Source organism: Trichosurus vulpecula, chromosome 4, assembly GCF_011100635.1.
Source record: "Trichosurus vulpecula isolate mTriVul1 chromosome 4, mTriVul1.pri, whole genome shotgun sequence".
Classification (NCBI taxonomy): domain Eukaryota; kingdom Metazoa; phylum Chordata; class Mammalia; order Diprotodontia; family Phalangeridae; genus Trichosurus; species Trichosurus vulpecula.
In genome coordinates, this window is record NC_050576.1 from 385378143 (window position 1) to 385522321 (window position 144179).

A 144179-nucleotide genomic window follows, 5' to 3' on the forward strand; every position below is an offset into this window, starting at 1 on the left:
CAAACTAAAATGTGTGCCTCTAAGGCAAAGGGACTATAGGGTTCTGGGGAAAGGAAGGACTCTGGAGGAAGAAGAGCCTTTTACTAAGAGTCTCTTATGTATTTTCAGCATTCTCTATAAAGTAAAATAAAGATGATAAGGGATCAATTAGTCATTAACTTGATGGGCTTACTAATCTTCTAGGGTCTAGAGAAAGAAAGATTTCTTCGGCATTGTAAACTCAGGGTTACCCCTCTAAACAACCCCAAGTTTGAGGATACTCTGATCTCACTTTTGATAAAGAGAAGAAGAGAGGAGTTAGTTCCTGGGCAGCACAAGTCTCTTGGAGGGAGAAGAGGATTTGGGAATATACCCTTCTAGAAAGAGATAGGAAGTTTTTGGGCTGAATGCTAGTCTCCTCCTCCTCCACGTAGAAACCTGACTTTGACTCCTGGGACACTGGATTAGGATTAGTTACCATTTCACTTTATTTTGCCTGGCCAGAAGCCCACTAAACCACTACCATGCCATTTTTCTACTATGTTACATGCACTCCAACCTCCTCTACCTTCCTCATTGCCTACAAATTTTACTAATGCCTGGGACCCTGAATTCTGGTGGGTTTTCATTTTATAGTGACTATCTCACTGCCATTTCACCATGTGCACTAGCCCCTTCCCCCTTCCAACCTTAGCTCTGAGGATAGGAATCAAATCAATACTACCATTCCTAAAAATGGTATGTCAATATTTTAACACTTCTTCTTGGCCACCACTCCTCTCAGTCCGTTGCCTCTTGAGCACAGAGATTTTCTTAAATGTTAGAATTTGTATCCCCAGCACTTTGCTTCCTGGCTCACAGTAATCATGTGATGTGTTTTTAAATCATTTATTTATTTATTCATCAGCCTCTTGTGGAGAGAGACAGAGAGAGAAGGCGCGGGGGCGCCGAGGGAGGTTGTCTACATGACCTTAAAATTGAAGAATCATCAAAGAAGTATAAGTCACAATACAGAGGACCGAAAGATTTGGAGTTTGCCCTTGGCTGTTACAATGAGTTATTCAGATAGTGCAAAAGGAAAGTGGACAAAGACATTCATTACCTTTCCAGTTGCCCCAAGTTTATTTCCATTATGTGAGAGTCTAAGCTCTCAGGGTAGCATCATAAGGCTGAAAGCCTATATAGGACTCTTGCAGTAAGTGATTCTTTTAAAAATATTTGGGGTTTTCTTCCTAATTTCATCAGATTTGTTCCCTATCTGATGGGAGTACAAACTACTATTTCTGATTTCCTGCCCCCCCCACCCACAAGTACTATATATCATGTTCAGTGTTTATTTTTTTTAATGTGTTACCATTTTTTTAAATATCAAGACACAGTTGATATAGTTACTAACACTTATGTAATATGGAGTAAGGGCTAGAAATCATCGTTGTGCTAAAGTACAAACTCTGTTAAATAGGTGTTTTGTCAGGATCTGCTTTAATACACCAAGTAACAAATATCTTTTTTTGGAGCACATTTTCTTTTTCAATTTACTTTAGATGGAAAGGGATCTTTTTGCATGTCTATGCAACTGCGTGTACTAGTTATGTTGGGTTCTTCCCCTTCCTCCACCCACTAGTTTGCTATGAGGCTGGTCATTAGTGAACTATTTGTGTGTAAAAAGAAATTATAAAAATAATGCTACCTTACATTTCCATGGCACTAACATACTTTTCAATTCACAAGCTCCTTTGAGTCCCCCAACAAAGCTAAGAAATAAACAGGGCAGTTTTTCACAGTTGCAGCGTACATGTGGGGGGATCTGAGAAGCAGAGAGTTTGAGAGATTTGGGTGAGGTCACAAAGCAAGACCACTATTGGTGACCTTGGGTTCCTTTACTGCTGTCTCCCATTATGTGGGAGGTACGCTTGGTGGTATGTTTGGTATTTGTCTTGGGATCCTAGCCAGGGTTAGAGAGCAAAAACAAATATTATTAAACGTGGATTGTGTGAGTTCAGAGTCATGCGCTTGCTCCTGAGAAAGATACAAAGTTAGATCAAGGTCTCTACTCTCAAGAAGCTTACAGTTATGTGAAACACAAATGTAGCTAATGACATAGCATGATATGATCAATCCATTGAAGAGTTACAAAATAAAGAGCTGTGGTTGGTGGAACTGTGAATTGATATAATCGTTTTGGGGAGCAATTTGGAATTATGCCCAAAGAATCATAAAACTCTGTATACCCTTTGACCCAGCAATACCACTATTATGTCTGTTTTCCAAAGTGATCAGAGAAAAAGGAAAAGAACCTGTATGTTCTAAAATATTTATAGCAACTTTCTTTGTGGTGGAAGAGAACTGGAAATTGAGGGGATGCCCATAAATTGGGGAATGGCTAAACAAATTGTGCTATATGATTGCTATGGAACACTACTGTGCTGTAAGAAATAATGAGCTAGTTGGATTTAGAAAAAACATGGAAAGACTTGCGTAAAATGAGCAGAACAGAAAGAACATTGTATATAGTGACAACAATATTGTTCAAAGAACAACTGTGAATGACTAAGTTTTTCTGAGTATTATAACTACACAAATCAAATACTAAGGACTCATAAAGGAAGATGCTATCTGCTTTCAGAGAAAGAACTGATAAATAGAAGTATGCACAGCATGGTTTTACGTGTGTGTGTGTGTGTGTGTGTGTGTGAAATAGTGGTCTTTTCTGGTGTGGGGCAGGGAGAGAGGGAAGAAGGCAGACAGGAACTTAAAATGTTACAAAAGATCAATTAAATTTAATAAAAAAATAAAGTTCTGTGGGAAGTTTGGAAAGAGAAGCTCTTTACAAATGGAGGCATTAAGGAAGATTCCATGGAAGAAACAGTTGGACTACATGAAGTCTAAGTTTCTTTCCCACCCTAAATAATTCAATTTAGAGGAGATTATCATACGTTTTCCTCAGTGACAGCACTCTGAAATCGTAAGCATTGCTCACTTTTCTCCATTTGTGAGTGATCTTTGAAGAACAGCCACTCACCAGTGAGAACAAAGGATGAGACCAAAACCCAGTACGTTGCCATGAAGAGCTACATCTCTCAATTAAGAAAAGGGTCCTTTTGGCTCTACACATTTCCTGAATCTTTTAGGCCTTGAGTGAAATTGAAAGCCATGACAAAGTTTATAAAAGCACTACTCACACCTGTCACCCAGTTGAAACTGGAACTAGTTTGTTCCTGGATTTCTTTTTCATTGTGAACACAGTGTGAGCAGATGCCTGTAAGGAAGCTATTACAGAGTAGCCACTTAGAGTGATTAAGTGATTCACTGGAGTCTATCCATGAGCGGAAATTTAAAGGACTTGAAGTCTGCTTTCTACAGGTAAAATTTAAAGTGACAGACACATGTTTAGCTTTTAAAATAATTTATATGATTGGCATACTCTGTGCCCACAACCATATTATTCTAATATCAAGAGAGAGATGCAGTTTTTCTGAGTATCTATATCTTTTAAATATTGGTTTGGCAAGATTATTTTCCTGGGAGAAAAAAAAAAGACAGGATCGTTTAATGCCAAGAAACAGATGTTGGTAAAATGAATAAACATCACAAACACTACCCTACATACAAGTGAGATTAAGAAGAGGTAGAATAAATATTTAATTCTAATTCTGTAGTTAAATATTCTGATATTATGCTTTAAGCTATATCCAAAGATCTCTAGGATTCAGAATATGCTAAAACTTGCTACTACATTAGAGTACATTAAAGATTTTCCACTAGAACATGAACTCAAAAAATCGAGATTTGGAAGTTTGCTCAGAGGTACTCTGGTAAAACCCTTATCTAAGGCACAAATCCTACCTACAGCATCCCCCTAACTTGTCATCCAGCCACTGGAGAACTCACTGCAGCTCTAAGCAGCCTGTTCCACTTTTGGATGCTTTGTTATGAAATTCCTCTTTATATTGATCTGAAATCTGCCTCCCTATAGCTATTAACCACTGAATTCAAATTCAATTCCTCTTCTGTATCAGAGTATATCAAATATCCTGGTATCCCACTTCTGTCTAGGCTTCATCTTGTCAATATAGTACTTAAATTTTCGGGCAGCCTCCAGATATGTACTGACCAGGGCAGAGAAAAATGCTGGCACTTTTCTCAGGATGGACACCATGCCTTTCTTAATAAATTCTACCAATGTAGAAGCAAGCAGCACCTTTTTCGAAATGTATAATCTTGAACAATCGCCTAGAGAACAATAACTTTCTGAAGTGACTTTTTAGGATCACACATCCAGTATTTGTCTGATACTAGACTTGAAACCAGGTGTTTCTGGCTCAGGGGCTAATTCTTTATCCATTACAGAGTATGGCTGATCTTTTGAGCATAACAATTTAAAAATCTCATTATAGAGCTACCTGTACAATGACATTTGTCTTTTCTTCCTTATCGGTATATTTTGTGACTATTTCACTGGAATCATTTGAGATATTCCCACTGTTAATGAATAATTTTTTTTAGTCTAAGGTCATGAGATTCCCCCTTCTCTTTTTTTCTACAGTTAAAAAATTATGTTTTTTTTCCCCAGAGTCTAGACTTTACTCATCAGTTCCTTCTTACTTTAAAAACAGAATTGTTAATCTGTGTCAAATTTTTCTACAAGTTTCTGGTGTTATTATTTGACCAATCAGGTCCTTCTGGTTGGTTGAAACCCTTTCTCAATTTCTCTTTTGGAAGATGGAATTATCAATGTGGCAAATGAACTGCTTTATTTCTTAGAAGACAAAGAGTAAAATCTCAATCAGATTTTCAGATAATTAAAGTCCCTTATCACAATGATAACCTATTTCCCTGCTAATTCAGTGATATACATAGGAAAATAATTGCCATTTTTTTCTGTACCAAGTCATCTGTCACATTCTCACTATGATATCACTTCTATTTCTCTCTCTCTCTCTCTCTCTCTCTCTCTCTCTCTCTCTCTCTCTCTCTCTCCCTCGCGCTCTCTCTCCGTACATATATATATATGTATGCATATATATATGTATGCATATATATATATATGTATATATCTCCTTACCTAAAGATTTCTCACTACCTTTCCCTTTTTTAAGGTTCTTGAATTTCCACACAAGTACATGTTTTCTTGATGTATGGTGCTTCTTCATGGTCCTCTCTATTTAACGTGTTCTTTTAGAATAAAGTATATCCCTTCATTGTTGTCCTCTGGTCATGAATCCTCTCCCACCAAGTCTCAATGCTCTCCATGAGTACATTCTTATCTCCCTGTGTTAGTTATGTATAGTATCCATATACCTGTACATTTCTATACAGTTAGCTAAGGTCATAATGATCACCTCTGTTTCTCTTCCTAGTCCTTTTCTACCATATGTTAGTGGATATCTTAACTGCCATTCTTTCAATATTAACATGCTTCATGATATATAATTTAAAAGTTAGTATTTAGACTTCTTTCATGCTCCCTCCATTTTTAATTTGAAGCCCTCCTAATCTGATCAGCAACTATCTGGGCAAAATTTTTCTTCTTTTTTATAATATGAAAACACTCATTAGATACATTCCATCTCTGGCCAAGAATCCATTATTTCTGCATCTTAGGTGACAGTTTTGAGAGCCTGTTTTATCTTCTAACATGTGAACTATCCACTGAAAACATGATAAAAATACCTCCTGTGCCTCCATGTCTTTGAGTTTCCTAACTTGGGATTAAATAATCCGTACAGGTTCTTTCTAGGTTTCTTCTATCTATATATCTGTTATATGTCACCTTATGAACTCCTAGAATTTCATGGTGGTCATCAGATTTGATAAGCCTTTGGAGGCTTTCTGTAGCATCCTGGATACATGCTCTAGGAAAGCAGCATACCTCTCAACTGGTCATGTCAGATCAACATATGGCAGCCTCAGCAAAAAGCCTTGGATCTCTCCCCACTCATTCAAATAGCCTGACCTCAAGGATAATGACACACCCACAGAATATCTCTAGCTCTTTTCCTTCCCACTTACCATATTCAAGCATTTTCTGTACCCATCTGCTGATTCCTAATTTCTTATTCTATCTCATTATGTTGTTCCACTCCCAGTATTCAGGAAGGTGAATCTCTCAGGGAATTGGTTTCCAATACATACTCTTCTAATTGTGACACTCATTAGTAGTAGGCTTCCTTCTCCCCATCTCTTTGGATTTTGGGGATACTGAACTAACAATATTGTTTCAGGGAGATTGCCTAAGATCATATTCATAATTTTCCTGTGTCCAAACAACAACAAATGAAAAGTGAAAACATACCAAAAAATTTTCCGTACAGTGTCAAACCTTTGAATGGTGGGAAACATCTGGATTGCATGGATTTTCTTCATTTTTCATCCAGATGTTTGGCATCATAAAGGTGGAACCAACATATCATGGTATCCCACACTTCGGATACTTTATGAATATAAAAGATTCACAAAGCCAAATAAGGAAAAAATATAAGAGCAGTGCAACTTCTGATTTTGTTCCTTCCATTTTTTATTTCTTCTTTTTGTTATAATTTTAGTTGGAGATGGGAGGGGGATTTACATGCTGGACCATACTTCTGGGCTGCTAAAATCTTAAGCATGAAAAGCAATTTTGGCCTCAGTGATTGTTCTGATTTTGTTTTCCCTATTAATGAACACAGTTCACTGGAAATAACTATGGGCTATCTCATTGTTTAAGAACAATGACTAAACCTAAACATAACTGGGATGATATGAAACAATTGTTGATAAACATAAAACCTGAAAATACATCATGACATCTAACTCCTTTATTCCCCAAACAGCAAATCTTGTTAACTAATTAAAACCAGAAAACACTTGTCCTTCTTTGAGACCACATTCAAACAGCTATGGGCAAATTGAACTGAGCTGAAAAATTCAGTAGGTTTGATTTCCCAGGGGTTGTCTTAATGCTATGCTAAGGGCAAAACCTGTGATTCCATTTTCCTGCTATAGTTTACCACAATATCAATGAGCCTTTGTGCCCTAAGTCAATGCTATTATGTGGGATCACTTTAGTTGAATGGATCCATGTGAACCCATACTATAACCATCATCACGGACAAGTCACTTAACTCCCATGGGTCTCAGTTTATTCATCTGTAAAATGAGGATATTAGATTAGATGGCCCCTCAGGTCCCTTACAACTCTAGATCTATGATTATGAGCATTATGATTACCATCACCATTATTGTCATTATCCTCACCCCCCTCATCTTCAACAGGTTAACTGGTTGTTGTTGCTGAGATGAACAAGATGGTCATGGGAAAACCCAGTCCTTGTCAACCTAGGTCTTCTTGGAGAAGCCATAATCTCCAATCAGTAACAGCGGGGGTTTTTATACTTCAAGAATCTTGGCTACAAATAAAATGGTTCTTTGGAATAGTAGCAAGAGGTTTATCTCAACAGAAGAATGAAATGTTCACTGATTAAGTAATTTGGAGGACAAGTTCTTGCTCTCTAAGCTGATAATGGTGCCCATAAACAAAAGAGTATCCTTTCCTAACTTTCCCTCAGCCATGTTCAAATTCTCCACACAGCCCACAAGGTATGAGTGAACGAAAGAGCATTCATGTAGCTCTTCCTAACTGAGGAGCACTGTGCTAAATGCTGAGGATACAAGTAGAGAAGGAATACAGTACCGAAACTCAAATAGCTTGTGTTCTAATAGAAGCAAACAACATGTGAAAGTGTAAGCAAAGGAAGGTTATTTAAAAGCTACAGTGATGGTGAGTGGAAATGTAGTAGAGTGGATTGACACATCCTTTCCAGTGGCAATGACCATATTGATTTGTTTACTTAGAAAGTGGGGGTGGAGTAAAAGATGGTTGAGGGGCATAGGGAGTACATGTTCAGTGGAAAGCCAGCTGTTGGGAATATGGCTGGGGAATAAAGTCAAAAAATGGATAGGGCTAGCCTAGATATAATGGGCCACATGAGACACTCACCAAACAGGACAGTGCAGCCCTGGGCCGGAAGTTTCAAAGATAAAAGGTATAAGGCCTTCAGGATACGGCAACTGGATGGATTGTTCCAGGAAGAAAGTAAATAAGATATATAGAAAGACTTGTCCCAGTGACAGGGCTGGAGGGACACAAATAAAGACTGGGAATTTATGTGAGAAGTCTAAACAGATAAAAAATGCTTATACTTTAAGTAGTAAGCCCTTTTCACAGGGACTCTGAGTTCCTTCCTTCCTTCCTTCCTTCCCACCCATCAGGGTACTCTGCCCAAAGGAATGCAAATTTTGATCGCTGAAACCTCAAAAGATATCTTGGGTTTTAAGGGCTAGATTTCTTTTTTGTGTATGCAGGGGGGAAAGCAGGGCAATTGGGGCTAAGTGACTTGCCCAAGGTCATACAGCTAGTAAGTGTGTCAAGTGTCCAAGGCCAGATTTGAACTCAGGTCCTTCTGACTCTAGGGCTGGTGCTGTACTCACTGGCCACCTCGCTGCCCCCAGATTTCTTTCTTAAGGACTATGCCTTAAACCCAAATCACTCTTGCTTTCATTGATTGGCCTACAATAGGTCCCACTCCAATCCTCACTTGGTCGTTGTTTGGGACCTGATGGTTCAGAGTGGGTGTAAATAGCGATTGTCTGTTTTGAACAGAAACCCTGAGAGTCTTCTCCCAGGTTGGATTTTTTTTAATTTTCTAGGTAAAACAGGTCATTCTTTGTTTCATTTCTTACCTAGCCTTAATCACTAAATGGGTACTGCCTCAATCTGAGACCTGGAAAAGACCTTATTAAAAAGGCCAAGATATTACACTGCATCCAGGGCAATCTCCAGTCATCCTAATCTATATCTTGCCACTGAACTTAGATGGCTCTGGAAGAAAGAGTGAGGCTGGTGAGTGGAGAGTGAGCCTTCCCTCACTTAAATCCAGTTCACTTGAAAGTCATGGCATCACCTTCCTGATATTATGGTCCTTTTTGAGAATGAAGCACAAACCACAACAGGGACTCGGAGTGAAAAGAGCTGATCTGGAATTTCCCTGATCAACTCGATTGGGTTACAAGAAGATGTATCTCCTTTTAGACAGTGTGGACATGACAAGTTCCACCACACTCAGTGGATTAAAGACATTTTCTGATTAGTTTCCGTGATGAACAGATTTGCTTCTGATTTGGATTAAGGCTTCTCCTTTGTGCTACATGTAGAAAAGAGGAGCCTTAAAGACTAAGGGATGATCAGGCCCTGTTTTCCCCTAGACAAACCAATAGACAGAGATAGGTAGAGGGAAAGATAAAGTTAAAGAAAGAGACAGCACAAACGAGAATGAGAGTTGAGTACTTGTAAGAAATCAGAGTGCTGAAACTGAGTTTTGATCCCTAAGGCGGTACCTATGCAATGATACAACATCACCACCACCTCCACCCCTTCCTGAAACCAAAGAATCAGTCAACTTCTCATCTCCAAAGACGGTGGCATCTAGTGAAGTGAAGGAAAGGGAGCTCCTGAATCCTGGGAGACTAGCTTTTGAATACCCAAACCCAATTGTGGAAAGGCAAGGGAAGGGTCGCGTTTCATTGTATAGGGTCTATAAACGCGTACATGACCCCAGGAAAGAAGAACCACATAGTCGACTTGTAGGAGTTCTGATGTCCTGAATTTCTACAGAAAGAATAACTAAAGAGATGCAGACTTTGCTCTAGAGCAATGCTAAATTTAGTAGTTCAGAGTCCAACTTTCTAGCAGGAAAAGAGGGAGACATTCATATATACAAGAGAAGCAGCAAAGGTCTTAGCTATGATATGAGGAAGCAGAAGACCTGGACTTTGTTTTCCTATACTACTCTGTATTATTTGGATGGTGGATATCTGATGTGTAAGGGCAGGGGAGGGTTGAGGAGGGAGAGGTGCCTCCCTAGCAATCACAAGTCCATTTTTCCATTTGAGGAGAGTTCATTTCAAGTTCTTAAATTAGTAACATAAGGCTGGAGGACTGAGTGAATTCCTGGGGTGAAAATGGGACTCATTAGAGGGTTATCTGTTTAGCAACAACAAACCCATTTCCCTTCAGAGAGCAGAATAAGCCAAAGAGTGGGGCTATGAATCTGGGGGACTAAATAAGACCCTGAGGGGAAGATGAGACTCTCTAGAGAACAGATAAATTATATTGACTATAGGCTTCTGGGAGTCCTTTTTGTATTTTCTGTATTATCTTTTAGGTGAAATAAAGGCTATCCTAATATATGCTGTAACTTTGAGCGCTTACTCAGGAACTGGAAAACCTTTTATTCACAGCTGTAGGAACCTATATATGAGCTATATTTAAGTAATATTCTGATACTTGAATACCAGGGAAAAGGTAAGGATAAAATGAATGAAAAAGTTATTGTTTTGGGAGGCTGACCCAGGTAAACTCAGAGTCAAGGGTATCAGCTCATAGATTACATGAAATTGGCAAAATACTTTATGGAACTTCATCAAAATTGTTCAGGTTGGTTTTGGATATGGTCTTACCTTGAAAGATAGGTGATTATAATAATAAACAGAAATTACCAGGTATAAGATGCTAAAGACTAGAAAGAGAAGGGGGCATGTTAAGAACCCATGGCCTTAAGGAACTCAGTTTAGTTGGAGAATGAGGATATATGCACATCCCCCCCATATAAACACAGACATATATGTGCATATACATGCATTTATAGGTATATGATCCTACTTATATAACCTGGCTCTCCAGCTACAGGAAGAAGGGGAAGAAAAGGAAGAGGAGAAACAAAAGAACTAAGGACTTGAGCTTGCACTTGACATATGGGTAGGATATACACAGATGGCCAGAAGAATATTAACACCTCCATGGAGCAGAACAAGCACATTTTCCTGAGGCCTACTTACCAAATAGAATCCTCCCTAGTAAAAAGCCATTTCTGCCTTCCTCCTTACTTTATCACAAAAAAAGCACAAATTATTACAGTACTCTACATGCCACCAATAAGAAATCAACATTATTTTGGAGTAAACCAACCTGTCCACGGCTGCACACCTACTACAGGGTAAGAGAAATGGAAGAAGGTGGATTTGACTCTATAATGTGTGCATTGTGTTGCATTAAAGTTGCAGTCCGAAGCCCTAGGTTCATATTTTAGCTCTACCATTCACTAGCTTTACAAACTGCCTGATCTTAGAAAGTCATGACTTCTCTGAGGCTGAATTTCCTTATCTATAACATAGGGCTAATTTTATTGCTGCTCTTGTTCAGTCATTTCAGTCATGTTTGACTCTCCATGACCCCATCTGGAATCTTCTCGGCAAAGATACTAGAATGGTTTGTTGTTTCCCTCTCCAGCTTTTTTTACAAATGAGAAAACTGAGGCAAATAGGGTTACGCGACTTGCCCAGGATCACACAGCTAATAAGTGTCTGAGGCTGGATTTGAACTGAGGTCTTCCTGATTCCAGGCCCGGTGCTTTATCACTGTGCCACTTAGCTGCCCCTATAGGACTTATTACACTAGCACTATATACACACAGATAATATGTACGCACACACACACATTTTATATGTATACACACAGGGAGTCAGATTTTAAATACACACAAAGAGCTATACATACATGTTTATATGTGCATATATGCACATATATGTGTACATATATAGCTATCATTCAGATAAAATAAAATCTTTGCTTTGGAAGAACTTTCTGAATTGTGATTTTTAATTGAATTTACCAAATAATTTCTCTGCTGCCCACTTCACTTTGCTGGTATCAATATAGCTTCAGATGATTTTGTAAAGAATTAAAATTCAAAAGCATTCAAATCTCAAAAGCATTTGGTGCATGCAACAAGTTTTTATTTGGGGAAAAAAAATGATGAGCAAGGGTCTGTGAATCTTTGTGTTTATCTCTGCCCATAGGAGAAAATTGCTGGGTAATGAGATAAGCAAACCACCTATTAAAACAGACCACCACAATAATGATCAGTCACCAGAATGCAAATTAGTAGTAAAAGTACATGGCCTGGTATGTAACTGACAACAGTTCTATGTCAACATCAGAGAGATGGTGTACATATATATATATATGTATACATATATATATATGTGTGTATATATATATATATATCCACAGCCTAAATGATGCTTCTTTCAGATTTCCCTGCCGCCTTTCTCTCGCACCAGCCTCAGCCCAGTGATTTTCTTTCTTTGTCATCTATACAGCAGTGTGAAGAGTACATGTTTCCAGAAAAAGCCACAGCACAGACAAGGTGGCAAAAAATAGAAATAAAAATCTCTTCTAAGCATGTGGGTCACCAGCCTCCAAATCCCAAGCTGGAGTAGGTTAAAAACGAGGCATCCTACCAACAGGAAATCTCTTTTATTCCAGGGATCTCCTTGAAAACTGCCCAGCTAATCTGTGACTGTAGCAGGCAAAGGAGGCGTGATCATGGATGGCATATGCCCTTGTTTACTACAGAAGCAGCCGTTGCCGTGCTTTGTTGGCTTCCTGAAGTGTTCTCATTCATTATTTCCACTACTTGTTTATTTTGCAGAGTTTTTGGTGCTCTCCATGGGGATGTGGGTATCACATTAATAACATGCCTTTTCTTATCGGCACAGGAGAGATCTGTGCTCCAGAGACGTATCTCCTAGCACCTGAACATGCAGACAGAGAGCCCTGTGAAAACTGGTAAACACTCAAATTGAGAAGGGGGCTTTCTTTTGGCTTGCAGAAGCTTTTTTTTTTCATCTCAAAGGACCAATATAGATCTGTACAAGCCTATTGTCAGTGGGCTTTGGTGTGGGATGCTCAGCAAATGCCACCTCTGGGCTCTGCAGTAAGCATGGCATTCCTCGGGGCTAGCAGCAGACACGGACGTTATTCTCTAAGACATCGTAAAACCTCAAAGCACAGATTTAAGCCAAGAGAAATCCCTGCATGCCAAGGTTGATGGCTGCCTCAGTCATAGCTTAGTTGTTTATCCACAGGCACACAAGCTTATGATAGACGCACACATTCCTTTTGGTGATAAAACAATATCTAGGGTTTTTCTAAATATGGAGGAAAGACAAGCGAGGCCCAGAGAGGGACACTTGTCTTATTGCCATAATTTATATTCAGCTTTTTGCCACCTCAATGGAGGCCAAACAGCCTGTCCATTTTTCAGGTGAAACAAAGTAACTTCTCAAATTGACAAAGACTCATTGTAAAAGATGAAAAACATGTTTTCTCCCTTCTATGCCTAAACCCACTTTTAACATCTTTAGTTTGCAGACATCATTTCCTTTATATGTTTCTGCTAATTCACTCCTCAGGATAGAGCTGTTTGGGAAGTGCTACTCTAGTATAACTCTATGGATTTTTTTAGTAGCATCATGGGACAGAAATCTTTGATATCATATGCCAGACTCCATAATATGGGTGTATTGAACTTAAACATATTTAGCAGGCAAGAGCCCGAAAATAAAATTGCTATATACCAAATAAGTGCTATTAAATTTTATAAAATGATTAATCTTATGGTTTCAGAAATTTAATCTGTTTTAATGGTTATTCAAATTTATATCCCTAGTCTGTTTAATGCTTTAGGCACTGGGGACTTTATTAGCAGGGACTGGATGCCAGCCTGTTTTCCAGTTCAGGTTGGAAACCTTGAACTGCTCAGAGTAAGTCAGTTAAGAATGTATTTTCTTTTTACTGCTTATTAAATAAACTGCTGGCTTGTTTTCTTCTTACCAAAATTTTTTAAAAAACTGGACACATTATGATAATGAGCACTCTGTGTACCATGATAATACTGTGTGAATAGTACTGAAAGCTATTATCACAGTACACAGAGTGTTCATTCTCATGATGCTTCCTGCAGCTTTTCCTCCTCCTCTTTTGAGTTTCTTCTCACCAAAACAAGTCAACAGTGTAGGTAGGTAATGAAAAGATACATATTAGGGAACACAGTGTGAGGGATTCAAAAATTTCTGATTGCACTGGGAAAAAATAGGACTATTTTCAATCTTTTGGACCCAACTATCTCATGAGCTCAGTCCGAATTTAGTTTAGCTGTGACCATGGGCCTTTTGCTTCAAGTTGTGGTCTGATGGAGAGAATTGTAAAAATGGGAATCAGCAAACCACAAACCCTGATTTTTCTGGATGACCTTTGCTAATTTGTGTGATCTCCCTTTCTCTTCAGTTCTTAATATGGATAGAAAGAAATTTACCTGCAACTCGATTCGTGGGCTGTTGTGAGCATTTGTGGGCCTGTGTTCCCCAAGAGTCCTCAGATGGTTTTTTTTTTTTTTAAAGTAAGACAGAAGGAAGTACCTGGCAGTATGATTATGTCTTGCCCTTGCTCTTGGGTGCACAAGCCTTATTCTACTCGTGGGGTATGGTGCTGGATAGGAACACACTGGAATTTTGGGGTGTGAGAATTCAAAAGATGTTTCAGTGCACACTGTGGGAAGCACTAAAGCAATTACTCAGAGAATTCAAAGTGGGGTGGGGGGAGACCCACAACTTGATTTTGTTTATTTTTTATTTATTTTATTTTCCAGTAATTGATGTAAATTGCTTCAATTTGCTCTTTCTTTTCAACCAAGTGGCCAACTGATGCTTTCCACCCACCCCTATCCCTGGGAGCTTTTATCTGTTCGGACAAGTTGGGGGCCATTTGGAAGAATAGTTGCTTTTCTATTTTGGGGGGGAAAATGTTAATGAGCATTTGTAATTACACAAATAGCCACAGGTAGGGCGGTGACAAACATCTTTTGTTGTAAATAGGGAAGATAAATCAGGTCACTGTCCTTTAGGATTTGAAAGGGTCAGGAAGGTTAGTACTGTCATTAGCTGATTTACTGGGTCTCTCAGCTTGAAAGCAGTAAGTACTACCAATTTAATTAGACGAAATAATCCAAATCAACTTCCTAAACACAGAATTTAGATCCTTTCTCCCCGATTTATCCGACCCCTTAAGAACAACAACAAAAAAAAAAAAGGAGAGAAGAGGGTTAACACTGGCGGCTTTTGCCTGTCTCTTCATACAGAGAAGTTTTGTTGTTCTCCCTAGTTAAAAATGCTCAGTGCGATAACAATACGTCTTTGATACTGGACACTGATATTGATCTGGGTGCATCTGTCTCTCTCGGCAGCTGATAATGACACCACACGTGACTTCCTGTTATTGAAGCCCTTCAGACATTTCTGGAGCCAGGACTCAGCAGCTCCAGGGGCTGTGCTCCTATCAGGACCTCAGGACTCAAGGCTTTTATTGCCTTTCAGTTAATATACCTGGAGCCCTGCTGTGTTGTAAACAACTTGTTTACCTCCTCAGCATAATTTGTCCCTGTTTCCATTGGCTCCTGTATCATAAACAGAGCATTAAAAGGGGGGAGGGGGAGGCAAAGCTCACACACTGTCAAGAAGAAAACAACCCTAAGCAAAGGCAGCCAGGGTAGATGCGATTATTTATACCTGTTGTTTTCATTTCCAGCCAGCAGTACTGTAGTTGTACAGAAAGTGTTTCAGCTTAGAGAAAAACAAATACAAATGGCATAAAAAAATCCTGCTCACAAACAGCTCACTACATTAGCATCCATTCTCCTGGCAGAGAAATCCAAACTGGATGGCAAATGCACTGCACTCTGCAAGTCAACATCTGGTCGGGCAGATTTAATTTTTGACATTAATTTTTTCCCCTTTACTTTACACATGTAACATGTCTTTTATTAGATAATTGCCCTCAGGGACATCTATGTCATTAATAATTATTACTTTCACCCAGTGTTTTCAAAACATTTTGCAAATGTTAATAAGTTTTTCAAGATGACTTTGAAAGTAAAATCCCTCCCGATGAAGCCATAAATGGAATGGGGTGGAGAGTAGGGAGCCAGGAAGAATTTCTCCACAGCTAAAGAATAACAATATTTAGTCCTATTAATACATAGAGTGATTTAAAAAAATTCTATGCATGCCTTATGACATAATTGACATATTTTTTTGTTAGAATATAACTCTATTTATATGGGGCAGAGGGAGATGAAGACACTTGGACAATGAGTGGGGTTCTATATAGTAATGATCTCATCCACATTTAAAGTATGAACTTCAGGATCAGAAGGGACTTTAGAAATGATCTAGGATCATTTTCTCACTTTGTAAATGAAGCAAATTAGGTATAGAGAAAGAGGCTAAGCGGTATGTCCAAAATTACCCAGACCATTACTGGTGGAGCTGAGACTAGAACTCAGGGCTCCTGATTTCTAGTTCAGTGATTTTCTGTTTTCTTCCATGACTGCTTGCTGCTAATCATAGCTAAGATATCAAGTAAAACAGCAATGCAAAATTGTATAGTTAGAGTTCCCAGAGAAAAAATGTCCTTTCCCATCACTGGATTTATAAATATAAGGAGGCCTATTCCCTGGAGGATGAGTGGAATGGAGGGGGAAAAGAAGAATGAACAAATTCCGAAAGGTCTCCCTCATATGAGAAATCTAACCATAGAGGTGCTGGGAACGTACATTCAGAGAATGAGGTCACGTTGTCCGACCCCCTCATTTTATAGATGTGAAACCTAAGCCCCAAGGACATAAGTGGCACACCTAAGAAGTGAACCCAGGTCCTCCGACTCCAAATCATTGCTCAGTCCACTAGGCTACCTTGACAGTCCCATTTGAACAACATAATCAGAAAAATAAAATCATTGCCTAATGTTAACAAAAGCAGTCTTTTAAAGGAAGTGTTAAACTTTTGAAAAATATTATTAAAGATTTGTTTCTCTAAATTGCACTTGTTTGTGTTTGTTCTGTTTTTAGGAAACAGTAAAAATGCTTTATTCATTTATATTGAGTTTTACATTCTTGTGAAACCCTCATATTCTGATAAAGACTGGAAAAATCATGCCAATTTGTAGTGTCCACAGGATCGCAAAACTCTCAAGTGTTCTTGATTGTGTCTAGGAACAATTTAGACCACTGGACATCAGCAAGACCTATTATCCTGATTACACTAGCAGAAAAAAAAGAGAACTGGCTTGAAAATCAAAACAAAACAAAATAATTGTCTCAGACACTAGGTACTGAGACACAACTTTTGCCTGTGGAAACTGCTTTGCAAGATGGGAAAACTGAGGTGGAGAAATTAATATGCAGGCTATCAGAGAAAGTCAGTGGCAGAAAGTATTTGGGAAATGTAAGATTATAGTAGCCTTTAATTAGCGATTTCAAATTTTAGATCATTTTAACTTGAATCCCAGATTCCCCTCCAGGCAAAGCAATGGTATTTATTGTTCTTAATTACCGGTTTTTAGCAATTCTTCTGGGAATGAAGGAAAACATGTGAGTGAACAAAGAACTAGGGAGATAATATGCTCTCTCCAGGATGCCAGTTATGTTTACTCCATGATTATTTGTAACCCCTGTTGTTGTTGGGTTTTTTACTTTTATTTATTTATTTATTTTTTGCTATGGTCCCCTTGGAGATTTTAGGAACCAATGTTTTCTCACTTTATTTTGGTTCTCCTGGTTAATGAAACCAGAATTCCATTTGTAATGAGAGTGATTTTTGTTTTTGTTTTTGAGCTAAAGAGGATTCCAAATTGTGTTAGGGATTAACAAAGAAATATTTCTGATTATTCGAGAACATCCCAAATCCACTGTGGAGTTTAGGCTTCAGAATCCATTTTGTTTGGTTGTTTTTGCATTTGCTTTCTTGCTTTAATGGAGTATCTACTGGCAATGAAAACCTTAGGAAAGGCTTACCACTGGGGATCATTTTTTAAGGGGGGTAGTGACCTCAGCCTGATGGAATGATTGTAAAGGTTTACGTATTCATAGTCCTTTGTGCCTGGGTACACCCTAATGTCTTTAAAAATGATATTTTGCTTCTCATTTTTGCTTGTATTTTAAAAGTTAAATTTAGTTGTTAATTCATAAAATTAAGTATAGCTTCAGTTTAATGTGATAAGTAAAATAATATCTAATATCTTAAAATCTTCTAAGCACACATCTGTGTAAGTATTCATATGCTTTATTGAAAAAAGCAATTCTGGGACATTCCATGGCTGAGCGCATGTTGGAGTGTTTAATAGGGCCAATGCTGCTTTGCAGATTATTACTATGTGCCATTCAAATGGGGGTTAAAAAAAGGGCTCAAGATCATGAAAAAAATAGAGAGCTTTTGGAGGTCCTTTGGCTTAAAAAAAAACCAGAAGAATCGGTGAGAAAACAGGGTGGAATTAGATAGCTGAAAGTGAAGGAGCTGGGGAATCAGCCCTCTAGAAAAAGAGTGGGTCAGAAGAAAGGAGGAAAGATGAGAGACAAGCCTAGAGGCAACCTAGATATCATTGATGATAAAGATAAGGGTCTCAGCTCAGAGGAGCTGAACAATGTCTGGTGTGTTTAAGGAAAGATTCGGCAAGAAATTTCTGTGGACAAAATGCAAGGGACAAAGGCTACTGAAGTTTGAGATGGCATCAAGGAAGACCAATTTTGACCTGCAGATGGGTAAATGGACCTGAGGTTCAGACAGAAAAGGGCCTGAGCTTACTGCCTATGTGACTTTATGTTTCTGGACTTCAGTTTCTCATCTATAAGAGGAGGGGGTTGGGTGATAGTTTCTAAGATCACTTCCAACCCTAATCTATGCTTCTATTAACGTAGCATCTTTGACCAGACTTCTCCTGGTATCTAGGGAGCCGAAAAGGGAGTTCTTTAAACCTGTCCAAGCTAATTGAGTAAGATGGAACTGTGTGCCTATAACATACTTTATGTGTTTATAGTTTGTATTTCCTCACAGTGTAGTCAAAATAGCCATGCATTTGAATACATTACAGCACTATAATGCAGTAAGTACAATGGGGGAGGGATACAACTGGAGAAGAGAATGATGGAAAGGCTGGGAATGTCAAGGATGCCATCTTCAGAGGAGAAATCTCTGCTTCTTTGATTAAAATTAAGAGGTGATCTGTTAAAATAGGCACTCCCAAGAAAACTTACCATTTACCAAAATTTTCCACTGATGCAACATTGTGCCACCATGACCTAAGGGCAGAAAGAATGGACGTTTCCTTCCTGATTATACATCTCTCAAAAACTTTCCTTTATATCAGTCTGATACTCGTCATGCAGCATCAGTCTAAACCAAAAGAAAAGGAAAACAAAAAAGTAAATAAATAAAGCAACTGGGAAGGCATGATAAAATAGCGCTGTGGAATCCTAGAATTTTGGAAATAGATTAGACCATAGAGTTCATCTAGCCCAGTCCTCATATTTTGCTGATGAGGAAAATGAAGCCTATATTTATCAACTTTATACTTAAACTACTTCTACATAAACAGGTTATGTAACTTCCCATGATGCTATAGGAGCATGTTTAGTTTCAAGAGTGGTTGGCCACCCTGGGACTGTCTTTACTTCCCTAGCCCTGAAAGAAAATTCAAAATTTCAAGTTTGAGCCAAAAGCCACTGGGAAAATAGTTACCCTCTGGAATAGTACTCAAAACCTCTATTCATAGTTCAGCTGCTCTTCCAGAGTTTTACAGGAGTTTCCCCTGCTGTTATCTAAACTAACCATCCCATTGTCCTTTACTTAATAATGATAGATAGGTAGACAGACAGACAGACTGACAGACCAACAGATAGATAGACAGAGATCTAGACATAGATTAATCAATCTGTTTCTCTATTTATCTAATTTCTTATGCTGTCAAACTTCGATTATGCCGCATCCTTTTTAACCTTGGAGCCAAAAACTCCTAATATCTTTTTCAGTTTTCTGTCTATATTATTTTGCATAGACTTATGAAATGTTAGTGCTGGAATGATAATAATAATAATAATAATAAGAATAATAAGAATAAATTGCCACAGGGCATAATGCCCATCGTAAACGCAATTCAATTCAATTAAAATCTAAGAGACTATGGTGCTAAGTGCTGGGAGAAAGATAAAATTTAAATAAAACGTGGTCCCTGTTCGCAGAGAGCTAGAGTCTAGTAGGGTTATATAACATATGTGCAGATAACTTTAAAACAAACTTATGCATGATAATAATTAATAACTGTCATTTATGTAATGTGGTAGGGCTTATAAGAACTTTGTATACATACATAACTTCTTTTGAGCTCTAAGGAACCTGTGATGTAGATACATCAGATTTTTGTCTCCACTCTGCAGATGAGGAAATCAAAGGTCAGAGATATTAAATTACTTTTTAATGGTCACGCAGTCAAGTATTTGAATCATCAAACCCAGGTCTGCCTAACTTTGAGATCAGCACACTCAATCTACTGTGCCAAGTAGCCATCTTGTCTCTATTTGGAGAAATCATAAATATCATTTAATCCAACCTTTATTACTTCACAAGTGAGGAAACTGAGGCCCAGAGTGGTAAAATAATTTGCTGAGGCACAAAACTAGCTAGTGGAAGATCCAGATCTAGAATTCAGGTCCTCTGACTCAGTCTGATATTTTTTGTGTCATGAAAAAATATTTAAAAATTCTGCAATGGAAACCATAAGATAAATTATAAGGGATCACTTAAAAAGGTACATCCAGTCAATTTATCTCTCCTAACTATAATGTTGCCTCTTTGATATAGGCTTCACATATCAATGGTCTCACCTGAAGACACAACAGCTGAGGGTATTTGTTCACCATTGCTGGTGAGATTCACATCTGCATTACCAATGTATAGTTAGAAGTCTCATCCATACCACTTTTCCATGCCCCTCTGGAACAATGAGATAGAGAACAATCTCGAGCTAAAACAAGTTTTGCAAACAGAGGAAATAACTATAAATCAAGACAAATGCATGTAAGAATAGTGATTATGTATTGGTCTTTAGAGCTAAAAGACTTTTTACACATAGTAAGCTCTATTACATCCCTCTGAATACAGAAGACAATGATAATACAGAGAAATTCTGGAATATGAGGAAAAAAATGACTTCCAGCAATATAAGAATACATCATATCATTTTCCTATTTGAGACACACCTAAATTAGAAGTGCAGAGCTGGAAGCTGTTTTTACAATTAGGCAGAAAAGGTATCTTCTCGTAGTGTGAGTTGGGTCTTTATATGCTCCATTTAAATAATGTTTCAAAATGTTTCAGCAAATCAAAAATGTTGCCAGGGTTTCCCCTACCACATAATTATCAGATCAGAGTTAAGCCTCCAATAATTACCCTTAAGCACTTTAAACCATTTACAAAAATCTCTTTATTTTTCTTCATTGTCTCTCAGATAATTATTTTTGCACAATGTTGACATGTTTTTAATATGATCATTCAGAGTTGGTAACTTTACTTATTTTCTTGCTTTGGTCATTTTAAAACACTTGGATGAGGTATATTCCGCAGGCAATGTGAGAAGGTTTATTTGTGTTCACCACGGCTTACAAGGTCAGTGCTGAATAGAATTTTCTTTCACTCAGACCTCTTTGGGATCCTGATCAGATTGAGCTGGAACACTTGTTTCTGACATGTTTGATACCAAAGCCTCTGGTCAAATCAATGAGGTAGGAAGCAGATCTTAGACAGTAGCCAAAGCTTGCTGTTAACACATATAGCCTGTGTATCTCCTAGGTTTACTCCAAACAAGGTTTCTCACTTCTGCTGTCCAAGGTTCCGTAAACACTCAAAGATTTTCCTGTGACTTCATTCATGTATAGTCAGTGGTTACCCATTGAGACTCCTTCATAGTAAACCCTAGCCAGAAATAGGAGCATTGTTTGTAGAGAGATCACCTCATCTCCTACTTGGCAGCTAGGTTGCACAATAAATAGCATGGTAGATTTGGAGAGAGGGAAACTGACTTCAAATTCTGCCTCAGATGCTTACTAGCTGTGTGACCCTGCACTAGTCACTTAGTTTGCCTTACTTTCCTCAATGGAAAAATCGGGATAATAATAGTTCCTATCTTCCAAGGCTGTTATGAGGTAATACAAATAGCATATTTTGCAAATCTTAAACAGATTTATAAATGCTAGCTGTTGCTGTTGCCGGCCTTAGACAAGAGTATGGTCTGGAGGCTATGATCTGATACGTGGCTTCAATCTCATTTCAGTTCACTGATGGAGATCAGAAATAGGTTCAATTGAAAAATTCTATAAACTGAAGAGTTTAAAATAATATCTAGATAGCATGTTTCATTTTACACATGAGGAGGGAACTAGAGCCTAGAGTTATAAGATGATTTGCCTAAGGTTTCGGAACTAATTTGTTAGAGCTAGAGCCCAGGTCCATTGAATTTGCATATAATAGAGTTTGGAATGGAATGGAAGTCTTTGGCTCCACAGATCACTATGTATCACCAATCCTTTCTGGAAAGACAGCATTCTACATCACTCTTGCAGGAAACTCCCTTTGAGGAAAATCCCTCTGTCATTGCAGATGATCATTTGCTCAGGAGTTGCATGGGCCATTGACTTGCCCAAAGTTACACAGACCATAGGTGTAAACATTAGGATTGAACTTTGTCTTCTTACCTTTGAGTTCAGCTCATCTTTGTTACTTGATATTACCTCTCATGTCCTCGTACGTTTAGTCTTCACGTCATATACCAAAAATCAGGTGACTTCCTACATTGGATTCTTAAAGTCACTCCTATCTCGGATTAAGAAAAAAATGGAGTGGAATGAAATGTTTATCTATCCCACCAGATTTTCATCCTAGCTCAAAACCAGGATATCTAAAAATCACAGTGATAAAACTGTGAACTCTGCTACACAACATGCAGGTTAAAATCTAAAATCTAGTCTATAAAATTAGGCTAGATGACTTCTAAGTTCACTCCCAATTCTATATTTCAGATTCTATGAATTATAGTCTAGTGACTGTTTTAGTCATTCTTCAGGTGTGTCTGACTTTTCATGACCCCATTTGGGGTTTTCTTGGCAGAGTTACTGAAGGGGTTTACCATTTCCTTCTCTAGCTCATTTTACAGATTAGGAAACTGAGGCAAACAGGGTTAAGAGACTTGCCCAGGGTCACATAGTAAGTATCTGAGGCTGGTTTTGAACTCAGGAAGATGAGAATTCCTGACTTCAGGCCCTCTGTCCACTGCTCTACCTTGCTGCTCCACAGCTAGACTATTTTAAGTTTTTTGTGGGGAGAAATTTTTTGGTTAAAATTTTTAACATGACAAAATGTTTTTTGGAGGAGAAATGTTGGGGTGGAGGGAAGGATTGCGGGCCACATCAACCTCGTGGACAAACCACAATTCGGAAAGGAATCAATCATTGTACAAAGACTATTAGTTTCTTAAACAATGTCAACCTATAAAAAGTGAAGCAAATATCCAGGATGACAATCTGCAAAAGAAAGGTTCATCCCAATCTACTCTCTCTGTTTCCCTCCTCCCCAAAGGTCCCAATTGCTCTAAGTAAAAATGTTGTGGGATTTATTTTAAGCCTCAGTTATCTAGATATTTTTCTTAGATTTCCATTTCACTTTGCACATGTTGACAAATGCTAAATTAAGGAGCCAGCCTGTTTCAGTGGAAAAGATGTTGTATTTAGGATGAGAAGATTTGGCTGGAATTTTGGCTCTGACTCTTACTACTTGTGTGACTGTGGACAAGTCATTTCAACAGTCTGGGCCTCAGTTTCCCTATCTATTTACTTGGGGGAATAGACTAGAATAATCTCTAATGGATCACTATCATCTAAGCTTCAATACTTCATTGGATCCATAGTTTTGTTAATATAGGTCTTCCCTTTAGTGGATATAGCTTGCAACTCCTCCACACCCTCTCGTTCTGTGCTATTATCGTCCATATCTTTCAATAAATTCTCTGTAGAGAATCCATCCAATGTCCTGGAGCTTATCTTCTGAACTTGAAAGTCAATTTAGTAGATATCAATGTGATACAAGAGATCTTACCCCACATTTCGCCTGACTTTTACTGGATGACCAGTTCATCTTTTTTTTTAACCATGTATGTCCTTGCTCTCCTTATGTACAAGGCATCATGTCTGTTATGAGAAAGTCTACTTAGCACCACTGCACATCTCTTCTCTAGGGAACTCTAGATCACTGTTGCATGTAATTCAGATCCAGGTATATTTTAGGAAGGTGTCTCATCATCTGAAACACTTTATCAAAGGATTTTTCCAGACTTATTTCGTCTGGCTTCAAAAACAAACCAACAAACCCACGGATTGGAAATTCTTCAGCGTTGGGATCAATTATCATCGAGCTATAGTAAATGGTGAATGAGGTGACAAACTGAAGAAGAATGTTACCTCTCCACAGCCTGGAGGGGGAAGGCCATGACTATCTTTAACAAAGAAACGTTTTCCAGTAGCTATCTAGGAGGTTCCTCCCTCCCCAATTCTTTGCACCCAGCTGGTTACTATTCCTTATTACACATTTGCCATCAGAATAGAAAGACAACCTGGAACCCAAAGATTTGGTGTAAGCTATTCACTTAATATAAAGTAATTCATTCAATAGCTTCATCATATTTATCTAATTTAATTTCTGTTTATATTTCTCATTTGGGGCCTGCTGTCTTTGAAATCCTGTATCATTTCCAAATATAGAACATACTCCCATTTACCTCCCGGTGCATGGAATGCCTGCCTGCCTGCCTGCCTACACACTTGAACATCACCTGCATGCACTCACTCCTTAGTAATTCCAAGGTTAAGCCTAAAGCATTTCATTGTACAGGTCACTATCAATTCCCAGAAAACATAATGGAGTTGTTTTTGTTTTTCTCTGTTCAGCTTCCTGATAGTCATAGAGGGCACTATTAATCAATAAACCACCAATAATAATTAACCAGACAGAGTGAAATCATTTGTTACTCAAAACTTGTTTCTCAAACCTACATTATTGCAAAGGCAAAAAAAAAGCCACTAGCCTCCTACAGTTATTTCTACATGATTGCAAAAGTGCAATGTGGGCTAAAAGTTTCTCTTCTTCCCTAAAGTACATTTGCCAGAGAACACAGATTGCACCATTTCGGTTGTTCATATTGATACCTCCTTAGCAGGAGTTGTTTTTCTTAGCAAGGAAGTTTGCAACATCCAAACTGCCCTTTCTAACTATGCTATGAGCCTCAACAAGGGAATCGAGTAAACAACTCTTCAAGAAACTTTTCACCAGGCACAACCAACCAACCCAGAATGAATTCAGGCCAGCAGCTCCTCCCAGAATATTATTAATGTATTAAAATCTAGTCTCATATGCTCATCATTCAAAGTCCTCCATGCAGATCTAATGGAGCATCTTTGTTTTTGTTAGAGCTCTTTAATGCCCTTGCATTGGATAGTGTACGTTAGAGTTGGGTGTGTTTGTGTGTTTATATCCTGCTATATTTGAAGTTCCCGCAGGACTTGGACCATGCTACAGCTCATCTTTCCATCTTCCTCAACACTTAGCATGGTGTGCACTTAACACCTGGCACAACTTTTTTTTCACACAGTAAGCCTTCATTAAATGTTTTCTAAATGAGTGAATATGTTTTTGATGAATATTTATGTGCATGTGTGGTATATAGAAATGAATTACAACATTGGAAGTAACATTGGACTTAGGGAAAGGGGAGAGGACAGGCATTTATTAAACACCTACTATATGCCACTTAAATAGTATATGCCATAGGAAGCATTTCCTTACTCCTCTTAATGTTAGGACCTTCTCTTTTAAAAAATATTTCATATATTTCCTAAATAGAGCTTTTTAAAAAAAATTGTTTGCTGTCTGCCCCATTAGATTGTGAGCTCCTTCAAGGTGAGGAATGTCTTTTGCCTTATTTCATATCCACAGCACTTAATACGGGGTGTGGCAAATAGTAGGCACTTAATAAATGTTTATTAACTTGACTGTGTTTAGTGCTTTACTATAGTATACCGTGGGGGCAACTAGGTAGCAAAGTAGATAGAGTGCCAAGCCTGGAGTCAGGAAGAATGAACTTTCTGAGTTCAAATCCAGCCTCAGACCCTTATTAGCTGTGTACCCCTGGGCAAGTCACTTAACCCTGTTTCCTTCAGTTTCCTCATCTGTAAAATGAGCTGGAGAAGGAAATGGCAAACCACTCCAGTATCTCTTTCAAGTAAACCTCAAATAGGGCCATGACTGAAAATGGCTGAACAACAATGATGTTATCTCACTTGGTCCTCTTGAGCAGGGGTGGTGCACCTGCTGTCTGGAGACTTAAGTGCAGCCTTTTAAGGCTCGAGAAGGCCATTCCTCACCCCAGCCTAGATTATCCTGGGAGGTCGGTGTTATTTTTTATCCCCATATGAAAAGCTGAGAAACCTGAAGTAGAACGAGATTAAGTGACTTGCCCAGGGTCACACAGCTAGTAAGTGTCTGAGGTTGAATGTGTAACTCAGGTGTCCTGACTCCATCTCCAGCAAAGGAGAAGGGAATGAGCATTAAGCACCTACTGTTTTAGACACATATCATCTCATTTGAGCGTTTGATTCATCATTCAAAGACTTGAGCTGCGATCTAGTTTCTACCACTTAATAATCATGTGGTCCAAGGTAAACCACAACCTCCCTGTGCTTCTTTTAAAACACTGATAATAACTGATCAAACTGTACTCCAAACTTGTTGTGAGAATGATGCTTTGTAAATTGGAGCATACTGTGCAAATGTAAGCTGCTGTCCATATATGGGGAATACGGTATAGTCAGTCATTCAACAAATACTTATTAAGTTTCTACTATATAATACACTGTTAGGCACTTGGAATAGATGCAAAGAAAAAATTGAAATAGTATCCATCATTAAGGGCTGTTGACCATTTGTTGGATTATTTAAATACTGGTGATTTTTTGTTACTGTTGTTCAGTTTGTGACCTCACTTTTTGGGGATTTTCTTGGCAAAGATACTGAAGTGCTTTGCCATTTCTTTCTCCAGTTCATTTTACAAATGAAGAACTGGGGCAGAGTTAAGTGACTTGCCCAGGGTCTAACAGCTAGTAGGTGTCTGAGGCCAGGTTTGAACTCTTGAAGTTGAGTCTTCCTACTTCCAAGCCCAGTGTTCTATCCACTTCATTACCTAGCTGCCCTGATACTGGTGACAGGCCAACCTTAAATATTGATTGATAAACTCCAAGCCTCCTCTCTGGATCCCCATCAGTTCCCATGAGTTCAGTTATCACCTTTATATGTCTAGACCTGTAGAAGTGTGGAAAATACACACACCTTACTCTGGAGTTGAAAGAGCCGGGGCCAAATCATGCCTCTGACACGTATTACCTGTGTGATCTCAGGCAAGTCACAGACACTTGAGGCAGGGAAATGAGTTAGGAGGCTATTGCAGTCGTCCAGGTGACAGGTGATGAAGGCCTGGATGGAAGAGATGGCCATGTGAATGGAAAGAAGGAAATGTGTGAAAGAGATGTTGTGGAGATAGGAAGACAATTTGGCAGCTGAGTGAATATGAGTGGGAATCAAGAATGTCTCTAGGTTTGCAAACATGGATGACAAAAAAGAATATGATGGCTCTTACTGCAATAGGGAGGTTTGTAGAAGGACGTCTGCAGGGAAAGATAGCTTGCTTTGTTTTAGACATGTTGAGTTGGAGATGCCTAAGGGATAATCAGTGTCAAATGTTTAACAGGCAATTGGCAATACAGGATGGGTAGGACTTGAATCCAAACCTTCCCCATACTAAGGGCTGACTTTCTAACCATGACACCATGATATGTCTCAAATATTTGTCTGTTTGTCTATCTATCTATCTATCTATCTATCTATCTATCTATCTATCTAATCTATCTGTACCCAACTATATAAATTTATAGCAGATTACATACATACATGTGTGCGTGTGCATGTATGTGTGTGTGTATGTATATATGTACATGGGGAAGCTAGGTTGCCAAGTGGTTAGAGCGCTGGGCCTGGAGTCAAGAAGGCTTATCTTCCTGAGTTCAAATCTGGCCTCAGACACTAGCTCTGTGACCCTGGACAAGTCACTTAACCCTGTTTGCCTCCATTTCTTTATCTATAAAATGAGCTGGAGAAGGAGATGGCAAGCCACTCCAGTATCTTTGCCAAGAAAACCCCAAATGGGGTCACAAAGAGTTTGATGCGAGAGAACAACAACAATAACAACAAAATGTGTGTGTATGCGTGTGCATACATAGATAGATACATATGTATGGAAAGAGAGAGAATTCTCAAGTTTAGATATGTCTCCATGTCTCAACCTTCTCCTCAATGACAACTTGACATGATGACTGTGTACATACACTAAACCTCTAACGTGAAGCACAATCAACAAAATTAATTAAACAAACATCATTAAACACCTACTGTGTGTATATCTCTGAGGACAAACAGACAAAAAAATCTAGTCCTAGAATATAAGAAATGAAAAATCTAGCATTTTAAAAAATCCCTCTCATAGTCTGATTGTCCACTTTGGATCACCTCTACAGAACTCTATTCATTAGCCCCATATCTCTGGAGATTTGCTGTAGTTTGGTGCTCTTCCTCTTCACAGATTTCTGCTGACATTTTCTCTTCTAGTTGGAAATATGCTCAGGTCTGTTCTATCTGAAAAACAAACTATCCTGGGACCTGTCAGCCATTGCAGCTAACATTCGTATCTGTTTCTCCTTTCCATTTATGGCCGTATTCCTAGAAAGGGTAATCTACACCGGCTATTTCTACTTCTTAATTACACACAATCTTATTATCAAGCTTATCTTATTATCAAGCTCATCATTTGCCCTCTTCATTTCTCCAAGGTCAGCCATGGAACGTTAGTTGCCAAATAAAGTGATCCTTTCTGAATCATCTCTATCTTGTGATTTTTCTCTGGTATTTGGCTCTCTTGATATACCCCTCTTTCTTAATGACCCCTCTACTCTCTGTGAAACTCTCCTCTTCTGCTTCTTGTGCCTTGATGCTCTGTTTCTTGGTAGCCTTCTCTGGTTCATTTTCTTCCTCTCATTCCCTAAGTGTAGATATCCTCCAAGGGCTGGGCCCTCATCTTCCTTCTCTCCTTGGCAGCCTCTTAACTGCATGGCTTCAACTATCCCATATGTGCAGATGGCTTTCAAGATTATATATGCAACTCCAGTTTCTCCTCTGGGATTCAATACCATATCCCTCACTGCCTGCTAAATATATTCACCCAGATGTCACCTTGGTAGCTCCAACTCAACATCTCCAAGACTGTGTTCATCATCATCCTACATAAACCTGTCCCTCCTCCCACTTTTCCTATTTCTATGAATTCTCATGTTCATATTTAACGACTCCCCCTTTCACCCTTCAAAGCCATGTATGATCATTTTTTGTTGTTGAGTCATTTCAGTCATATCTGACTCTCTGTGACCCCATTTGGGGTTTTCTTGGCAAAGATACTGGAGGGATTTGCCATTTCTGTCTCTGGTTCATTTTCACAGATGAGGCAACTGAGGCAAACAAGATTAAGTGACTTGTCCAGGATCACACAGTTAGTAAGTGTCTGAGGTTAGATTTGAACTCAGGTCCTCCTGATTCCAGGCCTACCACTCTATCCGCTATGCCACCTAGTTTCCACTTAATGAACATTCATTAAATGCCTATTCTGTAGCAGATACTGTGTTAGATACCTGAGTAGCGCAGAGACAAAAGTGAAAGAGACCCTGTTCACAAGGAGATTATTTTAGAACTATCTGATCATAGGCAAAATAGATTCTGAGTGATTTTGAGGAGAAAGACAGTAGAGTCTGGGACCTAAGGCAGGCTTCTCTAGCAGGTGTTATTTGAACTGAGTCTTAAAGGAAGCTAGGGATTCTGAAAGGAGGGAAAGAGGAGAGAGTTCCAGCCTTGGGACGTTTCCAAAGGCACTGAGGTAAAAAGTGGAATGCCTTGTGTATCAGGAAGATGAAAAAATCTACGCTGATTGAACAATAAAGCATGTGAAGGGAATTCCTGTTCAGTAGGTTGCAGCCACATTATGCAGGTCTTTAAGTACCAAGCAAAGCCAGTCACTCAATAAACATTTATTAAGCACCTACTATGTGTCAGGTACTGTGTGTGGTAAGCCCTGGGGATACAAAAAGAGGCAAGAAATGATCCCTGCCCACAAGATGCTCACAGACTAATGGAGTTCATATTAGATCCCAGAGGTAAAAGACCCTAGAGTTAGGCATTTTTAACCCTATCTATCCCTTCCTCTCCGCTCATACTGCTATTATCCTAATTCAGACTCACATCTCTTCTCATCTGTTGAATACTTTATGAATTGGTCTCCTCACTTTGAGCCTATCCTCTCTATAATCCATCCAATAAAAATAACATTTTGAATGAATGTAGCCACATTACTCTCCTGCTCAAAAGGCTTCAGTGGCTCCCCATTGTCTGTACGACAAATATAAACCTGTCATTGCTTCTATAATTGGATTCTAGCCTTCCTTTCAAGACTTATTTCACATTACTCCCCATCGTGCGCTCCACATTCTAGTCCAACTGGATCTCCACCTTTACATAGTCAGGAAATGTTCAGGTATTCCTCATAAATTCCTTCCATATCACTGTGATCTGTTGAAATTCTTTCATTTTCTCCAAGCTAAACTCAGTACTTTGCTCAGGAAGATTTTATTGGACACTTCTCTCAGACTGTATAGGTCAAAGATTCTCTGTATTCAAACTTCTTAGTTGGAGTGTTAGATTTATACATGGAAAAACCTGGGTTTAAGTCCTAACTTAGAAATTTGCTAGTTATGGAAAACTGGGCAAATCACTTAACCTCTCTGAACCTTAGTACCCTCACCTGGACAATAGGAAATAGTGACGACAAGGTTGTTGAGTTGACCAAACAAGATATTGCACATTATTAATGTACAGAAATCATTTTGTTCATCTTAAAGTGTTATATGAAATGTTGATGCAACCTTGGTCCTTCTTTTGGTTCTTACTACAATCTGCCTTGTAGCAAAATTCATGAGCTTATCTTATTAGAATGTAAGTTCCTTTAGCACAGGGATGTTGTCACTTCTCATCCTAGTATGCTTATCACCTAGCACAGTGCCTTGAACATTGCTAAATGGTTCTTGAATTTAATTGATTCGAATGGAATCACTGGGAAGAAAGAGTTGTCAAACAAAGAATAGACTCTGAATAAACTATGGTGACCAGAGTCAACTACAAACCTGACCAAATGGCTGGGCTAGTCTAGCTATCACATGGACTTGGTCCATAAGAATTGCCTGGAGGTGACTTTCATTACTGATCCCTAACTTCCATCCATTCATTCCATGACAAAGTTAAATTGCTTGGAGTGGATCCTTTGCCAGTCTCAAACCCTTTTATGGGGATTAAGCATGTGAGATAGGTGGATGAAAATACAGACCGAAGTGACCATTCTGGAGAGCTGTGACAAGCAGGGGACAAAAAAGTAAATGATATACTAAAACCTAACCTGAAAGAGTGGGTGCACTTCGTCTTCTCCAAGAACAACTTTAGGATTGCACATAAACAGTGCAAGAGAATAGTGCTGCTAGTCAAAGAACAGAGGATCTGTGCACTTATTATTGAAAGGATAACAGGTTCACATTGGTCTTTCCAATATACCTGTAGCATCGTCCTGGACTAGAGTTCATCTGCATATCCATTCACTCTCACGTACGCACAAATGTTGTGTACATCATGCCCACATACCACAGTCCTAGAATAATGAAGTTAATCTTCAGTTCATCTTGGGAAAATATTAGCCAGCAATTTGGGTTCTGATTATTCACTTCAGCCAACTCAGTTAAAAAACAACAGCCGCTCCAAAGATAGAGATCACAGCTAGCAGGGTGGGGAAGCTGCCCAACACAATGAATCAATGATTAACGATGGGAAATTGCAGAGTAGATGTATAGAGGTCAAATTTCATCTTGCATACAGTAAAAAGAGGCAGAAGAGTTATAATTCCATACTGCCTGCCCTCCACACTATTGATTTTTCCTGTCCTTACACATTAAAAAGGAAGGAAGAAAGAGGGAAAGATTCCAACTGGCATTTTTCTTTTTAATCTTTGGTCTGAACTAAATCCATAAGGACCAATTCTTCTTGAAGTCTAGGTGAGCATATGGTACTTTCATGGCATTAACAAAGGTAAAGTTATACCTGCATTGCTATCTTTGTGACTTAGGAAAGAGTGGTCATTTGAACTGATCAAAACCATTTTCTCTGAGAAAGAAAAAGAGGAGAGCAACAATGGGCCTATTTGAATGGCACATTGAGCACGTACGCTGAAGAGAGAACTCCAGGGAGAACCCCTTGATCTTTGGCCTAGATCTATAATGTCATGCCAGTTAATGGGATAGAAGCCCCTTTCCAAGTTTTCTTAAAGAAATTGACAATATCCTACAAAAAATACCATCCCAAAACATCTGAAATTCTACAAAAGTAGTCTGATCTTTATTTTCTCCCCATCATTAAAAAAGGATAATAGTCATGCAAAAAATATGTCATACTGATAATCAGACAATGACAAAGGGAACAGAGAGAATTTATTCCCCTTTTAAATGTGAATTTCAGACTTTTGCAAGCTGACTGGAAATATTAAAAAAAAAGCTATAAGCCCTTGGAAGTCAGACTAAATAATTTTATTTTTACTCAGTTGATGATAGGGAGCCATTGAAAGATTCTGAGTAGAGGGATGACATGAGCACATCATTACATGCACATGGCTTTTCCTATGATCTTTATTTGTTGTTACTTTCATTTATGTCTGACTCCTCAAGATCCCATTTGAGGTTTTCTTGGCAAAAATGCTGCAGCGGTTTGCCATTTCCTTCTCCAGATGATTTTACAGATAAAGAAACTGAGGCAAACAAGCTTAAGTGACTTGCCCAGGCTCACACAGTTAGTAAATGTCCAAGGTCACATTTGAACTCAGGAAGAGGCATCTTCCTGACTCTAAGACTGGCACTCTATCCACTGTGCCACATAGTTGCCCCATTATCTTTATATTTTAAATGTATAGTATACTAAAAATACATATTATACTAAATGTAAATTATAAAAGAAAACACATATCTACAAGTCACGTGAGAGTATGTTTAATTTAAAAATATTAATCTGAATTGCATTTAGGGGTATGCTGTTAAATATTTGACAGTTGGTTTTCCAGGAAAAAATGTACCCACAAGATATTTTTCAGTTTAATCACCATTATTAATTTTCTCCATCATTTTCTTATGTCTAGACAATCAATAAAACAATAAATCAGATCCTGATTTTTAGCGTTTGCTGTTTTCCAACATGTAAATGCTCACACTGAAAATTTAACCATCACTAGCTTAAGCTAACTCCAGCATACCCTGGTTGTATCTCTTAGAAAGTTTTCTCTAGATGCTATAATTAATGACCACAAATTTTAATTCAATAGAAATGCTTTCATTGTTTACACAATTTCACAGAAATCTCATTCTTGTTAAATACTATGAGAATTATCATAATTGTCTTTTGATTTAATAAGCTGGAAAACAGAAAAGAAACTGATTTATCTAGTCAAACAGTATAATCAGTCAAAAAATTGATGCTTTGAAGGAAAAATTAATTGGCTATCATATATTTCTGATACTCCTAAAAAAAGCCTCATCTAAAAGCAGGCCTTATTTGATTACTCCACAATTTGTTTTCCTAGCTATCCATTAACTGTATACAATGGACTCAGGAATGAGTCTGCTGGAGGGGGGGAGGGGATAAATGTTTTCTAGTGCCTAGGAACATCATGTAGTGAAAAAGTATGTAACTAGCACTCAGGAGTAGTGAACTCAAGTCCTGACAATCTCAAGATGGCTATCTATGTGATCTGGGGCAACTAATAGCCTCTCTGGGTTTTGGTTGATTCATCAGTAAAATATAAGTAAAGATAAGTAATTTGGACTAAATGATTCTAAACCCTAAATTCTGACTTGCCCACACCATTGACAATGGGCATGCCTTCTCTTGTTTTTGCACTATGTTAATATGGAAGCCATAATAGAAACAAGGAACCTAACTTAGTAGTTCTTTAAGCATAGATCTTATACAATCATACTACATTATTCTGTATTACAGTTATTTCTGTATGAATTATGTCCCTTACTAGACTTATAAACTCCAGGAGCCCAAGTTTATTGTTTGTTGTTTTGGTTCTTCGGTCATTTTCAGTTGTGTCTAACTCTTTGTGACCCCATTTGGGGTTTTCTTGGCAGAGATACTGGAGTGATTTCTCATTTCCTTCTCCAGCTCATTTTATGGATGAGGAAATGAGGACAACAGGGTTAAGTGACTGACTTGTCCAGGGTCGCACAGCTAGTAAGTGTCTGAGGCTGAATTTGGACTCATGAAGATGAGTCTTCCTAACTCCAGGACTGGCAATCTATCTACTGTGCCACCTAGCTGCCCTAGGCCAAAGTCTGTGACTGAGCTAATCTTTTGATCCCCTTAAGTGGCTAGCACAGTGCAGAGAATATTTAATGAATTGAATTTGTTGAATTGTTTCAAATCTAGTGATCCTTTTCTTCATTATAAATAAATCCAGGGCTATTCAAGATCAGATGGCCTATGACAGGTTCATAGTAGAGACCAAACAGTTGAGGGAAGGGAACTATTTGTAAAGCATTTTTTTTTCTAGAAAGCATAAATAACTTTTTTGAAGACAATATGGACAAAAACATGCAGGCAATGGAATGTACCTGATTTCATTCCCGTATACCTAGATAAGAAAATATCTAAATCTGTGACAGAAAGAGCAAAGCAATTTTATTTTTTTCAATCAACGCAAACATACCTTCTCTACTTCCCATCTGCCCCCTTCCTCCACTAAGAATGAAAATCTGAACCCCTGTCACAAATATGTACAGTCAAACAAAAAAAATCCTGTATTGGCCATGCTTTACCCCCCACCCACACCCCCCCACAAAAAAGTCTGAGTCTATACTCTGAGTCCATCATTTCTCTGTCAAGGGAAATTTTATCATGGATCTGGAATCATATTTGATTATTTCATTGATCAGGGAGTTCCTAAGTCTCTTAATTTTTTAAAACAATATTGTTGTTATCATTTTAATTGTCCTGGAATTGCTCACATTACCTTCAGTCAGATCATACAAGTCTTCACAGGTTTCTTTGAAACCAGTCCCTTCATCCATCATTTCTTACAATAAAAGAATATTCTATCACAATTTTATACCATAATTTATTCAGCCCTAACTGATGAATACTCCTTTCAGATTCTAATTCTTTGCCATGGCAAAAAAAAAACTGCTATAAATATTTTTGTATATGCTGAATTAGAGTTTGTTTTTACTTAGGACTAATCCCTCCTTTAATCTATCCTTCCTCTTATTCTTTCCTTCCTTTCTCCCCTTTCCCTCCTGGTACCTTGTTGAGTGAAATGTATTAATGTAGCCAACTGTGTGTATGTGTGTGTGTGTGTGTGTGTGTGTGTGTGTGTGTTCTTCCCTCCTTTGACAGGTTCAGATGAAACTGAGATTCAATTAACATATGCTCTTCCCACCTCGTTTTCCTTGCAGTGCAGAGTTCTCCTTGTATATCCCAATTCTAAGATAATTTCTTCCATCCTTCTCCCAACCCCAGTATATTTATCTTTCCCTCTCTTTCCATTTTTTTAAAAGAATACCATAATGTAACAGAACTACAAGTTGGCCTTTTCTCCAATTAGACTCCTCCTATGAGCCCTAAAGATGATAGAGTTCTAAAGGGACATATGTATCATATCCCCATATTAGGATGTAAACAATTTATCTCCTTTTTAGTCCTCTATGATTGGTTGCCTACTTGTGTTTACCTTTGTATGTTTCTCTCTTGTGTTTGTATTTGGAAGGTTCTATGAAATTCAGGTCTTTTCATTAATAATTCTTGTTAAGCCTCTATTTCCTCCAAAGCATTATTTTCAGTTTTTTCAAGATTTCTTCATTATAACTTATAACTCTGTTATAGGTTATAAACCTACATCCTTTGTCTTCTGGAATATTGCATTCCAAACTCTATGCTTCTTTATAGAATTGATTGTTAAATAATAAATGACTCTAATTGTTACTCAGTACTTGAATTCTTTCTCCATATATACACACACATAGACATAGACTCACAGGGATACACAAAAACACACACATATAAAAGAACTTGAAGCTCTGGATTTTGGATATAACTTTTTCTGGAATTTTAATTTTGAGGTTTCTTTCTTTTGAAAGGTTATCATAATTGCCTTCTATTTCCATTTGAATGAATGAATGACTACAGCATTTGTTAAGGGTTTATAATGTGCAAAGTGCAAGGAAGAGAGTGAAATTTTTGAAGAGAATGAGTGTGATAGAATGGATTTTTTTCCCCCAACTTCCACAAGGCCTGCTACACCCTCTGCCCAGTCAGTCCCAGGGGCAATTAGTCTTTGTAGTAGCAATTTAGATTTGAAGATCTTTCCCACCCAATAATAAGCCATGTGACCTGCTTATGTCACAGGGAGCCTAAGTCACATGTGGTGGGAGGAGCTTCCTGACAGGAAGAGGAAGTTAGTTATGTCACAGGAAATGCTGTTATGATAAAGTGGGCTAACTAGCTGTGGGAGGTGGACATTTGGTTATGGGATATGGTTCTCTGGTGTCTGAATAAATGCTATACTTCTACTTTCTTTATGGAGAGTCTCCCATACTTTGCGATACAGGACGACACAGCCATTTCGACGATTATCATCTACATTGTTATTATTGCCTTACGGATACAGGCTTCTCCTCCACAACCATACAAATATGAGCTGATCAAATTTTGCTACCCTGGAATGATGAAGGCCACCCTTGTCTGGTATTTTCTTGAATTCAATCTCCAGGAAGACTTACTGATAAGAATGAAAATGGAATGGGTTTCCACTTAGAGAAGTGAGTTCTCTATCCCTCAAAGTGCACAATGACCATTTGTTAAGCTTTGCTAGAGGCAATTCCTATTTCAGGTAGGTATGGAACTAGGCTCCTTTTCAACTCCTAGATTATAAGATTGTCATATCATAGAAAAGAGTTCTTTTAAAACTTAGAGTTCATCTAGCCCAATTCCATCATTTTATGGACAAGGAAACAGAAGTCAAGAGAGGTTGCATGAATTTTTCATTAAGTTTCAACAACAAAATTAGAACCCAGGTCCTCTGATCTCAAATCCAACTTTATTCCCTCTACACCATGTTGCTCTATAATTCACTGGTTCACTTGCTAAAACGACAATAACTGAATTGACTATGCTGTAGTCTGGTTATTTCAGCCATAAAGATAGCCTCTGGGCCTGAATTATCTACCTAGAATTGTCTCCTTGATGAATAAATTCACATTGTATTCGTAGGGAGCACCATTTGCATTTCAATGAACTTTTCAGACCTTTCTCAGGAAAAATTCCCATATATAACTCAGACTTCTGAATCTCCATGGCACTTCACCTTTAAGTATAATTTTCCTGAAAGTGACACTGATGAGAACGTATCACCTCACTAACTGCTGTAAAAAGAGAGCTTTCTCTCCCTACACACTCAGAAAGCGAGCCCTGTTGAAGTATAACTCATGGAAGGAGGGGGGAGGGAAGCAGGCTAAGACTATTGCATGGAATTGTATTATATAGTGCTGATGCATGGAGAGATGATGCAGTCTGTGAGATGAGTAGTTTATGTAACAGGGGTCTTTCAGACCACATTATAAATCTGGGTTAGCTCTGGTATAAAAGCCAAACCACTTTGTTTTCCAATTCAGCATATGCCACATCTACTGGGTTATATTACTTCTTCATAGAACCTTAATATTCTAAACAGACAAACACATTACATCAATCCAATCAATATATTCTGAAGCTCATGACCATTGCAGTTATGGAAATATATATATCGTACATCTTCAACATTCAGCTAAAATCAATAAAAATCCATTATCTAATATTTCTACTCCTGTGCACAGGAGGAACCAATGCAAACATATCCCTACCAAGAAAAAATTTTAAATTCCCTTACATAATTACTAATTATTGATGTTTACTTTTCAAAAACATGATACCTGGTAGACCATTTCTAATAATTAAATACTTGGTGGATCAGTCTCTTAGGAAATTTATGTCAGGTGTTCTATAAAGGTCAGCTATGATTATCATTAGTACTCTCCCAAATATTTGGGTATGTAGTAACATGGCATTTATAACACTTAAATGAATAAGACAATCCATAATTTTTAACGAGCACTTATTAAGTACTAATTTTATGCCAAGCACCATGTATTTACAAATATTATTTCATTTGGTCCTCACAAAAAGTTCAGCATTCTACCTATTATGTCATAATTCCTTTCTGAGGCATTGTTTTGCAAATTAAAAGAAAAGGTACACAAAATGCTTTATTTGAGATCTTCATATCTATCCCTTTTTAGTCATACCTTTGAATCATGGCTGTCTTTTAGAAATATTATTGACTTTATCTGTGAATATCAGTCTCTGTTTAAACTATTGTACATTTTGCAGAAAATATTTCTTTTGTATAGGCTTTTAGATCTATTTTCATTTTCATGGGTTATTAGGGTTATTAGGAAAAAAAACTAAATCATGTTTGTAACTAACATTTGATGCATCAGGACTGAATGAAAGTTTGATATTATATAGAAAGATAGGCATGTGACCTATGGGAAATTATTTTTATTGTGAATATTTTTGTCCTATTGAAAAATGGATAAAGGGCTTACTTTTAACTCTGTAAGCTCCATAAAAATGTAGATGTTATGCTCTTTTATGTCAAAATTCATAGGAATAGATTTTTTTTAGCCTCTCAAACTTGGAAGCTTCATCTCCACCAAACCAGCACTTGGGCAAACCAATTTCAGCACAATTACCTCTTTCAGTGATTTGTGTGTAGTAGAAACCTACTATTTGGGGGTTTTCATTATTTTTATAGTTTTATTTTGGTTTTACTTTCTCCCAACTCCCAGGATTTATTCCTCAACCTTTTTTTTTCAATGAATATTTTAGATCATACATCAGCCATGAAAATAAGCATGGGCCCATGCATCCAGGATCAACAAGAAATAAGAGATTGGAAAATCTGGCAGCAGGCATAAAAGAAGTCAAATATAAGCTCCTTCTCCTTCCACTTCTCTGTCATATCATTTTCAGGTAAAATTGTATGAGTCTGTTTACTCAGATGGGTTCTCTTTTGATGGAGCTCCCCAATGACAGAGGAATAGAATGAGGCATGAGAAAACATTGTGTTAACATAAGCAGTATGGAAAATAGCATGGAAGCCGTAGAACCGTACAATGAGTTACTATACTACAATTACCACCAGGTAGAAGCGGCATTACCTGGAATGTTTCAGGAAAAGGAAGAGCAGCAATTATCAGTGATAGGTAATCAGTCTGCCTACAAGAGACAATTGGGAGCATTTGCCTGTCTACAAAGTGAAGGTCAGACCTCCTTGGGTTTTGAAAGGGTGTGGCTACATCTTCTTGGAAGTTTTACATAGATGAGGATTTTTATGTATGTTTTCTAGGAAGGCTGAACCACAGGACAACAACTGAGGAAACAAGAAGAAGTATCTTGTGAGCATTGTTTATACTTGGAACCTTCATTGATGAATTAATCGATTGGTCACAACGACTATTTTGTGCCTACGTTGTGACGCTAGTGACACAAAGACAAAAGCCAAACACTCCTCTGTATGTAAGGACTTCACATTCTAACATGCCCATTTTAATATTATTTAATATCATTTTAGTTATGTCCAAGTCTTTCTGACCTCATTTGGAATTTTCTTGGCTTGTCGTTTCCTTTTCGTATTCATTTTACAGATGAAGAAACTGAGGCAACTAGAGTTAAGTGACTTTCCCAGGGTCTCATAGTTGGTAAGGATCTGAGGCTGGATTTGAACTCAGGAAGCTTTGTCTTTCTCATTCCAGGCCCTGAACTCTATGCACTGTGCCACTTAGCTGCCCAATATACACATATATAGGTACAAAAACAAACACAAAATAGATAGAAAGTCAATTTGAATAGAAAAGTATTAGTAGCTAAAGAGATCAGAAAAAGCCTTATATAAAAGGCAGAGGTAAGCAAAGAGGGTATTCCAGACATGGTTGACAGCCCACAAAGGTACAGAAATGGGAACTAGAAGGTCCTATGGGATGCACATCAAGAAAGCAAGTCTAGCTTGACCATAATGCATGAAGTTCAGTAATGTGTAACAAAACTGAAAGGTCACTTGGGACCAAGTTCTGAAGATCTTTAAACACCAAACAGGGGAGTTTATATTTTATCCTAGAATCAACAAGAAGCCAATGGTATGGGGGAGGAGAGGGTAAAAAATGGTCGGACCCTGTGTCTCAGAAAAATCACTTTGGCAGCTCTGTGGAATATGGAGAATGTTTGGCAAAGGAGAGAGACTTTTAGCAGGGATGTTAATTAAAAGGCTATTGGAATAGTCAGAGAAGGCTTAGACTAGCATGATGCTTTTGTGAATGAAAAGGGGCCAGAGTAGTCACCTTCTTCACTCCCTCTTTAGAATTATTAGAGAATTGGACCAACTGACCAGCCAATGAACCAGCAGCCTAATCCACAAACATTAATTTGTTGGGGAACCTGTGGCCAGAAAAACTCACTTTAGTATGGAGACACCAATTAAACTTGACAGCTTTGGGATAAAGGTGTCTAGAAAGGCTTTAGCACATTATTGTAACTGAACTGATAGAGAATCCCTACTACATCTCCACATGTAACCTCCCTGGCTTTCCGTGAGAGGAGGATGATTTTGGTTTTTTAATCCTGTCACTCATATATAATTGAGATGAATTCTGCCCCCTTTTGAATAATAGCTCCAGGACAGTATATTCCCTCCTGGATTTATAATTCCTAGGACATCTGTCAAGAACAAGATGTAGTGAATCTCTTTTCTAGCGACCTACAGGAATTCTTCTAGAATTCAATCTATACAACTATGGTCACATCCAGTTATACCCTGGTATAACCCTGCCCTGATTTTCCTTTGATAAGTTAATTGTTCTTTTTTTAACTACATGATTATTCTCTATCCTACGAGTAAAATTATATAAAAACTTACGTGATTCTATGAAAATTTGCCTTCAGGGCCTTATTTAGAGAAGAGACTCCCACCATTCACAATAACTATGCAATGGCAAAAAATGAATTAAAAAATAAATGAATAAATAAACCCCCAAAATAAACAAAAAAACTATAAAATGGCAGAAATGCATAAATATCAATTGTTCTTTAAACATCTACCATTTCTAGGATTCTCCTCAAGCTCAATTATTTAACAGGAAAAACTAAAGTATGTGAAATTAACTTTTACATGGCTTAAGAAAGCACTATATCTCAAAAAATACTTCATGGAGACTCATAGATAAATAGAATGATCCTGTCTACATAGATATATGCCCTAGTTACTTCCACCAGTACTTTAAAGGAAAATTTTCTATCAGTCCTAAATTACTTATTCCACTTAGCTTATTCTTGGAAAAAAAAAAGCAAAAAGCAGGGAGTAAGTGTGTTTGTTTTCTTTTGCTTTTATCTCTTGTTAATCATTCTAAATAGTTGATGCTATAAAGTTATCCAAAGGTACAAATTGTCCAAAGGCACCCATTTTAGTTCCCTGTTTGAAATAATGATAGAGAAAGATCAGATTCTACCCCCTTAAAAAAGGGAGATAGTGGTTAAAGGCTAAAAGGTCACCATAAAATGTATATAACCATTTCCCCAGCTCCCACAGAAATACCACCTGTTCTTGAAATACTGGTTATTACAACATGCATAAAGTTATTTAAATATTCAGGAAAACACAAAAGAAACAAGCAAACACCAATTTACATAGGAAAATAATAGGTTTTAAAAATAAGAAGAAAAGTATGCAATTTGACTAGGGGGAAAATTTATCTATAAATAACCTTTCTTCCCAGTAGAAAACAATATTTTAGAAACCCTTAATGTGTGTTAGTTAGGATAAGAAGATTAAAAATAATTATCCTACAGAAAAATTAGAAATTTGACACTTTGATTGGTACATGTTTATTCTTTTCATTTGCCCCTTTAAAATCTGTAGGGACTGAAGTATCACTTTCCTTTTTTTCCGGTACCCACTGTATAGGAAGGCATACATGCACACACACACACACACACACACACACACACACACCCCAACACACAAGGACATGCATACACATTGGGAGCTGCTAATCAAGCCAAGCCAAACCAAAGCCATGTTGTGCTAATTGTCATGCGGACACTGCAGTTATTTCCTTGTTTTGCTTCCTATCACTGTCATATCTTGGTACTCTCAGCAGTGTAGTGCTACATGCTACAATAGTCTGGCCTATGGGGACCTTTCTGTCTGGGACAGTACCATTTTATCCAGACAGGGAGAGACTGTTTTTGTTTTTCCTGGTGATGTTATTATTCTGCAGGAAAAAAACATTAACTATCCCACAGCCTTTCACTGAGGATTCCTCTTGAGCATTCACATTCCAGCTGTATACTCCAAAGGACCTTCTGGCAATGATTATCTCAGGAGCAAAACATTATTGTGTCCCCCTCCTAGGAGTACTGCAGCCTGACAGCAAATGATCTTCCAGCCAAAGCAATTGTCGGAATATGAAGCACACAGTTTGCTTGCAAGTGATGAACTAAATTCTTTGTTGGGAAGTGAATGCCGGTGAGGCCAATCCATTTGAAGTGCAAGCCCAGTTTAAAGACACTGTTGATTTAAAAGAATTTTAGAAGTTATTTGTAACACGGCAATCCATTGTCCCTAATTAGTACTAGATATAAATGCACTCACTCAAACGATATAGCTAAATTGTTGATGTGCATTGGGAGTCCAAGAAAGAAGAAATGTTAGAGCTCAAGTAGTACTGTTGTTCGAATCATGTGTATTTCTCTGGAGAGGTAAACTCAAGAGATCAAAACTATCACCTGTTTAACAAAATGAATTATTTCAGTTAAAGTTGAAATCTTGGATATTCTCAGGAATGAACAAAATTTGTCAATTTAAACAGTTTCTATACCTGTAGGAGGTAAGGTTTGGTATCGGAGTTTCCTTTACATGTTGCTGTCCTTCATTCTTGAAGATGATCAAAATGACATCACTATGCTAGAGTCAAGTTTCAGTGTGACTGTGGCTGGTAAGACCGATATGAGCTCAGAATGCTCTACATATGTACATGGAAAAAATTCTATAGCTCCTTTATCTAGATTTTTTAAAAACTTCTTAGGCAAAGGAAACTCTAGTTTTGTTGAACTGATTGTAAATCTACTCAACTCATTTTACAAGAGGTAGGAAATACTGTTTTGATTTGTAAAGAAAATGACTTGCCACATGTGCTATATGTTATGAAAATGTGTGAAGAGTGGGTGGAACTGATCTTTTTGTAGGCATATGATTCCTTATCTGTATTTCCCTTCCCCTCCCTGGTTTCTGGGATAAGTTTAAAGTCAGTTTGGGTCTCTATACAGAACTGGTTTAACCATTTTCAGTACATTTGCCAGTCATGTCAAGCAATCTGTTGATTCAGTATATTCAAAGAAAAGCAAGAACAACGTTTGAAAGAGTTGTGCATATGGACACCACGTTGGTTGTTGTCCTTCGTTCTTGGAAGAGGACCAAAACGATATCACTATGCTAGAGTGAATTTTCAATGTGTCCAACTGTGACTGATCAGACCAATAAGAGCTCGAAATGCTCTCCTATAGGTTGGGCACAAATAGTCCATGTAAACATTTGGGGTAGATACTCTAAATTTGCATTTCCTGCATTTTCTTTGAGCTGTTTCAATTCTGCTTTGCCCATAAAGCACAGCACCTTCTCTCATGTGGGCATACCATGCTGAGCAATCCTGTGCCAGTGTCTCTCATGTCATAGTGAGGCAGAGTTGCATGAAGCTGTCAGCCTCACTCTGTCCTCCAGAGTCATCACGGTCCAGTGGCAGGACAGAATCAAGATGACTGGTGTTGGCTCAGTATGCAGTGGATGATCTTGTCATCTTCAATGTCTAACCAAGCTCTAAGTGCACCTGCTTCAGCTGCCTTCATGGATTGTTCTCATCCACCCATTCCACCAGGGGAGGTCTTCCCATGCTTGGGGTAGACACCCCCCTAACTCATCAATGGGTTTGAAACTCCTTGGTTACCCTCAACCTGGTTTAACCATCTGCTGAAACAGTTTGCCTGGGTGTGGCTGCTGGACATGTTACAGCTTCTTGGAGCCACAGGTGAGAGTTGGGTGGAACAGGTAGACACAAAAGGTAGAAAAGCATCCCTGAAAAGGGCTTGGCAGCCATCACACCAGAGGTACTAGTCTTCCCTAAGCATACCCTACACCCTTGACACCAGATTAATATATTCATGTATTCCCAAATGCCAGATCTATTTCATTTTGGAAACTGTTTCCCAAGTGGATATGTAACTTTATATATTCTCTTTCTCCCAGCCCCTACCCCCTCTTTGTATAACCAGAGGAAGGTTTTAAGTATGTATGTTATATAGCTAGGCACTAGAAGACTTTTAGAAAGATGAAGACCCAAAGAACAATGGATGAGAAGTTGAGAATTGGGTATGATCCATACCAGTAGAGAAAATGTCCATATCATTGAAATAATTCATCTATTGAAGTATATTGAAATTTATTCGTTTGGTTTGTTTTTTATAAAATTGAAAAATAACTAATAATTGCTAGCATTTCCGTAGCACCTTAAGGTTTGCAAAGTGCTTTACAAATATTCTATCATTTGATCCTCACAGAGACACTGGGAAGTAGTTGAGGAAACTGAAGGAGTCATGGTTAAGTGACTTGCCCAGGGTCACACTGCTAGTATCTGAGACCAGATTTGAACTTGTCTCTCTATTTCTGGGTCCAGTGCACTATACACTGTCACCTACGTGCATTGGCATTTGATGTACATAAAGTTTCTTGAACTGAATAAACTTAACATGATCTCACTATTTAGGACACTTTTTACATAATGGACTTAATTTTAATTTTGGGTGGGCAAGTATCCAGTTATTTTAAGTGACAAGAAGTAAAATTTAAGTGATAAGCTATTTTTTAAAATTTATTTTATTTTTAATTTATGGAATAAAACAAGCTTTTCATAACATAGTATAACAAAATGATTACACATGACACTACAAATCTATTATGTATAACTTGCTATCCTTTAAAATATATAATGAAGTTATCATATATTTTTTTTTATTCTTCCCTCCCTCTCCCCATTTATGTACCACAAATGGTTCAGTTGTTTTCCCAAAATAATATCCAAGTTGATGTAGGAAGCAAACTGGAATTAAGATATCCTACTCAATGGATGTATTTTGTGACACTGTTACTCCTGTATATAGAGTCAATGAAAAATATTAAGATGAAGTACTGAAGTATCATATAATTGCACGGATAGTAGCTCAAAAATAGATTATAGGATCATCGGCAGAGCTGGAAGAGGTCTTAGGGACCATCAAAAAATTATGGAGTTGAGAGATGATATGAGTTGTCTGAGGTCATATTATGTAATTGCAAAGTAATTGACAAAGCTGGGATTCACACCTGTGTTAGTAAGGCAAGATTCATGATATCGATGGTGGCCATGAATATGCAGGTATAATTCCAAATCGTAAAGTATAAGAGACTCTCTGTATAGAAGGCAGAAGAAGTAAAACATTTATTCAGACACCAGAGGATCAAATCCTAAAACCAATAATCCCAATTCAACATAGCAGTAATTGTATCCCACTTCAATGTTAACAGCAAGGAAATTAAAACACAGCATCACAGCAAAGAGCCAAGTCATCCAGTAACCTTCCCCTCTGCTAGGACCTTCCTGTAAACACTCACTTACGAATCCTACTGTCTGCATCCTCTCCTCCCACAGTTCTGAAAACCCTTGCAGTTCTCTGTCTATCCGTCTCAGCATCTCTTTCAGTTCTCCATCTCTCACAGCTCTCTCTCCCTACTCTGCATCTTCTTCTCCTCACAGCTCTCTCATCTCTATGCTTTCTTGTCTCCACTGTCTGCAGCTCTCTAGTCTGAGCTTAACGGCTACCCATAGGGTATATACACCTTGTTCAGGGCCCTGGGGCTTAGCACCTACTTAGCAAACAAGCCATCCTACAAACAGGTCTCTCCTAATCAAGCTTCCCTTAACTAACTCCACCAGAGGTCTGTCAAATGGGTGGGGAAGATCTTTGATCACATTAGCCCACAACGTCTAAGTCCTTTCCTTCAGAATCGAAGTTTTCTTTCCACTGCATCATATTCCAGGGGGAAGTGTTTTTTTATTACATTGATATAATAGCAGATTTTGGCAGAATATCTACAATGCCAAATTATTAGATAAAAAATGTGAATCTTAGACTCATTATCTGGAGATATTAAATTTCCATTGAATATAAATTTGTTAGCACCTACTATGTGCATAGAATTTTACTCAGGGATGATTATATAAAGACAAAAATTAATCAGTCCCTGCCCTTGTGGTGCTTACTGGGGTGAGTACACTTTTTTATTTTGGTGGTGAGAAGAAAACAAATCGAATATGTGCAACATTACATGAAGAAGTTTGAAAGAGAAAGCACTAATAACTGGACAGATAAGAAAAGCCTTCCTTGTAGAAGGTCACATCTAGACTGTACTTCTTTTATGTTTTTGAATAGTGAACTTGACCAATGCCAAATAGGATGAACATTTCCATATAGAAAGAACAAAATAAACTTTATGTGAAGCAGAGAATACGTATTATGAAAAGTTTGTTTTTATCTTTAAGCATATGATAAATTCGATGTTATCTCCGACCCTATCTTGCTTGTCTATGTTTCTTAACTGAATTCCATCCTGTCCTCTTCTACGCACTAAAAAAAACTAGTGAATTGTCCTTATTTCTTCCTTTTTTAATTTGATAACCTGATAGGTAGCTTTATTATTTTCCCCTCTCCACGCAAAAGAAAATCAAAGAGAGAAAAATAAACTCTGTGTATAAGATGTGCATATTCAAGTACAAAAAATCCTTATATTGACTGTTTCCAAAACTTTGTATCTTATTCTGCTCCCTGATTTCATCATTTCTTTGTTAGGTGGTAGGTAGTATGTTTTATTGCTATTATCTTGGAATTGTGGCTGGTTATTGCATGTATCAGAGTTCTTAAGTCTTTCAAAGTTGCTTTTCTTTACAATGCTATTGTTATTGGATACATTATTATCCAGGTTCTGCTTACATTACTCTGCATCAGTGCACATAGATTCTGCCAGTTTTCTCAGAAACTTTCTCTGCCATTTCTTATATAATGCCTGTTTTAAAGTCCTTTGGCATGGGGCTCTCTTCTTGGTAGAGATGAAGGTCCTGCCCTATGTGAGGAGTGGAGCAGAATTGGTGAGAGGTAAGGACTTCAGTTGCTCTTAGCTGGTTTTCCTTTGGGACCCCTTCAAGTGGTAGACTCACTTCAGGACTCTCTTCCTCAAGTGTGAGCATCAAATCAGCTTCTACCTTCATGAAAGAAGATAGAAGAGGTCTATTTGAGGTTGCTGAAAGAAAAGATTCCAGGAAGATATAAGAAGAGTAGACGGTCTCAATCATGTCTCTATTCCCAGTTTGCTACTCTAGAGACTTTGGGGAATTTCCCTTTTGGGTGAGATCAAAAACCTTCTCTCTTGGTTAAACTGAGTTATCTCACACTCGGTGGGAGAGCTTCTTCACTCTGTATTGTCTGGTATATAATTTTCTATGTATATCTTCTCTGATTTCTGTTTTGCTATGTTTTAGATAAAAAGCTTCTTTGCTGTTTGCCATATGTATTCATTGTGGAAAAGGTATTAGGTAGGAAGGGGATCAATCCTTAGACCTAGAGCTTGGGGGTCCTCCTTTCTTCCCAAACAACAATGTTATCAAGAGCTAGCTCAAACATGACCCTATCCCCTAGATGAGCAGGATTTAAGGGAGCAGATAGATACTGCCCTACCCCAAGACTTCCTCTCTCTGAAGGGAGGAGAGTGGTGGCCTCTGACCTGAACCTCTTGCTTCTCCTTCTGTAAAAATTAAACATCTCCTTTGGAGAAAGGTAAGAGCAGAAGAGGCTAGAGATGTTTATTCTGCTTCCTTTTGCACCACGCACAATGACAGCTGTCCTTGGTACAAATGAGTTCTCCTTACATGCAGCTTCTATCTATCCCTGAATTGATAGCACAACAATATTCCATTAAACTTATGTACCATAATTTGTTCATTCTTTTCCCAGTTGATGGGCACTTCTTAGTTTCCAGTTCTTTATCACCACAAAAAGAGCTACCATAAATATTTTTATGCCTATGGATTCTTTTCTTCTTTCTTTGGTCTTTTTGGTGTGTAGACCTAATGTTAATATCACCGGGTTAAAGCAGGTGGACAGTTTAGTGTCTTTTTGGATACATTTCAAAACTGTTCTCTACAAATGTATACCTGTCAGCATATCTCTTTTCCTTCAGTACCCCCGACAATTATCATTTTCCACTTTTTTAAATCTTCTTTGCCAACCTGCTGGATATAAAGTGGAACTTTAGAGTAGTTTTTTATTTGAACTTCCCTTTTTATTATTTGGAGCCTTTAAAATTTTTTGATAGCTTTTATGGAAGAAATAAAATTGAAAATTGTTAATACGCATTCGTCACTTATGTGTTCGGAAATGGCTCTTCTGTGTGGATATGTATTTACCTATATACATACAGTCAGCCAGTCAATTACATAAGGTATCCCCAAAGTCTTCTTGTAGTCTTAAGTTATCAAAGCTTATGTATAGGCATAGGAATGTATATATGCATATATATATATATATAGAGAGAGAGTAATATTTTTATATACAATACATACACACATACACATATAATATATATACAAACATATACGTACAATACATACATATATAATATACATACTAATTCATATGCAAATAATGTTATAAATGTCAATGCACTTTTAAGCTTTAATAACATAAGTAACTATTAATATTTATTTTAATATTAATCTAAACTTAAAATTATTAATTTATCAAATTAATACTATAAACTGTTTGTATTGAATTATTAACTATTTAAACTGTTAAAACTTAAAAGTGAACTAATACTTTTTGGACAGTGTATATTCTAAACTTAAACATGCCAAAAGAACTTTTTCACATACACAACATAACACAGAAAGAGGATTATACGTGAAACCATGAATCTCCATTTCATGCCACTTACTTTAAGAACGTATTTTAAAATGTATTAAATTATGATACCATAGTATTATATTACATTATATTATATCATATTACATTTTATTAATTTACATGTATACTTTGAGAACTATACTGCTTGTTTGTATTTCCTTCTGTTTTCTTCTATTAATTTTTTGAGATATTTCTATAATATGGGAGGCTTGCAGATTACTAATCTCTCCCCTCCCCTCTATCCCCTAAATTAAAAATCAAGAGGGGGGAGCTTGTAGCATGTAAATATAGTGGGCCAAAAAGAATAAAGTATCCATAGCTAAAAATGTTTCTGTTTCTGTGCCTTGAATCTATTCTATCTCTGTCTACAAATTTAGCATTTAAATGTGACTGAAAATTGATATTCCATGTGAAACTATGAAAAATTACTTCAGAGAAACCTTTATACTATTAAGTAGTGCATTATGAAGTGAGCAGGACACTTTATAAAGTAACACTGTGACCCCAAAGGTACATCATCATAGGGTCTACTGGAGTTATATTTCGTCATTGTGTTGATCAGAGTTCTTAATCTCGGGGTTGCTAGTCTTTACAATGTTGTTTTTCTGAAGTTGTCTTTCATTCTTCCTTAAGAAATAATAATATTTCTTTACATTAAATACACATTTTTTTAATGATTCCAAATTGATAGGTACTCCCTTGGATGATATGCTTTTTTCTGCTTTCTCCATTTCTGGATAAATATATTTGTTTATCTGTGACTATTTCTTCCTCATTTTTATCTTCCTTTTTAACTCTAACTCACACCCTCACCCTCAGCCCTCCCCCACATATCTCTGCTGGCTTTCTCATTGAGTTTGATGTATTTCTACACCAAACTCTTGGCACGTATGCATTCCTTTGTCTAGTTCAGATAAAAATGAGATTCATCTGGTGCTTATTCACCCTACCCCTTCCTTCATGTTTGTATCATGTTTTAAATACCTCAATTAGGTGAAATAGCAAGGTCCATACCCTTCATCCTCCTTTCCATGTGTTTTACTATTTCTTCTGTTCTACCTTTTAAAAGACTCTCACAACACAACCAATTTCCAACAATATATTATTTTTTACTTAATTCTCACAATAACGATTGAAGATATTAAATTTTGAAGGTACACTTGATTGTTTTCTCCTCCCCTACTCCTTGGAAATTTAGCATTACACTGTCATAAAATCCACTGCAGTAGTTCAAATAAACTTATCTTCCAAAGTTTTTATTAATGTTTTTATATTTCAAAATTCTTATTCAGTTTTCATCTTTTTAATAAAACGTTTGAAATATCCTCTTTTCCAGAGGTGTCAAATGGGAGGCCTATGGACTGCTTGATGTCCAACTAAACCAGATTGAGATTTAATTGATAAATATTTAACAAAATAAAAAAAATACAGAACAACATAGATAACAATACATTTTTTAAAAAACTAAGTCATTATGTCATCCATTTGGATTCTTATAGAGAGATTGGGAATCTCTGTTTCTACTTTAGTTTGACACCACTTCTCTACTCCTTTAAAAATTCATTTTTTCCTTTTAAAGATTATGCTGGATTTTTCAGGGTAAATTATTCTTGCTTATGAGACTGTATCATTTGTCTTTTAGCATTTTATATTCTACAATCTCTTTCTATTTGTGGTAGGAACTCCCAAGTCTTATGCGGTATTGATGGTCATTTCTTGGTACTTGGCCCTGCTTCTTCTATATGATATGTTTTCTATAATGCATGAGCTCTGGATTTTGGCTATGACATTCATGGGACTTTTCTCAAAATATATGTTCACTTAACTGTGATATTCCCTCACCTGAGACATTCATCTCTCTCCCCTCTGGTATTTTTCTCCTTAGAAAAACTGAATTCCCTTTCATTTCTTTTAATGGAACTGAAATTCTAGGATTCAAAGTCCCCATGTTACGCCTGATTAGATAAAGAGAGACTCAACACTAAACTGTGGACTTGTGATTAAAAAAAAACTTCTTTTCTGCTTTGCTTATATTAACTTTTACCCAAATAATAGTTTCCCTTTCTCTTAAAAAAAGTCTTTGAATATTGAGTTGTATCTGAACACCAATTCATGGTCCTTACCTCTGTTAAAACCCAGGTAAAACTTAATGTCCCCAAAAAGATGATCAAAATCCTTCCTCTGCTCTATTTTCCAATAGCATTTGTTTGTTCATTTGCATTAATCTGAAGCTATTTGTATGTTGTTTTGTATATATAATCATGGATTTCCAATCAAGCATGGGACATTTTCTGTGCTGCTTCTTAGATATGCATACATATGCATCGATGGAGAGAAATTTGACCTAAGGCTGTAGAACTGTAGAAGTGGCAGAGTAGATATGAGAGTTTTGGAAAGGAGAAAATTACTTTGGAGGTTGGAGCCATTTTGAGCTTCTCCATCATGCCTGAAGCTTCCAAAATCTTTTTTCATCATACCATGTTGCCTGTACTTGGTTCCAAAGGATATCTGTCATCAAGTGTGTCATCTTAAAGAAAGAATGTCTCTCCTCTCCAAAACTCAGGCATAAATTCTGCCCTTGGGTAGCATTCTGCAAGAATTCTATCTGGCAATCCAGAGAAATGCCTAAGTAGCAACACATAAAATGAACCAGGCTTAGCTAAAAACCTGGGAGATATATACATACATACATACATACATATGTATGTATATATATACACACACACACATGTATATATATATATATATACATATATATTCCCAATATTGTTCTTATATGTTTATTTTCTACCTCCTAACTGGACTTAAAGTCCCTGGGGGTAGGGATTATATAATAGATTTTTAAAGTTCCCTTTCCACAATTTTTCTGCATACTTTTGATAATTTAAGAATCTGCAATTTTGTAGGTACACAAATATTTACTCTATGCCTTAGTAAATCATATTTATATGTTGTTAAGACTGAAAGATTGATCACCATCCAGCCAACCTTGAGCCTGACCTCCTTGCCTTTATGGATGCTGGTGCTCAGATGGCAGATACACCAGGCTTATCCATTACTGGGCTTTTCCAGGTTGGTACAATTGGCCAGGACTTGCACTCTACTAGAATATCCTTTGGAGATCCAAATTCTTCTCCTGAACCATGATAAGACTTTGGAATAGAACTTTAGTGAGTATGAATAAATATTGTGGCTTAGCACGCCTCCAGCAAGCCAACCTCACTTATTAAGGTTTGTCTCAGGGGCATTTATTGGATATTGGTGCTATCAAAGCCCTGAGCCCAGAAGAAATGATGAAACATTTAATACAACACAATGGAATTTATGGGTTGGTGCTTAAAAATAACAGTCCCAATAGTCCTCAAAACGTGGATGCACAAAACAGGATTTTACCTCTATATTTATGGTTGAGCAATAAAATCCTGTAAAGAAAGGTTTAGAGATACTGACATTCTCTTATTAAATATGAGAGCCATGCAGACCCCCAAGCTGTAGCATTGTATATAGTAATGCTCACTCAACTATAATTCTGTCAGAGGCCACATAAACACCCTTCATGAAAATTAGAGCCTTATATGGAAAGCTAAATTTACTTTATTGTGTATAAGCATAATACCATACCGTGATGTGGGAGTGGCTCTGTTCTGGTCTTTCTTTCAGGAGTGAAAAGAGTTATAATATTCTTGCTTTAGCTTTGCTTAAGGAAAGTGAAAGCAACAAACTAAACATGGATAAGGCAGTCAACATGCTGCTCACTGAAGTGATAATGAAAGGGAAAAAAAATGCCTTTTGGAAGGAATATACAAACAATATCAAAATTGTGGGCATTTAAAAATAAAGAAAGGTTTGCCTGTGACATAGGGTGAGGGTTTTTTCCCCCTTTGTTATTGTTCAGGGCTGAATAGCAATAAGATTTTAAACTGCAGTGCTTTATAATAGAATTAAGCTTCCTTGTATAATGAGGTTCATTATAATTGACATGCATAATTCCAATCATGTTCTACGTTGCTTCAGCCCTTTGTTGTCAAGACAGTCTTTTCTGTGGACAGAACTAGCCAACAAGCACTCAAAATGCATTTAAAATATTTTGCAAGTCTTTTTTGCTTGTTTGTTTATTTCATCGATTTATACATAAAATGCCAATTTGAAAGTATTGTTGCATAATACAGCTAGATAATTCAGGACACGTACATTTTTTAATCCTTAATGGTGAAAGCAATAATACAAAGCAAGTCCTATAAGATTATTTCATGTGCTATTCCCCTGATTTATCAGAGTTGAACTAAAATGGGCAAAAGGAAACAATAAAAATTAGTTGAAAAATTAGTGTATGATTAGTATTGGTTTCGAAGGCTGCCTTTTTCCCTCCTCTCTTATTCCTTTAAATCTATTCAGAAAAAACAAATGGGGAGATTTGGGATCTAGCCTCTAGAGAGAGAAGAAAAATAGTAAAAAGTCACAAAAAACAAAGGTAAATTAGGACTAAAAACATCCTTTTAGGATTATAAACTCCTGAATGTGCATTGGGGCTGAAGTGGAATGGACACTAGATTTAGAGCCAGAGGCCTTGGGTTCAAATCTTGTCTCTTTCACTTACTGCATGACTGTGAGCATGTTTCTTCTCCTCTGATCCTCGGTTATCCCATTTGTTAAATGAGGTGGTTGGATTGGATGACAGAATCTCTTAGATCCATTTTGTAAGTTTGAGACTCCCAGGAGAAGGTGTACAGCTGTGTGGAGAAAGATGCACCATGAGAGCAGCTGTCTGCCATTGTTAATTTTTTTCCCAGGCTATTTTAAAAAAATGTCAATACACTACTTTGACTTTTGTGATTGAATGTTAAAGTGCTTGTAAATGGATGCAGAATTAGTGAATTAGAACCTAGGTGCATTTGTGAGAGTCCCTAGAATGTTTAAATGAATGAAGTAGGGTGAAGTATAAGGAAGCAGGATCAGGGAAAACATAGCATGGACTTGTTTGAGCACATGGAAAGGGAGAACAAGAATGGTGGGGGAGCGGGGGAGTGGAGTGGAAGAAAAAAGGCAGCTGACTGAAATCTCCAAGTGTATTTTGTTTTGGGTACATGAGGAATGGGTTCTACAGCTAGACTGGAGGAACCTCCATCTCTATGACTTGAGTACAGAAATTTCAATCCCTAGGTCCTGTGTCACTCTTCACAGAAAGATATTAGCATTTTGAGAGTCCTGTAAATGTCTTATTGTTGCAATTCAGAGCAAGTAGTGAGCACTTCAAGGGAAAAGAGAATGCTCAGGGAAAAGCCAATAGGGTCCTTTAGCATCTAAGAGTGAGTATGTGTGGATCTGGCTCACCTTCCAACTTCAAATCCTATGATCCTCTGAAATACAAAACACCATTGAATTCAAAACACTTTGTCCACATGATAAACGAATGTCTAACAACCTGTATATCATTACCCACGCTCTAGGATCATTCTTCTTCCATTTCCTCCTTTCTCTCCAGTTAGAGACATAAAGAATAATGAAAAACACAGTCTAGTAAAAAATTTCAATTAGGTAGTAGCCATGCAATGGGGTCATACTCAAATAATAACAGATCTTTGTCGGCAGCATATTGACTTAGAATACCACAAATTAACTTTATCTATGCTATATTGTATTCTTATTTATTTTGTTAAACATTTTCTAATTACAGTTTAATTTGCTTCTAGCCCCACTTGGGAGCTTTGGGGTAAGCAAGTCTGATACCTCTAATAGATTATTATGATGTGACCATGAGCTCTTCAATCATCTATACATAGATACATATGTTCAGTCATTTTCAGTCATGTCTGACTCTTCACGATCCCAGTTAGGGTTTTCTTGGCAAAGATACTGGAATGGTTTGCCATTTCTTTCTCCAGTTTATTTTACAGATGAGGAGACTGAGGAGAACATTTTTAAGTGACTTGCCCAGGTTCACACAGCTAGTAAGTGTCTGAGGCCAGATTTGAACACAAGTCTGAACCCAGGGCTCTATCCCCCGTGTCACCCAACTACTCAAAGATATACATACATACATATATTTATATACACACATTTTTATACATTATATATAATAAACTGAATAACTACCATTACAACCACTAATAGCAGCAACAAAAAATCATGTACAAGAAGGAGTGAAATCTGACCCAAACCCCATAGCTTTCAGCAATGCAAAAGTAAAAGAATTAATAAATAAGTCAGTAAATGTTTATGTTTGATGTCTCTTCTCATATCTGTCTGAAACTGCCATCTTTAGTCTCCTTTTCCTTCTTTCTTTCATTGCTTATTTTGTAGATAATTCTGGCCAGTAACTGACATTTCTGGTTTTACTGACTTCATATAGGTATGATAATTATCTGCTTCATATTTATAAGTTTTGTGGAACTATAATATTACCATTCATTAACATAAAAAGAGGCAGTGTAATATTATGGATAGGATGCTTGATTTGAAATAAAAGTGGATCGAATTCCTTGTCTTACATTCTCTCTTTAAATCTGACCTCTAACTCTGGGCAAATTACTTAAGATCAGCAAGGTTCAAGTGATTCCCAAAGCCCTATCTATTAAGTTGTGATCTTCTCAGTGGAAGGAGATCCCCAAGATTATATGTGTGTGTGTGTGTGTGTATGTATGTATATGCATATATATGTATATGTACATAGATATAAACACATACAAATTTATTCAGTCATTGACAAGTTATTGGACAAACATATTATTTCTTCCCAATTTTTGCTATTACAAATAAAAGTTATAGTGGTTTTTGTTTATTTGTTTGTTTTTTACTTTTGAGATATCATGACCTATGGAATAGTTTGAGATAAAGTCCCATGGAATCACTTAGTCAAAAGGTATTATCAAATTCATAATTGATTATGCATTGTCATACTTAGTTTAAAATGTTTGCCTTAGACTTCGATCTCAACAACAACTTAGTGTCTATTTTCCTTCAATCCAAATAATATCGGGCATTCTCATTTTTCATATTTTTCTAGTGTAATGGATATAAAATAATATTTTAAAGTGATCTTGATTTGTATTTTTCATTATTGGGGAGTACATTTTTATGTGGTTATTAACATTTATATTTCCTTTTTTGTAAATTGTTCATATAATTGTGACTTCTTTTCCAGTAAAGATTGAGTATTATTAGACTAATATGTATCAGTTCAAAAAAGATCTTGGATGTCAGATCTGGTATATTCACATATTGTCCCATATGATTTCTTTTATTTTAATTATAAAGACACTGCTTTTGCTGCACAAATATTTTTTGATGATTTTTATATCATTAAAATGATAACTTTTGCCTTCAAAAATTTATTCCATGTGTTTGATTGGAAAACTATATTGCTCCTCTCCAGAGCTGAGAAAAATGTATTATTTTGTTCTATCTCAGTTTTAAAAAGATTTTTAAAAATTATATTGCTGATACAATTAAATTTATTGTGGTATATAGTGTAAACTATTTACTAAACTCTTTTTTGACCTTGGGAGTCATTTAATTTTCGTGTGTTTTTAAAATTGAATATTTGTTATTCCCCCTTCCCAATGTTTTTTGAATAGGGGTTTTTCAAACACTAATTGTTCTTCAATTTATCAGATTGCATTGAGCTATCTTTCTATTCATCTTTCAATGGGGTGTGTGAAACGTTCTAGGAGGACTATCACCTCTAGGGCTTGCTGAGCCCTTTTCAGGGCTGCTTGTCCACCTTTGGTATCATGCTACCAAAGGTAGTCGACTCTCACCTGTGAAATCGAGAAGCTGTAGCATGAGCAGCAGCTGCACCCTAGTAAATCTTTTCAGCAGACAGGCTAAACCATGGTGAGGCTAACTGATGGGAAAATGTGAGTTAGGGGTGTGTCTACCCCAAGCACATTAAGGCTTCTCCCACCAGAATAGGCAGATGAAACCAATTTGTTCCAATGGCCATGAAGGTAGCTTTATGGAGTGCTTACAACTTGGTCAAACAATGAAGATGTCAAGGTCATCCACTGAATCCTAGGCCATCCACAGTCATCTTGATTTTTTTTCTTGCCACTGAACTTTGATGACAGGAAGCGAAAATGAGGCTGTACAACTACTGCCTTGTCACCTCCTGATGCCATTGATCAACTTTGAAAATGAAGAAAAATAACATTTTACAGTACTAAAAATTCTTATGATGATTACTTCATAATAAATGCATTTTGATATCTGCTGATGCTAATAGCTGTTTGCTAGTTGACTTTTTAATAGTTTTTCTTGATATTCTTATCTGTTTATTTTTTCACATGAATTTTTTATTAATTTATATGATCCTAGGCTCCCTTGAAGTGTTTTCCTCTTCAGTTCTACCCAGGTTTATAAGACAGAAGATAATTGTTTTATTAATTTTAAATTCTGAGCTTGCACTATTATATCTCCTTAAATAGTACTAGGGCAGAAAACAAAAGAATTCAATTCATAAAAAGAATTTAATAAAACAGAATAACAAGGTAATAAGAAGAAATTGAATATATAAATTTTCAAAGCACTCATTCTCAATTGGCTACATCCCCAATATGCCTCCTGAGAGTGCTAGCTTTTGCTTTCAACTAGAACCTAGGTCTCTTTGATACATTGAGAAGAGGGCACATTGCTTCAAATATAGAAATGAGACAGAGAGATGTACCTCAGAAGTAAATTCAGAAGCTCTGGTTTGTTAGTATCTCAGTGAGAGAGGGTTGGCAAGACCTCAGATGATTTTTCTTAGCACGTAAGTTTTAGTCTAGAGTCACTGAACTCATTCAGTACTATAAACTGAGATGTATTAATCTCTCATCACTGTAGCTGCCCTGTACCACTTTGTCTTTTGAAACTCACCAGGTTTTTAAAATCTTCACATACTTGGTACCACCACAGATTTCATACATAAGCTTTGGGAAATGTAGTTCAGGAAATTCTCTCAATGAGTACAAGTCTCTTTCATGACTGTAAGTATTTTGGGAATGTGGAATCCATACATGGACTCTCCTCAACATCTAATTCTATCAATAAACTACTGTTATTTCCAATGGCATTATGTTTGATCAGTACATGAGTTTGCGAAATATTGATGCTTAGTCAACCTTGCCCTGAGCAGAAAATACAACTTCATTTAGCTGGTTCTTTATTTTTTTCAAAATCATCTTGAAAATTTGTTTGTATAGAGATCTTTCCTATATCTTGATATATTTGATGTTTAAATATTTGAAACATTGTATTATTTTTATAAAGATTACATCACTTTCTATTAATTCTCTTATTTTTAAGGTGACATATAAAACTACAGATGACTTTTGTGGATTTCGCTTATATCAATTCAATTTAAAAACTATTATGTCCCAAGTATGATCAAGACACACACTCAAAGGACACAATTTCTGCCCTTAAGGAGGGCATCCTACTGGATTATCCAGCTTCTTTTACTAAGCTCACCATCTCCATTAATTATTTGGTGACTTACTTTTTCAAGGTATGAAATTTTGTCCTATAAAAGAGTCATATTGGAACTTCCTTGATCTCATGCTTACTGTTTTGGTTTCTTTTGCATGATTTTTTTTTTACAAATTATACTTTTTTTGGTTTACAACATTCATTTCCATCAGTTTTAAATTTTCTCCACCTCTCTTCCCTCCCCCGTCCCCAAGACAGCATGCAATCTGATATTGGCTCTACAAATACATTCTTATTAAACATATTTTTACATTAGTCATGTTGTATAGAAGAATCAGAATGTATAGGAGGAACCACAAGAAAGAAAAAAACAAAACAAAAAAGAGAGCAAATAGTATTCTTTGATATGCATTCAGACTCCATATTTCTTTGTCTAGATGTAGATGGCATTTTCCATCATGAGTCTTCTGGAATTGTTTTAGATCCTTGCATTTTTAAGAAGAGCTAAGTCTATCAAAAGTCAGTTGTTGCACACTGTGGCTGTTACTGTGTACAGTGTTCTCCTGGTTCTGCTCACTTCACTCAGCATCAATTCATATAAGCCTTTCCAAGTTTTTCTGAAGTCTGCCTGCTCATTATTTCTTATGGAACAATAGCATTCCATTACATTCATATACCACAGCTTGTTCAGCCATTCCCCAATTAATGACATCTTTTGCATGCTTTATTAATATTGCTAACATTTCCAAACAGTGTGAAATAAAAATTGTGAGAATGGACATCAATTTTTAACACCTGTTTTTAATATGACTGACTCCATTGGTTTTTGAGTATGTAGAACATTAGTTTGTGGTTCCATACCCATACCCATAACCACACGCACCCAATCAAGTAATGGTTCTTCTATTCAAAAATGATTGCTATGTTTTGTCAGAGTCTTTCTCTCCATTGAAAAATATGATCAAATATTCTTCAGTTTTACTTTTATTAATAAAATGCATTATAATGTTTGTTTTCATTTTAAACAACTTTTACATTCTGTATATAAGTCCTATGGAAGTAATAACAAGTAATTGTTTTCATATGTTTATTTATTCTCTTTGTCACTATTTTATTTAGTATTTTCTGCCAGCACACATTAGTGATATTAGACTAGAATTTTCTCTCTCATGTTTGCCTTGATTTATTTGGAGATTAATATCATATTTATATGGTAGAAAGGGTTAGGTTGCCAGTCCTTTTTTATATTTTGAAGTGGCCTAAGTAATATAACAATTATTAGTTCTTTAAAAGATTTTTAGAATTCCCCTGATTTTATCTGGAACACAAGCCTTTCGCAGAGTAACTATTTAATGGTTTTTCTGATTTTTATTTCTGAAAAAGACTTTTTATGTTACCATTAATTGTGCTATTTCATGTTTTTATTAATGATAACTTCTTTTATCTTTAGAAGTTTATTAGCCTAGAATCTTGTATAATAATCTGAAATATTTTTCTTGATTTCCTTTGCCCTTATTGTGGTCTTTCCTTTCCAATTTGAATTTTGGTGATTTGAGTTTCTTCTAGTTTTTTTTTAAATTAAGCTTGTTAATTATAAATTTTGCTAATCATTTTGGTGAAAAAATCTGGCACTTTTATTAGTTAATTGGTTCAATTGTCTTCTTATTTTCAGACATATTTATCTCTGTTCTATCTTGGTTATTTCTTTTCTGCTGTTTTCTTTTGGTTGGCTGTTTTGTTGATTTTTCTATTAGTAAGGCAATAAACACAACATTGATGATAATTGTGAATATACCTATGTAGTTTCTGTATTGCAAAATACAAGAGACTCTCCATATAGAAGGTAGAAGGAGTAAAACATTTAATCAGACACCAGAGAACCAGATCCCCAAACCAATAAGTCCAATCCATCATAGCAGCAACCAACTCCAAAACCAATAAGCCCACTTTATCATAACAGCAAAGAATCTGAAACATGATGTCACAGCAGAGAGTCAAGCCATCCCATAAACTTCCTGCCCCTTGCTGGGGCCTTGCCACCAACAATCACTCACAGAACAGCCACCACACACCTTCCCTTTTCCCCAGCTCTAACCACTCTCTCAGCGTTTTCTGTGACACACTTTCCTTTTCCTCTCAGCAAGCTCCTCTTACCACATGTGACTTGGCTTCCTGTAATGTAAGCAGGTTGCATGGCCTATTAATGGGTGGGAAAGATCTTCAAATCCAAGTTGTCATTATAATTTCCTGGGGTGTTTTTTTTTTTAGAGCAAATTTAATTAATTAATTATATTTCTCTCTAATTTATATAGATAACAGATTATGTTTTTATTTCCGAGAAAAGCTTGGGCTTCATTCTATAGATTTTGAGATGTGGTATCAGTGCTTTACAGAGTAGTTGGGTGGCACAATGGATAAAGCACTGGACCTGGAGTCAGAAAGACCAGAGTTCTAATCTGAACTCAGACATTTAATAATTGTGTCACTCTAGGTAAGTCACTTAACCCCTGCCTGCATAAAAATGGAGAAGAAAATTTCAAGTCACTCCAGTATCTTTGCTAAGAAAAACCCTATGGACAGTTGAGGTCATGAAGAGTTGAACACAACTAAACAGCAGCAACATCAGTACTTTTATTATCTTTGATGGAAAGTTATTATTTTTATAATTTCTTCTTTCATATAGCCATATTTAATAGTTCATTTTGGAATTTCTTCTACCACCTTTGCATTTTTCACAATTGTGCCATTACTTAATAATTATTTCATTGTGATCTATAAATATATCATCTTTTATTTTCTATAAGGGCTTGCCCTTGAAAAGTTTATCACCTCATCTAGGTGATGAAACTGCCTCTTAGGACACTGACAGAACTGGAAGGTATGACTGCTGAGCGATTCAGCAACCTTTGGAAATCATAGAAAAAGGGAGAAAAGCAATTAGGTGGGAGAAGGACAAATGTCCCATTTTTCTAAAAGGGGAAGAAAATAGAGTTTATAATCTATGGGCCAGTCAAATTCTGGAACATATTGTAGTATTATTCTTAGGAAGGCAGTGGGCCAACAGCTGGAAGCTCCCTTTCTTTCCTTAGAGTAAGGAGACTTTTAATTCTGGACATTGGCCCTTCCAGAACCAGTGTGGACCAGAAGATATCCCAGATGAAAATGGCTACAGTCTGTCTAGCTGGCAGAATGTTGATCCTCTTTGGCTGTTGGAAGGAATGCTACAGTCATTAAACAATGGTTAGTAAACATCTAGAAAAGGATGTGATGATTATAGATAGCCAGTATGGCTTCATTAAAAAGAAGTTATGCCCTTTGCTCAAAAGGCTGTAAACTGTGCATATCCTTTGATCCAGCAATACCATTGCTAGGTCTGTATCCCAAAGAGAATTTTTTAAAAAGGAAAAGGATCTATTTGTACAAAAATATTTATAATAATTCTTTGTGTAGTTCCAAAGAATTGTAAATTGAGGGGATGCCCATCACTTGGGGAATGGCTGAACAAGTTGTGGTATATGATTTTAATGGAATACCACTGTACCATAAGAAATGATGAGCAGGTTAATTTCAGAAAAACCAGGAAAGACTTACATGAACTGATGCAAAGTGAAGTGAGCAGAATCAGCAGAACATTGTAACAGCAATACTGTATGATAATCAACTGTAAATGATTTAACTCTTCTCAGCAATACAGTACACTAAGATAATTCCAAAGGACACATAATGAAAAGTGCTGTGTCTCCAGAGAAAGAACTGATGGAGTCTGAATACAGATCGAAGCATACAATCTTTCACTTCATTTTTTTCATGTTTTTTCAGTTTTGGGTCTGTGTCTTCCTTCATAACATGAATGATATGATAACATTTTTTGCATGATTGAACATGTGTAACCTATATCCAATTGCTTGCTGTCTCAGGGAGGGGGGACCTGAGGGATGGAGTGAGAAAATTTGGAACTCAAAATTTAAAAAATGTTAAAAAAATTGTCTTTACATGTAATTGAAGAAAAATAAAACATTATTTAAAAAAATAAATATCAGTAGAGCTTTCATATGTTGGAAATAAAAAAGAGGTTATACAATGTAACCTCATTTCCTTTTTTTTGGATAGAATTATTAAATGGGCAGACTAGGTTAATATTGTGTATGGGATTAGTCAAGATTTTAGTTATTCTTATGGAGAAAAAAGAGAAATGTACTAGAAAGTTGTAGAATTAAGAGTTGTTTCAATGGCTGGTCATAAAGAAGTTACCTATATTTAATCAATTAAAGAGAGGTCTGTGGTGGAACGCCCTAGGGATCGCTTTAACATTTTTATGAATGACTTAAAAAATCATATAATCACAGAGTTTTCACCATAGATGGGATTGCAGTAGCCAAAAAATCTAACTTAGTTTCTTCAAATCATTCTCCTGCCTCATATCTGCTAAGTAGTTAAAAAGCTTCTGAGCAAAGACCTCTGATGAAAGTGAATCCCAAGTGAATTCCCAAATTCCCAAGTTATCCCATCCTGCTTTGCAATAACTCTAATTACTAGGAAGTTTTCCTTTATGTCAGGCTGAAATTTTCCTCTTTTAAAATTCTGCCCACTGTTTTCATTCCTTCTATCTTTGGCTAAACACAAAAAGCCTGTGATTTTGACTTAAAGGCATAGATGGCACCATTGATGGCATGCTTATCAAATTTGCAGGTGATAAAAAACTGGCAGGCACAGTTAACACTTTGTATGACAAGAGTCCTAATCCAAAAATTTATTGACTAGAATAGTAAGACAAATGTAATGGCTGAATGTAATAAAAACAAATGTAAAGCTTTACACTCAAGGCACAAAAAAACAATCAGGAGGACTGGAGAAGGCCCTGGATGCAATGAGAGACTGACCTTTTAAGCTAAGCTGTTTTCAGGTTCTCACTTTGAGTAAGGCAACTCTCATTCAGTGAATAGGCCTCTTTAAGAAGTGAGTCAGGGCAAAGACTCAGTTGTTGCCCTCATGGAGCATATACATTTGAATAGAGGAGATAATATGTAAAAAACTAGGTACATACAAGGTGTATATGGAATAGATGAAGATAATCTGAAACTGGAAGGAATTAGCAGTCAGGGATGAGACCTAGGAAAGATCTCTTTCAGAGGATGGGATCTGAGTTGAGTCTTGAAGGAAACCAGAGAAACTAAATTGAAGTGTGGATCCAGAATATTCTAAGCATAGTCTGTTCAAAGGTATAGAGATGGATAGGTGTTAAACACACCTGGGCAACAATACAATAGAACATAGATAATGTTATTCCATAGTTTTTTAGGTCAACTTGTAGCCCACAGGGATCCTTATGTATGGCTTAGTGGCTACATTTCTATTTTAATTTGACACCGATGATGTAGAGAGTATGGAGGCATAAGAAATGCATAAGTTGTAAGAAGTCTAGAAAAGGTAGAAAGGAGCCAGGTAACAGTTTCAGATAGCAAAGAGAGGACACTATATCCTTGAGGTAATAAGGAAGCACTGGAGCTCATTGAAGTATCAAAGGCTGCAGAAAGGTCAAGGAGTATGAAGATAGAGAAAGTCCATTGGTCATTATCTTGGAAGAGAATAATTACTTTTGCATTATTCTTATTACTCCAAACTGAACAAAACCATTTTAAACAAAGTTCTCCTGTCATATATATTAAAACAAAACAAAACAAAACCAAAACTATTCAGGTGCCAGAGGTAATTTTTTAAAAAAAGACTACCAGATGAGATACAGATGAGTTATTAATCCACATTCTTGGAGAGAGTTTCCACACCAGAAGTTTCCCACATGGACACGGATAAAATCACAGCCCCTGAAATGCCTTGTCTAGAGGGTTTCCCAAGCTGGAATTGTCTTTCATGCATGATAGAAACTTTGCTTGGGGATGCTGCTTTTGCTTTCCCCTAGATTTATTCCTTCTCTTTCTCTGAAACACTCTTTGGATATCTTTACTTATTTAACTAATACAGTGCTTGCAATGTTTGAACAGTCGTTATACCACGGTTGTTTTAAATAGTTACCTTTTTGGCTAGGAAGATTGTTTGTTGTTTGAAGACTTTTTGAAGTGGTGCTGTATCTCTCTAAGCCCCCCACCCCCTCCTCCAACATCCTTGTCCTTTCTAGATAACTGATTTTTTTTGCTAGATTGATATTTCTTGGTGTGTTGCACATGATTCTTAAATTTGTAAACATCCTATTCATCTTCTTTTGTGTTCCTTGAAAAAATACATTGTAGCCTAGGTGATATTTCTTAGGTCAGTGGTTTTATTATTTCTTTTTTTTGACATCTTATAGTATTTTTTCTTTATCTTTGTAAGCTTGGAGTTTGACTATGATATGCCTTTGTATGCTAAACCTTTGGGGTTTTCTTTTGGGTATTCTATGGATTATTTCTAGTTATAATTTACCAATTCCATATAATTTTCTTTGAAATGCTGTGAGTTACCTGAATTTATTTTGTTTTTCTACGTTCACTGAAATGTAAGCAATCCTAAGCTTGCCATACCACGATATATCTTCTAGGTCAGTCAGTTCAATCAGTTCAAGAAGCAATAGGCATTTCTTAAGCACCTGCTTTATGCCACATGCTGCATTCTATTCTGGGAAAACACAAAAAATCTAAAAGTCAAACAATACCTTCCCTAAAAGAACTCACAATCCACTGGGAATGGTGTGGCATGTTCACAAACAAGCAACCACAACCACACACACACACATACACACACACACACACACACACACACACACACACTGAATTTACAATGATTGGAAGGAGCAATAAAAATATGGGAAAAGCTGGAAAGACCTCTAGGAGGGGTTGTCATTTGTTATGATTTTTGAAAAAATCAAACTTCAGAGAAGCCTGGGAAAAAACATGGAGATACAAGTTGGAATGTAGTTTATGGGGAATAGCCAATAATACAATTTGGCTCTAGTGTAAATTAAGCAGGGCAACCCTAATTGTGACAGCATTCTCTACATTCCCACCCACTGGTCTTGCTTTCAGCCCAGCACCACAGCCATAATTCAGGGAAGTAAGCCTTATGGAGAAGGGGCCAGGCATCACTACCAGCTGTCACCAACTGACAACCACAAAGGTGAGCCAGCCTAGCTGAAGCAACAAGTGACCCTGGGGAGAAGCAGGAGGCAGTATGTGCCAGTCAAGTCAAGTCAACACCACCTTGACCACCATCTTCCCTGAGACCCTGATAGAAACATTCTAGGACTCTGAACACAAGAGCCTTGGCAATAACAATGTTTTTAGCCCAGGGCCCTCAGAAATGATCCCAGAAAACACCTTCTATGGAGATGAAGCCTGTCAATATCTCCTATAGATGCTATAACCACATCTATTGAAATACCAGAAAACGAAGGTTCTTTCCACTAATGTCCTTGGCATTGTCAAGTAATTCAACATAAAAATCTGATATTTAATCAGTCAAAATGATATTAATTAAGAAACATTACCACCTGCTTTGTCTCTGCACCCTTTCCATCTGACTTGCAGCTAAAAACTTCCCTATATGTTGTCTCCCACATTAGAACGTAAACTCTTTTAGAACAGAGAATATCGTGATTTTCTATTTGTAATCCAAGTATTTTTCACAGGGTTTAATATATAGTGATTTCTTAATAAATGCCTTGTTCATTAATTTATTCATTTGTATGGTGCACATAAAATGGGCATAATGTGTTATATGACTGGAAAAATAGGCTGGAGCAAATTGTGAAGGACATCAAATGTAAAATAGAGGAGGTTGTATCTTAACCTAGGGAACATGGGGAGTAACTGAAGGTTCTTAAATAGGAGATTTAGCTGATCATTTCTGTGTTTAAGAATATCGGTTTGGCAGATATGTGGAAGGTGAACTGAAGAAGGGAGACTCTGGATGGAGGCAGAATAATCTGGGGACATTGCAATAGTAAATGGTGAGAAATATGAGGGTCTGGATAGAGGTGGCTGTAATGTGAGCTGAGAGTTGACAGATTGAGAGATACTGAGTAAGAATTAGCAAGACTTGGGGGGCAGAGCCAAGATGGTGGCAGGAAAACAGGAACTTGCTTAAGCTCTCCCCCAAATCCCTCCAAACACCTGTAAAAATGTCTCTGAACAAATTCTAGAGCTACAGAACCCATGAAAGAACAGAGGGAAGCAGGTCTCCACCCCAAGGTGGCCTGGATGGTCTCTGGGAAGGGTCTATCTCACCATGCTGGGAGCAGAGTGCAGCCCAGTATGGACCACATCAGAAGAGACCAGGCTGTACCAGGACAGACCAGGTCCTGAGGAGATGGGGTGGAGCAGGCCATAGGGCCATGAATCACTGAGCTGTGGCAGCTACCAGACTTCTCAACCCACAAATACCAAAGACAACTTAGCAGGTCAGTTGGAAAACTGCTGGATCAGGGTGAGAGGAGTGTAGTTGGTCCCAGACCCTGGGGCAGCAGCGGCTTGGCTGCTGCAGGTTGCTTTCAGCCCCTGGCTCACATGGTGAGAGGAATCAAACAGCAGATCAGAGTGGGACTGCAGGAAGTACTTTGCTGGCACAGAGACAGGACTCTCTTGGTTTGCCCTGCTTGATCTGGGTAAAGGTCCTGGTTGACATTCTTAGGGAAGGAGGAGTGCTGGTGTGGCAGAGCTTGCTGTGTAGGAATAGTTCTGAAAACAGCAACGCAATGCCCTTGAAGCTTGGGACACAGCACTCACCATTCTGAAGGCAGTCATACCCTGACTGGTCAAGTAGTTGGCTGGGAACATGAGCAAGCAATGAAAGACTCAGACTATTGCATCTTCTTTTGGTGACAAAGAAGATCAAAACAGATAGCCAGAAGAAGTTAACAAAGTCAAAGAGCCTACATCAAAAGCCTCCAAGAAAAATATGAACTGGTCTCAGGCCATGGAAGAGCTCAAAAAGGATTTGGAAAAGCTAGTAAGAAAAGTAAACGAAAAATTGGGAAGAGAAATGAGAGTTATGCAAGAAAAGAAATGAGAGTGATGCAAGAAAATCATGAAAAACAAGTCAATGACTTGCTAAAGGAGACCCAAAAAAGGCTGAAGAAAATAACACCTTAAAAAATAGACTAACTCAAATGACAAAGAGCTCCAAAAAGCCAACGAGGAGAAGAATGCCTTAAAAGGCAGAATTAGCCAGACGGAAAAGGAGGTCCAAAAGACCACTGAAGAAAATACTACCTTAAAAATTAGAATGGACTTTTTTCGGGGGGGCAGAGCCAAGATGGTGGCTGGAAAGCAGGGTCTAGCATGAGCTCCCCGCTGAGTCCCTCCAAAAACCTATAAAAAATGGCTCTGAACCAATTCTAGAACTGCAGAACCCACAAAAGAGCAGAGGGAAGCAGGGCTCCAGCCCAGGACAGCCTGGATGGTCTCTGAATGAGGTCTATCCCACACAGAGCTGGGAGCTGGGAGCTGGGAGCTGGAAGCTGGGAGCGGAGTGGAGCAGAGCCCAGTGCGAGCAGCATGGACCAACCACACCAGGAGCCGGGCGGAATGGGCCCTAGTGCCCTGAATCAGTGAGCTGCAGCAGTTACCAGACTTCTCAATCCACAAACACCAAAGACAACAGAGAAGGTTAGTGGGAAAAGCTGCAAGAGTGGAAGGAGTTCAAGGTTCGGCCACCTCCCCCAGGGCAGCAGAGGTGGGGCTACAGGCCCATCTGGTGGGAGGAACTAAGTGGCGGATCAGAGCAGGAGTGCACAACCTGCTGAAGATCTAAGTCCAGTCCAGGTTGGGGGTTCTTGGGGAAGAAGGAGGGCTGGTGTGGCAGAGCTGGCGCAGATCCCCCCCCAACAAACTTGGAACATAGAACTCTTTAGTCTACAAGCAGTCATACCCTGCTGAAAAACTCAAGGGTCAAGTTAGTTGGTTGGTAATATGGCCAGGCAGCAAAAACACACCCATATTCAGTCTCAGACTTTGGATTCTTTCTTTGGTGACAAAAAGACCAAAACATACAGCCTAAAGAAGTCAACAAAGTGCAAGAGCCTACACCAAAAGCCTCCAAGAAAAAACATGAACTGGTCCCAGGCCATGGAAGAGCTCCAAAATGATTTGGAAAAGCAAGTTAGAGAAGTAGAGGAAAAATTGGGAAGAGAAATGAGAAGGATGCGAGAAAACCATGAAAAACAAGTCAATGACTTGCTAAAGGAGACCCAAAAATATTGAAAAATACACTGAAGAAAAAATTAGAACGGAGCAAGTGGAAGCCAGTGACTTTATGAGAAATCAAGAAATTATGAAATGGAAATGAAAGAATGAAAAAATGGAAGACAATGTGAAATATCCAAATGGAAAAATCACTGACCTGGAAAATAGATTCAGGAGAGATAACTTAAAAATTATTGGATTACCAGAAAGCCACGATCAAAAAAGAACCTAGATATCATCTTTCAAGAAATTATCAAGGAAAACTGCCCTGATATTCTAGAACCAGAGGGTAAAATAGAAATTGAAAGAATCCACTGATCACCTCTTGAAAAAGATCCCAAAAATAAAACTCCTAGGAATATTATAGCCAAATTCCAGAGTTCCCAGGTCAAGGAGCAAATACTGCAAGCAGCCAGAAAGAAACAATTTGAGTATTGTGGAAGCACAATCAGGATAACACAAGATCTAGCAGCTTCTTTATTAAAGGATTGAAGGGCTTGGAATATGATATTCTGGAGGTCAAAGGAGCTAGGATTAAAACCAAGAATCCTCTACCCAGCAAAAATGAGTATGACACTCCAGGACAAAATATGGATTTTTAATAAAATAGAGGACTTTCAAGCATTCTTGAAAAAGAAGACAAGAGCTGGGGAGAAAATTTGACTTTCAAACACAAGAATCAAGAGAAGCATGAAAAGGTAAACAGGAAAGAGAAATCATAAGTGACTTACTAAAACTGAACTGTTTCAGTTTCATTCCTACATGGAAAGATGATATTTATAACTCATGAAGCCTTTCTAAGTACTGAGTAGTTGAAGTGAATATACATATATACTGTATATTATATGTGTAATATATATCATATATATATATATATATATATATATATATATATATACACATATATAAATAGACAAAGGGTACAGGGTGAGTTGAATATGAAGGGATGATATCTAAAAATAAATAAAATTAAGGGGTGAGAGAGAGATATACTGGGAGAAAGAGAAAGGGAGAGATCGAATGGGGTAAATTATCTCACATAAAAGTGTCAAGAAAAAGCAATTCAATTGGCAGAGAAGAGGGGGCAGGTGAAAAGGGAATGAATGCATCTTGCTCTCATCAGATGACTTAAGGAGGGAATAACATACATACTCAATTGGGTATCTTACCCTACAGGAAAGTAGGGGAGAAGGGGATAGGAGACAGGGGATGATAGAAGGGAGGTCAGGGGGGGAGGAGGCAATCAAAAGCAAACACTTTTGAAAAGGGCCTGGGTCAGGGGGATAAAATTGAATAAAAGGGGAAAGGATAGGATGGAGGGAAATATAGTTAGTCTTTCACAACATGACTGTTATGGAAGTGTTTTGCATAATGAAGCATGTGTGGCCTATGTTGAATTTCTTGCCTTCTCAAGGAGGGTGGGGAGGGGAGAAAGGAGAAAATTTGGAACTCAACGTTCTAAAAACAAATGCTCCAAAAATTGTTTTGTTTTACATGCAACTGGGAAATGAAATATATATATAAGGAATGGGGTATAGAAATCTATCTTGCCCTAAAAGAAAGTAAGGGGAAAGGGGATAAAGGGATGGGGAGTGGGATGACAGAAGTGGGGGCAGACTGGGGAAAGGGGCAATCAGAATATATGCCATCTTGGGGTGGAGTGAGGGTAGAAATGGGGAGAAAATTTGTAACTCAAAATATTGTGGAAATCAATGTTGAAAACTAAAAATACTAAACAAATAGAAGTAAGAAAGCAAAAAAAAATCAGCAAGACTTGGCAAGTTATGAAGGGTGAGAGATTGAAAATTCAAGTATGATTCCTCAATTGTTAAACTAAGTGACTGGAATGATAGTATCCTTGGCAAAAATAGGTGTTTTCCAATAGTTTGGATAATTTTGTGATTTTTTTTTTGAGCCTGTAGTTCCAGCTGGTCTGCTTTCTATGCAATTCTATTTTTCCACTGAAGTGAGTCAGCTATTTTACTTTGATAAATGTTTAAGGTATTTTACTATATTTTCCATATTGATCATTTTCTTCATTAATTCCCTTCTTTTTGAAATCAAAGCCCAATTTGAAGAAAACATTTAAAGCAATTAACACATATTAAACACCAGACTTAGTATACACTTTTCAACTGTAAAATGGGCCATAACAGATTTGGAAAGTATTTTTTGAAAAAATAAATTAGTTGATTTATTTTTAGTTTCCAACATTCACTTCCAGAAGATTTTGAGTTCCAAATTTTCTCCCCCTCCCAACCTTCCCTCCTGATATAAGCTCTACATATACCTTCATATTAAATATATTTTCATGTTAGTCATGTTGTAAAGAAAAATTAAAACCAATGGGAGAAACAACAAGAAAGAAGAAAGAAAGAGAGAGAGAAAGTGAGAGAGATGCAGACAGAGACAGACAGATAGACAGACACACACACAGAGACAGACAGAGAGAGAGAGAAAGAGAGAGCAAATACTATGCTTTGATCTGTGTTCAGACTCTGTAGCTCTTTTACTGGATATGGGTAGCATTTGCCATCATGGGTCTTTTGGAGTTCTCTTAGATCCTTGCATTGCTGAGAAGAACTAAGTCTGTCAAAGTTAGTCATTGCACAATGTTGCTATTACTGTGTGCAATGTTCTCCTGGTTCTGCTCACTTCACTTAGCCTCAGTTCATGTAAGTCTTTCCAGGTTTTTCTGAAGTTTCCCTGCTCATCATTTCTTATGGATCAAAGGGTCTTTCTGGGCATAGTAGTTTTAGAAAGTGTCTCAACAAAAACCAATACAGTGTTAATGAAACACAGGGTCTCTCTTTCTCGGGCAGTTATGGAAAGGAAGGAGAGATGTTTCTAGAAAATATCATAAACTGGATACAAGTTACAGAAATACATTTAGAATAAACAGAAATTACTTTACCAAGCAATCGTAAAGCCTAAAAATATATACGTGCCATTGGATTTTCAAATGTAAGTGAAAGTGATTTGCCCTCTGACAAAACCTACTATATTGTTGGAATCCAAGAATATAACCTAAAGGCTTTCCATGGGTGAGGTCCACATGAGCTTCACCAGAAATATTTCAATTAAAAAACATTGAAAAATGGACTAAGTTATGCATAGTTGTGGAGAGAAATAAGGAAGTTAATTATAGTCATACAAGACAAGGTCATCACTATCATAAATTACAGATAGGGTAACCTAAAAAAGCCTGGACTTATTTATTAATGTGAATTATGCATAGCAATGCTAAAAAATGATACAAATAATGTCACAATAGGCTAAAAATATTTAGTACTTACTGAATACCTAACAAGATATGACCTGGTGGCTAGGATTATACATAAGAAGCAATCATAAATTAACAGGACAAATCCTCGTGCTACAAATATAGACCTTAACATATTACTGAAAATTCAACTAATAATTTGTACTGTAAATGTACCATTATCAGACAGATAGAACTATTGCCCACAACTACTTGCACATAATATCAATCTGCAAAAAATGAGCAAAATATTTAATGTGTGTTATCAGATCCAAAATTCATAATCTCCAGTCTACATGAAAGAAAAAAGCTTTCAAAATATAGAGACCCGGAAGAAGAGAGAAAAATCATGCTTTTTGTCCTGTCTGCTGCTGGAACTAAACCAAGGATGCTTTCGATGAGCTTGTGGGACATAAAGTTACATCCTAATATTTATATTCAGTCCCAAAAACAATTTTTTTCCAGGTGTGAAACAGTCTATAGAACATTAAGTATTAAAAAATAATATCAGTATAGTGACTCATCCCAGGATCATTTATATTTGTTTCAATTTTTTTAAAATGAGAATGTTATAATGATGATGTCAATAACTGACATTGGTATATGGCTTTAAGCTTTGCAAAGAGCCTCATAAGGCTCTTTTTATATCATTTGGTCCTCACAAGCCCCAGATAGGTACTGTTATTATTTCCATCTTACAGAAGAGGAAACTGAGACTCAGAGAGGGTAAGTGACTTATCCTGGGTCACATAGATAGTATGTGACTGAGGAATGAAATCCTGGGTCTTTTTGACTCATCATTCAGCACTGCATCCTTGCTGGCAAAACAGAACATTCAATTGGTATAGTATTGTTTATTTTAAAACTATCATTTGAAAAATTTGAGCTCTTTGGAATTCCAGTGTGTGGTAAGAGATTATTGAAATTCTTATCATATCTGAAACACTCCAACCTTCCCTTCAATAATAATGGATATTTTGTATAAATATTTGATGTGGATGTAATATGTCATATCTGATCAAAACCAATGCAGGTAGTAGATTCAATCTTGAAATTATCCTGTGAATATCTACATACTCTTCTATTAATTTTGACAAAGAATATGTTTTTTTCTTGCTTAAATTTAATAAGTTGCTTTATACATATTCTCTGGACATGAGTGGCAAGGAGAGAAAGTTTTCTTGAATCTCCTTGCATCTTTAGTGAATTTCCAATGCTGCTTTGGAAAGGACTATAATTTGCAATGCATATCCTAGAAAGATTGATTTTGAGGTTCCAGAAAAGGCACTGGAGGAAGTTGTCAGGGAGGATAAAGCGATGCCTGGGTCACTAGTCTAACATATCCACATTGGCAGCTGAGAATAACCAGTGGGATGAAAATGACGCTATAATTAGAATCATATAAATTAGAAATGGAAGAGATGTATTAGCTTCCCTGATGCATCCCAAAGAGACTAGTAAAAGATTGTTCCCTGCAGAACACTGTTGAATACTTTATCCATTTGAGTTTTAAAAGGCTTATCCAGTGATGTTGCTTTCATTATCTAGATGGGCAGGAGGTTTATTGTGATTAACTAGTAAGGACCCTTTGATCTTTGGTGTTTAAGCACTGAAAATGGACAAGTGGAGTTATTCTTGCCAAATTGTACCCACAGCAGAAAGGTCAAAGCCAAACAGACTTTTCAACCTATGATCCATAGTTCCCCTCCCTCACATAACACCTTCTTGCTTTGAAAATATACACACATGGGATAAGAACACAGTATTTGACAAAAACTGCTAGGAAAACTGGAAAATAGTATGGCAGAAGCTAAGCATAGACCAGCATTTCATACTGTATACCAACATAAGGTCAAAATGGGTATGTGATTTAGACCTAAAGGGTGATACCATCATCACATTAGGAGAGCAAGGAATAAGTTTACCTGTCAGATCTACGGAAAAGAAAAGAAGACCAAAGAAGAGATAGAGAACATTATGACAGGCAAAATGGATAATTTCAATTACATTAAATTGAAAAGATTTTACAGGAACAAAGTCAATGTAACCAAGATTAGAAGGGAAACAGAAAGCTGGGAAACAACTTTTACAGCCAGTGTCTCTGATAAAGACCTAATTTCTAAAATATATGGAGAATTGAGTCAAATTTTTAAGAATACAAGTCATTCTCCAATTGATAAATGGTCAAAGGTGTGAACAGGCAGTTTTCATATGAATAAATTAAAGCTATCTACAGCCATATGAAAAAATACTCTAAATCACTATTGATTAGGGAAATGCAAATGTACATATCTTTGAGGTACCACATCATGTCTGTCAGATTGGTGAATGTGACAAAACAGGAAAATAGAAATTTTGGAGAAGACGTAGGATAATTGGAACACTAATGCATTGTTGGTGGAGTTATGAACTGATCTAACCATTCTGGAGAGCAATTTGGAACTATGTCCAAAGGGCTATAAAACTGTGCATGTCCTTTGATCCAGCAATACCACTTCTAGGTCTGTATCCCAAAGAGATCATAAAAATGGGAAAAGGACCCACACGTACAAAAATATTTATAGCAGCTCTTTTTGTGGTAACAAAGAATTAGAAATTGAAGGGATGTTGGGGAATGGCTAAACAAGTTGTGGTATATGAATGTAATGGAATACTATTGTTCCATAAGAAATGATGAGCAGGCAGATTTCAGAAATACCTGGAAAGATTCATACGAACTGATGCTAAGGAAAGTGAGAAGAACCAGGAGAACATTGTACATAGTAACAGCAACAATATGTGATGACCAACTTTGATAGACTTCGCTCTTCTCAGCAATGCAAGGATCTAAGACCATTCCAAGACTAAAGATGGAAAGTGCTCTCCACATCCAGACAAAGAACTATGGAGTTCCAATGCAGATTGAAGAATACTATTTTCTCTCTTTTTTTATGTTTTTTTTTCTTTCTTATGATTGTTCCCTTTGGTTCTGATTCTTCTTTACAACATGACTAATGTGGAAATATGTTTAATATGATTGTACATGTATAGACTATATCAGATTATATGCTGCCTTGGGGAGGGAGGAGGAAAATTTACAACTTAAAATCTTATAAAAGTGAAGGTCAAAAACTTAAAATAAATAAATTTTTAAAATATAGTGTTTAACATAGTACTGAAATATAGTAGGCAGTTAATAAATATTAGTTGACTGATTAAAAAAAGAAAATGTACACACTCTTTCATACACACACATATGTATAAATATAAATGTTTCCTTGCACTATTAATTCTAGGATTCCTGAAATGGAATGAAAGCTGAAATCTGGAGGTCTGGTTTAGCCTTTTTTCTTAAGGATTTCAGCAAGTAGGTCATCAGGTTCAGGTCAATTTTTGGTACTGGTACCATTTTCATCATATATTTTTAAACAAACAAAATGGGGGCATGTGCAATCACAAGAGTCTAAAGGTTGCATATATAGCCATGTATGCAGAAAATTGTCACAATAATAACATTATGAATCTATATATCATTCTAAGGTTTACCTTGCTTTTTCTTCACATCAATCCTATGTGGAAATATCATTAGTCCCCATATAACATATGAGGCTGAGATAAGCTAAATGATTTACCTAAGGTCATGCAGATAGGAAATGGTGACTAAATTTAATCTTAGGACTACTGACTCTATGTCTGCTTCTCTTTCTTCCATACTAAGGTACTTCTCCCACACAAATGTATGAAAGAGAAATAATATTCATGTTTGGAGATTAATTATTAGAAGGGAGATTAATCATAAGATTATATAATCACAGATATAGAGCTTGAAGAGACCTCAGAGATCATGTAATACAATCCCTACTCCTCTCCTCCTTGCCCCCCCCCACTTATATTTCATAGAGAAGAAAATGAAGCACTGGGAGTTTAAGAATTATGGATACCCCTCTCCAATATCGGATGCACTTTCTTTCATACCTTAATGATGTACTGGACCAGGACGAAGTATATTCATATTCTCTGCACTCCACTGCAAATTCTAGACTTTCACTCTGCTCACAAAATCTTGCTCTGGAAATTCTCCTTATCTGAGGTTCATTTCATCCAGATATATCCTCCTAATCAGATCCTGGTGGCACTTCTCTACTGGACTCCAGATCATTATGCCTCTTCTCTTAAGAAGGTCAGTATCTGGTTCCCAATGTTTTCTTTTCTGTCCTAATCCCTTCTCCCATGTTTGTGAACTTGGAAACAATTGTTGATATCTCTTAGAGTACCTCCCAGTTAACTGACACCATCAAATCTTATGATCTTTACTACATCTTAGTTACATATGAGGATGGTTGGTCATGTACTTAATGTTATCATCAACCACGAGTTTTCCCCTTCAAGGATCCAAAATATTGTACGTCTTACATCTGAGTACAATCTGCTATCTTTCCATCTTTCCTAGTGCCTCATTACTTCTAAACTAATGGTCTTCACCATTACCTCTAATCCTCAATCCCTCAATGTCCTCCTAAACTATTACCCCTGCCTTAGTTTAATTTCTCTTTCTAATCTTTACCTGCTGGTTAAGCAGCTCAATTATATCCTGTCCTCTACACTAGAATCCCTTGATGCCTTGCCCCATGGCCATTCATATTTTACTAAACTCCAGCCATATATTATCCTCATAATCCTTCATCTGCTCTTAAGCACGTCCTTTTGAAGACTACTATAGATTTATGTTAACAAATTGCAACATGGTCTTTACTGAAGCAAGTCAATCTTTTTTTCCCTAATCAACTATTACATTCTCCTTAAAACAGCATTTATTCTTTCTTTTCTAACCTTTTCTGTTCTCTTCAATCTTCCCACAGTATCTTTCTCCCTCTCCTTTTCAACAGAGGACCTCACCTCATACTTAACTGAGAAAATGGAGACCATATTTCTTGAGCTTCCTTTTCTCCCTTATTCTACATTTCAAAATTATTACCCTCTCTTCTGTCCCAGTCTCTGGTGAAAAGGTTTCCCTTCTGTTTACCAGTTGCAACTCTTCTTTTTTTAGCCTTAATGTCCTTCCCTCCATGTTTCCAGAAGCTTGCTCCCACAATTATCGTCCCCTCTTTTTGGGCCTACAAATATGCTATCCTTAAGAAATCTTTGCTAATCTCTGCCGTCCCTTCAAGCCACTTCCCTGTATACCCCATCTTCATAGCCCAAAGTTCTAAGCAAAGGTATCTACACTCATAACTTCCATTTCCTTTCCTCATTATTTATCAACCTTTTGTAGTAAATATTCCAAATAAAACTGATCCTTCCAAGGCTATCAGTGATGTAAACCTCATGGCTCTTTTTCAGTCCTCATCAACTCTAGACCTCTTTGTTACATGTCAGTCAATCAATCAATCAATCAATCAATCAATATTTTAAATGCCTACTATGCGCCAGGACTGTGATATGCACTGAACCTAGGTTACGAAGATCTTTAAATGACAAATCAAAGATTTCATATTTCAACCAAGAGGTAATAGCCAGCTGCAGGGGTTTAGTGAGTAAGAGAATAACATGATCAGATTTGTGTTACAGGAAAATCTTTTTAGTAGTTGTGTAGAAAATGGATTAAAGCAGAGGAAGGCTTCAAGAATGGAGATCAGTTAGGAAGCACTTATAGTCCAGATGAATAGTGATGAGAGGCTTAAGTAGGTTGGTGGCTTTATGACTACAGAGATGGGAACACATTAAAAACATGTTGTGCAGAGAGAAGCAAGGTCTTACAACTGACTGTGGGCTGAATGAGAGTAAAGAATCCAGGAGGGAATTGAGTTTGTGAACCTAAGTGAATATTCTGATAGTGTTCAATAGAAATGGAAAATTTGGCAAGAGGCTGAGTTAGGGGAAAAGATAATTGATTCTGTTCTGAACATGTTCAGTTTGATATGCCTAGAGTATATTCAGTTTGAAATGTCTAACAAGCAGTTGGTTACAAGAGATTGAAGCTCAGAATAGAGAATATGGCTAGATAGATATAGAAATAGATATGGAAGCTATAAGTAAAAGTTGAATCTTAAGTCAATGAAAATTGATGAGGTCATTGAGAGACAATGTGAGTGTAGAGAGAAGAAAAGAGGAGAGGTATAGAATCTTGGGCTATCCTCACAGGCTTACAGGGCATTTGATATTGATAGTACAGCAAGTAACTCTGAGAAGGTAAAATCAGAAAGGAAGGAAAACCAAGAGTGTGTTGCATCAAAAGAACCCAGAAAGAAGAGGAGTGGAGAGAGAGAGAGATAGAGAGAGAGAGAGAGAGAGAGAGAGAGAGAGAGAGAGAGAGAGAGAGAGAGAGAGAGAATGAACAATATTAAATGCCACAGAGAGGTCAAGGAAGATGAAAATTGAGATAAGATCATAAGATTTACAAATTAAGAGATAAATAATGATTTTGGAGATAGCAATTTCAGGTGAGTGATGAGATCAGAACCCAAACTGCAAAGTGTTGAGAAGAGGGAAAGTTTGTTCAGTGAGCTTTTACTAGGAGTTTGGCTGAGCAACAGAGTCAAGATATAGACTGATAATTTAGGGAGAAGTTAGAGTCTAGTGAGAGGTGGAAGTTGGAGGATGAGTGTGTTTGTAGGCAGAAGGAAAGGGGCTGATATGTAGAAAATGATTTCAGATTAGAGGGAGAATGGGGATGATTGTAGGAGCAATCTGCTAGAGAACGTATGAGAGAATGTAGCATCAAAGGTACATGCTAAGGGGTTGGCTTTAGAAAAGAAAAAGGTCAACTCTTCATCAGAGTTATTGTTGTTTATCCTTTGTTTTCAAAGAGGACCAATGACATCATGGGGATATGTCTTGACTTGCATGTGTATTGGATTTAAATGAGTCAGAGCTGGACAAAGTGGTCAGCCTCATTCTTCCTTCCAGTCATCAAAATCTAGTGGCAAGACAGAAGTCAAGATGAGTGGCGATGGCTCAGGATACAGTGGATGACCTTGGTGCCTTCGATGTCTGATCAAGTTCTAAGGAGGCCACAGCACCTGCTTCAGCCATTTTCATGGCCATTGAAACAAACTATTCTCATCTTCCCATTCTGCCAGGGGAAGTCTTCACATGCTTAGGATAGACATCCCCCTAATTCACCAATGAGTTTGAGGCCCATTGGTTACCCTCAAATTGGTGTAGCCCGTCTACTAACACAGTTTATTGGGGCATGGCTGTTATACAAGCTACAACCTCTTGGAGTGAGAGTTGAGTGCCATGTAGACACCAAAGGTAGATGAGCTGAGTAAAAGAGAAAATAATGGACATTCTGTCAAATTGTATTGAGTTGTAAAGAGGAGAGAAAAGAAAGCTTTGACAATGTTTATCACTTTTTCCTTCCTGGATTTTCACAGCACTGCTCTCTTGTTTTTCCTCCCACTGATCTTCTCTTCAGTTTCCTTTGCTGGATCATCCATGTCCTTTTCCTTATGTGTAGGTTTACTCTGTAGGTTTTCTCTCAGGCTCTCTTCCTCTTTTGCCCTCAATCTCTTGTGATATTCTCAGCTTCTATAGGTTGAGCTCTCATTTCCATGTAGATACCTCTGAGATCTCTAAATCTAGTCATGGTCTCCTTGTGCATTCCACTTCCGTATCACCCACTGTCTATTTGACATTTTTACCTGGATTTCATGTAGGCATCTCAAATTCAATGTATTGAAAACAGAACTCCTCCCAATTTCCTTTCAAGCCTTACTTTATTCCTAACTTTCCTAATTCTGTCAAGGGTGCCACCATCTTTCCAGTCACCAAGATTTGACTCTTCCCTCTCAATGACCACTCTCCCATCCCCATAATTTTCCATTGTTGGTTGATTCTACCGCTGCAACATCTTACTCACCTATCTCCATTTTTTTCTGTTCACATCACAGATGACCTAGTTTTGTATCTCATCATCTCTTGCCTGGATTGTTGTGCAGTAATGATTATTACTTAAGGAGACACTTGTTTTGTGTACATTGGAAATAAGTCTGGACAACCATGCAAGGCCTTATTCCAATATGCATTCAATAAAATAACATGCCAAACTGGAATTGACTTTCAGTAACCTGGGAATAAAAATATATCTTAAGGAAAGAGCTGCAGTACTCTATGTCAGTTTAAATCAGTTTTTCTGGGAATAATTCCATTGGAGTTCATTGAAAGACATGATTAGATATCTAAGGATAGTTGAGTTAGGTCTAATAACAGTTAGGTTGCTTGGCTGTGATGGGCTTGATAAATACTTTAACAATAGGAGAACTCAAAGGCAGTCAGTGATAACTGATTGCTTGATTAAAATCTGTCACCAGTTACGGAGAGAGACAATAGTCTATCCAGTGATAAAATAGAGAAGTTTGATATCCCACCATTCTCTTCCCACCTTAACCATAATTTCATGGCAGGCTTCTCTCAAACAAATGATTTAACCTTTCTAAGGCTTCACCGTCCAAACCACAGATCTGCACAGGGAAATGAGGGTGGTGTTTCCTATAGTGGCTTTATGCCACGCCAAGATTGGACATCAGCTCAATTGGGACACCAGTACTTAAAGTACCTATAGGAAAATGGGTTCTTCCTCATGTTTTTTTTCCTTTGGGTGGAGAATTATGCTGATTATTCTGGAAATCAATGTCTCTGTGATATTGTGGGAGGATGATGGCTTATTAGATATGAGAAGAAAAATATCTGACTCGCACTTTAATGAGAGACCTGTGATAAAGATAGTCTAGAATGTCTGGGTAATAAAAAAAATCCTCTATGTGAGACCTGTGATAAAGATAGTCTAGAATGTCTGGGTAATAAAAAAAATCCTCTATGTAAATATGCTTTTTTTTGGCTATTCAGGAATGCTAAATCAAAACATGGTTCTGCCAATACAGCCAAACTCATTTAGTGCATACTCACTGTCAAGTGCTATTTTTAGTGGAATAGCATTCATATAAATGAATTCTCTAGATTGGTATTTCCCAAACAGGTTTCTGTAGAATGATGTTCTTCCATGTGATATGAATTGTAGTTCTGTGAGAAAACACCAATTTTGGGAATAATTCTCTTTCTTTTATACTAAATGTGAAATTATGTAGGTATACAGGAACTTAGGAATATAGATTAAGAGCTGAAATTGTCTTTAGGGGCCATAATAGTCCAAACACCTCATTTTAAAGATGTAGTCCAAGGATGTAAAGAATATTGTACAAATTCCCAGTGGCACAAGTCAGATTTGAACAAAGGTCTTCTGATTTCAAATACAGCATTCTTTCAACTATAGCACACTCTCTCCCTTATGTGGAATATATTTCAGTAGGAAAAAAGATTTAATTTCCTCTAGTTCACTCCAAAATTTACTCAGTCTTGCTTTATACTAAAGATATTCTACGCCCTCAAAACCCACAGAAGAGAATCTATACTTTGTCAAATTATTTCTAGCCCTAAAGTGCCCACCCCAATTATTTTGAAAAACGCCCATCTAGAGCCAAATAAAGTCACCTTCTTGTCAGTAACACAATCTCTAAAATGGATCACAGAATTATAGATTTACTGACATCATGCCCAATACTCTTATTTTACATATGAAGAAACTGAGACCTAAATGGAGTCCAAGGTCACTCCCGTAGTAAGTGTCAGAACCAGGATTCAAATCCAGCTCATTTGACCAGCAAAATCAGCACTCTTTCCATTGCAACATGATGCTTCCCAATGTTACCAATGACATTCCAGGTGAAGTTCAAATATGGCTGTCCTTTATTTTCTGATTGACCTTGAATACATATCTTCTGTGGCTAATTTATCCTTCCCAGAGAACAAGAGGTGGCTGCAGAAAACAAGGCCAAGAGGGTTATTGCTGGAGGGAGCTGGGCTTCCTGCCCAAGGGCACAGAGAAAGGTCTTCTTACTTGGCTGTCCACCAGGGTATCTATTACCTTGCTATTCTACGAGTTCTTTAGTTTCATTAGATAAGTTGATTAAATAAAGGCAGTCAGGCGCCTCTGAACTGTAGCACCACATTGAGTTTAATTTCTAGAGTAGTTTTACCTGTTATAGGTTGTCAGTGTGTTTAATTAGAGAAAGAGTTTTATTTGTGAAGTGCATGCTTTTTTCTGGCACTCACACTATACCTATTGGATTACTTTCATTTTCTATGGTTTGAGCAAGGCCTTTTGCTTGGAGAGTGTTTCTGAAAGACGTATACCTTCTCCTCATATCTTTCTTTTTAGAGGATTTTTTTCTTTACTTCCCACGAATATCTAACACATATCCTTGTGTCTATATCCATATCCATGGGGGTGGTAGGATGGGGGAGGGAAATAGCTCAGCAAAACAGGTGAATTCAGTTCAGCACACATTTCAGCATGGAAACACACAGACACAAACAAACACACACACACATACACACACATGTAGCCTGAAATATACAAACACATTTAATTGATCTGAAGATACCTGGGACGGCTCTCTTATACGGTGCCTTGCATGGCTCCAGAATATAAGACTACTAAAGAATCTCTGTCCATAGTTCATTTTTTTATTACGCGTGAATATGGACTTATAAATATGATTCCCTCTTTTTGCATATGAGCCATTTTAGGCCAATGTAGGCTTTAGGATGTCAGAGCCACACCAATTTCACCTGTTTAAAGTTGTGGTAATATCTGTTGTATGGATGGCTGGGTGACACAACGGATAGAGTTCTGGGCCTGGAGTCAGGAAGACTCATCTTCCCAAATTAAAATCCAGCCTCAGACACTTACCAGCTATGTGACCCTGGACAAGTCACTTAATCTTGTTTGTCTCAGTTCCTCATCAGTAAAATGAGCTGGAGAAGGAAATGGCAAACCACTCCAGTATCTTTGTCAAGAAAATCCCAAATGGAGTTACGAAGAGTCACACATGACTGAATAAAGACTGAACAACATGTCTTCCTCCAGTGATCTTATGAGCTTTTTTCCTCCCATGGAAGGGAAGATTGCCTTCTATCCATTATGGAAAATGTTATGTTATGGAGTGTTATTGAGTAATAATGGCCAAAAGGCAAGCAACAGATTAATAAAGGAGGATAAATAAAGGATTTAGGTAATTCCTGAACTAGGTAATCAGGAATTGCCTATAATTATATACAAAATGACTTTTTAAAATAAAGTTCACTTGTTGTTATACTAGTCAAAGCTTAATGAATGCTTAATGGCAAGGTTTTGAGATCACACTTTAGTGAAGAGTGGCCCTTCTTCCCATTCTTTTTCTGCCATTATTTTTGATGGGAGTCCAAAGCCACAAATTTCATGCAATATTAATCAACAGCTAATCCAATTTTTAGTTTTAAAAATTTGGAAGAAATCAGAAGATACATATGTAGAAAATTGTTCTCTATTTTGATAAACTTTGACTATTTCAAACATGTAGGTTCATGGGTGTAGAGCTTGAAGGGGTGTTAGAAGTCATAGTTCTATGCTTCTCATTTTATAGATGAGAACATTAAGAGCCAAAGCAGGAAAAATGATTATAATTACACAGGCAGTAAGTGACAGAGTTAGGATTTGAACACAGATCCTCCAACCCCAAAGCAATTATACTTTCTATTCTACCATATTATTAAAGAGTTTGAAAATTGCTTTTAAAAATTTGACATCTCCTAGAAAGGACCAAAATTGCCAATATGACAGCCAAAATTCCTGGCAGGGATGAGAAGGTGTTATAAATACCATTATTCAACAGTCTTTTGAAATCTAGCATCATATATCATATATGCAATTTAACAAGCATACTCGTAGTAATGATTTTGTTGGATATATCAAATTGTTACATCATGACTTATTAGATTGATGCAAGATATGGACAAGGAACTGGCCCAGAATTGAAGAGGAGGAAAAAAGTAAGTTGGGTTATATTCTGGAAATTAAACAGGAATTCCAATCCAATCCAATTTAACAAGCCCAACCCAGAGCTTAAATAGTTCTGCTTGAAGCACAAAAGGAGATATGGGTAGGCTAATTTCTGGTTAGTCTAGCACCCCGGCAGCTAATACCTAAGGCAAAGTAGGAGTCATAGTGTGGAAAGGAAGAGGGTGGCACCTGTGAAGCGAAGTACCTGAAGTCTTACAGGAAGCTTGCTACCAGAATTTTTGGTGTTCAATCATTTTAGTCATGTCCAACTTTTCGTGACCCCATTTGGGTTTTTTTCTGACAAAGATACTGGAGTGGTTTGCCATTTCCTTCTCCTGCTCATTTTACAGATGAGGAAATTAAGGCCAGGGTTTAATGACATGCCCAGCTTCACACAGCTAATCAATGCGTGAGACTTGATTTGAACTCAGAAAGATGAGTCTTCCTGGCACTCTATCTACTGTGCTACCTAGCTTCCCCATAGCCACTATAGTCAACAACATATAGCTGGGGGCACATCAGGTTCTAAGAATGGAATGATGCTGGGTTTGGGGGCATGTATGGAGAAGCAGGGAGAGAAGGAGACAGGACCAAAATTTAAGACAACACACTAGGAGATTAAATCAAATCCAGCTATTCTTGTAGAAGATGGGGCATAATCTTAGCCTATACATCGAGGATCAAACAAGAGTTGTCCTCATCATCCAAAATTGTGGAAGGGAGAAGAGTCTGACCCAAACACAAAGCCCCAACAGAGAAACTAAGTCTGAAGATATAATGTGGAAAAAATGCAATGAATGGAGGGAAGCCCAAGATACAGTATCAGAGAAAAAAAATATTCTAGCCATAAGTTCTGTAAAAGTAGTTGGGAGAAATTAAACAATAGATACAAAATGCAATGTTAACTGGAGTGATAGGAGGAGAGAATACTGAGGAGAATTAGTTGTTTATAACAGATAGTGGTCAAACTTAACTAGGAGCTGAAAACTATAATTGGACAAACAGAAAATAATGACATAGAAAATAACAGAGAAAACAGACCAAAAGCCAAGATAGCATATTTCAAGAAAAGAGAAATGAAAATTGCTCAGGTCTACTAGAAGCAAAGCACAAGATAAAAATGGAAAGAACCTATAAGTAACCTCCTGAAGAAAAAATAAATAAAATGCAATGAAAACTCCTATGGGTATTGTAGACAAAATCTAGAGCATCCAGGTTAAAAAAAATGCTACAATTAGCACCCTCCCCCCAAGAAAAAAGAATTTACATAACAAAGAGCCACAGTAAAATTCACATAAAATTAAGAGCTGCAACCGTAAAAGAGACAAGACCTTTGGATAACATATTTCAGAAGGCAAAAATTAAAGGCTTTCAATCAATAATAATCTACTTGACAAAATTGTGCATAATTCCACAGGGGGTGAAGTGGGAAATGGACCTCTAATGAAATAAAAGGCTTCCAAGCATTCCTGATGAAAAGAAGTGAATATAAACTTTTGAATGCAAATTTAAGAGTCAAGGGGGACATAGAAAATCAAAAAATATTTGATCATTTGGTAGTAAGTATATAATGAATGGAAAAGAAATGTAGTGAGAGTGATAGATAACATCTACAACTTACACATTGTATTTGTATCAACCAAATATTTAGAGATTTAGAAGGAAGATCTCTGCAAGTAGAGAGAGCCTAGTGCAAAGGATGGATGACCATGGACAAGAGCCTCACAGTTTGAGAATGCCTACATAAGTTTGTCATCAATAATTCAGGAGGCAGTATTCACATTGAGGAGGTTAGTCTAACAGTGCATTTAGTGTCAACAGAGATAGAAAAGACACACAGAAATTTCTCCGATCTCAAAGATCTTATAATTTACATTTTGAGCTAATAGATGCATACTTGAAACAACCAAATGAGATTTTCCCTTCTATGTGTTCGTAGAAAAATTTAAGAGAGTAATCGATTTTTAGAATGAGTGCCTTTAAGTACAAGGGAGGTATATGACTGAATAGTATAGCATTCCTAAGAAGTGATCAACTAGCCTTTGCATAAAGACCCCAAATAGGAGAGAACCCAATATAGTCTATTGCACTTTTGGATATATCTAATTGTTAGAATGTTTTTCATTATTTCAAGCCTAAATTTGTTTCTTTATAACTTCCATATTCTGGCCTTTTGATACAAGCATAACAAATTTACTCCCTTGTTCAAATAATAGCTATTAAAATAGTTGAAGACAATCATCTTGTCACCTCTAAGTCTTCTGTTCTCCAATGTAGAAATGACACAATTCTTTCAATTGTTCTCTATATGACATGATCTCCAGTTCCTTTAATATATTGGATGCTATCCTTTGGAAATACTCCAACTTACCAGCCATGGCCTTCCTGAAATATGGTGCTGAGAAATGACCATAATTCTTCTGATGTGATTTGCTCAGGTCACAGCGCATTGTGATTCTCAGCTCTTTATTTCTGTATAACATACACCTCTATCTTAACTCAGCCTGAGATCATATTAATGTTTTGACTGCCATTGCATTCTAGTGACTCATATTCATCAGTTCGCTAATACTCCTAGATATTTTACAAACTCTTGTCTAGCTATGCTTCATCTGTGTTATACTTTCTGTGCTGATTTTTTAACCCAAAGTTTAAAAGTTTATACTTATCCCTTTGTTTGTAATTATTGCTTATCTCTAAAAATGATCTTGCCAGATCAAAAAGGTCTTTTAAAAGATTTCTGTGAACATATTCTATCTTGCATTATAGATTTTTATTGATTTCTTCTTTCTATTACTAGATCACAAGATCCTTGAAGGCAGGGAGACATTTATCTTCGTATAAATTTAACCCCCTTAGAAATGTTTTGCATAGTCAGCACTTGATAAATGCATGATTAAGTAAATTTTAGCAAAATTACAGAAAAATGCAAAGTAGCATATGATGAATTGCCTGACTACTTAGTATAGATAATAAATAATTTAGAAAGAGGAGAGATTAGCATAGGCTGAACTCATCAGGAAGCATGACCTAGACCAAGCTAGGTAAACAAAAATCTTGATACTCACTGATCATAATGCAAATCTAGACATAGGTAAGTACTGTGAGAACTGTGGTGAAAACATGGCTAAAGATCAAGAAATTAAAGTCATGAAATGCTTAAATACTCATATCTATATGTTACAAATACTTCATGAAGGGAGTCATAAAATGTTGGACATATCACAGAAAAAGAAAGAAAATGATATCTTAAAAGGCAGTGAACAACTATTTTCTGATAATTACTGATACTAATGTTATTTTAGAATCAGCTATCTTTGTGTAGTAAGATTACTGATTAATTAGTGGCAAATGTTAAAATCAATACCAAATTAAAAGAAAGGCTTAGGATGAGACAAAAACATTGCAAGCATTTAAATTGGTTCTGACCTCATTGCTTAAATAAATTGTTGATTTCAAAAAATCGAAATTGACAAAAGTAAAGGCATCGGCTTTGGACAACATTTCTTATATACGGTAACTAGTGCAAAACAGTCACTACAATGAGAAGGCGAAGAGTTCGAAAATCATCTCAGTAAGAATTGATCATTCTGGGGGCAGCTAGGTGACACAGTGAGTAGAGCACCTGCCCTGGAGTGAGGAGGACCTGAGTTCAAATCCTGCCCCAGACAATTGACACATGTACTAACTGTATGACCTTGGGCAAGTCCCTTACCCCCAAATGCCCTGCCCCCCCAAGAAAAAGAAATAATCATTTTTTTCAAAAACTTGATAAATTGGCAGTTTCCAAAGAATTAAAGATGATTATCATCCAGAACGCAATGTAGAGGCAAATAGTGGATGTGAGAAGGCTACAACATATAGCCAGTGAAGAACTCTGAAGGAGTTAAGAATGTCATCAAGGAACCATATAATGGAAAAGATATATCAGTTACGTGGCAAGAATGAATGGTCTCAGATTGACAGAATATTCTACTGGTACCCTAGTGATATTGGGAGAAGGTAGAGGGTACCTCAAGACTATCAGGCAGACACCCTGCGCTGAACTTTTGGAATGACTTGTACAGGAGTCACATGGCAGTGTTTCAGTCTACATCATTTTAGGGAATTCCAGTCTTGATCCATTTGAATATTTATTTCTAACTTCAGATCTTTCTGAGCTTCATTATTCCCTATCCTATAGTTGCAGAATTGTAACATGAGTTTGCATTCATCTTCATTTACCTGCTCATTTCTAGCTTCTTTACATGTATTTTTAAAAATTCAAGTTGGTAAATGAGTTCATAAATTATTCACATTAATCTCTTTAGTCAAATTGTCCCATTCTTCTTCATTACAATTATTTGGATCTTCAGAATTTAATTTTTGATTGTTTCTCTTTTCCTTTGGACTGACTTTTTAAGTAGAATTTTAGATTACAGATCTTGTCTCTCTCTGCTTTGGATCCTTAGAAATTTATCCTCCCCATATGAATGTCAGAATATGTTCAGCTTTTTTCTCTTTTATCCTAAACTAATGAAAGATGAAAGAGTAATTTCCTAACAAGGTTCCCATCATCTTGAATTCAACAACTTTTTCTTCCTTATTATTCAAAATTGAGTCCAAAATGGCTTTCTGTTATCACTTGCTGTTCCTCTTGAAGAATATGAATGTTGGCCTTGCTTTCATCAGAGTGAACTTCAGCACGTATCTAGATATTTGAAATCCTCTATCACTACAATGCTTCCACTACTGTTAAATAATCTATTATCTGTACCCCTTACCTGTTTCTTTCTTCTGGCCAGCTGTTCTGTAGTGTACTACCATGGCAAATTTGCTTCCGTTTCTCACTCTACTGATCATCACCCAAAACTGCTCCATCTTATGACTTATGAGTATTATCTTAGAAGATAAAGGTACTCTATTACTCTTTTATTTACTCTTTCTGTTTTTAAGAGCTGATAAGTTTCCATAGTCATATTGTAGGCATGAGTCTTGTCTTATCACTGGTAACTTTGAGGTAATATTTGACTGTTTGCTTTAGGATCCCTTGTTCACATGGTATATTATCTTTAATTCTCTATATTGGTATATAGACCACTAAGGCTTTGAGTTTATCACTTGCTTTCTTCTTTAATATAAACTTTTGCAAGTTACTGGAGCTTCCTACTCTTAACACACTGTACTTTCTGGTATTTGTTTAGGCATTCATATCGGGATAAATTTTTTGTATCTCTCTTAATTTTTAGCTTAAAGCTCTTCTGTAAGGAAAACTGTTTTTATCCATTGTTGTTATGTTCCCTGTATCTCTGGTCAAAAGCCCATGATTTCTATACTTTAAGCTGTGGACCAGACATTTCTCCAAATCCCATTTTTCAAGTTCTACTTTTTTTTTACAGCCAGGTGCGTATTTCTTGAGTTCTTTTTTATTTCTTGAACTCCACATTTTACCAACAACAATCATGAAAAGATGACCTTTGCCCCTAAAGTGTTTGGTTTCTTGCCCAAGACATCACAATTCCTACTACCCCTTTCTAGTTTCCTTCTGGCAGTAACATTTGTTCCCATGTGAATCATCAGTAATGAGTAATAGTCATCAAGTTTGACAAGTTTCAGGAAGCTCTCTATTTGCTCCAGATATACTACACGCTCTGAAAAAATCAGCAAACATAGGATGCTCTCTATGGATCACTAGAGAACTTCTCTTATCCATAAAATGTGGTAGAAGCAATGCTCTCAGTCCTCTCATTCTTATGGATAACTGTCATGTATAATTCTTTTTTATTATTCCTATTAATTTATTTTTAGTTTTCAACATTCATTTCCACAAGATTTGGAGTTCCATATTTTCTCCCCATCTCTCCCCCCACCCCACCCCAATATGCATTCTGATTATCCTTTCTCTCAATCTGCCCTCCCTTCTATCACTGTTCCCCCTTTCTCTTATGCCCTTCCCTAGATTTCTATGCACCATTGCCTGTATATTTTATTTCCCAGTTGTGTGAAAGAACAATTTTTAATATTTGTTTTTAAAACTTCGAGTTCCACATTCTCTCCCTTCCTCCCTCTCCACCCACCCTCATTGAGAAGGCAAAGCAATATGGTATAGGTTATACATGTGTAGTCATGCAAAACACTTCTGTAACAGTCACGTTGTGAAAGACTAACTATATTTCCTTCCATCCTATCCTGCCCCCAATTTATTCTATTTTTTCCTTTGACCCTATCCCTCCTCAAAAGTGTTTGCTTATGATTAACTCCTCCTTCAATTTTCCCTCCCTTCTATCAATCCCTCTTCTCTTATCTCCTTCCCTCCTACTATCCTGTGGGGTAAGGCAGATTTTCATGCCCAAATGAGTGTGTTTCTTACTCCCTCCTTAAGCCAAATCTGATGAGAGTAAGGTTCCCACATTCCTTCTCACCTCCCCTTTCTTCCCCTCCATTGTAAAAGTTTTTTCTTGCCTCTATTATGTGAGATAATTGACCTTGTTCTACCTCTCCTTTTCTCCTTCTCCCAGTGCATTCCTCTCTCACCCCTTAATTTTATTTTTTAGATATCATCCCTTCATTTTCAACTCACCTGTCCAACTATCCTAACACTGAGAAAGGTCTCATGAGTTATAAATATCATCTTTCCATGTAAGAATGTAAACAGCTCAACTTTAGTAAGTCCCTCATGATTTATCTTTCCTGTTTACCTTTTCATGTTTCTCTTGATTCTTGTATTTGAAAGCCAAATTTTCTCTTCATCTCTGGTCTTTTCATCAAGAATGCTTGAAAGTTTTCTATTTCATTGAATATACATTTTTCCCCTGAATGATTATACTCCATTTTGCTGGCTAGGTGATTCTTGATTTTAATCCTAACTCATTTGACTTCTGGAATATCATATTCCAAGCCCTCTGATCCATTAATGTAGAAGCTGCTAAATATTGTGTTATCCTCATGGTATTTCCACAATACTTGAATTTTTTCTTTCTGACTGCTTGTGATATTTTCTCTTTGATCTGGGAACTCTGGAATTTTGCTACAATATTCTGAGGATTTAGGTCAGTCTATTTTTAAGGTGTTATTTTCTTCATCATTTTGGGGGGTCTCCTTTAGCAAGTTGTTGACTCATTTTTCATGATTTTCTTGCATCACTCTCATTTCTCTTCCCAATTTCTCCTCTACTTCTCTTACTTGATTTTCAAAATCCTTTATGAGCTCTTCCATGGCCTACAAGCAATTCATGTTTTTCTTGGAGGCTTCGAATGTAGGAGCTTTGGCTTTGTTGTCTTCTTCTGGTTCTATATTTCGATCTTTCTTGTCATCAAAGTAAAATTCTATAGTCTGATTTTTTCCCCACTGTTTACTTATTTTCCCAGGCAATAACTTGACTTTGTAGCTCCTTGTTAAGGTAGGACTCTGCTTCCAGGTGTAACAGCAATGCTGCTTGCAGCTGCTGTGGAGGTGTAAGAACAACAATACCACAACACAGGAGGGCTGCTAGCACAAGTTCTTTGTTCTGCTTTTCTGAAGGAAAGCAACTTAAAGGGGTTTACAATCTCACTTTAATTAAATATACATATATCATTCACTTAGTTCAGGTAAAAAAATCAGCGCCCTGAACTTCAGAGAAAATACAAACAGAAATTACAGGCAGAAATTATAAAAGCAGAGCAAATAACACAAATCAGCAGACAAGGCTTCTAATGTCTGTCCATAGCAATACATAGTTATGAGAGAGAGAAGAACCAACATCTGGGTTTTCAAAGCTGGGGGGGGGGCTCCTTAACAGATACTGAGAATCTCATCTGGTCAAATCACATGAACATTCTTTCAATGAGTGAGCCCCAAAGCAAAATGCTAACCTCAGAGAATATATACACTTCTTCAGGGTCAGCCGTAAGAGGGTGTTAGAACCATGTGACTCAAACTCATGTGACTGAAGTTTTCTTGTGACTTAAGTAGGTATTCAAAGACTCTTGATTCAATCAAAGACTCTTGATTCAAACAAAGGCAAGATTCAATTCAAGGCACTTGATTGCCTTAGTGCTGAGAAGCACTCTAAAAGAAAAAAAAAACAGCAAAAAGTCCCACTTTGCTTGCCATTACACCAAGGTGGAGAGCAAACTGTCCCAAGCCTCAGGGGTTTTGTGCAGCTGTTTTCCAAAATACTACCAGGTACCTGTAAATTTTCAGCTCTTCCAAGGTTGTATGATCAAAAAAGAGGTGTTTACTCCTCTCCCAGTCTGTGCTCTTGTCTGAAAGTGACCACAAGCACTTTTTTATGCCTTGGATATGTGAAGAGGATTCCCTCTCCACTGCTGCCACAATCTCTGCCATGCCAGCACTTCTCTTAGTCCTAGGACTGCCACCCAGAACTGTGACCCAGATCCAAGCATGGGCAAAGCAAGAGAATTCTGCCTCAGCTCCAGCAAACAGATTCCTGAAATCCCCCTTTGAGCAGCAGATTGATCTGCCCACTGCCTGTGAGCCAAGGGCTCCAGAAGCAGCCGCCACTGCTGCAGCCTCTGCTGCTGCCACTCTGGGGCTTTAGCCATACCACAGTCCTCTCTCACCCAAGTCCAATATTCCTTTCCTACTGGCTTTCTAAGTTGGCTTCAGCATTTGTGGATTGAGAAGTCTGGAAACTGCCACAGCTGCCTCCGATTCAGTCGCCTAAGGCCTGCTCCAGCCTTGTCTGTGCTGGCATGGCCCATGCTGGACTGCATTCCTCTCTTATACTGGTGGAATAGATCTTTCCTGTCGACCTTCCAGGTTGTCTTGGGCTGGAAATTTGTTTCACTCTGTCATTTTGTGGGTTCTGCTGCTCTAGAATTTGTTTAGAGTCATTTTTTACAGGTATTTGGAGGTGTTTCGGGGAGCGTTCAAGCAAGTCCCTGCTTTTGCTCCACCATCTTGGTGCCATTTATAATTCTTAGCTATACTAGAAACTTCTGACCATAATTTGATTTATAGGGTTCCTTGTGCACAAGAGTAGCCTGCTTAGTTTTCTAAGATTCTTTCATTGTAGATTGATGCCAAAAACACAGTGCAAACAGAAGTGCCTTCAGTTGTTGTCTGTGGGAAAGTCTTGAGCAGAAATCTACTTTCAACCAATTCGCTTTCTACTTCTTCCTTTTCCTCTACAGTGTTTAGACATCAGTCACCTCCCTTCTTCTTGATATTGCTTCAGTGTCTTCTATCCTAACCTATGATCATGTTTTCTTATAGTACCATACCACTCTTTCGTCTTCAATTTCTTTTCCTTGTTTCCACTTTTCAAACAAGATATTTTACTATTTAAGTTGGTCACACAATTGCCTGCTTATATGGATTATCTCTTACTTAGGTGATTCTTTTTCCTTTATTGTAATTCCTTGTGTTTCTATGATCAGAATTTCATTCTTGAAATCATCATGACTTTCTTCTAGCCAACTTCAATCTGTATAATTTTAGGCAATGGGATCCTACCTATTTTTTTCCTCTGAATTCTATGAAATTTACTTTCTAACAATCTAGGATACACATGAAGACAATGTGCAAATACTTTTGATTCTAGTTTATTTGCCACTGCAAAAAGAATTACTCCCAACACACACATTTATGTGTGTATACATATATATATGTATATGTGTGTTTATACATATATATATGTATCTATATATCTATCTATTTTCCTATTTCTTTGATAACTTTTGAATATAAGCCAACAGTGATATAGCTGGGTGCAAAGGGCATATTAAAAAGTGCAGAAGTTTTTATAGAAGCAATTCCAACCCTGTAGAAGCAATTCCAAATTTGCTATCCAGAATGGTTGCACCCACTCACAGTTCCACCAATAGTGCATTAATTTACTTGTTTCCCCCACAGTCCCTCCTTTTAACATATCTATTTATCTACCTCCTATCTATCTATCTGTCTGTCTGTCTGTCTGCCAGTCTATCTATCTGTCTATCTATCTTTCTATCTACCTATTTTTGTCAACCTGATGGGTGTGAAGTGGAATCTTCAAAATACTCTAATTTGCATTTCTTTAATTAGTAGTGATTCAGATGATGTAAAAATATATATGGCTAGATGTAGCCTCGGTTTCTTCCCTTCAGAACTGCTTGTTCAAATCCTTAGATCATTTATAAATTTTAGAAAAGCTTTTATTCTTATAAATTTGAATCAGTTCCTTATATATCTTGGAAATGAGATCTTTAGTAGAGAAATTTGCTGTAAAGACTTCCCCCTAGTTAATTGTGTCCCTTTTAATAACAGCTTTATTGGTTCTAATTTTCAAAAACTTTCTAAATTTTACATAATTAAAATTATCCATTTTATTTTCGTAGATCTTCACTATCCCTTGTTTGATCTAGAACTTTTCTTCTATCCATAGATGTGATAGATATTTTTCCTATGTTTCTATAATTTGTTTATGAGGTGACCTTTTCTATCTCAGCTATGTAGCCATTTGGAGCTTATCATGATATAAGATATGAGGTGTTGTTCTAAATCAAATTTCTTTTACATTTTTTTAAATTTTCTTAGCAGCTTTTGTCACATAGCACATCCTTATCCCAGGAGCTAAAGTCTTTGTGCTTATCTGATACTTGCACGCCAAATATATTTGCCTTTCTATGTTTTGTATCTAATCAGTTCCATTAAATGTAATATCTATTTCTTTTAACCAGTACCAAATTGTTTTGAGAATTCCTGCTTTGTTGTAGCTTGAAATCTGCCTCTGCTAGTCTCCCTTTGTCCCTAGTTTTTTTCAATATTTCTCTGGAGATTCTTGACCTTTTTTTTGCCTCCTCCATATTGCATTATTTTTTTCTAGTTATTGCAAAACACTCCTTTGGTAGTTTGATTGGTATGGCATTGAACTAGCAAATTAATTTATATAAATTATCATTTTATATTGATCCATAATCTTTATGACAAATTAAAATTTAAATTATTTAGATCTGTCTTTGTTTCTACAAACAGTGGTTTGTGGTTGTATTTATAAAGTTCCTGTGTATATCTTGGCATAAAGATTACCAAGTATTTCATACATGCTATAAGCATTTTAAATATAATTTCTCTTTTTATTTCTTTCTTCTCATATTTGTTGATATTTTGTTGAAATATTGATGACTTGTGTGGAATTGTTTTATATTCTGCAAGTTTACTGACAATATTGTTTCAATTAGTTCTTAGTTGACTATTTAGGATTCTTTAAGTACATCATCTTATCTGCAAAAAGTGATAATTGTTTCTTATTTATCTATGATTTTCCCTCAGTTTCCTTTTCTTGTCTTATTGTTATAATCAGCACTTTTAGTACTGTGTCAAATAGGAGTGGACATTCTTGTTTTGCCTTTAATTTTATAAGAGAGGATTATAATTTATTTCTGTTACACATAACGGTAGCTCTTGATTTTAGATATATGCTATTTGCGAGCTTAAGGAAAGGTCTATTTATTCCTCTAATATCTAACATTTTAACAGAAATAGATGTTATATGTTGCCAAAAACTTTTTTTGCATCTGTTGATATAATCATATGCTTTCCTTGATTTTTATTAATATGAATACTTAAGTTTATAATATATAAGTATAGAACAACCCAACATTACTGATACAAATCCAAACTGATCATAGTATATAATCTTTGTGATTCTATTTTAATTTTGCTAGTATTTTATTTAAAATTTTTACATCAATGTTCATTATTGGTCTATGGTTTTCTTTTTCTGTTTTTGCTCTCCCTGGTTCATGTATCACATATCATGGCATGTATGGAATGTTGAAGGAGGACTAGCACCTCTGGTATAAAGGCTTGTTGAGCCCTTTTCAGGGCTGCTCATCCACCTTTGGCATCTACCTGGCACTCAACTCTCACCTGTGGTTCTAAGAAGATGTAACATGCATAGTAGCCACACCCCAGTAAACCATCTTGGCAGAAGGGCTACACCAGGTTGAGGGTAACCAAAGCAACCTGTCAGTGTCTACCCCAAGGATGCGAAGACTTCCTCTGGTGGGATGAGCAGATGAGAACGATTTGTTCAAAGAGCCATGAAGGTGGCTGAAAAATGTGCTGTGGTGCACTTAGACCTTTGTCAGACACCTAAGACATCAAAGTCATCTACTGCATCCTGGTCCACTGCCAATCACATTGACTTTTGTTGTGCCAATGAACTTTAATTACTCTGGAAGAGAGAGACTGACCATTTTCTGCAATCCTGCGTCACTTAAATCCAATTCACTTATAATTCAAGACCTTAACCTGTAATGCCATTGGTCCTCTTTGAAAACAAAGGACAAACAATGACATCAAGGCCAAGATCTGTGCTTTAGAAGGAATTTGGTAAGACCCTTTCTTTTGCCTTTTTTGCAGTTTATATAATAATGGAATTAATTCTTATTTGAATATCTAATAAAATTTACTTGTTAATCCGTATTATCCTGGAATTTTTTCCCTTTGAAATTTCATCAACAATTTGTTTAGCTTCTTCTTCTGAAACCAGGTTGTTTAAATTCTCTATTACTTGTTCTATTAATTGGAGTATTTTTTATTTTTTAAAAAAATATTCATTAATTTCACTTAAGTTGTTGGTTTTAAGGTATATAGTAGGACAAAATAGTTCTTAAATAATATCCTTTATTTTTTCCTTATTTGTCATGAACTCTCCTTTCTCAGTTTTGATACTGGTAATATGGTTTTCTTTTTACTTCTTTTTAGCTAATAACTACCTTATAGTTTATCTATTTTAACTATTTAAAAAAATAAAAACAAGTTGAAGTTTTAGATAGCAATTCAATTATTTTTTGGTTTTGTATTCAGTACTATTAATCTCTTCTTTGATTTTTCAGGATTTCTATTTTGGTGTTTAATTATGTTTGGTGTTTTAATATGTTAGCTTCCTAGTATCTAGTTGTATTCTCAACTTATTGATATGCTTATTCTCTTTTTTGTTAATAAATATGTTTAAAATATATATTTTCTCATAGGGATTACTTTGACTGAATTCCCAAATTTTCATTATTGTTATTATCTTTTAATTACTTAACACTTCTATAATTTTTTTAATCTTTTTTACACAAATACAAAAAGAAATACATAATAAGAAAAAGAAACATAAACTGAAATATAAAAGAAAAGAAAAAAACATATCATGTGCACAGTAGCACATAGGAAAGGATTCAATAATTTGTTTTTTGACCCATTGATTCTTTATGATTAAGTTTACTCTTCCATTGATTTTATTATTTTTTCAATAGCCCATTGATGTATTTTTATTATGTTATGGTTAACAAAGGTTATGTAGCATACTTCTCCTTTTCTGCATTTATTTATGAGATTTTTACATCTTAAAACATGATAAATTTTTATCAAGGTGCCACACACAGCTGAGAAATATACGTAATGCTCCTTTCTATTTCCACTAAAAAGTCACTTGTGATCTATCATATCTAATATTTCTAAAATTCTACCAGGTTTTTAATTTGTCTTTTTTTAGATTAATCTAAAATCGATAGTGGCAAGTTGTGGCCCCCACTTCTACAGTTTACTGTCTATTTCACCTTATAATTAATTTATTTTTTCCTTTAGAAACTTTAAAAATTACTAAAAAATTAATACAGTTTTACTCTATATTTCTTCTTGTAATTTAGTTTTTTTATCATCTAATACTTCCTTTATATATATTTAGAAGCTATACATTGGTTTCATATGTGTTAAGTATTGAAATAAATACATTTTCTATATTACTTTTCATCAAAATGTAGTTTCCCTCTTTATCTGTTTTAATCAAATCTATTTTTGCTATTGTCTTGTCTGAAATCATAATTTGTACTCCTACTTTTTATGTTCAGCTGTGTGTGTCTTTATGTTTCAAGCACTTCTTGGGGGGAAACAGTATGTTGCTGAAATTTGCTTGATAATACGTTCTACTAACCTCTTCTGTTTATGGGTCAATTCATCCTATTTACATTCACAGTAATGATGCATAATTATTTATTTACCTTCATGCTATTCTCTTAAACCTTTTCTTCTTTATATCCTCTACTGTCTATTTATTTCAAATTATTACCTTTTCTTTTTTCCAGCTAACCTCTTTACTTAAACACTTTCCAAGAGGAGATTTTATTCTGTTTATGACTAATCTCTCTCCAAATCTAATCCTATTCTCCTCTTCCTGTTCTATCTATATTCCTGTTGAGTTGAATGTATAACTACACCAAATGTTGTGTGTATGTGTATGAGTGTATATGTAAGATGAAAATGACATTCAAGTGCTGCCTACACCCTCCCACACTATCTATGTTTGTATACAGTTATCCTTGAATGACCCAATTATATGTGTACACAAGTTCTCCATCTTTCCTCTCATTTGATCATAATATAGCCTCGCTTCCCTCTCTTCTCACTTTTCTTATGGCATTTTTCAATATATTAAAAACTATTTATAGGTCTTCTGTTTTGATTGATTAATTTTATGATCTTTTGTAGCTTTAGGATTTTGAAACAACCTTTATAACATCTTTCCTATGCCCAACTAGAATGTAAACATTTGATCTTTATAAAGACATTTTGGTTGCTTACATGTATTTACCTTGTTGCTTTGCTCTTGACTCCCATATTTGTATTTCAAAGTTCCTCTCCATCAGGAATGTTTGAAATTCTTCTAGTTCATTGAAAATACATTTCCTCCCCCCACCCCCACCTTGTAGGGTCATACTCAGTTTTGCTGGGTAACTTATGCTTGGTTGTAAACTTTAACTTTTGCTTTGGGGAATATCTTATTCCATGTTCTCTTTTCCTTCATATTGGTAAACTGCAAATCTTGTGTAATCTTGATTACAGTTTTATCATATTTGAATTATTTTTAGCTTCTTGCAATTTTTTGGGGGGGGGGGGGGGAGTTGCTTTATTCTGGAATTTCCCAAATTTGGCAATGGCATTTCTGGTAGCTTTCATTTTGGTGTATCTTTTGGGAGGTGATCAGTGAATTATTTCAATTTTTTATATTGCCATCTTGTTGTAATGAGGATAGTCAATTTTCTTTGCTATTTAATTATTTCTTGAAATATTTTATCCAGATTCTTTTTTGTCATGGAATTTAAGTTATCCATTGATTCTTAAGTTATCACTTCTTGATCTATTTTCTGTGTCAGTTGTTTTGATATGAGATATCTTAAATCTTTTTTTATTTTCTCACTTTTTAGACTTCATTTTAAGAATTGTTGATATCACCTGAAGTCATTAATTTCCATTTGCTCCCAGTCTTATTTTTAGGGAATTTGATACTAGGATAAGATTCTGTACCTATTCTATTAAGATATCAATTCTTTTTTTAATTGTGCCTTCCACAGTTAACTTTCTTTCATAATTTTAAAAAAATTCTTGCATAATTTCTTCCAAGAATTCTAATTGTCCTTCTAGGCAAATTGTATGTGTGTATGTGTGTGTGTGTGTGTGTGTGTGTGTGTGTGCGTGCACACGCGTGTGTGTGTGTTTGGATTTTGACTGTAGACATTTTCAAGTTACTCTTCTTTTCTGGATTTGTCTTAGTCATTCCTGGCATCATAAAATATTCTTTTTTGTGCTCATTTTTGTTGCTGAATTGTAGGAATTGAATTATGTCTTTACTATTTTGGTGATCACATCAATTCTTTTGCCTCAATTTCTCCTGCCTAGAAGGTCTTTCTTTGGGCCAGACTCTTTCTATCTTCAGGTTAAGGTTTTGACCTCATGACTTTTAATCTGCCATGGGCAACAATGTTGTCTTCTCCTGTGCCTGACCTTAGTCAAAGCCATTTCCTTTGGATGAGGAGAAAAAGGAAGAGGTCTTTCCCTTATTCCTTAATAAAATCCAAAGTTGGCCTCCTTTGGTGTAATAGACCCAGTTAAGGCCTCTTCAGTGAAGGGGAGTAGGAGGAAAGAGAGAATTTTTATTTTTATTTATATGACTAAGTTGAGACTTTTTGCTTACACAGCCAGCTAAGATCCATTGCCTTTTAAGAAAAACAAAAAACAAAAAAACCCCAAAACAATGGATAGCCTTCATGTAGGCTTTCTTTTTCTTCATACTGAAGTGTTTTGTTTTGTTTTCCTTTCTGCAGTTTTTTTTAAAAGAAATAATATGCTGAAATCTTTCACTTTTACTTTACTCCCTGAGATGAGTTCCATGAGACCTAAAAGTCTTTCAATTTCACCTCTTAGGGGATATCTTATACTTGAGGCTTTTATTCCTATAGCCCAAAGCTTTTTCATTTCATATCCTAGGTGACATGGATCTGTATTATTACTGTATGTTTTGCTTGGTGAGAAGATCTTTCCCATCTATAAATAGGCCCATGTGACCTGCTTAAGTCACATGGAAGCCTAAGTCACATGCGTATGAGTCACATGAGACTGGGTCATGACCATTGTGATGCCCTCCAGCCCTGAAGAAGTGTACATATATTCTGAGATTAGCATTTTGCTTTAGGGCTCACTCATGGAAAGAGTGTTCATGTGATGTAGCCAGATGAGACTCTAGATAGCTGTTAAGGACCCCCCTGGCTTTGAAAACCCAGATGCTGGTGCTTCTCTCTCTGATAACTATGTATGTATTGCCTTTGGTCAGACAGTTAGAAGCCTTGTCTGTTGATTTGTGTTATTTTAATATCTGCTTGTAATTTCTGTTTGTATTTGCTCTGAAGTTCAGAGTGTTGACTTTTCCCTTGAACTAAGTGAGTGGTATATATGTTTGATTAAAGTAAGATTGTTGACTCCTTTTAAGTTGCTTTCCTTTAGAAAAGCAGATCAAAGAACCTGTGCTAGCAGCCCTCTTATGAGCTGGTGTTATTAGTCTTACACTCCTACAGCAGCTGCAAGCAACATTGTTGTTACAGGATCATATTTACAATTTGTATAAGGGATAGGTTGTTTGGTGTTCAGTGGTGGAATAGGGCTGACTACTGTTTCCTTCTACTCTACTTTCTTGGTACTATATCCAACTGTGATCCTGAGGCACATTTTCCAAATCTCAGTGATAATGATGACGTTAGGTTGTATTTACCTCCTTGAATAAGATATCTAGTTCACTTTGTTGTTAAACATGCTTTGTTCATTAGTGGCCATTTGTTTCATTACTTTCATTCTTCTTAACTATTTGTCTTTTGTAAATGATGGGATTCTTCCATTATTATTCATCTTCTTTTGTTGTACCTATTACTCTTTGTGGCACATAATTTGGCAGATGTATGAGTGTATTTTTCTCCCTCCTCCTTTTTCAATTATAATTAAGCAGGTTTTTCAGGATTTCAAATACTCTCTAAGGAAGTGTTTTCATTGCTGGATCATTGATGGGAGGGTTAAGACAATCTGAATTCACTTCCAAATTAGAATAGAATCCTAATTCTTCTAAAATAGAATATAAATTCTTTTCCTTTTATACCAACTGCTCTGATAGTCACTGTAGAATAATATTTGCCTTAAATATAATGAACTAGCTGAAGAAATTCTTTATGAAGAATCAAAAATTTTCCCAAATCTGTATTTCTGATGTTTTTAATTTAAAAAATACATATTGTACATTCCATCTTATTTCATTTTTCTGATTTTTGTTTTTTTTTTAAAATCTTGACCTAAAACTTTCCCTATTATTCATAATGTGCGACAAAAGGAAATTCTTTAATGACTGAAAAAAAAAGAAAAGGGAGCCTGGAACCCTTTAGTGAGGACTAAGTAAGACCAAGTGGTTTCCTCTTTTCTGAATATTTGGCCTCAGGTTGTTGTAATTGACACTGTCACTCTCTTTCTCCAGGTACTGACAGAGTTTTTGTATGTTGTGACTATAGAGTTAGAATTATCGATCATGGAAATGTGGAGTAAAAGTTAGCAAAATGCCTGTGCCTTATTCTTTCCCTACAACCAGAGTGACACTTCCTGATGAAACAGTCCTGTTCCTTCTCAATATTATTTTAAGTGATCTTAGGAAATTTATTAAATGAAATATAACATTTGAGAGGATTCCTCCTTAATTCCTCAAGTAATGATTAGAAAAGATTGGTAATCACTATAACTATTATTTATAAAACATATTAAAACTTGCAAATTGTTTTCAAAAACATTATGGAATTTTTTCCTCACAATCACACTATAATGGAGATTTATAGGTATTATTGTCCCCTTATGACAGGTAAAGAAGGTGAGGCTTGGAGAGGGTAACTTGACCATAATCATATCCAATAAGTTTCAGAAGTCACATTTGAACTCAGATCTGCCAGTATCCTCTCATATGCTATGCTGCCTCTCAAAATTCTCTAAGGCAGTTCTCTAAGGGAGATGGTTGGCCCAGTTTATTCCAAAGCACACGCTTCTTGAGTGTTCTGGTATCCTGCGCATAATCTCACTAGAAACTCAAGGTTTTCATGCTTAGGAGGCAAATGAAAAGTTATTCATCATTGTGAAGGTGGCACTGCCCCCCACTCCCACCCCATCCCCAAATTCCAGGGATGCCTTTCCCCACCCTTTTGTCCTATCCCAATCTCTGGTAAGCATCATTTAGGGAGACAATCCAGGGAAGCTTAGAGCTGACTTTTGTGTTTCAGGAATCTACCTTCAGGTTCTCGGCTGAATCTTGTGCTTTGAGAACTAGATTGTGTGCCAACATAATCAACTGTGAAATGATGTCATGAGAAAGAACAAGGACTATAAATGGTGCCTCCATCTTCAGGAATGCAGAGCCACAAAGTTCTTTGGAGGGAAGAACTTGTCACACTAGTGTGTTTCCCTGCCTGATTTTAAGGCGTGGAACAAGGGCTGTGCAGAAGGTGTGTACTTGAGTGCTCAAAATCTCACCTCATTAATTTGGATTTAGACATCAGATCTAGCCACCTTCTGTGAATACACTGTTCCTGATGACTTCCTAAATAGTCTTTTAGCTCCTGTTACTGCTTGATAATTGTGACCTTATAATAGTTTCCATGGAAAAAATTCCTAGATCATAAATAATGACAATGTGAGTTTCCTAGTTACCAACTATATTTATAAAATGAATTCCTAAGGTACATGACATTTAATTCCAACCTATTTTTAGAAACTGAAGGATAACAAAAGAAAATAAGTTGTCTTTTTTTTCCTACAATGGAACATTTCTGGCTTTATTATTCCCCTATATAATTTAAAGTAGTAGATCTATATGCTAAGGAAATTCAGTCTGCCATTGAAGATTGACAATAATCTATAGTGTCAGAAAGCTGCCTAGATTATTGGTTCTCAAAGTTTGATTGGAGGCCCCTGAGACCCTTTTATGTTATCTGCAAGGTCAAACATATTTTTCTAATAGTACTAAGAGAGTTTAATTTCAAATATGGTAAATAATGATAGATATTATCCACATAAACAAAATCGCTTCAGGATCCTTGATAATTTTTAAGAATATAATGCAATCCTGAGACCAAAAAGTTTGGAAACTGTTGGCCCAGAGCAATGAGAGATTAAGTGAATTGCCCAGGGCCATACAACAGTAAGTGTCAAAGGGGGGATTTGAACCCAGGTCTTCCTGGCTTGAAGTCCTACTGTCCAATCACCAAATTATACTGGATCTTTCTATGACTATGTGATTGTACAAATAGATTGATATGACTCATTTAAAATTAAGGCAATATAACATTGTCTTGACCTTGGGGTTTCAAGTCTTTTCTAGTAGTCTTTTCTAGACTACTGATTTCATTGTTAAAACAAGTTACCATAAATATTTGTCAGCATTAGCTTTAATAACAATAATACCTGGGGAAGGAGAAACCTGGTAATGTAGTTAGCCGAGAAAAGTCCCCTTAGCAATACAATATGGAAGGAGAATTATGGCTTATTTTGCAAAAAGGAGCCTATTTAAAAGAACTAATGTCTCCTGCTCTTACACAGCTCTAAACTGTTTGGGATACTTGGTCAACCAAATTTTGGAGGGGGCATGCTATAAGAATTTAGAAAAAGTAAGCTAAATGATCAATATCTTATAAAGAAGGACATTTTCAGAAAACAGGCACCATGATTGGGGAACTAAAGGTCCTTCTATTTGTAATACAATGCTCAGACCTTATTCTAGGAAATGTGTCGATGAAAGTGGAAATCCAAACATAATGCTCCCTTAATGAATGCTATCTTGACACCATTGGGGAAAGGATTTCCTTCTAGGACCTGAATTTTGTCCTGTTATTTAATTCAGCCGCACAATATGGAATTCATAAACCTGCCCATTATTACTTTGGAGCCTATAGTTGTATGTACATAATATGTAATCTGTATTTCAGATGGCTATCTCTTTTCCTGAAGCCATTTTGGTCCCCCACAGTTTGTACTGTTAACTATGTGTTGCTTACTGCTAGAGTTTCTTTTATGCAGTGTATGAAGTAGTTCTTCTATAGAATTTGGTATTAGTCTCATCCATATTTGCCAATGGTACCATCCTCTGTGCCTTCCCTTCCAATCATTGTCTGCATCACTAGACTAAGGAAATAAAAGCATTTGCCTGAGGCAAACACACTTAACTTCCTATTTACTAGATTTTTGATGAATCCCACCCTTTTCCTACTTCTCTCTGCCATGAAAAAAAAATACTTAAAGAAACAATAGAGAAAGCATTTATTAAATTGATTTTAGGTCTGCTACCTAGAACTTATTAGGTCTTTTATCTGATTTTTCTTTAAGCCTTATGGGAAATCAATCCCAGGATTAATTTCAAGGCTATGCAAATTTATATAAATGTAATCTGTATCCATTATATATATTGCTGCTTTGAGGGGCGGAGTAGGGGAAATACAATGGGGTGTATTCTTTTTATCCCAATTATTTTAGAAGTTCTATTTCTTTTTCCCTTTTCAAGGTAAATAGTCACCATTTCCTTACGGAAATTCTGCCTCCTTAAAAACAACAAAGTCACCCTAAACTACTTTTATTCTGTAACCTTGGCTAAGATGTTTCCAAAATAAAGTACTGATTCACATTATGCCTTACAAAATTAATATTCTTCCTTTTTTTTTTACAAATAATAACAGTGACTCATATTTAAAGTTATAATGATTTTTTACCAACATTATTTCATTGACCCCATTTAATCTATTTAACACTGATTCATTCTCAAAAAAAAATTTAATAAGTACCCACTATGAACATTGTACATTCAGCATGAGTACAGATCCAGACACATAATAAATATTTAAATATTTGATGATCAATAGATGAAATTCCTATGCACTAAGAAGAGAGGTCTCTCCAGTCATTAAGAAGTTCTTATCAGGCAAATGGCATTTATTAAGTGCCTGTTATGAAACAGGCACCTTGCTAAGTACTGAAAATACAAAAAAAAAATTTGAAAAAAAGTCCCTCCTCTCAAGGAGCTCACAGTGCAATGGGGGAGACAACATACTGACAATGACGTACAAACAAAATACATACAGGATAAACTGGGTATAGTCTCAAAGGGAGCATGCTAAGATTGAGGAAGACTGGGAAAAACTTTTTGCAGAAGATAGGTCTTTAGCTGAGACTTGACGGAAGTCCAGGAAGCTAAATTCCTCTTTATATTGACTGGTAACTACTCCTCTGTACCTTCTAACCATTGGTTCTAGTTTCCACCTTTAAAAGCAAATGGAATCGATCTAATCCTTCTTGCACAGCATATCCATTCAAATATCTGAAGACATTAAACCATTTCAAATATACCTAATTGAACTAACAGCCTGCCTACATCTTTGCATCTTGGCCAAAAGGATGTGGGAGAGACATTGGTAAATACTACTATGGCATCTATTTGTTTAAAAAAACCATGTTAAAAATAAAATTAGGTTAATCTTTAATGACTTGTTCTTAATGAACTCACGTTGGCATGTAGTGATCACTCCTTTCTTTTCTAAAGGCTTGCAATCTGTTCAATAATCTGTTCTAAAAATTTGCCAAAGATGAACATCAAACACACCAGCCTAGAGTTTATGGTATCTATCTTTTTACTGCTTTTGAAAAGCAGTATATTTTTCCTATCTTTGGTACTATTATGTTCCCATTCCCCTAGATTCGCTGATGAGTTATTTCAGTAACTTTGGATATAATTGACTGAGACAGGTGAAATAGGCAGATTATGGGCTTTCTTGCTAGTTTCTGATTTATCTTGAGCTTCAATTCTCTCCTAACACTTTTCTTTTAAGTCTGCATATTCTTCTCTTAAGGAAAACAGAAACAAAGAAGAATCAGATGATAGATTTAAAGCTGGAATGGACCTTCAGAGATCATCTAGTATAAAGCCTTTATTTTAGAGATGGGGAAACAGTCCCAGAAAGGTGAAGTGAACTTAGTAATTCTGTTTTCTTCCTGTCTTCCCATTTACCTTAAACAGTGAATCTATTCTTTACTTACAGGAGTATGCTAGAGTCAGCTCTTTCCAGCCTGAGCATTTACACCTCAGAAACTGACAAATTCTAAAAATCAAGTCTTGGTTTATTGTTTTGCTGATTGTCAAGATTTAAGAAAGTGATGGGCAAAAAGGTTAATAATGCAGATTAAACTTAAATTGTACGTTATGCACCCTCTATATTTGTGGGTTTCACATTGGCAGTTCTGATTATTCACAGGGTGGCCATTGATAATCAAATGGGAATTTTTGGAGATTTGTGGTGTACTGCAGAAAATCACAGATGATATGCATATGGAAAGAAAAGTCTTAAAAATGACTGTCATAAGTACTGTATATTACTAATCTATTTTATCATTTACTATCATAGAATACATACATAAATTTATTATAAACAGTTATATTGTGTTAGAATTTTCAGTGTACTGAAGAACTATAGGCTATGTACTCTCTTTGGGAATGCACAGGGGTCCTGAGGCTCTAAGCCCTGTGAATGTTGAAGGATGACTGTATATGTACGTTATGTATATATGTATGTATGCATATTTATACATGAATATTTGTGTGTATAAACATATTTTTCTGGAGTTATCACCTCTATATGTGTTTTATTCTCCTATTAGGATATAAGCTCCTTGAAGGGCAGAGAATGTCTTACATTTTTATATTTGTATCCTTAATATGTAGCACAATGACTAATGTAAAGTAGGTAGTGCAGACGAATTCAAATGAACATCACCTGGTATGCAGAGGTAGCTTTAACAGACTTCATTGCTACTCACAAAACAAGAACAGCTGGGAACAGAGATACAGAGACAATACTCAACAGCAGTTGGGATGGGAGGGTGGTAAGAGGGGACATGTTCTGGGAGAAGACCTAGAGCCCTCCGGGGTTCAACTTTATATATCATTTGAGGGAAAGAGCCACTATGAAACCAATGGGAGATTGCTGTTATCTTTGGGAGCAGTAAAATAAGAGTATTATCTAAATTGTCTAATAAGGAGGGAAGAATGAAGAGCAGGGAAGAAGGAATGAGGAGCAGAGAAATAGGAAATTTAACCTTAACAGCCTCATTCCAGCAAGAGGCCAAAATGAGGGCTGGGGCCATACTAGTCCACTGGTTTTCAGTAGTCAGGAAGCAATAAATGCTTCATTTATTAAAGGAAGAGGGGTTTCTTATAGATATCAAAAGCCTGTATTATTGATGATGGGGTTTTTACAGTATTACCATTTGCAGATCCCATAATGATATGAAAATAATTACTTAATACAATAATAGTTTATATTTCCATTATTAACATTTGCTTAGCACTTTACAGACTTGATCACATTAAAACTTTACAAATACTTTTTCAGAGGATTGAAATTTTACAGATGAGTAAACTGATACCAACTTTGGTATCAGTTTACTCATTTGTAAAATCTGGGAATCAGATCTAGGTCTTCTGACTCCACATTCAAATCAATGATTTTATTTCACATTCAAAGAAGCATTGTTAGAAGGAAGGCAAAATCCAAAAAACTCACCATGGAAAGTGCTATCCACATCCAGAGAAAGAATTACAGAATCTGAATGCAGATTGAAACAAACTATTTGCTCTCTTTTTTTTGTTTTGTTTTGTTTCTTCTTTCTTGTGGTTCATTCCATTGGTTATAATTCTTCTTTGCGGCATGACTAATGTGAAAATATGTTTAATGTGAATGTATATGTAGAGTCTATGCTGGATCAAATGCCATCTTGGGGAGAGAGGGGGAGAAAATTTGCAACTCAAAAGCTTGTGGAACTGAGTTATAAACTAAAGATAAATTTTTAAAAATTTTAAAAAAGAAGGAAGGCAAATACTGAAATATGTTAATCAATCAATAAATAAGCCTGTCAAACTTCAAATATGTGAGGAAGCTCTGGTTGAACTGACTGCATAGGGCATTCAGGCATCCAGTTTTTCCATGATAGGGCATATTCTATGGGATGACTGGGAGTACAAAGCTATTTATTTATCTTCATAATATGTTTAGAGGCAACTAGAAGTCTCAGTGTTTAAAGCACTAGACCTAGCATCAAGAAGCCTGAGTTCAACTCTTGCCTCAGACACTTACTAGCTGTGTGACCCTGGGCAAGTCACTTAACCTCTGTTTGCCTTAATCCACTGGAGAAGGAAATGGCAAACCACTCCAGAATCTTTGCCAAGAAAACTCCATGGACAGTATGGTCCTTGGGGTCATGAGGAGTTGGACACAACTGAACAACAACAATTAATATATTTGCTTTTAAAAAGTTACTGCTAAAGATCAAACTTCTTCATCTTTCCTATCATAATCCAATTGTCTTAAATGTTATAAAATTATGGCCATGATCATGAACAACTGAAGCTCAAATGAAATTTGATTATGAAGTAGGCAGAAGATGTGGTTTTTTTTGTTTTTGTTTTGTTTTTGTCTGAAGCCAAAAGAGAAATAACTGATTCACGTAGCATTAGAAAAAAATGCCATGTCTACTGTATAGCTGCAGATTGGTCAGTCCATTCTGGTAAACAACTTCAAATCATGTTCCCAAAGTCACTAAACTGTCCATACCCTTTTAATCCAGTAAGAACACTACTGGTGCTATTTAGCAAAGAGATCAAAGAAAGACAAAAATAACCCAGACGTAAATACATTATATGTATAGATAGGATATTCCAAAAAGTACAGTTTAAAGGTTTAATAGCTTAGCAAAATCTCAGTGCAGCTTAAAATTATTAAAACTTTAGATTGCACTAAGACTTTTTGGATACTGTAGGTATGTAAACTCACCCACATAGATATATACACATCTATGTGTTTGTATACATATTTATGGAATTTCCTTATTATAACAAAGACCTAGAAACTGAGGGGGTATATATTAATTGGATAAGAGCTAAATAATTTATAAGAATGTAATGAAATAATATTGTTCATAAGAAACGATGATTTTAGAAAGCCCTAGTATGACTTGTAGGAACTTATGCAAAGTGAAGTGAGTGAAACCAATAGAACATTTTTTTACAATAACAATATTATAAAGAATAACAACTTTGAAACTTCAAAAGACTTTAGTCTCTGACCACTGTGATTCCAGACCATGATTCCAGAAGATCAGTATATGTCACCCACCTTCTGACAGAGAAGTGATAGATTCAAGGTGCAGAATGAGACACATTCTCAGACACTGCCAAAGAAGGAATTTGCTTTGCTTGACTATGAATAGCTGTTGTTTTAGTTCATTTGTTTAAAGAGTTGTTTTGATTTGGTTTTTAATTGGGAGGGGGAGAGAAGGACTGGTAAAAGGTTGGCTGAAAAGGGGAAAGGGGCAAGAGTCATTGAGGCATTAAAAAAATCTACAGAAGAGAACAGGAGGCCAGAAAGAACAGACAAGCAATAAAACTTTGGAAGTTACCTGTTGAATTTATTACATTTTTTAAAGCATCCCGCATATAATATAGGTCCACAGTTTCATGTGTAATCCTCTTTTTCTATTCTACTCTGTACATGGCAATGCCTGTTTTATTTAGTATTTGTGAAGTTTAGCAGAAAAAAGATAAAGAAAAACTTGATAGCACAATTTAATATATTGTTCTTCCTACACAAAGGTGAAACAATCCAATTCTATTCCGTTCAACAAATTGATCTCCCTGATTCTGGTCTGTCCTTACTCTTCTACATGCTTCTTCCTTCTACCCAAGTACAGTCATGTCTAAACACAGCCTTATATAATGGGTAGTTAGCAGTCTTATCAATTCCTATCCATAATGCATACTGTGTAACTCTGGATAAATCATCTAACTTTTTAGTTTTCCAGGCACTTTTTTCAGATTGTAAGTAGTGGCTGATTTTCTTGGGTAGAGAAAGTTTTCTTATAGTAGTAGATGATATAATTATCTCCATTTTTGAGGAAATGGAGGCAAACAGGTTAAGTGACTTATTCAGGGTCACAAAGTTAGCGAATATGTGAGGCAAAACTTGGATTTAGGTCTTCCTGCCTCCAAGTCCAAACCTCTAACTGTGCAATATAACTGACTCTATTATGAACAATAGGGATGGATAATTGATTCTCTGTATCCCTGTTACTTATTTAGCATACTACTTGGCACATAGTAGGTCACTTAATAAATGCCTATTAATTGATTGGCTATGAAACGTACAAAAGAATGAGGAGCCAAAGACAGACCCTGCGTTTTAAACATAGGTATCTAAATTAACAGTGGTACCACCAACAAAATAATGAAGTCAGAAGGAAGAACAGGTTTTTGTGGAATGATTAGTTTTGAACATGTGGAGATGGAGGTACCACTGAAATACTCTAGAGATAGCTTATAGGCAATTGAAGATTCAGGTCTGCACTTAGGGAGATGTTGGACCTGGAGATATGTGAGAAGTGCTTTACAAATATTTTATTTAATCCTCACAGCAACTCTGGGAGCTGGGTACTATCAATATCCCTATTCTATAGATGGGGAAACTGAGGCGGAGTAATGTTAAATGACTTTTAATTTCTGTCCTGTTTGCATTGAAAACAGATGGTGAAAAAGTACCACAAAATATTAAGTCTGAATGATATACAGTGCTTACAAAATAAGTGTCACATTCACATTTTTGCAATTCAGACCATGAACTCTGAGCACAAAGTTGAGCCTTTGGTAAAAAGTTTTGACATACCATATGCTTTCAGAGCTGTTCCTCCCTGCAAGTCAACTTGTGAGCATGAGTCTCTAAGAGCCTCGTAATTGACCTCATTCTTATTCTTCCTTTTTCGTAAGGCATTAAGTGAATCTCAGGCCATTCCTTTTCATTTATTTGAATTGAAGATTAGGCCTCACATTTGTTTCATTTCTTTCATTTCTGACATAAAAATGATGAATGCCACCATTATTTTTTCAGAGAAGAATGGAGTGAGGAATTCTCCATTAGCCATCATCTGTCCTTTGTATTCCTGTATCTTTTTGTGCTATTTGATTAAAACTCACCATTATGAATACGAATTCTGCAATTTCTTTCTAAAAAAGATTATTGTTGTGCCTATTTCTCCTCTCTGCTGACCTTGTCATTTAAATGTGACAGCCAGTGATTATATATATATATATATATATATATATATATATATATATATATATATATATATACACACACACACATATAAAAATAAAATAACATGTAATGTATATATATATGTGTGTCCGTGTGTATGTATGTATATTTACAACAAAATACCAAACCCCAAAGCAAAAATAGAAACTCTAAGGAGGAAAAGATATATATGTTATTGGATAATTTTTATTCTTTTAAATATGACAATTTGCTCATGACATTTTAGAGTAATTAGTGTACTATAATGAGGATGACAACCTAAAAACATGACTCTTGTAAATATTTTAAAATTTTTTGTTGATATACTTGGACAACTATTCACCATATTCTTCCTCCTTATCTTCAAGAAGCCAGTGGTTATTTAATACACACAAATAATCACTTTGTCTTAGTTCACTGCATTTGGCAGATGGAGTTGTCGAGAGCTCATTTTACATTGGCTGGTCTTACTTCTTTACAATTCTCTACAATTGCTTTGCGGTGTTTCTCACTATCCTGTTGTATTAAGAGGTGGTCACCTGGAGCCAGGCTTATGAGAATCCACCAAGCTTATAGGGATCTGGGATATCTACCTTCTCTAGAACTATGCCTGAAAGTATTTCAGAAAGAGGGCTCAGGGGATCCAGTTGGGGTTATTCTTGTCGCAAGAATCCAGTTAGGGCTTTCATAGAATCAAAGAATTGCAGAAGGGGAAGAATCCTCAGAGATCATCTCATCCAACCTGCACTGGAATTTGAGTGTTCCCTACAACATCTCTAATAATTAGTTTTCTAGATGTCTCCTGAATAATGCTAAGGAATGGGACTTTACTATCTTCCAAGGCACACACTGTATATCATTATATACAAGATATATACGAAGTAGATACAAGAAAACCTCAGAGGGAAAAATACTAGCACCCAGGAGAACTGAGGAAAGCCAGGAATTCTAAAGAGTAGGACATACAGAGGAAGAACATGCCACACATGGGGGAAAGCCCCTACAAAGGTAGAGATGTGGGTGGTACAAAAAGTAGGCCAGTATGAATGGGCCATAGAGTGTGAAGGGGGGAATGTGTAAGACTGGAAATATAGGACAGAGTTTGGTTTGAGCTTTAAATGCTAAACAGAGGAGTTTATTTGACCCTGGATATAATAGGGAGACAATAAAGTTTTTCTTAGTGGGTTAACTGGGCAATTTGGTCAGACCTGTGCTTTAGGAAAAACCACTTTAGCATCTATGTGGAGGATAAATTGGAGGAGGAAGAGATCTGAGACTAGAAGACCAAGCATAGGGCTCTTGCTGTGGTCTAGATGAAAGGTGATGAAGGCCTGAACTAACGTAGTGGGGACATGAGTGTAGAAATGGTATCAGATGTTGTGGAGATACAAATGACAAGATCTGACAACAATTGGGCATGCAGAAGCATGAAAGTGAGGCCTCAGAAATGACACCATTGCAAACATGGAGGACTTGCAGGATAGTGGTATCCTTGAGAGTAAGAGGGAAATAAAGAAGAGGGGTCACCACTCTCTTCTCATTCTCCTTTCCAGACCACTCCTCAGTCTTCTTTGCTGGATGCTCATCTTGATGACACTCTCTAACCACAGGTATCTGCAGGGCCCTGTCCTAGACCCTCTTGTCTTCTTCCTCTATACTACTTCACTTGGTGATCTCATCATCTCCTGTGGATTTATATACAATCTCAATGCTGATAATTCTCAAATCTGCCTATATGGCCACAATCTCTCTGCCTACTTCCAGTCTTTCATCTTCAATTTCCTTTGAGACATCTTGAACTGGATATCCAATAGACATCTAGAACTCAACGTGTCCAAAATACAACTTATTATCCTTTCCCCAAACCTCTCTGTCATTGTCAAAGGCATCATCATTCTCCCACAGACTCACAACCTAGGTGTCATCCTCAGCCCTTCACTATCTTTCACCTCTCATACCCAATTATTGCCAAGACCTATGCATTTCACCTTTGAACATCTCTCACGTATATCACCTCGTCTCCTCTGATATTGCCACCACCCTGGTACTGGTCATTATCACTTCACACTTAGACTATTGCAATAACATGCTCATGGGTCTCACAGTCTGAAGTCTCTTTCCATTGCAATAGCCAGCAAAGCAATTTTCCTAAAGCACAGGTCCAGAAATGTTATCCTTTCCCCACCTTAAAAAGCCCCCCACTCAAAAACCTGGCTCCTTATCACCTTCAGGATCAAATGCAAAATCCTCTTTGTGGAATTCAAAGCCCTTCAATAACTTGTTCCTCCCTACTTCTAGTCTTCTTACACATTAATCCCTGATGCTTACTGTTTGATCCAGTGACGTTGGCTTCCTTGAGGTTTCATGAACAAGACACTCCATCCCTCAGCCCTGGGCTTTTTCTCTGACTGTCTCCTTTGCCTGGAATGCTATTGCTTCCCAACACCTCCTACTGGCTTCCCTGACTTCCTTTAAGTCCCAACTAAAATCCCATTTCCTCAAGAAGCCTTTCCCAGTCTTTATTAATTCTAGTGCCTTCTCTCTATTAGATATTTCCTATTTATCCCTTGTTTGCTTGTTTTATCCCTCATTAGATTGTGAGATCCTTGAGGGCAGGGACTTTCTTTTGTCTCTTTTGTATTCCCAGTACTTAGTATGGTTGCTGGATTTTATAGTATGCACTTAATAAATGTTTATTAACTGACTGTGGGTGTGTGGAAGAAAGATAATAAGTTCTATTTTGGACATATGGAGTTTGTGATATATAGTTCAAAATATCCGGTAGGCAGTAGGTGATGTGAGACTGGAGTTCAGGGAAGATACTAAGATATATAGATCTGGGAATCATCTTGCATACAGATGATAATTGAACTCACAAGAGTTCTTGTGATTACCAATTGATAGAATATAAAGATGCCAGAGAAGATGCCCAGGATGGAAACTTAGCATATATCCACAGATGTTGTTTAGTCATTTTTCAGTTGCATCTGACTTTTTGCGACCCCATCTGGGGTTTTCTTTTCAAAGATACTTGCGTGCTTTGCCACGTCCATCTCCAGCTCATTTTATAGATGAGAAGAAATAGGTGGGGGTTAAGTGACTTGCCCAGCTAGTAAGTGTCCGAGGCCAGGTTTGAACTCATGAATGTGAGTCTTCATGACTCCAGGCCTGGTATTCTATCCACTGTGCCACCTAACTGTCCCATGTCCACAGTTAAAGGGTGTGAAATGGATGAAAATACAGCAAAGGAGATTTAGAAGGAGCATCCAGTCTTGTGGGAGAAGAAGCAAGAGAGAGCAGCATCAGGAAAGCCTAGAGAAAAAAGAGGATCCAAAAGAAGACGGTGATTAAGAGTGTCAAATGCTTCAATGATTCTCAAATTCTTCAAAAGTGGCAACAACCTCTCATTTGCTTGATTTCAATAAATCAGCAAAATTATCATCATTAACGTCATCATTGTCATCAGTTAGCATTTATATACCACTTTAAGATTTGCAAAATGCTCTTCTGCAGTTATCTCATCAGATCCTTACAAAAGTCCTATGAGGTGGATGCTTTTGTTTATTTTATATCATTTATTATTTTCCAGATGAGGGAATTGAGGCTGAATGAGGTTAATTGACTTGCCCAGAGTCACATGTTTGATATTGAACTTAGGCCTTTTGACTCTTTTCTATCCACTATACCACCTAGTTGCCCCTGCACCTCTTCTTTCCCTCACCTTATTCCTATCTGTATGGACATCTCTTCTCTATTCACCCCACAGATAGGCTATTTGCTTATTTTCTAAACTAAAATGCATTTGAACAAATTCTACAGATAATAGATAGTAAAAGAGATAACTGGAGATATATTGGGGATCCCTCACAACCAGGCTTGGGAATCACTAATGAAGCCATTCACCTTATCTGTGAATAAACAAGACATCTTCATCACATAGGATGAAAATTCTTACCCACACTTGAAAAAGGAAAGTCCAGTAAGACATCTGCCAGCAAACACCGCAACTGTCAGGCTCAGGAAAGGAGAAAAGCATTATCTTGGTGTATATTGGTGTATATCCACAGTTGTTGTTCAGTCATTTTTCAGTTGTATGTGACTTTTTGTGACCCCATTTGAGGTTTTCTTGGCAAAGATACTAGCATGATTTGCCATGTCCATCTTCAGCTTGTTTTACATTTATTTGTATTGCTGTGTATCTGTCTATATAAACTTGAAAACAAACAGGCCTTGAGCACAAAATTTACTTACCTATCTGATCTGAAAAAGAAAGAAAGAAAAAGAAAGAAAGGAAGGAAGGAAGAAAGGAAGAAAGAAAAAGAAGGAAGGAAGGAAGGAAAGAGAAATAAAGAAAGAAGGAAGGAAAGAAAGAAGGAAAGAAAGGAGGGAAAGAAAGGAAGATAGAAAGAAAGAAAGAAAGAAAGAAAGAAAGAAAGAAAGAAAGAAAGAAAGAAAGAAAGAAAGAAAGAAGGAAGGAAGGAAGGAAGGAAGGAAGGAAGGAAGGAAGGAAGGAAAGAAAGAAAGAAAGAAAAAGAAATTTTAAAAAAGATCTTGTTCTGTCAATTACCCATTGCCTAAGAATTTCTCACATAATGCCTCCCTTTCTGAGGCCTATTTTTTCACTAGCTGTACCAAGGTATGTTGAAAAATGTGTAAAAACAAACTCTCTCTCCAAAATAAATGGTCTCATGATATACTTTTCAGTTTAATCTGAATTACTAACATTTTCTTCATCTCTTTTTTTAAGCTAGGCCACCAACCAAACAATAAACCAAGGACTGATTTGTTGCATAGACTGTTTTCCAGAGAGTAAGGGCTAAAACTGAGAAACTCAAAAGTGTATTTCATTATGCTACAGAGAAGAAACTAGGTGTAGTGGACCGAGAGGGGCTAAGTTCAAATCCTACTCTGAGGCTAATGAACTGTGACTTTGGGAAGTCGCTTAATCATCTCTGAGTCCCAGTTTCCTCATTTCTAAAATGGAGATAGCAATACTTACCTCACAGAGATATTGAAGCTCAAATAGACAAGGTAGGTAAGTTGCCTTGCAAATACTAAGATACTATATAAATGCCAGGTGTTTATTGGCAGGGGGTTGTATAATCCATGCTCTTCTGGTGGCAGAAAAGAATCTAATTTTCCCCTTTCCTCATGCCTCTGATATTCAAGGGTTATTTCATTCTTTACCTCTGGTACATATCTGGGCACTCCCCCCGCACACCTGTACCCCTGCCTGCCACCCCTATCCTGTCCTCCCCATATCTAGTATTATGTGATTCCTAATGGGGTGTGGAGTAGAAGGAAACAAGTAAGAATGAAGATGGGTACATGCCTTTAAGCCTCAGGGACTGAGAAATCATTCTACACCTGCCACAAGCTCCCAGGATAGCCACTGAAATGTAACAAATTTAATCTGACATTCCTTGGAGGTAACCACCCTGAACTGCAAGCGGCAAGGGGCAAAGGGGTCTCAGTTTGTTCTAGGATGAAATCTCTAACCTAAATCAGCTAGTAGCAGAGCCTTCCAGAGACCATGGCCAAGAAGAGTGCTGAGCTAATTTATGCCCATATCATCACAAAACAAGGAAAGAAATAATCTAATGGAGCACACTAGTGATTAAACAGCTTCCTTTCCCTGTCATTTGAGGTCTAAAACATGAAACTGATGAATACTAGTACTAATTCATATTCATATTCATGTAGTCCTTTAAGGTTTCCAAAGCACTTTACATACATTATCTCATTTGATCCTCAGGACAATTTGATGAGGTAGGGGCTGTTAATAGTCCAATTTTACTGAGGAGGACGCTGAGGCCCAAAAAGGTTGGGGTACTAGCCCAGGGTCATAGGATTATGGAATATAGATTCAGTGCCTGAAGCAACTTTAGAAGCATTTAATCAGTTAATCTATTAAGTTTTATCAAGCACTTACAATGAGTCAGGCACTGTGCTGAGTCCTAAGAGTACAAAGAAAAAGCAAAAAAAAAATAGTCTCTGCTCTCAAGAAGCTCACATTCTGATGGGGGAGCCAGCATATACACTAAAGGGTACATACCATATAAATATAGAGTAGATGAAAGGTACCCTTAGAAGGTGTATAAAGCCAATTAGTAAGTGAAAGATTTTTCCTACCCATTGAATAGGTCTCAGGTGGGGCCAAGAAAGGGAGGCCTGATTAGAAAAAGGCCCACACACTTTCAATAACTAGGTATGAGGCCCCAGGCTACTTAGCAAACTAGTTTGCTAGTTTGTAAGAGCGTGAAGCCCTCAGGGCCCTAAGGGGAGTTGCTAAGACCAGAGCCAAAGGTATATGTGTTGAGTTCTAGCCTATCAGATGACAGCTAGGACTGTATAAAAAGAGATCCCAGAACAGGTAGCAGTGGAGAATGGCAGGATTCAGAAACAGACATCAAGAAGACATTGAAGCAGCAGACACAAAGGGAGAGCCAGCATGGAGAGAGACTGCACAGCAGAAAGTCCCGAACAAGAGAGAGTTGGGGAGATCAAGGAACTCAGAGGCAGTAGGGCTGCAGGAGAGAGTGCTGAATGGAGAGTTAGGATTCATGAGTGATCTTTTATAGGAAGGCCCTAGTAGTGAGGGGAGGTTACAGTATGGCTTGGTTCCTTGCTATAATATTTTGTTATAATTTGCTTGTTACTACATGGGCTTACCGGTTCTGGAATATTATTGCTACTAAGTCAAATTGGGGGCATTGGTCCTTGGATTTGATCCTCTGGAGTCTAAATAAATGTTATACTTCCTCTGCCTTCCACCTAGAGAATTTCTTACACTTTGTGATTCTGAACCACTCAGGCATGTACATGGACCTCTCCAAGGTCATGAATTTTGCCTTACTGCTATAAGGTGTAATGTCAATGGAACAAGAAACTCTTCCCCATCCACTAATAAGTCTATGTGGCCTGCTTTGAGAACTGGTTCAGCTCACAGCTGTGATACATCCTGCTCATAGAGTTCATTGGGGGAGGAACTTGCCTAAGAGCAAGTTTGTTTAGGGAAAGCTTGCTTAGGGAAGGCTTGCTTATAGAAAGGCTTTCATATCTTTTGGTACTAAGCTAATTAGGCACTGAGTCACATGGGTTGTGATGCCTTCTGGCTCTAAGCCTATTAGCCAAAAGTGATTATGTTCTCTGAGGTGAGATTTTGCTTAGGGGGTTCACTTATGAAAAGAATATTTTGATTCCCTGGTTGAGATGCTGAGTAGCTGTATGTTCAGCCCTTCCCCACCCCACCCTCCCCTGCTGCTCAGATGTAAAGGCTTTCTCGATCCAGTGCTGTATGTAAAGTGTATAGCAATATGGCTTTGATTCAGGTAGTCAGAGCCCTGTCTGTTGGTCTAATTTCTCTGCTTATATTTTCTTTGCTTGTTTTTTCTCTGACATTCAGGGTACTGACTTTTCCCCTGAACTAGTGATTAAAAGTAGGATCGTTAACCCTTTTTTTGATCAGTCTTTCCTAGAAAAGCAGCTTAAAGAACTCGTGCTAGCAGGCCTTCCTGCTTATGTTAGGGTGCTTGCTGCTACAGAAGGTTAGGCACTAGTAATTGGAACAATCAGGAAAGAACACCTACAAAAGATAGCATTTGAGCTGAATCTTGGAGGAAGTCAGGAATTCTAAGAGGTGGCAGTGAGGAAAAAGAGCATCCTAGCCATGAGGAACAGCCACTCAAAGGCATGGAAATAGGGACTAGTGTGAGATGTTGTAGCCAGAATGGCCTTTGTTTTCTTTGAATGACTCAGCTTACCTCATTGAGCCTCTGGACACTGTGGCTTGCTCTTCCGGGGCAGGACCAGACAACTTCCTGTGTGAGGAGTCATGGGGCTGGCTGAGGGGAGGTGTTAACGGCTACACTAGGGGGAGGGGCCAAGTCAAGAACCAATCGGCCCTGGTCGTTCAGGCGGTGCTTGATGATGTCAAAAACTCTATAAGAGGGGAGAGGACAGCTTGAAGATCCTCTTTTCCTTTTCCGGTTGGAGCCAGCGACAGTTACGACAGTTACGTCAGTTACAGCCACAGCCACAGACACAGCTGAAGCAGGAGCTGCCAGTAGCAGAGCTAACCTACGGGAGAAAGCTGAACAAAGACTTCAGGCCATTACAGCGACAGTTACAGCGACAGTTGGAGCCAGAGGCAGTTACAGAGGCAGTTACGACAGTTACGTCAGTTACAGCCACAGCCACAGACACAGCTGAAGCAGGAGCTGCCATTAGCAGAGCTGACCTACGGGAGAAAGCTGAACAAAGACTTCAGGCCAGTGGGTAATCTTATTACCATAGAGGGGGAAACATGATTTTGCTTTACGCAATCATGCTTCTCTGTAGCCTCCTGGTTACTCTTTCAAGGCGTACTTATTGGGCCTGGAAGCTTTTGATCAATATATCAAAATGGGGTTGCTGGTTCATGGGTTGGTTACTGTGGAGCCTAAATAAATGTTTTGATTCTTCTGCCTTCTACTTTGAGAGTTTCTTATATCCGGCGGTTCCGAACGTTTCAGACATGTTTATGATCCTCTTTGAGATTATAAACTCTGCCCTCCTAATACATTTGGCGACGAGGATGGGATCGCTAGGTATAAGATCTCTATTTAGAAGCAGAACAATTCCAGAGGAAGAGATGAATATCCCAGGATGGGAGGATCCATTTTATTCCTCCCTAGCAAAAGAATTGGCTAAAAAAGCTGGACCCTGTGAAAACTGGGAACCAAGGCTACGGAGAGGAGATCCTAGGGATTTGGAAAAGTGTTTACGAGAAGTTGGGATTCAGTCAGGGGCATCACTATCTAGGCAAAGCTGGATAGTGTTATCAGCCTACCGGCTAATATACGAAAGATTGAGATTAAGTGAAAGACATGGGGGCACTCCTACCCCACAGGAAGAAGGGGAATCTCAGATAGCAGGAGACCAAACTGACTCAAATGAGAACTTTTCTATTAATGTGGCTAAGAGCAACAGGAGACCAAAAAAGCCCAGAGTGCATTTCAACCCAGCCCAGAAAGAGCCTGACTGCCTGCTTCGTCCTAGCCATGGTGGCAGAGGAAGTGAGTGGGGAGAGAATGAGACAATGTTAGGGGCTGAGGCACAAAACACTACTGGGGTTCAGGATGTGCCTCACACAGAGAATAGGAGATGGTTAAATGATCAGACAAGGGCTCGACCCATACAAAGGAGGAAGACAGAAACCCGAGGTGAAGATTCAGTTACAAGGGAAATTCAGGAAGATTTCTCACCGCAAGAGGTCACAGATATTTTGAGTAGATTCAGCCAAAGAATAGGAGAACCATTGATATCTTGGATGGTAAGACTCAGTGATCAAGGGGCCAGTGGAATATCAGTAGATAGGACAGACTGCATGAGATTCATAGGTATCAGCCATGATCCTCTAGTTCAACAAGCTTTTAGGGAACATCATCAGCAAGGAGATGGTGATAGCAGGACTACTCTGTTGGCATTAGCCGCTGTGGGATGCAATAAGAGATATGCTACTGATTCTATGTGGCCCACTGAGCACAGACCCTGGTATTCACTTAGAGATTGTATCATGAGACTAAAGGAGGAGGTAATGAAGACTGACATTATGATAGGAACTGCAGACAAATATTACAATGATCCAATGGGACTGCCTCATAGGAATTTAATAATTAGGACAGCTCCCCCTGCTTATAAACAACTAATTTTGAATTTATTACTTGGAGAAGTAGGGAGCCGTCTTACAACAGTGATAAATAAGATTTTACAGTTATATGACTTAGGTGACTGGGGAGGGGATAGATCTCCTCGAGAGAGAAGGGTGAATAACCAGCAAACTTGGCGCCAAAGGAGAGTAACAAGGAAAGAAATGTTTACTGCTTTATTGAGAGCAGGAGTAGGTTTTGAAATGATAGATGGAATTCCAACCAATGAATTATATAGAATGTACAGAGATAAAGGACTTGATAACAGGAGAAATAGGGAAATAAGAACTGCTCCTGCAAATACTACAGATGTTGAACCTTCAAACCCAAGTGAATCACATGAAAGGGAATACTAGGGAACAGGCCGAGCCCCAGTCCAAATTAAGGAAATACACAGGCTGGATTGCAGACCTCACATTAACTTGACCATATATTGGAAAAATGGGTCAAGTACGGTAACTGAGGCATTAATAGATACTGGGGCCGAGGCCACCCTTATTTATGGAAATCCAGACAAGTTCAGCCATGGAACTCCTATTACCATTACAGGACTAGGAGGGACTGAAATATCAGCCAGGCAAGTTAAATTAATGATGAAAATTGGACAGTTGCCCAAGAAAGAATATAGTGTGGTTATTGTGCCTATTCCCGAATACATCATTGGAATAGACATATTGAAGGGTATGACCTTAAATTTACCCGAAGGGAAATACCAATTTGCTGTGAGGAAAATGGGCATTAATGCAGTCTTAGTGGGGAAAATCAAGATGGATCCAATCACTTTGCCCGAACCTTCTAAAATAATTACTTTGAGGCAATATCGTGTGCCAGGTGGGCAAGATGAAATTGCCAACACTATAAGAGAATATGTTGAGGCAGGAGTGTTAGTCCCTACAACTACTCAATGGAACAACCCTGTCTGGCCAGTCCGAAAGTCAGATGGAACATGGAGGATGACAGTAGATTATAGACAGCTGAACAAAGTGACTCCTCCCTTGTATGCTGCTGTCCCAGACACGGTTACTTTAATAGAGAGAATACAAAAACGTGAAGGGACTTGGTATGCAGTTATTGATTTGGCCAATGCCTTCTTTACAATCCCAATAGACCCCAAGCAATGGAATCAGTTTGCTTTTACTTGGCAAGGCCGACAGTATACATTTACACGCCTGCCGCAAGGATATATTCATAGCCCAACTATTTGCCACAGGATTGTAGCTGAACATTTGGATGAATTAAAGTTACCTGGTGTACAGCTTACACATTACATAGATGACATCATGATACAGGGAAAGAATATAAAGGAGGTGGAGGAGAGTTTAGCATTATTAATTGACCATATGAAAAGCAAAGGATGGGAAATCAACCCCGCAAAGGTTCAAGGGCCAGCTCAAACTGTAAAATTCTTGGGAATACAGTGGAATAGAGGACTGCGAGAAATTCTCCCACAAGCTCGACAAAAAATCCAGGATTTTCCCACCCTTACCAATAAGAAAGAGGCCCAAAAGTTCATAGGGCTGTTTGGTTATTGGAGACACCACATCCCACATTTGGGACAGATTTTAAAACCCTTGTATAAAGTCACCAGAAAGAAATATGAATTTGACTGGGGACTTGAACAAAGTAGAGCTTTTGAGGAAGCAAAGGCTGCTATTCAATTAGCTCTAGACTTATGGCCTATGCAAAATGGGCCAGTGGAGTTACAAGTGACTGTACAAGATGACTATGCAAATTGGAGTCTGTGGCAAAAACAACAAAGCCGAAGTGTACCTTTAGGCTTTTGGTCAAGGAAACTGCCCTCATCTGGAGTGCAATATACACCTTTTGAGAAGCAGCTGTTAGCTGCATATTGGGCTTTAGTAGAAACTGAGCAACTAACTCTGGGTCATGAAGTGGTATTAAGGCCTGGAATTCCAATTATGACTTGGGTAATGAGTACCCCAGCTTCTCACAGAATTGGACATGCACAAGAGGCAAGCATAATCAAATGGAAGTGGTATATTCAGAATAGGTCCAGAGCAGGCAAAAATGGAGTTTCTGCTCTACATGAATCTGTGGCGAACATTGATACTGAGAGCAATGAAAAGCCCCTTGAATCTAAGCAACAGATGGTACCATCCTTAGTGAAATGGAATAATGGATATGACGGACTAAATGAAGAACAGAAGAAACATGCTTGGTTTACTGATGGGACAGCAAAATATTTAGGACAGAAGAGACATTGGAAAGCAGTAGCCTATAACCCCTGTACAAGGAGAACTCTGGAAAGTTCTGGGATAGGTGGAAGTAGCCAATATGCTGAACTGATGGCAGTGCATCAGGCCATCAGAGCAGAGAAAGGAGGACAATGTCATATATTTACTGACTCGTGGGCGGTAGCTAATGGATTAGCTACGTGGATGCCTATATGGAGGAATCAGAATTGGGAGATTCATGGCAAACAAGTTTGGGGTAAAGAGTTATGGGAAAATATATGGGACATGTCTTTGGTTACAGATCTGTCAGTTTTTCATGTTGATGCTCATGCAACCCTGACCACACCAGAACGTGAGTACAATGCACATGCGAATCGACTAGCAAAGATTGCTACTGAATGTATTGTCCCTACTCCGACTCCAACTGATGACCCAGCCTTAGCAAGATGGGTCCATCAGACTGCTGGCCATTTAGGGGTCCAGGCCACCCATCGATGGGCACAGGATCGAGGTATCAGTATTTCTCATGCGTTGTTAAAACAAATAACAGAGGAGTGTTGTATATGCCAATTAGAAAAAGAACGAACTCTTCCTAGGATAGTTACTGGAGAAATAGCAAGGGGAAAAGTTCCAGCCCAAATTTGGCAGATAGATTATATTGGCCCACTACCCCAGGATAAAGGATGTAAATATGTATGTACGTGTGTTGACACCTATTCAGGTGTACTAGTGGCTTGTCCTTATAAAGACGCAACTCAGAAAAACACCTGTAAAACTCTAGATATTGTAAGTTTATATTATGGAACCCCAATGCAGATTCAAAGTGACAATGGGTCACATTTCAAGGGCAAAGAAGTGAAAAGATATTGTGTGTTGAATAATATAGAATGGATATATCATATTCCATATTACCCACAAGCATCTGGGCTAATTGAAAGAATGAATGGATTGTTGAAAGAACAGCTGAGAAAATTAAGCTCAAATAATTCATATCGACATTGGAAGGATAATTTGTCTATTGCCTTACGTAATTTGAATAATAGGCCCTTAGGGGGAAGTACACCTCTAGCCAGAATGATGACCCCAAATCTGCAGATCAGAGAACAGCAAACATGTGAGATCCAAAACATTGAATTTTGGACTGTGAGGGAAGATGTCCCACTACCAAGTCCAGGAACACCTGGTTCAGCAGGATATGATTTACATTGTATAGAGAATTTTAGGTTAAATAGGAAAGAGATAAGAAAAACCCCTACTGGAGTATGTATGAGAATCCCCAAGAATCATCTTGGACGGATATTACCTAAACCAGGATTAGCGGCTCAAGGAATACATGTATTGGCTGGAGTGATAGATTCTAATTATCAAAAAGAAATTGTTGTGACACTCCAGAATATGGGTAAAAACCTGTACAATTTTGTAGAAATGATAGGATGGTTCAAGTCATTATTATCCCCTGTGAAAAAATACCCTTTGTGAAAACTGACCCTCCTCCCAAAATAACTACTAGAGGGGCAAAAGGGTCTTGCTCCATTGATAGAATAAAGTCAGGAGCTAAGGTATGGGTAAAACGGAAGCCAGATGATATTCCAAAGGCTGCAGAAGTTATAGCCCATGGGAAGGACAACACTGTAACAGTTGTCTATTCAGGGGAAAATAATTACCAAATCGTACCCCTGAACCATATATTTTACCGTGAATAGGTTATAATAATAGATTCACAGACTATTCTTTTTGTCCTTTGTTTTGGCTAACCTTGTTGCTAGTTTTGTTTCCTTCAGGCTTAAGCACCCTGCACTTTCCGGTGACTGCCTAAGCATGTAGCATTCTTGGAATTCCTGCCAGCTCGTTAAAGAAATGACCTCTGGAATGGGACTTTTTGGGGGCAGGGCCATCTCTACATCCAATTTCAGCATGAAGAAGCTATGGAAAATGAGACCTTCACCCCTCACCCCAAGATTTTGAGCCCCAATCGTTCAAGGGGGGTGGAAATGATGATAGTGTTCTGTTTACTTATTTTGTGTTATCCTTGCTGTGTTGTTTTATTGTTATGATATTATTGATCCTATGTAATGGATACAAGGATTTAGGGGTGGACATTTGAATTATTAATAATTATTTTGGGGATGATTGATTGAAGAGATTATCTTGCTGGGACCTAGGGGTGGATCACATTTGAATCGTAAACCAATATTTAGGAATGTCACCAAATGATATGTTTTGCTTTATAATGAATGATATGTTTTAGTTTCCTTTGTAATTGGATCACAATGTATGTTCTAGGATACATGGCTGATTAGATTATGTATCCTATAACAAGGGGTGGAGTGTAGCCAGAATGGCCTTTGTTTTCTTTGAATGACTCAGCTTACCTCATTGAGCCTCTGGACACTGTGGCTTGCTCTTCCGGGGCAGGACCAGACAACTTCCTGTGTGAGGAGTCATGGGGCTGGCTGAGGGGAGGTGTTAACGGCTACACTAGGGGGAGGGGCCAAGTCAAGAACCAATCGGCCCTGGTCGTTCAGGCGGTGCTTGATGATGTCAAAAACTCTATAAGAGGGGAGAGGACAGCTTGAAGATCCTCTTTTCCTTTTCCGGTTGGAGCCAGCGACAGTTACGACAGTTACGTCAGTTACAGCCACAGCCACAGACACAGCTGAAGCAGGAGCTGCCAGTAGCAGAGCTAACCTACGGGAGAAAGCTGAACAAAGACTTCAGGCCATTACAGCGACAGTTACAGCGACAGTTGGAGCCAGAGGCAGTTACAGAGGCAGTTACGACAGTTACGTCAGTTACAGCCACAGCCACAGACACAGCTGAAGCAGGAGCTGCCAGTAGCAGAGCTGACCTACGGGAGAAAGCTGAACAAAGACTTCAGGCCAGTGGGTAATCTTATTACCATAGAGGGGGAAACATGATTTTGCTTTACGCAATCATGCTTCTCTGTAGCCTCCTGGTTACTCTTTCAAGGCGTACTTATTGGGCCTGGAAGCTTTTGATCAATATATCAAAATGGGGTTGCTGGTTCATGGGTTGGTTACTGTGGAGCCTAAATAAATGTTTTGATTCTTCTGCCTTCTACTTTGAGAGTTTCTTATATCCGGCGGTTCCGAACGTTTCAGACATGTTTATGATCCTCTTTGAGATTATAAACTCTGCCCTCCTAATACAGATGTGCAAAGAACAGCAAATAGGCCAGTATAGCTAGCCTTAGACTACATAGAGCAGAGCAAATCCCTCATTTTTCAGATAAGGAAACTGAAGTCCAGTGAGCATAAATAGGTTGCCCAGGGTTGTACAGATCGTAACTATCAGGTGGTTGTTGTTGTGTTTGTCCTTCATTTTCTAAGAGGACCATGACATCAGGAAAATATTGACATTACTTGCAGTTGACTTTGATTTGAGTGAGGGAGGGCTGTGCAAGGTCACCAGCCTCAATTTCTCCTCCAGAGCCATCTGGGTCCAGTGGCCAGATATTCATCTGGATGACTGGAGATGGCCCGGGATGCATTGGGAGACCCTGACTGTTTTAGGCTAAGGCCTTTTCAGGTTTTCACTGAATGTGGTAAAGCCCATTCAGTCAATAGGCCTCTTTAAGAAGTGAGTCAAAGTTTGGCCCCCTTAATTAGAAAAAAAGAAAAAACATCAAACTAGGAAGGGAAGACCCTTAGGGGTCTTCTATCTATCAGACTTTCAGATTATCAGACATGGGATTTTAACCCAGGCACTCTGACTCTAAAGCCAGTATTCTTTCTTTTATACTTCAGTCATAAATCTTGTAAGTTTCTTAAGGGAGATGTGAATCCAACTCTTCCTACCCCAAATCCATTCCTCAATTTACTCCACCACATTGCTTCACATGTTTAGGCTGAGCCCAAGAGGCACAATCAGGGAGCCAGTAGCCACTGCCTCAACAGGTACCTTCAATCTGTCGAATGAAGTGACAAGCTATTTCTGGTTCAGTATCCAAGTGACAGTTTGAATGGGCTGTGGTGGTGAGATGTCAAAAAAGGCAGTTTCCCATTTCTCAGATCATTGCTCCCTTTTACAGGTCAGGTGTTCAGGCATATTTCTGAAGCATTTTGTTCGTAGAGTTGACAACCTTGGACTTAGTCTGGGCTACAACACAGTCTGGGCTGTCTAATAGTCAAGACATTGCAATGGATATTTGCTTACTGGATCAGTTTCTTTAGGAAATAGGAGGGTTTCTTGTTTGCTTGTTTGTCACCCACCCAATCAAGGAAAAGGTGCTTCCTTGAGATTGAACACAAGATTGTCATTCAAGCACTAGGAGTCCTAATGTTGCCTCTTCTACTTATTTGCTTCATGACCTTGGGCCAGAGAACTTTTCATTTTCCTCATTTACATAATTTGAGCCCAGGCCTCTCTGATGATTTAGTGTTTCAAAGGCTTTGAAAAATCTCAACCCGTTTTAGGACGTGTGATTTATTTATTTATGAATTCATCTATTATCTGTCAGTTATTTTGTTGTTCAGTCATTTCTCAGTGATGTTTGACTCTTTGTGACCTCATTTGGTGTTTTCTTGGCAAAGATATTGGAGTAATTTTCCATTTCCTTCTCTAGCTCATTTTGCAGATGAGGGAACTGAGGCAAAGAAGGTTAAGTGACTTGCCCAGGGTCACAGAGCTAGTAAGTGTCTGAGGCCAGATTTGAACACTGGTGGGATGAGTATTCCTGACTCTAGGCAGGGTACTCTATCCACTGCACCAATTAACTGTCCTATCTTTTTATCTTGCCATTTATTAATTGATGGATACATCTATTTATTTGGAGGAGGTGTGTATGCTTTACTGTTTCATTGTTTATTCTATTGTAGTTTTTTTCTATTTGAAGCATTAAAAGGTTTTTTACTGTTTTCTTTATCACATTCAACATTATTGGTCTTTATTCAATGTCAAGTTTATTACTATATAAAGTTCCATGCACTTCTAGGTCATGCTTTGTTTTGCAAAGGATTCCTCAGTTGTAGCTAGGTGGCACAGTGGACAGAGCGCTGGTCCTGAAGTGAGGAGGATCTAAGTTCAAATCCAAATTCAGACACTTGACGCTTACTAACTGTATGACCATGGGCAAGTCACTTAACCCTGATTGATTCATAAAAGAAAACCAAAACAAAGCAAAGAATCTCTCAGTATCGTGATGGTATCTTCTTTATGCACCTGGGCCACAATTCCATGCTTTTGAATTTGGTTGGGTAAGTTTTTATGGTTTAATAATAATGGGAGTGAGGACAAATTTGCTATTATTTTTAAAACATTTTTTAAACAATATGAAAAAAATTTAACCAAGAAGGACCTTTGTTGGCTAACCCCCTAGAAGTGGCCTACCTAGTTACATGAAGACAATTAAAAATTAAATGACTTCCCATTTTTCTGAAGTTCCATACATTGTGAGAGCAACTATATCACAATGATACCAGAATGCATTTGCACAGATAAATATGCATACACATATATATGCATATCATTTGGGTATCATTTTGTTATACAAATGACCCCAACAGAACATTATTTATCTGTGTATATTAATGTTCAATGGGCGAGAGATGCATAAAATGGCCAAGGAAAAATGGGTGATAATTCACATCTTTCGAGAGAATGCACACATTGTTTTAGATCATCATTTAAATATTGGAGCACAGATGATAGATATTAAGACAAACCTAGGGTCTTTAGGAATCTTTTTGAAGGCACAAATGCATCTAGCATCTTTTGCAAAGAGAAAGGTCATTGGAATATCACTTGCTGCTGGGCCACAGTTAAACCATAGATTAACAGGTCTGACTTAAAGGCTGCTTCTTCGAACTAAGTATCAAGGACCATCCCATGGAACATGATTAGAGTTGCCCTTTCTGGAGATTTGGAGCTTTGTTTTGGCAATATGGTGACCTTGTGATGAAAGGATTTGTTCTTTTGGTATAATGTGGCAATAGTCATATTGTCCTTTAATCCTTCCCCTGTCTCTACCCCATGACAACAGTTGAGAAGCAAGGCTCTATGTCAGCTAAAAGAAGAGACAGCTTGTGACAGTAGGTTTTGATTCTCTCATGTGGCAAATAGCATCTGTTCCTAGACTCCCAATGAGGGAAAGTGGAATGAACAGGGTCTCCTCTCACGTGGACCATGGACTCAACTAGATAAGCTTGTGCCAGGGCCCCTGTTTGTCTTTTCTGTTTTGTGTTTCCTTTCCTGACCAGGTGAACAAACATTGACTTTGAGGTGGGCATGTCAAGGCTTTAAAGATACCTCATATGTTTGAGAAATATGGAGGTCCTGGGTCCAGTGACTGAGCATTTCTGGTAACAAGGGAAATTTTTGTATCCCTGAAATGTCCCTGGGTGAGAGGATTAGCATAAGACTATCCATTTACCAGAAGACATAAATTGGGATTTGTTTGGACACGGCACAAATATAAAATGCCTAATCAGCAATCCTACAAACTACTTTACATTCTGATGAAGTTTAAGTATCAGCCTTCTGAGAGGATAGAACTATAGTTACAAGTTGTCACTGTTAATGAGAAATTATGAGAATATTTTTTAGCATTTTATCTGTGTAGGATATAAATACCTATGTAATATTAGAATCATGTTAGACTTTGTATATTTTTCTACCCTCCTCCTCTTTATAGTGCACTGGATGGAGTACTGGACTTGAAATTTGAAAAAAAAAACTTGGAATTCTTTGTTGTGTGACCAGCTTGGCACATCACCTAACTTCTCTTGGGTTTAGTTTACTCATCAGTAGATGGCGATTATGATAGCACTTTTGTGCTGTATTTTTGCTATTTCGTGCTATTTTTGTGCCAGGTTTGTTTGGAAGGTTGAATGGGATAAGATACGTAAAGATATGCCTCAAAATATCTAAATGTTAATTGATGATGATGATGATGATGATAATGATAAAACCTAGCTGCTAGTCTCAACTTAAGCTAAATAAATCATCCCTGCATTGCTGGTGTAAAATTTTAAGGAGCCAAAGAGTGTAAGAAAAGGAAACCAACCTCCACTACCATTAGAGTTCATATTCCCTGGATTAAACCTGGTCCAGACCACTCTACATGGTCTAGCGTATAGGGATAACAAAGTAGAAAAAGGAGTAGATGCAATATCCTGATCCCTGGGGGCTCTACAGGGGCTCACAATAATAGATGGTATTTCATTTATATTAAAATATTTCATAGTCATTTTCCACTAATTTTCCCCTTCCTTCTAATTAATGTAAAATAGTCACCCACATGGCTCATTCTATCAGAAATGCTATTACTAAATTATCAGCATCCTCAGAATGAAATCACATTTTATTGCATTTTAAGTACATTACATGTATGGACTTTTTCTTTCACTGGAAAAAAATTCTCTCAGTTCACTAATAGCATTCATTTCTCTCTGTGTGCTCCATAAAGATTTTTTTTAATAACTGAATTCAGTGGGTTTTTTTTCCTATGACCTGGTAAAAGGGGTATTTAAAAAATATTTAGAGCAGAGAGCTCCCAGTTTTTACCCGAGAGTTTCATGGCTGCTCCATTTAACTTATAATAGCATTCATTCTGCTATATCATGTGTCCTGGGAATAATTCCAGGGTCACCAAGCCCTGTGCTTGCCTTTTTCTGTTTGAAAGCAACTTTATTTACTTACAAGATCCTCAAAGGGCACAAATGACAATGGGAGCCCTTTACTTCACCCATCACTCTTCTGCATACTGATGAGCACCTCATAAAATATTAACTTAGTTTGTGTCTTGGGTAAAATATAGTGTAGTAGTGTGACAGTGATCTGTATAATCAACTCAAAGTTTCTATTTTATGCTTGAAAAGGTGCAAGGATAGTAGTTTCCAAGGCTTCCCCTCAAAAGGCTAATGGGAAAATGGACTTAATTCACATATTGATAAACCAAACAGTGAGTTAATGATTAAAATATTTTCTCTGTGGTATTCTACTAGCTTTATTTTCTCTCTTCTTCCTTTTTCCTTTCTCCTTCCTTCCTTTTCCTTCCTTCCATCCTTCTTTCTCTCTTTGCTCTCTTCTTTCCCTCTTTCTTTCCATACATGTCCAAGATCAAAAGAGACAGCCCCCACTTGAAAAATTAATAGTATTTTAAAACTGAGGATTTAGGAATGCTCTGTATATCTGAGGTAAGACCACAAAAGCTGATTGATTCCTGAAAAATAGTTATTCTGGAAACTAGAGTCCAATAAAAATATTGTTTCAAAGTAGAAAGTGAACACATATATTGGCTATACCTCATGGGGTAGAATAATAGAATCTTTATCTTAGAATGTCCACTTTTCTTAAACCTATAGCTAATTGGTGGTGAAGAAAGTGAATGAGGAAATCACATCATGACCTAGAGGGAGCAAAACTAAGAAAAAACACATGTGATGTTATGCACATGATAAAGAAAACATGTTTCCTCCATCATTGATTTTTGGAAGACTCTACAGCAGGTTTCCATTCCAGAAGCATCACATGTTTTAGATAAAAGAGGCTATTTTCCTTCTTCTGTTAGACTTTTTTATACTGTTTGTACTTAATGCACCTGGGCAATAAAAGTACATTTATAGACATGATATAAATATATAGACAGAAAAAAACATCATATGTTAGTGAATTTCTACTGGATAATCTTACACAAACATTTTCGCTTCAACTAGAATGCTTTTCTTGAGTCCAGCTCTAATGTTAAAACATCTAGGCTGGTTGTTATTGCTTTGTTTTGCTTTGCTTTGTTTTTAAGGCAAGTACCAATGTAATGAATGACATTATTTTACTTCAAGAGTTCTGTGATCTGTAATTTCATCCTGGTATTTACCCACTTGACAAAAATGGATCATAGCCCCTGTAAACTTTGATAGATAATCTTCAAAAAATTGTTGTGATTTTTAAAAAATCATCACTCGATTATGACCTTCTCTAAAAATTTAGCTAAGAACTAAGTGTCCCAGCTACTAAGGAAGGCTGAGACTGGTAGATAGTTTGACCTCTGGAGCTCTGAGCTGCTCTAGATCCTGTACCAAATATGGTAAACCCCTGGTAGAGGAATGGGGAACCAGGATGCTTAAGAAAAGGAGAACCTACAGGGTAATAGTAGACCAGGTCAAAGTTTCCACTCCAGTCAGGGCCTGTGAATGACTGTTGCACTTCCAGCCTGGGTAGATGCAAAGATTCAGCCTCAGCAAAACAACTAACAAAATTAACAGACTTAGCTAGGCTGTTCTCTGGACAACAGATACAACAATCATCAACAATCCATTGTTGAGCCCATGCTATTAAATCTTTCTAGATTGTTGAAATGGGCCAAGCTTGTACTTAATCAGCATAGACTTTAAGAATGGATCAATATCCTTTATTTTTATTAAAAAAGTTTATTTTCCTGTTACCTGCCTTTTCAGGCCTAAATTAATTCAATCGGTTGTCATAGTTCTGTAGAAGGGGAAATCCTACTGTGATGTGAAGTAGTTCTCAAATTGGTAGCTAGAAGAGGATCTTTAAAACTTCACGGATTGGAATTGCTTCAGTTATTCTGAAAAACAATATAAGTCACTGTACTACACATTTCCTATGCCTCAGTGAAATTACTATTAGGCACTCACTACTTCAGGTCAAAAACAAGGGTGGGATTTCATATATGCAAAACTATTTATTGCAACACCTTTCGTGTTTTCTCATAGCAAAGTGTTAGAAATAAAATGGATTCAAAAAAATAAAAAAAATAAAATGGATTCTCATTATTTTGAAGAGAGATGAACAAACTATGGCATATGAAAACAATGGGCTATTATTTTGTTGTAAGAAATGACAAATATGAAGAATGTAGAGAAACTTGGGAAGACCACTATGAACTGATACAGAGTGATATGAGAACAACCAGGAGAATAATTTGGACAGTAACCACGATAATGTTGAAGAAAACAACTTTGAAGGACTTTAGAACTCTGATCAATGCAGTAATCAATCCTAACTTCAAAAGATTGATGATAAAGGATGTGCCTCACATCTCAGCAGGTGACAGTTCTGAGGTACAGGAAAAATACTTTTTCAGACATAGCTAATGGATTAATTTTTATTTGTATGATTACACTAAATTATTGTAAAGGAGAACTTCTATTAGGTGGATGGGAAGCAAGTTAGCAGATAGCAATAGACATTCAGAAAAAAAGCATTACAAAAGCATCAGTAAAGCAAAAAATGTTCAAATAAGAATGCAAAAAGAAGTTCAAAAGAGGACATGAAAGGAGCGGTTTTATTCTACCTTGGAAACTTTAATATGCATTTTTAAAAAAACAAATGGCATATAAGATTGCATGGTTTCATATATAAAATCTTTGTTGTTAGTCTTAGTATGTTGAAATGTTTATATTTGTTAATGATTCTTAAATTAAAATAAAGAAAAATGTTTGGAAGACATAACAAAATATAATTCTTCACTCAAGCCTATGACCAACATATAGTTTGACAGAAAATTCATCCTGCTACAGTAAACCCGGTAATGAACCGTGAGAATATTTTAAGTCCCCATTTCTATTTTAAATTTGTGTAAACAGCTTCTTGCCCACCTGAAAATTGCTACTAACCTATGATTCTTTGAAAGGGGCAGGAAGAAAGGAAAGCCTTTTAGTATTTTTACAACTTCCCTCTCCCTCTCTCTCTCTCTCTCTTTCTCTCTCTCTCTCTCTCTCTCTCTCTCTCTCTCCCTTACACACACACATGTGTGTATATATGTGTATACATATATACATACCTGTACATATACATACATATACACATACATGTATATAGTTGTACACACAAAGATAAGACGTGGTTGAGCAGAGCTAGACTTACAGGTAGAGAAGGGAGAAGGTAGGTAGATGTCGACCAATGTGATATCCACAGCAGCTGCTATGAATATGCTAGCATAGTTCTGAATCGCAAAATATAATAGACTCTCTCCATGGAAGACAAAACCAAAACATTTATCCCAAAACCAGAAAGCCAAATCCATCATAGCAACAAAGAAATCCATCATAGTAACTAAGAAGTCCATACACATAACAATAATCAAGGCAGGGGGCACCACCATCCCCAAGCCATCCCCCATCAGGCCTTCCAGCAAACAGCAAAATCACTCCCTCTCTCACTTATGCTAGCTGCTCTGTGTCTCTCTCTCTCCCAGCTCTGACTCACTCCAACTTCCTGCTCCACCCCTTTAGCAAGCTTTTCCCACCACAGGCTCCATGTGACCCAGGCTCATGTGACTCAGGCAGGTAACATGGGCCTATTAATGGGTGGGAAAGATCTTCCCATTCCATTAAAAATACATTAACAATACAGTAGAAAAGACCATTTCTTGGATAATAGGATTACAGGGGTGACAATGAGACCCTCTCTTCTCCCTGGAATTCAAACATCTTTTCAAACATCAAACCTCAAACCTAAATTCTACTATTTTAAAGAACCTTCTTTTGGTTTAAAGACTGTCTTCAGTAGTAGAGTACATATCCCTGAAAGATATAATACTTCAAAACTTATTTACTTCTGAGTGAATGAGTTTAACATGTTGTTTATTTGTTTTGCGGGGAGAGGTGGTTATTGTTTTTCTGAGAACAGAATTTGATAGATGGAAAGATGGTGATTCTGGGGACCTTTGACTTGTGACTAACTCCTGGGAGAGTAGAAAATGAACTCTATAACAGAATCTGAGGGTTTGACAGCAAACTTCATCTAAAATATACACACATATGTACCTATGTATATATATGTATATAAAATATATACATGAACATATATATATAGATATATACCTACACACTTACGTATGTGTATACATTTACATATATACATGTTTGTATGTGTATGTGTGTGTTTGTCCAGAAGACACCACTGGTGAAAGCACTGAATAGGAAAAAAAAAAGATGCCAAAGGAGGAAAACAAACTTAATCTAATTTGCAAATTTTCCTAGAGGGCATCAAGGTTCAATTTTCCTGGCAGTAGAAAAGATAATTATTTGGATGTGTACTTCTTTCATACAAAATTTCAAGCGTTGTCAGCTCCAAGGTGAATAAAGTAAAGGAAACTGGAGCATCACCTGGAGTCCCATCAAAGATAAAAGCCCTTTCCAGGTCTCTGAATTCTCTACTTTCTCTATAACACAACCGTTTTAGTCAATAAGTCTTAAATTTTGCTGTTGCTTCCTTTTTTCTTTACTTTTTTTCCTTTCTCCTTTCATTCTTTCCTTTCTACCTTCCTTCTACCCATAAGGGTGCCCTTCCACCAGGCCCAGATGTTTTTCCATTGTTTGTTTGTTTTATTTTGTTTTTCTACAAGGCTAGGCATCTCCTTTTAAAAGGTTGATGCATTACTTTGGCATTTGTCTTAGACAAATTGATTTATTCTACCAGGAAAGTAATTTAAATTTCTTGATTGAGCATTCTCTCAGCATCAAGAGCAGATTAGGGGAGCTTAATGATCTTGAGGAAATACATGGAAGTAATCTTTATCTGGGACTTTGATAGCATTTCTACAGGAGGGATGAAGACAGGTTCACTTGTAGAGAGAGTCGAACATAGCTCCCAAGATTAAGTATTTCTTCATTTGAACTTGTTTGCCAAAAGAAGTATCTCTAAAATAGTAGAATTTAGGTTATGGGTTTGATGACAGAAAAGGTCTTTGAGTCCCAGGGAAAAGAAAGGGTCTTATTGTCATTCCTGACATCCTTTTATCCAAGAAATGGACTTTTCTGCCTATAAGATAAGCTCTGTCTGATCATACCTTATTCTTGTATGTCCTATGTTTTACTAGGTATTTATTTATTCACTCCATTAGGGAAAAAAAGCCCAAACAAAGGCTCACTTCTCATCACCCTAATAAATGTGATCAAGCTGTCTTGATCAGTCCTCCACACAATGACCATAACTTTCATTGGAGGTTCCCTTAATTTCTTTCCCTGATGTCAATTTTTCTAGAAAACTTTAGGGAAATCCCAGGCATAGTAAACCCTGTAATGAACCACGAGAATGTTTTAAGTTCTCATTTCTATCTTAAATTTGTGTAAACATCTTCTTGTCCACCTGGAAATTGCCTACCACACGAATTTGGAATTTATCGTTGTTAAGTTTGTCGGTTCTCACCTGGTCCTGGCCATACATTCTTTAAATACAAGTGTTAATTACAATTACATCCATTTGCTTTCTACTGGGTGATTGGTACTTAGAGATATGTCCCCTTTACAATATTACTGTTTTCAGGGCTCTGTAAATATGTCTAACTTGTCTTGACAAATTGAATTTCCTCAAATGGTTTTAAGACCAGAATGTGCCTGTCAGTTTACTTGTAACATGTCACCACTTTCTTGGCAGAAAGTAACCATTCCACAGCTGGAACATCTGCCTTGACCCCAGCTGCTGTAAAGAAAGATGCAGCTTCTGTTAAAGTCTACATTAGCTAAAGTCAGACTCATTAATGACTAGTTTTCTAAAAAGTGCTGTAAAAAATAGTCAGTAGAGGGTCACTGAAGATGGAAGATAAGGGTGACCTTAATGAGAATGAAAAGATTTTGTAATGGTAGTTGTTGAATGGCCATTTAGATCTTGAGAGGTAACAGGGAGTTTGTGCATATTTATGTAATAATAAAACAGACATATGTATATATACAAATATGCAGAAGGGTATGCTAGACTCAGCTTGTAATGGCTCATAAGAGCCTAGTGTTAAATTTTTAGCATTACACCTAAGAAATTATCAAATGCTGCAATGAAAGTTTTGAGTTACTGTTTTATTGATCATCTGTATTTAAGAAAGTGGTGGACATAATGTTAATAATGCAGATTGAACTGAAAAATGTGCCATGAGGGCTTTTTTCCAGTCTGTTGCCAAATATTTACCAGCACATATGAATATATGAATACGATACATATTTGTGAATAACATATGCATGTACATATAACACATTTGTATATGTATGTATGCATGTCCATTTTATCCTCCTCTTACCATCTTTTATCAGCTGACATACGTATGCATATATTTCTGTATGTATGTGTGTCTCTTTCTATATATATATAAACATTTATATGTATGTTTATGTGTATATATATATATACATGTGGGTATATATGGATATATTTGCATTTACATATACATATTTTGTTATTGTTGTTCAGTTATTTTATTCATGCTCAACTCTTTATGACCCCATTTGGGGTTTTCTTGGTTTGCCATTTCCTTCTCTAACTCCGTTTACAGGTGAGGAAATTGAGGTAATGGGGTTAAGTGACTTGCCCAGGGTCACACGGCTAGGAAGTATCTGAGGTCAGATTTGAACTCGATCCACTGTGCCACCTAACTGCCTTATGTCAAATGAATGGCTTGGACTAAATGTCCTTTAAGGTCACCTTCAGCTCTAAATCCAGGATCTTAAGTTACAGAGGTACCCCAATCTCCTTCAATGGAAGGAGGTTTTACACAAGTAGTTTCCCACACCAAGATAATAATTGGCCTGAATATACATAAAAATGTATATACATATGAACATATATGCATTGCACATTCAGGATACTCATACTCCATTACACAAATATATACATTATGTACTTCAGCCGAAGGATGGGAGGAAGAAAGTAAATGGGACTTGTATCAACTCACAGAATTGAACTGACTGTTATTTCTATGGAACCTTGATATGATCCGGCGCCACACTGCTGGACTTCCATCTCTGTGATGAAATAGAATCTTTAACCAAGGACATTTCTACAGATGGTGAGGAGGAGTGGAAGCAGACTTCCAGGTGCTGCATTTGACCTACTGTTATCAGTAGGATAAAAGAAAACGGGTCTAAATGGATTCTCAGAACATGAGAAACTGATAGAATCCCACTAAATACTACTAGTTCTAAATTGTGGGAGGCTAAAGGACTATCTGCTGTTGATTCATCACCAGGTTGTTGTGTTTGTCCTTCGTTTTCTAAGAGGACCATGGCATCAGGGAAATGATGGCATGACTTGCAGTTGACTTTGATTTGAGTGAAGGAAGGCTGTGCAAGGTCACCAGCCTCACTTTCTCCTCCAGAGCCATTTGGATCCAGTGACCATGTATTCATCAGGATAACTGGAGATGACCCAGGATGCAATGGGAGACACTGTCCCATTTAGGCTAAGGCCTTTTCATGTACTCACTTAGAGTGAGGCCTATTCAGTGAATAGGCCTCTTTAAGAAGTGAGTCAAGGGATGGCCCCTTTAGTTAGAAAAAGAAAAAAAAAATCAAGCTGGGAGGGGAAGACACTCAGGGTTGCTGTTCCAAAGAAAAACAGTTGACCACCAACATTCACTCTAAGCCAGGAAGGCCCAAAATACAGCCATTAAGTGGAGCTTGGGTGAGCATCTGTAGATACCTAGATTCTCTTCTCTGCATGTAAAGCCCAAAGGACTTCCTAAGGAAACAGGGATTCCCTACATATACAAGGTAGAAAATGTGCCTGTGGGGAAGGAGGAGGCTGGAGGAATAGAGGAAACAAGAGAAGTTTGCAATAACAATGAAATTTCTTCCCGATGAAACAAGGTTTCTATGACTTAAAGCCCAGAATGAGTTACTTTCCCCAGTGCAGCATGGAGTTGCAGGTAAGGCAATCCTAGGTTCAGGAATTGCCCCAGGTTCCTCTGCTATAGCTCTCAGTGGCAAACAGATGCACTCACAGTTGTTTTCCCTTTCTTGCCTCGATTCTGATGCAGATTATTGTAGATCTTTAATTGCCATTTATTTCATTCAGGACAGGTTTCACAAAGAATGAGATGCTGGGAACAGTAAGAAGCATGCCCTCAAACCCACCTTTTAACATTCATTCAGTGGAGTGCTCTGTTGGCAGGAGAATGCAACCCCACCCCAACTACTTGTAGTTCGATATGGCAGAGAGGAGGATGAAGTCAATTGATTCCCTATTTTAACTAATTATTCCTACCAAGTAGATGCCAAACTCAGTTATTTCTTTGGTGAAAGACTATAGATTTGGTCAGTGTCCCTTCAAGTTCAGCACCGTGGGACAAAGTCCATAGCATCAACCTGCCCTAGTTATGACTTGGTTAGTAAATAATAGTTTTTGATCACCCTGAACTATAGAAATGACCCAGAGGAGCACACAGTGGTCACACTGGAAAGGCTTTCATGAGCAGAAATTATTCAGAATGGCCCTCAATATTATGCAGATTCATCAGACAGTGGGTTAATTCTCCACCATATTTTGGTCACATAATCATAGCCATTGTCTCCCTCAAAAGTAATCCAGTCTTTCTTATATGAACTGATGCTGAGTGAAGTAACCAGAACCAGGAGAATATTGTACACAGTAAGAGCCACATGGTATGATGACTAACTTTGATAGGCTTAGTTCTTAGCAATGCAAGGATCTAAGATAACTCAAAAAGAGTCATGATGGAAAATGCCATCCACATGCAGAAAAAGAACTATGGAGTTTGAATGCAGATGAAAGCAAGTTATTTGCTCTCTCTCTCTCTCTCTCTCTCTCTCTCTCTCTCTCTCTCTCTCTCTCTCTCTCTCTCTCTCTCTCTCACACACACACACACACACACACACACACATTTCTTCTTTCTCATGGCTTCTCCCACTAGTCTAATCCTTCTTTACATATTACACACCATCTTGGGGTGGGGGGAGGGGAGAGATGGGGAGAAAAATTGGAACTATAATCTTATGGAAGTGAATGTTGAAAACTAAAAATTAAAAAAAAAAGTAATCAAGTCTTCTCATTGTGGGGTGAGAAATTTTAAAAAAAGCAAAACAAAACAAAACCCAAAACATAATTAACTGTTCTGTTTTTTAAAGGGACTAACAGGGACTCAGAAAACACTCAAAAGGCCTTCTAGCTGAGGACTTTGTGTGGTGAGTGGGATAGGTGAAATATATCTTAATATCCTCATTAAGGAACTGATTTTTATTTGGCTAAAAAAATGTCTTCAATAAAAAATATAATTGCCAAGACCGTAGATAACATCCTGGAAGTGAGCTCTCTGAATATGGAAGAAATTTTAAAGGCTTGCTGAAGACCAATTAAGCTGTAGAATAAGGAAAAAACCAGCTACTTGGAAAATTATTTAGTGAGACCTGCAAGGAAAAGTTACCTTGTAACAAGAATTCTAAATGCTGTGAATAAATCTAAAAGCACTGCACTTATCATGAAAAAGATTTTAATTGTCCCCAGCCACTACAGACAAGTCACACAATTCAGGTAAGGATTCTATTTGGAGAAGATACTGCATTTTTGTGTGTAATGTCACATCCTTGCTAAGACATGCCTGTGCTTTTGGAGTTTTCACTGTTTGGGGAGTGAACATTATAACTAACTCTTCAGTTACACATGTCTACATCTGACTCTAATCTACTTCTCTAGACCCGTTTCATCCCATTTCCCTTCTATCCCAAATGGATAATCCATGGTGTCCTAAACCCATTCAACCATTTCCTGCATCTACATCTCTACTCAGAATAGTCGCTCAACCTGGAATATTCTCATGCATTTCTTATAGAACAGAGAAAGAGATGCAGGTTAGATGATGGTGCTACTGGATGGATTTAGAATTGCTTGAATGAATGAATGGAAAGTGTAGTCATCAATGGCTCCATGACTAGTGGAATGACCAAGGGATATACGCTTTATGTTGTCTCATCAGTGACTCCAATAGAAGCATAAATAGTATGCTTATCCAACATGCAGATGGCACAAAGTTGGAAGGAATAGCTAACTCACAGGGTAATAGAGTAAGCATTCAAAAAGTTTTGCCAGACTAGAAACTCATGCTAACTCAAAGAATATTAAATAGTGATAAATGCAAAGTCTGAAATTGCATTTCAAAAAAATAGTTTTCACAAGTGCAAAATGAGGAGAGCATGATTAGTTAGAAGTTTGTCTGAAAACTATCTGTGGGGTTTGGGGGGACTATAAGCTCACTATGAGTCAGTGGTGTACTATACCATCCAAAAATGTTAATGTAGTCTTGGACTGCAATAAGAGAAACATAGCTTCTAAGAAAAAAAAGAAGGAAGTGACAATCTCATCATAAATGGAGTATGTGAGGGGGAGGACTATGTAATTAGCCTAGAAAGATAGGTTAGAACCAAAGAGATAAATTTAGTTTTGATGTAAGAAAAAAAACTTCTTAACAACTAGAGTGATTTAAAAAGGGAATGAAAGGGAACCAGCAACGATGGCATAAGAGGAGGAAGTGGTACAGCCCAGCTCCCTTGCACTACTCCAACAAAGATCTAGGAAGAAAACCAGATTTAGTAGTGAGAAATCCAAGGTAAAACCATAGGAACTTATTTTTTCTAATCCAAGATAGTCAATTGAGACCATAGGAAGGGGACGAGGGCAGGAACTGAGAAACAGGGTGGACCTATATTGCTGTTTATTTGGCTACAGATTGAGATCATGGATTCAAGCCACAGGGAAGGGATCATTCAAGGAGGGGCCTATAGTTCTGTCCCTTAGTCTACAGTCCTGTAGCTTTCTGATGGAATCTTGATTCAGTAAGTGCATATTTAAGCCAAGGACCTGAGCCTGCAAAACTTAGACCAGGAAGACATGAATCAAACCATGCCCTAAATTAGACCACTTAATGTATACTAAAAGTTTACCATTCCTTCTCCTGAGCCACTCCCCAGCACCATCCACCACAATTACCTAATTCCCATAGTATACAGTAGTAGAACCCTAAATAATATATGCCAGGAGCAAACAAGGCCCCAACTTTCCTTACAGAAGTACATAGGGATTGGCCCTAATATAAAGTTCCAATTCAGGAAGTAAGGCTGGAAAAAATGAGTAACACAGACACACACACACACACACACACATACACACATATATACTGAGATGTTATGGAGACAGCAACATTCAAGACTCAAACCCACCCCCTTCCCAAGAAAATAATTCCAATATACCTACAAAAAACTTGAAAAAGCAAAACAGCTTGACCACACAATCAACTATAATTCCTGGGAGAAATTAATCTAGAATTTTCAGTGTTGAAATGATTTTACAAATAAAAGAGAATTCTAAAGGAAAAATTGGAAAAGAAATGACAGTTTTGGAAGAAAGACTCAGAAGGGAAATTAATAGCTCAGTACAAAACCTTATCCAAATACCACCACCTTGACCATTATGTCCCCTCAAATCCTGATAGAGACAGTCCAGATCTAACTGTGAACCTAAAAAACCTTGGGAATAACAAGGCTTCCATCCCAATACCCCACAGCTGTCATCCTGGGAGGCAATCCCTGTGGAGAGGCAGCCTGGCAACTGTCCCTGCAAGTTCTACAGCCATGACTTTTGAAGATTCAGAAAAGAAAGCTCTTGCTTTTTGGGTGATCTAACTTGCTAAGCATTTCTCTTTCTTAGTGGGCTGTGTTGCTCAGCTAGGTTAGTCTGTTTAACTTTGGCACTTCCAAATGCTTTGAAATCAGAAACTGGTATGATTTTATTGGTGGAAATGACACTAAAGAAGAGACATTGCCATCTGCTTTGCCTCTGTACCCCAAGAACCGTGGGACCTTTCCATTGGAATTGCAGCTGAAAGCTATATATGTTGTCTCCTCCACTGTGAGCAAAATTACTTCAGGAACTGTCTTACTTTTTTCTATTTTTACCCTCAGCACTTTGTATAGTGCTTTGACCGTACTATGTGCTTAATACATTCTTTTATTTCATTCATTCAATCATTCATCATTCAAAAACAAAGCAAGAAATCTTAATTTAACCATCCTCTTTCTAAAACAGTGCATTCATTGGGTCACAGAAGTAGGAAGGTGTAGATCTAACTTAAACAGGAATAAAAGGGCTTAATAAATTATTTCTTTATTCATTTATAATTTAAGGATGACTGAAATATATTTCAAGAAATCGTGAATTAAAACTTATTAGATATATTAGAAAAAGGAGTCACAAAGTGAAAATAGAAAGATCCATCCGTTATCCCATGAAAGACCCCCAAAACAAAACTGCAATAGACTCTTGGAAGGTGGAGCCAAGATGGTGGCTGGAAAACAGGAGCTCGCCTAAGCTCTCCCCCAAAACCCTCCAAACACCTGTAAAAATGACTCTAAACAAATTCTAGAGCTACAGAACACACAGAATAAAAGAGGGAAACAAGTCTCCAGCCCATGATGGCCTAGATGTCACTGAGGAGGGTCTTTTGCACCATGCTGGGAGCAGAGCACAGCCCAGCATGGCCACACCAGGACAGACCAGGCTGGAGTACACCTGGTGGAGCAGGCTGCAGGGTCGTGAGTCACTAAGTTGTGGCAGTTACCACACTTCTCAACTCACAATCACCAAAGACAATGGAGCAGGTTAGTGGGAAAACTGCTGGATCTGGGTGAGAGAAATGCTTGGTCAGGTCCTAGCTCCAGGGGCAATGGAGGTGGCACAGTGGCAGCAGCAGAAAGCTCTGGCAGCCACTTCCAGACTTCCAGTAGCAGCTGCTTCCAGAACCCCTGGCCCACACAGTGAGAAGAATCAAGCTGGGGATCAGAGCAGGAGTGCAGGGAGCACTTTGCTAGCACAGAGGCAGGGTTCTCTTGGTTTGCCCTGCTTGGATCTGGGTTGTGGTCCTGGTTGGAGGTTCTTGGGGGAGGAGGAACTCTGGTGTGGCAGAGCTTATGGTGACTGTGGAGAGGGAGTCCTCCTGGTAGTTACACTACAGAAAGGAGTGCTTGCAGTCACAGACTAGAGCACAGGCCAGGAGAGGAGCATCATACCACCTCAGAATAGAAGTAGGTCTAAAAACAGCAGCACAAAACCCCTGAAGCTTGGGACAAAGTACTCTCCACTCTGAAAGCAGTTATACCCAGACTTTCAATTCTGTGATTCTTTAATTTTATAATTGAGTAATTCTATATATCTGCTCCCCATCCATTTCTGCCTACTGACATTGTTCAAGGTCCAGCTCAAATTCAATTCATTAAGCATCTACATCATGTGTACCATGTTTAGTTATTGAGAATAAAAAGATGAAAAATGACACAGTTCCTGATCTCTAAGTGCTTACAATTTAGGTCTCTGCCATTGATAGAGATAGGTC